At 45.7% G+C, this 116,576-nt stretch overlaps 8 protein-coding genes across 23 annotated transcripts; 1 reads left to right on the top strand and 7 right to left on the bottom strand.

The window, feature by feature from the left end:
- Window positions 1-7,065: 7,065 nt before the first annotated feature.
- On the bottom strand, window positions 7,066-53,702 carry myo9ab (myosin IXAb). 15 transcript variants are annotated; one of them, XM_037253449.1, is made up of 45 exons: window positions 53,365-53,702; window positions 41,574-42,547; window positions 28,775-28,869; window positions 28,601-28,663; window positions 28,065-28,164; window positions 27,335-27,388; window positions 25,867-25,967; window positions 25,106-25,232; window positions 23,648-23,737; window positions 20,924-21,040; window positions 20,415-20,549; window positions 20,226-20,347; window positions 20,017-20,158; window positions 19,365-19,554; window positions 19,115-19,234; window positions 18,514-18,589; window positions 18,302-18,448; window positions 18,191-18,230; window positions 17,995-18,117; window positions 17,775-17,855; window positions 17,507-17,617; window positions 17,245-17,367; window positions 17,018-17,167; window positions 16,625-16,938; window positions 15,457-16,548; window positions 15,311-15,380; window positions 14,915-15,124; window positions 14,242-14,339; window positions 14,078-14,166; window positions 13,791-14,014; window positions 13,542-13,658; window positions 13,272-13,460; window positions 12,881-12,928; window positions 12,687-12,798; window positions 12,428-12,489; window positions 12,152-12,344; window positions 11,956-12,084; window positions 11,738-11,843; window positions 11,504-11,635; window positions 11,278-11,401; window positions 10,848-10,901; window positions 10,477-10,497; window positions 10,045-10,250; window positions 9,807-9,949; window positions 7,066-9,676 (listed from the first exon to the last, which is right to left on the bottom strand). In XM_037253449.1, exons 2-45 carry the CDS (start codon window positions 42,474-42,476, stop codon window positions 9,294-9,296), a joined length of 7,326 nt encoding a protein of 2,441 aa, XP_037109344.1. In that variant the 5' UTR covers window positions 42,477-42,547; window positions 53,365-53,702; the 3' UTR covers window positions 7,066-9,293. The 15 variants fall into 15 exon arrangements, with proteins under 15 accessions (XP_037109344.1, XP_037109348.1, XP_037109350.1 ...); XM_037253453.1 differs by lacking the exon at window positions 10,477-10,497; XM_037253455.1 differs by lacking the exon at window positions 10,848-10,901.
- Window positions 53,703-55,367: 1,665 nt separating this feature from the next.
- On the top strand, window positions 55,368-57,125 carry LOC119124045 (protein ANTAGONIST OF LIKE HETEROCHROMATIN PROTEIN 1-like). Its single transcript, XM_037253669.1, has 2 exons — window positions 55,368-55,605; window positions 56,041-57,125. The coding sequence occupies exons 1-2, from the start codon at window positions 55,420-55,422 to the stop codon at window positions 57,097-57,099; spliced, it is 1,245 nt and encodes a 414-aa protein (XP_037109564.1). The 5' UTR covers window positions 55,368-55,419; the 3' UTR covers window positions 57,100-57,125.
- Window positions 57,126-59,532: 2,407 nt separating this feature from the next.
- LOC119124093 (ornithine decarboxylase antizyme 2-like) lies at window positions 59,533-65,984 on the bottom strand. The gene is given in 6 exon segments (XM_037253772.1): window positions 59,533-60,388; window positions 60,566-60,651; window positions 60,850-61,022; window positions 61,793-61,876; window positions 61,878-61,944; window positions 65,770-65,984. Coding segments are annotated over 6 exon segments (564 nt in total). The 5' UTR covers window positions 65,790-65,984; the 3' UTR covers window positions 59,533-60,254.
- A 4,229-nt stretch (window positions 65,985-70,213) lies between these two features.
- ppib (peptidylprolyl isomerase B (cyclophilin B)) lies at window positions 70,214-72,885 on the bottom strand. The gene is made up of 5 exons (XM_037253767.1): window positions 72,648-72,885; window positions 71,202-71,315; window positions 71,033-71,126; window positions 70,765-70,949; window positions 70,214-70,539 (listed from the first exon to the last, which is right to left on the bottom strand). The coding sequence occupies exons 1-5, from the start codon at window positions 72,780-72,782 to the stop codon at window positions 70,417-70,419; spliced, it is 651 nt and encodes a 216-aa protein (XP_037109662.1). The 5' UTR covers window positions 72,783-72,885; the 3' UTR covers window positions 70,214-70,416.
- Window positions 72,886-73,325: 440 nt separating this feature from the next.
- Window positions 73,326-77,579, bottom strand: pdia3 (protein disulfide isomerase family A, member 3). The gene is made up of 13 exons (XM_037253634.1): window positions 77,285-77,579; window positions 76,088-76,166; window positions 75,888-76,005; window positions 75,662-75,769; window positions 75,384-75,513; window positions 75,137-75,253; window positions 74,901-75,026; window positions 74,660-74,839; window positions 74,484-74,592; window positions 74,260-74,388; window positions 74,100-74,179; window positions 73,959-74,016; window positions 73,326-73,847 (listed from the first exon to the last, which is right to left on the bottom strand). The coding sequence occupies exons 1-13, from the start codon at window positions 77,416-77,418 to the stop codon at window positions 73,737-73,739; spliced, it is 1,479 nt and encodes a 492-aa protein (XP_037109529.1). The 5' UTR covers window positions 77,419-77,579; the 3' UTR covers window positions 73,326-73,736.
- Window positions 77,580-78,953: 1,374 nt separating this feature from the next.
- ckmt1 (creatine kinase, mitochondrial 1) lies at window positions 78,954-83,888 on the bottom strand. Its single transcript, XM_037253668.1, has 9 exons — window positions 83,591-83,888; window positions 82,020-82,218; window positions 81,593-81,688; window positions 81,111-81,332; window positions 80,932-81,017; window positions 80,373-80,496; window positions 80,120-80,254; window positions 79,924-80,049; window positions 78,954-79,601 (listed from the first exon to the last, which is right to left on the bottom strand). The coding sequence occupies exons 1-9, from the start codon at window positions 83,734-83,736 to the stop codon at window positions 79,488-79,490; spliced, it is 1,248 nt and encodes a 415-aa protein (XP_037109563.1). The 5' UTR covers window positions 83,737-83,888; the 3' UTR covers window positions 78,954-79,487.
- Window positions 83,889-86,774: 2,886 nt separating this feature from the next.
- Window positions 86,775-96,637, bottom strand: ticrr (TopBP1-interacting, checkpoint, and replication regulator). 2 transcript variants are annotated; one of them, XM_037253480.1, is made up of 19 exons: window positions 95,018-96,637; window positions 94,697-94,925; window positions 94,346-94,578; window positions 94,003-94,246; window positions 93,766-93,907; window positions 93,519-93,643; window positions 93,097-93,446; window positions 92,924-93,024; window positions 92,739-92,832; window positions 92,578-92,660; window positions 92,213-92,443; window positions 91,971-92,058; window positions 91,827-91,899; window positions 91,596-91,727; window positions 91,357-91,524; window positions 90,999-91,273; window positions 89,024-90,923; window positions 87,278-87,403; window positions 86,775-87,121 (listed from the first exon to the last, which is right to left on the bottom strand). In XM_037253480.1, the coding sequence occupies exons 1-19, from the start codon at window positions 95,675-95,677 to the stop codon at window positions 87,018-87,020; spliced, it is 5,358 nt and encodes a 1,785-aa protein (XP_037109375.1). In that variant the 5' UTR covers window positions 95,678-96,637; the 3' UTR covers window positions 86,775-87,017. The 2 variants fall into 2 exon arrangements, with proteins under 2 accessions (XP_037109375.1, XP_037109376.1); XM_037253481.1 differs by having other exon boundaries at window positions 91,596-91,724.
- Window positions 96,638-97,564: 927 nt separating this feature from the next.
- Window positions 97,565-99,069, bottom strand: c6h11orf96 (chromosome 6 C11orf96 homolog). The gene has a single exon (XM_037253776.1). It carries the CDS (start codon window positions 98,962-98,964, stop codon window positions 98,482-98,484), a length of 483 nt encoding a protein of 160 aa, XP_037109671.1. The 5' UTR covers window positions 98,965-99,069; the 3' UTR covers window positions 97,565-98,481.
- Between the last annotated feature and the right edge of the window lie 17,507 nt (window positions 99,070-116,576).

Here is a 116,576-nt window from a genome sequence, read left to right as displayed (position 1 = left end):
AAATAGAGAGAAAGAGATAGAGAAATAGAGAGTGTTGCGTTTTGTTCAAGATGTCCGTCATCGAGCAAGGAAAACAAAGATGTGTTGTAATAGTTGGTTCTTTATTTGCAAGATCTTGGGTTGTCTCACGGCAGTCTGTACACAATGCACTTTTAAGAAAATGAAACAACAACAACAACGTCATAGTTCCGGTCAGAAGGCTTTTTAGGGAACCCACAAGCAGGAATCCGGAAGAGAAGAAAAGGGAGGGGGAAAGAAGGAAAACATATCCTCATAAGACAGACATTTGTTCTATTATCACCTGAATGTCTTGTTATCTACTGAATGTTTCGTATCTATGTGTCATGAAGTTAATGAGCTGTGCCTTACGTGTAATGGAAAATTACCAGCTCTGCGTGCCGTGTCTGTTCTCTGATGGAGCAACTATGTTTGTATAAATTAATAAGAGTATTTACACATTGATATGATAAAGTATACAAGTTTGTATAAACTAATAAGAGTATGTGCACATTGCTGTTGCTCCCTCTTCGAGAGAAAGAGAGCGAGAGCGAAAACGAAAGCATATTGTCACTAGTCAGCCAGCAATGACGTCATCCATCTCAGCCATAAAAGGACACCCTTTCATTTGCTTTGAAATGCATTGCGTACATGATCAAAATGCAACCAGAGTATTATCTGTAGTCAAGCAGCAATGATGCAGAACATGTCTTTATCTCGTGAAAAGCTTCTGCTGGGGTCATCTCTGCAAACTGGTTCCAGCAAGTTGCAGAGTCGGTCTTATCTCTATCTTCACAATGGTCAGCAAGCAGATGTTGACACTGTAGCACAACTCAAGGTTACAGCCAGCACAGGCAAAAGTCAACACTTGAAAATAATCATAAAATAAGTTGTCAACCTTATCACCAATGTGTGATTGAAATACTGTTGCAAAGTTATTCAGATGTTCTGAGGTCTGGTGTCACAGGAAATGAGCTGTGTTGGTAAATATTTGTGGGTCAGAGTTCAGTGACCAGCTAACCCTAAATCTTTGGCTTTCTGACATCTACAAAGAGAGCACTAAAACCATTACCTGGGTGTGGAATTAAGAAAGAAATGATACTGGAACTATCCACACAAGTTATTGGCAGTTTTTGTTTCATTTTTTCACCAACCACGTTGAAAAGTTTCTTTACAAGAATATGTTCTATGTGAAGCAACAAAGTAACGACCCTCACGGTGGATCGTTTTTTTTTCCTTTCCAAGAGGAGCCCGCCTGATACGGTGATGTCATTTCCTCAGTGCGAGGCAAAACGGCTGCACTCCTGACTTGGATTTTTATGCTTAATTCAATTTTGACAAACGCCGTATTGCGCAGAATATCGTGTTTAGACTACGTGAGGTGCATAAAACAATGCCCAGAACATTTTTGACATGACAGATTTTCTGGAAAGAACAAATCCAATTAACAAGAAACATTTGATTTACTTTGTTAGGTTACGGATTTTAGCTATTGATCTGACTCCAAATTATGATCAACACTTAACACATGAATTGCTATGTCCTAATCCACACACTGGCGCACCAAACAATTTTGCGACTTTGTTCTGTCAAAGAGAAGACCAATAGATCAATCAGACCGAATTTACCAATTGTTTATTCCTGACAAAGCAAGCTAATACAGGCGTGGGTTCCGGGGCCCTCACACTAAAGCTCGTGTGTTTTTGTGACCATCAAGGAACAACACATTCTTCCGGATTGCCCAGTTATAAAGAAACACAATATGAATATTCAAGCATGCAAAACATTGTGTGATGATTGGTCGATGGCCATCTCCTCCCCGTCTGGGTGTTATTGCTGAGTGCAGGTGTCCGGCCTCAGCTGTCTGGCGGTTGGGTCCGACCACCAGGACGAGGTGTTATTCTCGTTCCTCAGCGGCCTCGAGATGTTTTTGACAGCTGTACGTCATCCTGCTCTCGCCTGACCGATGATGTATCCTGTGTACACAACACTTCGGAGAAAACAACTTGGTGCAGCTGTCTGCACACTTCCTCACTTTCCGGTTCATCAAATGCTTTGCATAAGTACAGCCACTACTGAAGATTATATTGATGTGATTATATATATGTCTAACGTAGCCTTTAATAAAATGTTTGCAAACTGCTAAAAAGCACGTTTCCCTTTAACTTGAACAAGAAAATGATGTGGTGGGATGAATCTGCCCATTGAGACCTTACATTATTATTATTATCATTTACATACTATTTTTTTCCTCTATAAAAAATAATGTGAAAAAATAGAAATTCAATTATAGTTAAATCTTTTGATATTCATTACGGATTGAGATGAATCTGCCCCTCGAGACCTTACATTATTATTGTTTTATTATTATTATTATTATTATTTACATACTTTTTGTTCTCTATAAAAATAATGTAAAAAATTATGATATTCATTACATGGTGGGATGAATCTGCCCCTCAAGACCTCACATTATTATTACTGTTGTTGTTATTATTATTTAAATACTTAAAAATAATGTAAAAAAAAAAAAAAGAAATTCAGTTATAGTTAAATCTTTTGATATTTTTATTCATGATCTCTTACAAAAATGATGTGTTGTAACCTGCCCCGTGTCTTGAGTTTGACACTATGGGTAGATCATGGAATCCAGAATGGTATCCCAACTTGGGTTCCAAACGTTGTAGAGGTCCTGCAGCACCTCGGCCTGCTCCAGCGCGTTGTAGGCGTCATAGTCGTAGCCGTTGCCCAGGTGGCGCCACACCAGGTCATGCAATTTGTGATTACGGCTATCCTCCTGCTGATCAGTAAGGTATCCACGTAGCAGGCCACCACGCTGCGGAACTTCTGCAGGAGGGAGAACTTGGCCAGAATCCTGCTGAGGACGTGGACGTCAAAGCAACTGGCGTTGTGGGCCACCAGGTACACGGGCTCCTGGAAAGAGGCCAGGAAATCGATGAAGGAGGTGAGAGCCCAGTGGAGTGACACGGTGGGCATCGCTTCCCCATAGCGAAAGAGAAGGCCGTTGGCCACGTAGAAGCCCGTGACCCCCGACGCGCCCCTGCTGATGCGGCAATCGGGGACAATGTAGGTGTTGAAGGTTTGCTCGTCACAAACGGCTCCGATCTGGACAATATCGCACACCTTGCTGTCTGCGGACCAAAAAGGCATGTTAGCTTCACTAAATTGTCTTCAATGTATACAAAACAGAAGATGTAAATGTGACAAAATATCAAAGAGAATTGGGCCTAAACACAAGTACGGTTGAATACGTTCATAGAGGTGATGACGACACAGGTGGACTCCGATCATTTAACTCAACGTTAGATCATTCAGAAATAATTAAGGAACTACTGGAGTAACTGCACTAAGAGAAAAAAAAGGGGAGGGGGGTGTGAAGAATTCCATATGCCCTACTTTTCCTATCTATTTGTAAATAAAAGTTTAAAATATACATTTCATTCCACTTTACAATTGTGTCCATTTTACTGTTCTTTCACAAAAAAACATCAATTGTATCCTTTCACCTGAAATGTAGCAAAAGATCAAATAAAGTGGGCTGATACTTTTGCAAGGCATTGTAAAGACAGCTGCCTGCATCATAATGATAGACAACATGGACCAATGGGCGCTGCTTCCGAATTGTGGACTAGTCTCGACGATAGAAGGAAAGAAACCAAGAGGGGGAAAAAATCACCGTCGGACTCATGTGCACTGGCTTGCTCCTGTCGCCGTGGGGCTCCGTTAAATAAGTTTGAAATGAAATATGGGACACTTAAATGAAGGCGCAGTCGACGAAATTTGTTACAACCGAACAAAAATTATTTTGGCTCATAAATTCTAAGAACATCAACTGATAAAGACGATGGAGTACGCATCATCATTCCGCCCAAAGATGTCGAGTACATAACTCGTAAAACGTCTGTCTGAGATAAAACGAGATTGACATTAGTTAAATGTTTTTAAATGCCATTAAGTTACATACTCAATCCAGTTGTCGCCAAATCAAAGAAAACCGAAGTCATCTGCAAAAGACGATATCAAATACAGAGACAGTGACAGTCGCATCATCGTGTAAATTAAAACATGATAAAATGAAAAACATGGCTTTTAAAAGGGCGGCTCGTTGGCGCACTCACAGTTAGGAGGGTGCGGGTTCGATTCCACCTCCGGCCCTCCCTGTGTGGAGTTTGCATGTTCTCCCCGGGCCCGCGTGGGTTTTCTCCGGGCACTTCCTCCCACATCCCAAAAACATGCTTGGTAGGTCGATTGAGCACTCCAAATTGTCTGTGAGTGCGAGTGCGTATGGTTGTTTGTCTCTGTGTGCCCTGCGATTGGCTGACAACCGGTTCAGGGTGTCCCCCGCCTACTGCCCGATGACGGCTGGGATAGGCTCCAGCACGCCCGCGACCCCCGTGGGGACTAAGCGGTACAGAAAATGGATGGATGGATGGCTTTTAAAAGCAACGTTATAAGCTCGGCAACTCACCGTGATAAAGCGTCGGGCAACCGCTGTTATCTTTCGCTTTCGTCGCCGGTGCATGCTGGGAAATGGAGTCCAGCGCTCCTCCTTCGGCGCAGCCGCATTTCACGCGCCAGAAGACACTTTATTAGGCACACGCGCCGTCTAAATTGGGCGGTCTACTTAAAAAATGTCCAATTAAAATACATTTCCCCTGCGACATATCACTATGGAATTTATGAGGCGCATTTCATTTCTATTTTTTCTCGTATAAACATTATTTTGTGTGAAGTGAAATTAACAAATATAACTGAACTGTACTTGGGATGCGTTTCTTTTAAACGCCACTAGAGGGAGTCTGCGTAGCACTGGTAGTGGTTTTCGTATCACTGATAAAAGAGTAAAATAAGAAAACATATTATTTTTTGAAAATAAGTGTATCATCATATAGTCGTCTTTAAAAATATTCATATTATTTTTGGAAAATAAGTGTATCATCATATAGTCGTCTTCAAAAATATTTCTTTTATCTTGCATTTTAAATTATTCACCTATTTTGTGTGCTAAATTATTATCGTTATTTTTTATGGATTTTTTTGGTTAAAAAAGAAATTGATGAAACGTTTGGACACCTGTCGTATCCACACGAGTAAGTTCGCGGAGGACCAGCCCACCCACAAAACCGGTGACAACAGAATCCCAGGATCTTGACAGGTTTTCTGCCGCAGTGTAAAGAAAAGAAACATGAAGTAGGCACACTTGAGTTGCTTTACTGAGATTTCAAAAAGTGACATTATGTGCTGGTTCTGACCACCAGGCCTCGAGTTTGACATACTACGAGGTGATCATGGAATTCCACACATCATTCCACTTTGGGTTCCACACGTAAAAGAGCTCCTGCAGCACCTTGGCTTGCTCCAGCGCGTTGTAGACGTCAAAGCGCTTGTGCAGAAAAGTGTGCACCAACGCTTTCAATTTGTGACCACACTCATGTTGGAATCCCCTGCTGAGCAGCCAGGTGTCCAGATAGCAGGGCACGAGACTCTGCAAATTGCACAGGAAGGAAAACTCTGCCAGTAGCCTTCCAAGGATGGGGGTGTCAAAGCGCTTGGAGTAGTGAGCCGCCAGGAACACGGGCCTCTGGAAAGAGGCCAGGAAGCGGAGGAAGCAGGCGAGAGCTCGCTGGAGCGGGACAGTGGGCATTTCCCGCCCGTAGCGGAACAGACGGCCGTCCTCCACAGTGAAGCCCGAGCGTGTGCGGGTCGCGCTGCTAATGCGGCATCGGGGGATAACGTAGGCGTTAAAGGTCCTCTGGCCACAAGCCGCCCCGATCTGGATGATGTCACATTTGTTAGTGTCTACGGACAAAAGAGAGTCCAAAGGTTAGTTCCACTTTGGGCTCAATCGCTCAGCTGTTATCTTGAGAATCTCGGACCTAACCGCAAATGCTCCTCTGAAATTGTTCATGCAGGTGATGAGGAGCTTAATTATGAAGTCTAAAAAGCATTTTGTTTGACATTTGACAAAAAAAATGAATCGCTATTAACGGCAGAAGCTTCATCATGCCATCACACTTGAGGAGGAAAGTGGAATGACCAAGTCAAGCAGCAGACCTTAACCAAATCAAGCTTACATCTTACCTCCTGAAGAGGAGAAACCCCCCAAAAGATTTAAAAAGATTGTCAGGTATTGCTATTTTTGTGAGAAATCAACTTTTTTATGGGATATCTTGCATAAAAACGAAGGACTGTGGTTGTGAGCTGTATCTGAATAGGAGGGCGATACTCTGGCCCCTTCGACCGAGGTCTGCTTTTGGTCTCAATCCTGATTGGTTCACTTAACTGTCAATATTTCAAGTGGACCAATGGGTGTGTGCCGACCCTTGGATAAAAGAGGATGAAACGAGCGTTTGCACCGGCTTCTGTTGATCACCATAAAATACTGTTTAGTCTAAAAATGAAATATTGTTGAACCTAAATGTATAATTGACACAGATTGTAAAAAAAAAAATAAAAAAAAAAATCGATAGTTGCATTTTTAAAAAGGCCATCAAGTCATACCCAATCCAGTTGTCGCCAAATCAAAGAAAACCAAAGACATCTGTAAGAAAAGATATCACAAATATGTTTAAGGACAGCAACATCACCTCATAAAAAATAGGAAAATTAAGTACGTGACGTTTAAAAAGCGACGTAAAAGTTCAGCGACTCACCGTGAAGGAGAGTCTGCCAACTTTTTTGTGCGATTCTCATTGCCGTGATGCACGATGGGAAATGATGTCCATCGCTCGTGTGGCGCAGGCGCATTTGGCGTTGAGGAAAAAGATGGTGCGTTAGGCACACGCGGCTTCCACACTTCAAATATAACATGTTATTCTGTTATACAGTATTATACAATCCTATTAAAAAATAAATGTTTTAATAAATTATTTTCCTAAACAATAACCGATGTATTTTGAAGTAAGTCTTATAATATATTATTGAGGGTTTTTTTTTTAACAATATGATGCAGCTGTATTGATATGAAAAGAATTGTGGTGCTCCGATGGCCCATTTTTCATTCAAATATTCTGCATTTCTTTTTAGCAAGAAAATCAAACAAGCCTGCAGTTTCAATTTTCTTAATTTATTTTGGAAAAAGATTGAATAATTGCGAGTGTTTTCCAAGGCAGTAAATGTTGCGTTCACGTGAGAGTTCGCAGGGTTGTTCAAGATGAATCATAATACTGAATTTGTGTTTGACTTGAATTCCCCTTAAATAATCACGAACCTAAGGTCAGGTTTTGCTATTAGCAAACAGATTCGTGAAAAAGAATCAACAAAATAAATAACCCACCATTTGCATAAATCTGCAGTTAGTCTGATGAACTTCCCCCATAGTCTTTTATTTACTCTTACAACCATAGACATGTTTGTGTCATTAAAATAATAATAATTAAAAAAAAACGAACACAAATTGCACCTCGTATATAACTATGTACAGAGTGGCGCAGCCAAAACCTTGTTTCGTTTTTCTTTGCTGGCCTTGTAGCACTTGATCGTACGCAGGATAATATATCCCTCATAAGAAATCCTTTGAAACCGCAGTAAGCGTGGACATAAATAAAACTCACATACAGTACATACACTGTGTATAAAAGAGGACCAAAAAGGACCCAAGAAAGCAGAGCATGCCTTCCAGTGACACTTACATTCACTTTTTTTCCCCGCACAAATTATGCAAAAGGACATAAAAGAATAGAGAACGATAATCACTTTTGTGCATCCAGCTCATTTGTGTGTGTGTGTGTGTGTATATAGTAAACTGAGGCGGTGGAAAGCTGCTTAATACTGATGGTCTTGTCTCACAGTTTTATTGACGGCCACCCATGAGGCCTTCATGAGCCTCACTGCACGAAATATTTGGCTGCTACGTGTTTTGGTTTCTGCGTATTAAATGCTACGAGTGGACGGAAGCGCTGCTTGTTGAGCTCAACAAGGAGGAGGAAAAAGTCAGAAGCATCTGGAAAGCGCCTTAATGTGTGTGAATGAAAACCAGCGAGCTGTCAGAGTGAAGTTTTCCCCAGATTTTGGAATAAAATAGCAAATACTTTGATGGACTGACCTAGAGAATATGTGCGTGTATATGTGAGCCGATACGTCAAAAAAAGTCCGTCAAGTGTTGACCGACAGAAACTAAGCATGTCAACAATATAACAATGACAGCACACGTTATTACAGTAAAAACAGAAGAGAGAACTTCAAGTGGTGATGTCATAACACTGATGTTCACAAGTGTGGCACCGGAATGAAAGCGTGTCCTAACTTTCGCTTGCTCTCTATGTACATGTTCTTGCCATGGGACATGGTCAGAATCATCCAATCTTCCGCATCGCTAGTCCGGGTTTGAGTGGTCGCCAGCCAAGCGCGTTCGAAAGTTTGAGTCGCGATGGAAGGAGGCGGAGGTGCTAATCGCCATGACGTCACGCTCAAGCATCGAACTTCCGTGTCAACGGACCACTTGAGGGAATGGATGATTTTGGCCTTCTTTACTAGGGCTGAACAATTCCTCAAACTCAATGTCGTCGAACACAATAGGTTGCAATGGGGGGGGGGTTAATTCACTTCTGTTGGTCAGCATTTTTTTTTTTTTTTTTCATAAAACGTTGACGTGATAAAAGCCAAATCTGCGGCTTGTGTCCTAATCTTGTGATTTATGTTCACACTTACAAATGTTGTGAGGGTGTTATACTCAACGCCTTAAAGATGGCTAATGTTTGGTAAATATGTAAAAGGTTTTCATATTAATTTGTCCTTTATTTTAGCATCACCTGTAAGACCAAAACAATTTGGTATGATGAATCTTGTTTACGGCAATGCAGATTAATTTATTGCTTGTGTTTGTTAAAAACAGGCTGGGGAAGAGAAGCTTGAAAAGGATGCCCGCATAGTAAATCACAATGGTAATATTGAGGTGAAAAAAATACAATGATATGATTTTTCAAAATTGTTCAGCCCTATTATCTTCCGCGTAAAGTGTCAGCTGTGGCGCACTTTCTTGACAGGGAGTCAAACAGTTGAGCATGCTGCATCTCGGCTGGTGTGTAAACGTGACAAGCGGACCTAGCTTAGCCTAGCTTAGCTTAGCAGAGTTCAGCGTAGCTGAGCGATTCAGTCGTTATGGCTACAAGCTGAAGAAGACAGACGGCCCACCCCAAGTTCAGCGGCACTTCCTTCGTCTTCTTCTGCGCTCTGGCTCAGTGCTCACCTGCCCTGCCGAGAAGGGGGGCAGGCAGGGGCAACCCCCGTGACCAGTCTCGGCCGAACCTGAATATCGAGGCCTTCGTTCCGCCCCGTCACACCATGAACTCGTTACTGCCGTACAGAACCAGCTGCTGCGGCGCCGAGCCGAACTCGGGCTCCCTGCGGTGTCCACCCGACGTCTCCCTCGGCGAGCTGCGGCTCAGGCGAAGCCTGTGGCTGGGGCGGCCTTTCCCGGGCCGCCGCCCTGACTCGGACGCGTTTCCCGCCCCTCCCGGGCTGTAGGAGGCCAGCAGGGGTCCCGACGACGACGAGCGGAAGCGGTAGTGAGGGGAAGGCGAGTCCGACGGCGGCTGATTGAAGCAGGAGACAACGGAGGTCGAGTCGGCCGAGTCGGCCGAGTCCACCGAGTCGGGATGGCGACGCAAAGGTCGCCTGCACTTCATCTCCCATTTTCGGGAGCCATAAGCGCCCGATTCTGTGGAGTCGGAACAACTAACGCTAAAAAAAATTCAAAACATGATATTTCTCCTGTGCTGATTGATAGCATCGCCACTTACAGTTTCTGTGTTTCTAATCAAATTCTATGATTTTAGTTCAATCCTTACCGGGCTGCTCCCCTGTGGCACCCTCCGTTTCCATGGTGATGTTCTCGGAGCTGTCGGCCGTGCCGATGGACGCTTCCGATTCTGGAGTGTCGTCGTCGGACGCTCGCGGTTCCAGGATCAACATCTCATATGTCAGCTCCTCCCTGGAGAAAAACAACACATTGTGTACTTCCTATGTGACCCTGCTCATCAACTATTTAATTAACTAATCAACAAACAGCAGTCAAATCTTTCATACTTTTCTTTCTGCAGACTCTCAATCTGCTCGGTGAGGATCCGTTCCTCTTGCTGCATGGCGAGCTGCTGCTGCTCGCTCAGCGTGCCCTCGGCCGCTTCCTCGCCGGCCACTCCCGCGCTTTCGCTGTCCGCCGCCGGGGGGCCCGTCCTGGGGCTGAGTGGCGGAGACTGCGTGTGGGCGCCGCTTTGCCGAACGCGGCTCTTACTCTGAAAGTTTGGACACAAACAAAAACAAAACGTGCGCTTCTCAATATGGCCTGTTAATATTTTTAAAACAAACGAAAGAGAAACAATGATGGTAAAACACACTGGAGACTTTCTAAAAAAATACACTTGCTTACAACGTACAGATGTGCTAATCACAAGAACACAGCTAACGACAAACTGGAAGGGATGCTAGTAGGACACTCAAAGACTCAAAGAAAGGCTTTACCTTCAGTCGGGCAGCGTTAGGCTGCGTGTTAGCCAGTTAGCAAAAACAAAAATGGGTCAGTGCGGCAATAAGATTATCGTTCTCTCTCCGATATACTCATGGAAGACACACAACACAACACCGACAGCGCCGCGAGCTGCTATTGCTGACATTGCTATTCAAACAACAAAACAATAAGCTTTGTGATTTTTTAAATTTGTGAATAAATTTAGACAAGGTGGTTATTTTGGTGCGTGTATGCGCTGTGGTGCCTTGATAGCCGAGTTTGAATTTTTTGGGGCATACAAGCGGGCAGACGAGACAACTGCGAAGACTTGGACTGAACGGGACAGACAATGGTGATGCGCACTCTGAGAAGGGGGCATACATACCGGGGTGGCAGTGTGGGCTATGCTCATAAACCTAACAGCGATTAGTACAGGTTTCTGGAAGGAATGGTCAGGGGTGGGAAGGGAGGACAAGTCGGGGTTAGGGAGGCTCGGGGGCCTGCCGCCGTTGCTCAAAAATGGCTCGTAACACACTCAATACAGTTGCACATCCGGTCTCGTGCAAACAAGCCACTGCTCACCCCGCCCACCTCGAATATTGGGCTCTGAAATTAAATATTGATATTTTTCTACGTCCACCAAGGATCTTTTTTTTTTTTTAATAGACTCTTAAGTGAAAATGTTGAAATTGGTTTTCCCCAGTGTCAAAACGCAAAGCAAAAAAATTTGTTTTCATGGCGAAAATATGAGCTGCAAACATGGCTGCCGCTTCCTGAAGCTGACAATCGCGCAATGCCGAGCGTGGCGCTCTTACCATGGACCTCCTGACGTGGCTCAGTCGGCTCTTGGCTTTGCTCTCGGCGAACTCCAGACTGTTGATGTCCTTCAGACGCGCTCTGTACTTGCTCATCTGCTCATTGATGATCAGCTCCACACACCTGCAAAAAGGCCCCAAAATGTACATAACATCAACAACAACGCAAAAGAACCACGAGGTTCTTCAGAAGTACAGAAGTACAGAAGAAGACGAGTGGACGCACGCTGTGGTCTTGCTGATGTCTTGGACGCTCTGCAGGGGGTCGATGGTGTCGGGGCAGCGCAGGACGCACGGGGCGAAGACGATGGCCAGCGCGTTGGCCGACATCCTGTTGGTGTCCTCCTGCAGCGCAATCCTAAAACCAAACGTGAAGAAATGGAAAACATTGTCATGCGCTATGAAGTCGTGACATTTTATCACCTCCAAATTAAAAGCAAAAATCTAGTTGCGGTCTCACCTGACCAGGTGGAAGATGAGGCGTTCCAACGTGCTTAGGTGTGTGCGGCTCAGCTGGTCGATGACCGAGTACACACCTCGGATCACCTCCTGCTTGTCGGCTTGACCTGAGCGCCCAAAACGGCACGTCGTCACAAAACGAGGACAAAGGGCGGGGTGGCGCGACGTCACTTCACGCCACGCCACCACACACAACGCCACGCCATGCCACGGGCTTACCCATGGCTCGGAGGAACTCCTCGTAGAGCTCAAATGTCATGAGCGGGCTGGGCAGGTCGCGGAGCCACTGCTTGAGCACGCTGGCGATGACGTGGATGTTGTAATCGTCCAAGATCACGCTGCTCACGTCTGGAAAGTGACCAGCCACACGTGACTCCCGTTGCCTCGCATCTGGCAGAGCGCTTCGGAAACTGACCGGTGTCCAGCCCCTGGCGCAGTTCCTTGATTTTATTGGTGGAGCCCGACTTCCTGTAGATGCCCTCCGTGTAGAGGCCGTGCATCTCGATGTAGTTGATGAGCTTCTCCACCAGTTGGGGGACGTTGCGCTCCTCGCCGGTCAGCCTGGAGAGCTCCACGCCAAACTGACGAGGCGACAGCTCCGGATCGTACTTGGCCACGTGCGCGACAGTCCCGTTAAGAAGGAAAAATAAAAAGACGACGGCTTTCGCCAGCAACGAGCGTGGGTGCCTACCTTCTTGCTGCACTTGGTGGCCATCTTGGAGCAGCACTTCCTGTGGCAGGCGTAGCGGCAGACTGCAAGACAGCACACGAGAGTCTGTGCTTTGAAAGCTCAGTCGAGGCATCTCATTGGTTGACACGTGAAGCCAAAAAGTGCCAACCCCATCGAAGATGGCATTACCGTGGAGAAAAATAATTTAATCCAATTTTTCCTCCCTCGGAGAAGAAGGATAAGTGTAAGGTAAGTGAGTCAGTGAGAACACGGCGCTCACGTTTGCAAACGCAGGCTCGGTCCATCATCCAGATGAGCGACGAGCAGTACTCGCAGTACGTGGGGATGCTGTACTGCGTCGACTTGAAGATGTGGCCGTTGTGCTCCTCAACCTGCGGGCGAGGGGGCGGCAACGACCAGCTCAGGCGACCGAGAATCACCACCCAAAATGGCCGCCTGGCGTTTTTAACTCACAATGTCAGTGTCCTTCTTGCGCGACTTCTTGCGCTCTCGTTTGGCGGCCTGGTAACAAAGACACGGAATTGAACTAAATTTGATAGTATTTATCATTTTTAAAAACTGACAGCGTGAGCTGACTGATAAAACAGTCAAATCATATTTTTGGGTTGTAAGTGGAAGTTAATGAGTAGCTTACATTTTTTTCCAAAAAGCAAATAATAAAATAAAAATGAAAAAATAAAATAAAAATAATTTAAAAAAATAAAATGAATAATCAAATAAATCAAAAATACATATATTTAAGGCTAGTGTAACATGAGTTTGAAATGATGTTACTTTTCATCCAGGCAATTCGATTTTTTTCTAAATTGGCTTCCGCGCCAATGACGGTTCATTCTTTTCTTACCCTGCCGATTGTCCCCTCCATGGGCTTGTACTCGGTCATGAACTCGTCCAGGAAGACCTTGAAGGTGTTGACCCACACCTTGACCGGCGACTCGTTCCAGTCGCGTTGCTCCAGCCGCATGCTCTTCTCCAGGATGTGCTCAAAGAGGGCGTGCAGGTCCTTGTAGCGAATACTCCTCCCGTCGTCCATCTGCCCGGCGACACGCATGTTCGTTTGACACGGTCCACATGGGCGAGTCCACTGCACAAGATGGGGGGATCGCGTACTCACAGCCAGGGCGGTGGAATACGAGTTGAAGATGTTGATGCGGAACTCCTTCAGGGCTTTCTTGAAGACCACATCCACCATGGTGTCCTTCTTGCCGTTTTCACTCTCCAGGTCGGCGATCTGAAGGTACAAACGCAAAAACATTTTGGTCAGTTCCCACACGTTCATAATACTAAGTGGTGTTTCCGGTGAGGTCATGGAAATATTGGGAGCAGCTCTGGGATGACCTAAATGCATTTTTGGGGCGGGCACCTTCTTGAGCAGGAAGTCGTTCATGGTGCGGTAGTCGTGAGCCGAGCTGAGGATGTGCAGCGCGTCATTCTGCCACTGGGCGGGTTCCAGAGCCACGCTGCTGATCTTCAGGCTGCGCCGCCGCCGCATCTTGGGAGACGGCTCCTTGTTCTCCTTGCTGTCCCGCAAGCCCCGTGGCGGCGACGCTGCCTTCAGGTCGGGACTGAGAGGAGGCGACGGGGCCTCTGGCGGACGAAAAAATAAAATCAGCTGATGTAAGATGCAGCTTGTTTTTTTACCTCTCTTACCGGGTGTCTCAGCAGCACTTTCGCCCCTGCTGGACACTTTTTTCCTGCCGTGTTTACTTTTACTCCAGAATCGCATCTTCCCTCTCATTCTGCTCCAAATGAAGAAAGTGAAAGAAGTGGCAAGACACACATGAACATTTGCATGCATCATGTGATCTCGCTACCTTCCATCCTGACTGGAGGTTTTCCTCAGCACCTCCGCTTTGCCCAAATCTCCCGATGACAAGGTCTTATGGATCTTCTGTGGGTCTTTGTGGGAATCCTGCAGCGGAAGACATAAAACCAGAAGAGTGAGCAAGCAGAGCGTTCCCAAAATGGCCGACGGCGTTCTGGGATGCTGCGAATGGCGACGAAGCGAGAAGGTTTGTCCCCAACGTCGGAGTACGCGACTCACAAAAAGTTAGGTCACTTGGACTTTGGGGTGAAATTCCAGGATGGAGCGTAACCTTTACAAGTCACCTTTGACCTTCTTTCAACATTTGAGCGCATTTTTGGTTCATCCTGAAATTTCTACTTTGTGTGGGTCGTGTCTCATTTCTCTTTTCATGCTGAATTAAATGTTGATTAGTAACAAGAAAGAGGACAGGATGCTCTTGATCAAGCGTCATTCGAGCCAGCATGCATCAGCGCAGCTTCTCTTCTCAAGAGTTGGATTGGGTGAGTCCAGGCCGTGCAGCAGCTGGCGCCATCTTCTTCGTTTCCAAGCAGACAGAAAAACACTTTGTCGTTACGGGAAGAGAGAGCCTGTGAAGTAAGAAGGCTCTGCCCCCGAGAAGTCGGCGGAAGTGGCGGGCGGGAAAACAAAGGAGGCCGAGGAGGGGTCCCGGGAGGATTTACCATCTCGGAGTCACTGTGACAGTCGGCCTTGGGGCGAGTGCGTGGGGGGCACGGGGAGGGGGGCGGCGTGCGGGAGTGGGCGGGGACGTAGTACTCGTCATCATCGTCGTCCGAGCGCGTGGCTCCTTCCGAGTTACAGCGCGTGAGGAAGTCGGAGCGCGTCCGGGACATGCGTGCTTTCTTTTTGGGGCCCGGCCGCCCCACCTGCTGCCGGGCAACCACAGTAACAGCAAAAAGTTTCACAAACCGCCAAAGCGACTTGAGGAGACCTTTTATGGCGTTTTTCCACAATCTCAAAAACAGTTGTCCATCAAAACTCGTTAGCAATTAAGCGAGTCGGTCCGATTTAAAAGCGGGCCCGGCCCGCTCGCTACAGTGTGTGAAGTGTACATTTACCTCTCTGGTCCTGGAATCATCTTTGAACATGGACAAAGATCTTCCCTGGGTCACCAAATCCTTATCGGACCTGCAAGGAACACACATACACGCGTCTGGACCTTTTAGTAAACAAGGTCAAAGGTCATGTGGTGGTTGGGACTTACTTGGAGAACGGAAGCTTGCGTCTGGGTGGCGCCGTGTTGGTGGGCTTCTCCGTCATGTTGACAATGACGGTCTGAGCCGAGTTCTTCTTCTGGGCTTTGGGTGGCTTGGTGTCAAGGAGCGGGCTGGCGGCTCCCTGCCCACGCGAGACCGTTTTCTTCTCCCGCTGACCCGGGCGGACGGTGGGAGAAAAGCCGGCTTTGGCCTCCAGGGTGATCTTGATGTCCACTTCTGAGGAGCAAAGGCCAGGAACTTCTGGGCTTGCCTCAAAAGTGGCTGAAGACGGAACCATGGAGGAATCGCCTTCCTCAAAAGTGGACTGTAGAGTTCTTTCTTCTTCAACAGTAGATGCTACCTCCAAACCCGATATGTGTGTCTGTTGGGAACTGGCTTGCGGTTCTCTGCATTCAGAAGTTCTGTCTGGACTTTGGACTACCGACGACCCCTCTTCCAGAGGACTCTCTTTTTGCATACTGATCAAGACCACGATGGGCTTTCGAAACGTGGACTCCCTTCTGTCTTTGGAAGACTTGCTGGGGCTTTCGCGTGTCGGTTCTCGGACCGGACTTTGGTCCGAAGCGATGTAAAACGTCGCCCTCGGGCTCTCGGTCCTGAGCGGTGACGCTGTCTCGGGCTTTTCGTTGTGGTTTGAATCTCTCACTGGATCTGAAGTCAAACGTTCTCGAGGCGCGGTCGAACAGGACGTGAAAGCTCCCGAACTTTCGGTCTCTGTGTCCTCGGCAGCGAGCGCCTCAAAGCTATCAAGAGACCCGAGAGGCGAATGTCTGCGATGGTCCTCCGGGCGACAGGTGGCGCTGTCTGGTTCCAACTCTCCTCGAGGAGGCGTGTCGACATTTCCGGTGCGAACCTTGAGAAGCTCCAAGCTGAATTGTGCCTGCTCCAGCTCTCTCATGCGCCTGCTCTCTCGCTTGGCTCGAGTCTTGTGGCTGGCCTCGTCCGCGCCCCGACTTCGATTGTCTTCCGCCGGTTCCCCGGAGAGGTTCTCCACGTGATCCTGTTCCGAGGTGAGGTCGTCGTCGGGTCTTTGAATGATGGGCGCCGCCGCTTCGTGCTGCTGCTTCAGTTCTCGGAATCTATCGATTTTTGAAAAAGATTCATTACCAACGTGTGACACGTAAAGTTTTTTTTTTTTTTGCCTCTCCCACTCACCCTTTTGCGTACCTTAGGCGAGCCAGGTAACCCCTCGCCATGGTCTGCAGCAGCATCACAGTCCTGCAGGTCTCACAGTAGCGTTTCCTCTCAGCGAATCCCCTCCAAGCCGCCTGGATGGCGACAGCCGCCGCCGTCCTTTGGCGCCGGCGCGTCCTCCAGCTCCTCTGGATGGCCACGGCCGAGCTGCGCCACCGCAGGAATGTCCGGCGCTGCCTGCAGCGCCTCCAGGCTGTTTGGAGGCACACCACCGCTCGCTCCTCCAGCCTCAGATCCATGGCGGACTCTCGAACGAGGCAGCATCGCCACCAGCGCTTCAATAACAAAAAATGGAGGCCAACGGGTTTTATTTGATTTGCTGGTGTTAATTATTTGTAATCAAAAAAGTCCCACTTGGATGACACGTGCAGCCAGCTTCATCCTGACAAAGTTGTTCCTCTCCAGGACGGCTCGGAAGCGATGCTGCAGCGTGACGATGCGCCGCAGAACTTCCTGGTGCAGGAGCGTCTGAAGACGTTGACGCTCCGCCTCCCGCAGGAACACCTGCAAGGCCGACGGGTGGATTGCACCCATCAAAACGTGACCGGATGACACCAGGAGGAGTTTGCGGCTCTCTTTACCGTGGTGTTGCCCACTTGGTAGCCGGCCGGCATCAGATGGATCTGCCTGAAGAACTCCCTGACGCCCGACTTGGTTGCAGTTGTGCCTCGAGGCAGCAGCACGTGAAAGTGACGCACGAAATCCTGGAAATGACATCACGCTTACTGATGGGGGAGGAGGAGCTCACAAGTTTTTTTTATTTCCAAGCACAATAAAGTATATTACATTTTATGCCATTTTTTGCTCATAGCATCAGAATCTAAAATGGGCCCAAAGCTTTACCTGGAAGGTGTACTTGACGCTGTAGCCCGATTGTCGGATCCGGACGGTTTCCAGCATCCCCGTGTAGCGCAGCTGCCTCAGCACTAAGCTGTCATTAAAGCGCAACGGCAGCTGACAAAGACAAGAAAATGGTTTTTGTTTTTTTTTTTTAAATGTATTTATCTTAGATCATATTTATTATATTAATATATAATATAAAGAAAAAGTATTGTATTTTTAATATAATATTTATTATATTAATATTTATAATTGTGTTTTTTTTTTGTACCTTCTCAGCATTGGAGCGGATGCACTTGACAAAGTACGGCTCCGATTGGTTGAGCGTCTCCATCAGTTTAGTGAGGGAAGCCTGCACACGCAAACACATTCTCGTCTTGTCCAATCAATTTAGTTGAGTCCGACAGGCAAATTTTCTTATATTTTTTGAAGTGAGCAATTAGTATTTTCTTTTGATGTCCGGCAGGGGGCAGCAAAGAGCAAGCACTCACCTGGAACTGAGCGCTGATGCTGGGCGGTTTCTTCTTCTTGTGCAAGTGAAGCAACGACTTGGTGATGCGATCGTGGAGCGTCACGCTGCTCAGGTGACGCAGAGATTTTACGTCCAACAAGTGCTATCAATATTAAAAAAAAAATATAAAAATATTAACACAAGTCCTCTTTCTTAATTTGATGTCGTATTATCACCTTGGGCAGGCTGGGCTTGACTTTGCAGTTTCTGTTTCTTCTGAAAAGTGAGATAACAAGTCAGCAAGGGGAAGTTGAGGCAAAAATGTTGTTAGACAATAAAATACTCACAGTAAGATTCCCTGAGCTCGTTCCAGGAGTTTGCTGTTGGACGAGTTGACGAAGATGCCGTCCTCTCCCAGGGCCGTCAGGCTCCCCGCCGACGACAGGCGTCCCGACCTCGGCCCGCGCCCATTGCAGCCGGCGCCGAAGCCATCCCTGTACGGCGATAAAAAGCCAAATAATGACAAGGGACGAACTACGAAATGACGTCGAGGACTCACCGCCCGGCTTTCTCATTCAGGGTGTTGGCGCCTTGAAGATCTGCCAGCGGAGAGCGAGGGTTCTTCCTGGTGATGCCTGCACGCCACGGAATAAGAGGAAAACAAGATGAGCCGTGACTTTGCTACAACAACAAGAATATCACAAAAGACAAAAAATGTCCAGTGCAGGCTCCCGCTTGTCCACAGGGGACGAATTCCACAGATTTCTTTCCCGATCAGTCACAAAGGAAATTGCGCGGGCGAGGTTGTATTTCTTACGGCGCGCTGCCATAATAAAAGCTTCTCGCTTCTGGTGTTATTGACCACAAGTGACGGCCTCAACCTGGAATTGATTTCTGAGCGTTTTCACTTGAACTCACCTCAGAAATGTGCCGCCATTGTAAAGCCCAATAACAAGGCGCCGGCTTCCAAAAAACGGCGCTTACAGGAATTTGTGGGGGCTCTAAAAGCGGGCTTGTTTCACACATGACCAGTCTGAGTGTAATTTTATTGAGTTGGACAAATGTCTTCTCTTAAATCAAATCAATTTGTGGCAGGAATCGATGTTTTTTTTTTCTTTAATGTGAGCAAGTTGGAGCTGTTCCCGACTGAACCTACTTACTGTATTTCTCATCCTTGCACCTTTGAAGGATCTCAAGGCTCCTCTGGTGAACCGGGTGATGAAGGAAACTGAAACTGTCCACGGTTTTGACGGCGGCGCAGGGGACGGCGGAATCGTGACCTAGCCATCAGACGTAAAAAAAAAAGGTCATTTTTGGATCTGGTGATTGAATCGATCATTGATTTTGTTAATCGATTATTGAAACAGAATTGTTGCGCCTCTAATAATAAAAAAATCGCTGCCGTCCGACCTGTCTTCTTGTATCGGCGTCCGGCCTCCCTGAAAGCCACCAGGGCCCGGAAGTAGGCGCGCAAAACGGCCCAGCGGAATGTGGCCACCGGGTCGATTCCCATCAGGCCGCAGATGAAGGCGTTTTTGCTGCTCTTCAGCAAGGCCACCACGTCGGGACGCATGTGGTCCGTGTTCTTCTCCCGGAAGTCCTGAACACGGCACAAAATATTTTTCGGTGTGGTAGATATCTCGCAGCCGATACCTCTCGGCCGCCGGCGCTACGGATTGGCGTGATCCAAAAGACTGGAGCGCTTCCAGCACATGTGCTTCTTATCAGAACGCAGCTGGGAGGCGAGCGGGAGAATTAGATTGAGCGGGTGGGCGGGGAGGGGGAAAGACAAAAGTAGGTCGGCGGCACGAGAAGTTCATATAAGGCTTGGACAAAAAGGAGAGGAAAAGACGTGAAACGGGCCAATTACACTTGAGCTGCGCTGTAGCAACATAATCTGCTGCCGCCACAAAAGTAGATGAACGTTTTTTTCCTGCCTGCTTCTATATTGAGCAGGAAAGAAGCCCAAAAAAGTGATTTGTACTCTAATGGGAAAGAATCAGATCATCTTTTTTTTTTTTTTGTCACACTGCAGAGCCAGAATTAGAAATTCCGAGCTCACCTTAACTCCGTACTTGACTTTGCCGGCGTAGTGCGTGATGATGAAAGCGGGCTCCATGACGGCGGGGAACTCGATGTAGCTGTTTCCCTCATGCTGACGCTTGAACTTGTCCAGCAAGGTCTGATTGGACGCCTGAGGGAAGCTGCCGTCAAACCAGACAAATGAGGACATGTCGCTTTCCGATTCACGCACCCCCCTCTGAGGCGTACTTGCACTCCTCGTCCAGCAGGTGGAAGAGCGCCGTGGGTTTCTTGCTGATGAGGTTAATGCAGCTGCTGTTGTCGATGTAGTCGATGGTGTGCCAGCTGATGCCCTCGGCTCGGTACTCCTCCTGCCAGAAGACAAAGTGCTCGCAAATTTGGAACCCGCAAAACAAAGGAATGTGGCCAGAGCTGCACCTGCTCCAGCTTGAAGATGTGCTGGTTGAAGTAATGCTGCAAACGCTCGTTGGCAAAGTTGATACAGAATTGCTCAAAGCTGTTGTTCTCGTAGTCCTCAAATCCAAAGATGTCCAACACGCCGATGGAGAAGATCTGGAGGAAGGCAACACGTGCTGATAATGTCAGCTGGGTTTTGTATTTTTCAGATTTGCGGCCATTGAAGACGATATTGGCGATTGCCTTTTAACTCATTCAGTGCCATCGATGGTTATAGACGTCAAAGATATTAACTGGGTCGGCAGGACGAGGCCTTTCGTTAGGGATTATTTATCTAATTGGAAAGCAAGAGGAACAACCTCGATAAAAAGCGCCGCCGCATCGACCCACCTCGGCGTGATCGACATGACGTCAGTGCCGAGGGAAAACAAAACACCAGAGGGGGTAACGTGAGCTGATGGGGAATTCAATGCCATCTGCCCAAATTGGGGGGTGGGGGGGCATCCTGGACTTTACCAAAGACGTCTCACCTTTGACTTGTCCTCCAGGTCCTTGTTGTTGAGCAGAGCGTGATTGGCCCGGAACACGATCCAGTCAAAGAGAGCGCTGTACAGCGATTTGGCCATGGAGTCCCTCACCGTGCCCGCCTGCGCACAACGTAAACAAAATTCAGCTCCTCGGTGACGGGTAACAACGTCGAGTATAAATTGGCATTTTTCAAGCGGTTCGGAAAATGGATACATGGATAGATGGATGTTCTGAATGTGAATATTGAGGGGTAGGTGTCGGGTCGGGTCGTTCGGTTCAGGGCTTGGGGTCGATGTTGACATTTGACATTTATGTAATATTTGCGCTGCCTTCAACACAACAGCAGCAAAACAACAGATTTGATTTGGCGTATTTTCCACTGAACATGAGCTTGCCATAAAAATCACAGCCATACTATAATAATAATAATAATAATAATAATAAAAATTAAAAACTAATAAATACTCATACTACTACTACTAATAATTACAAACGAATAAATAATACCAATAATAATAATAAACATCTTATCAATAAGGACTGACACATAAGACGGCCAATCACAGAATAGTGAGACAGCGCAGAAATGTGAGAGAAAGTCTGGTTGAAATGTATTGAAGGAACTCTGAATGCTAAAAAAAATAATTGTTGAAAGTATTGCCATGAACACATCCAGTTTTTGTTAAGAGTGCAAATTGCGAGCCGGTCGCAGCCTTACTGTGGCGACAACCAAAATATTTTGGCTTGTTTTGAGGTCTCAACAATAGCTCCTTTTTTTCCACACTGAATGAAAAATGAAGAGAGCAAATATTTGTCCCGCTGCTTCATGGGCACGCCGAGCTAAATACGACTCGCAAGAAAATTTTTGCATTTAGGCAAAAAAAAAACACCCAAAAAAAAATTTGCATTATTGATTCTTTGTGTTATTTTTAGCTGCTCAGGCTGCGTTGCTTGGGTTATGCAAGAAGGTTATGAATAATTCAAGCAGAGAAATCATAACGGGAACCCGGGGGGACGGAGAGTTGTGATGCAAATGTCGAAGTGTTTTCCTTGTACGCTTCCTTGCTTAACTCTTTGCAACCATCGCATGCACGCGTCTCCATTAGATAAGAGGAAACATTTGTCGTCGACTATTGCAGAAAGTATCTGCAGACAGCGGAGGCTGACGGCGGGAAAAAAAGAAGTCTACACACCCCGCCGTATGAATTGCAGCTGCCTCGTCTGCCCTCACATTTAAGAACATGTGGCATCATAAAAGTCAGGACTAAATGTTTGCAGCTCTTTTTTGGGTTGCGCCAAAGCACACTTTGGAGGCTGCCTGACTGACATTATGGCGCTCAAATAAGTGACATTGATAATATACTTCAAAAACTTCATCCCGCTACCAAAACAATATAAAGTTGAGTACAATCATTTCAATGAAAATAAAGCTCCTTCACCAACTTAAAAAATACAACAAAAAAATAATTAGATAAATAAATAAATACAAATAAACAAATAAAAATAAATATAACCAATCAATCAACTGAAAGAAAAAATATAATGAGCTCAGCTGCTGACACAAGTCAAAGTTTCAGATCCAACAAGGCGTATTTGCGCGGGGAGCGTTTGCCCATTGTGGGATTTATTAAAAACTCAGTTTATGCCATAAAGCTTCTACAAATCTCAAGTTACAGATCTGCTAAAGCCATTTTGCAGGGGCTCTCTGCCAAAGAAAAAAAGTCAGCATTGTCATCTCAGCAAAGAGAGAAATCTGTATGCGGCGCTCGCATCGGACAAAGCTCATGTGGAAGCTCATTTGTCACTTCCTCCGGGACAGCGCCAGTGTCGGACCCCTAAGAGCAGGTCAGGGTTCTTTCTGTGAGATGAGCTGCGAGCGCCCGTGAGCCAAATTGATGTGTGTTTGCCGGATGGCAAACGGTCAAGGTCCGGCTCCGAGCCCTGTGGCGCTCCGCTCCATATGACGGCGTGACAATCGGGTCGATTGATTGTTCAAGCCTAAAATAAAGTCAAGCACCATCTCGTCTTTTGGTTCAGATGAGGGACAGTTACAATGTCAGCTCGTTGGCTGTGTCGCATAATCCAGTGGAGGCTTCACATTCCTCAGACAAGAGCACATGACTGCATGGATGGGAGGGGGTGGAGGTCCGGCATTGGGGGGGCGGGGGGGCTTGTGAGCAACTATTGTTAGTGCACAGATCAGATGTGCATGTGGGTGGTGGTCGGCTACGAAGACTGTGTGTGTGTGTGTGTAGTATTTCCTTCCTCAGACAACAAAAGCCCCGCGGCCACAAGCAGTCGGCCGGACGGCAAATTAAATTCTGCACAGTAATCGAGTACTCGCGGATGAACTGCTGAACGGTCGGCGTGGGCCCAATATCACATCTAAGAGGCGGGCGGGCAGCTCCGCGACGACGGCTGCTTGGCACGACAGGAAACGGGAAGTTGCAGGGGGAAGCGGACGAGTTTGCGCGTGCGAGTCGAGCCACAGAGACAAACTTGAGGAAGCGCGCCAATACAATCGAGGCCTGATGCATTTTGTCGCAAAACCGTGAGTGAAGCTACTTCCTAGTCAATGATTCGAAATGGAGGGAATTTTTTTTTTTTTTTTTAAATAAAATTTGCTACTTCCTGGTCAATGATTGGAAATGGAGGGATTTTTTTTTTTTTTTTTAAATAAAATCTGCTGGTTAGCATTTTGATACATGCGCGAATGTGTGTGTCACCTCAGCAAGTTTGTAGGGCACGATGAGCCTCTCGCCAACGGTGATGGTTTTCCTGGTGGTCAGCGCCTCCAGCAGCATCTCCTCTTTCACCTAAAATCAAGACAATGCTTAAATTCCTGCGGATGATCCTTATATGAAATAATTATAAACATAATGAATTTAATTTAACAGCAACAATTATTACAATAACAATTATTAATATTGATAAAAAAGAGAAAATCCACATGCAATTCACACTATCACATCAATACAGCCATTTAAATTGAATTGAGAAAGATCAAATTCACACTATCACGTCAATACAAACAGCCATTTAAATTGAATTGAAAAAAGAAAAAAAAAGGATCAAATCTGCAAATAAGGGAAGTGAGGCCACAAAGGGTAAAATGTTGGTTTTGACATTAGAACAACTTGTTCCACTGTTGCTCATTCATCTTTGACTTGTTAGTCATCTTCAACCAAGCAAGGAAAGTCCTTCCCGCTTTCGGCATCTTCCTGGCGAGCGCCCACCAAAGCGGCCCAGCCATTGATGACACATGGCGCGGCGGGAGAAGCAGATGTCAGAGCCGCACGTCTCACGCGGCAGCCTCAGGGATTAGTAAATAGTATCACCAAAGCGAGTGTGGATGTGAGGGTATTAGCGGACTTCATTTCACACTGCGGGCTAATCCCTACGCAAGGAGCAAAGAGCACGCTGGAAGCTGCCAGGCAATTGGTGGGGGTGTGCTCGGTGGCACAGATCAGAGCGTTCATAAACACACAAGTGTCAGAACTGATCCGAGGTCACATCAAAACATCACCATTGACAGAAAGCTCCGGAACACTTTGGACGTTATTTCCCCAGAGCTGCGACAAACGTGTTGTCCCTGTGGAGCTTTTAAATTGGACCTTCAGAAAAGCAAACGTTTTTAGCATTTTTTTTTACCTTGACGAATGCGGCGTCATCACGCAGATGACTTTAAGCGCGTCAGTCCGTGGCCGCTAATGGGAAAACGAACCCGCGTGGCACAAGAGGGCTAAAAATAGAACGCGGCCTGCGGGACCTTGTGTAAGTGCAAGGCGGTTTGTGTCAAGCACCTCTTCACTCCCACCGTCACCGCAAGCTGTGCTTGGACCAACTGAGCCAGAAACTGACACAAATTTATGTGGTTATTATGCTACTCCGGTGGGCCATACATCACGGGATAACTTGAGGGAGATGACAAAAAAGCAGCCAAAAGCAACAACAACAAAAAAGCCCTGCAATGTAATGTCACATAACACACCCACAGTAACACGCTAGCTTTAGCCTTAACATTACAAACATAACCATTAGCCTCAACATTAGCCAAAAGCTAGCTGGCGCTAACGCTGCCGCTAACGGATGATTTTTTTGTGAACCGGAGTCGCATCCTACCGCGTCACATCTCGTAAGACGATGGCTCAGACTCACAACTCAAGTAGCAATGACACGCTCACCTCCAACAGCTCCGAGACGAAGGGAAGGACCTCTGGGTTGCAGATGTCGATGGAGTCGTCCCTGTAGGTCTTCTTCTTGTAACGGATGTTGCCCAGGTGGAGGATGGCCGACAGCAGCGAGAAAATCCTGGCAGGGGTAGAAGAGACCCGTAAATATTCATCCGTCACAACCCATCATTGTCATAAATATAGAGACAGAGACACTTTTTTTCAGTAGTTTTGCAAAACAAAGTGCTAGCCTGCTAGCTAACATCAGCTAACATCAATCTCATTGTTTTTATTTCAGACAGCTGTTTGTAGGTGGCTAGTGTCTGAGATAAACGAAATATGAGCTTGATTCCAAGTAGAGACAGAAGGAATTTTGTGAAGACACTATCTATTTCAACGTCAAAACAGCAGACGCGCCGAATCCGAGCAACGGAAAAGTCAACAGATTAGCCTGCCTGTCTTTCAATGGACATGCTTGCTATGTTGGCACCGCACTGTACTATTTGACTATTATACATTTGCGACGCAGAGACAAAAGCAGCAGAGCACAAAAGGGGAAACATGAAGCTGAACAAGTGATTGATTGTTCTCATCCTCCTTAGTCGCCATCGCGGCAACCGCATTGTGCTGAGCTGGTAATGAGCAGCCACAAAAATGTTTTGCACATTGGCTTCACTCTGGCATGGCCCGGACGGCAGCCACGCACAATATTGCTGCGGTTCCCAACTAAGTATCTCATCGCCGCGCACGTCACGGCGGGCGCTGGCGCTTACTGTTTGCGTGTGGCGGGAAGGAAGCCGACCATCTCCATCGCCAGCTGCAGACGCTCAAAGTCGTGTTTCAAGTCCTCGCCCTCCACGCTGAAGCAGTCCTGCTGGTATCACAAACACGCACAGGAAGACATGATGTGTTTTTTTTTCTCCCCCTCGTGTTACATATTACATTCAAGAGCAAATAGCGAGCGGGCCTGCCGGATCCGCGTTTGGCAGTGGAAACAACTAAAATAAACATCAATGCACACATTAGGTACAACCTCAATTGGAATCAATTTTCTTGACTTGTTTACAGTGGTAAACAAGCACAAATTTCTGGAGCAGATCCTCTTCTGCGCCTACCCGTTACTTGACGGAGATACACGTCGGTGGCAGTAGACGTTTCGAAAACAAGCAAGCTCGTCTTCACGTCCAAAGATTCTTCCCCACATTGTTTCCTCCCGGAGAACAATCGAGCCACTTTTCAAATTAAAGACTAAGCTCGGTACCAGACGACACACATTCATGTTTGTTTGCCCAAAAAACAAACAAACCCGAGTCAAGTCACCAACCAACATGGTTAATAAATTTTGTTGTCATGTCAAATCTGTGAAGGTCGGGGAAACACGCCACTTAAGCTACGTGTCGCCACGCTGCCTTCACACACAAACCACGTCGGGATTTACTGTACCCTTCCAAAATGGACTCATCTGCGTTGCGTGGTGGAAACTTGACTTTGACTTCACTCAAATGAAAGCAGCTACATGACAACAACAGCAGCAGCCATAAACATATAAATAAAGCAAAGCACCGTGCGTGCACATTCTACTCAGGCGAACACCCAAACAAGAGCACACATACGATGGAAGAAGCACCACGCCGAGGAGGCTCGCGACCAAACAATGTTTGCTCTTTGCGTGGAGGTCTAAAAATGGTTGGTGACATCATCTCTTTGGACAGCAAGGTCACAACCCACGAGGAATTTGACAAATAACTGTGTCAGTCAAATACTTTTAGAAACACAACCACCGGTCAGCGGAGTTGTTAGCATAGTTCAAACTTTGTTTTCGTCCGTCAAAGGATCCCCTTCCTTCCCTTCCTCTGATTGGCGCCAAGCAACCCTCGTGTATATCAAACGCAAGCGCTATTTAGCATCTGATCTTAACCTAGCATAATAGCGGTCAAGCTAGCAAATAAACATTCGGGATAATTACAAAAAAAACTTTGTCACGATCCAAAGAGCAAAAATGACGGAAGCGCCTTGCACAGCAAGCAAGGGAGAAAGTTCAGGACAGGAAGCCAACAAAAACAAGCACGTCGTCTTCATAAATGTGTCAAAAAATGGATCATATTGAGTGGCGTGTGGATCCTGAAGCCTCTCCCCTTGAGAAGGCGCTCTCCGATTATGACATCATCAACCTTTGCCTAGCAACAGCACTTCAAAATCGGTTCTCGTGGGTTTCCCTTGACGCAGATGTGATATACTGACCAGCTCGCTGTCAGAGTAATTGTCCCAGCGGAGTTTGTGCGTTTTCTTTGTCATCTGCAAGTGAGGCAAAAAACGTTAGCGGGATCGCAACGACACACCGCGACACTGATCGCTGGCTGACTCAAAATGAAAACAACCGCAACAGCAGCAGATGAATGATGGGAGGAAAAATAAAACATACTCATGAATATAAAAATATATATATATAAACATAAATACAATAAAAAATATAAAAATAAAATTAACAAATATATAATAAATAAATAAATAAATAAATAACAGGCTACTTTAATCATTTGTGTATTTATATTGTTGGGAAAGACATTTGGGATGGAACATTGAGACAGATGGACCGAAGGGGACAACAACACGCCGGCAACTAAATCTGAAGGAAAAAGCAAAATATGGATGACCATGTGTGCAAGACAAACATACTCGAGTGCCAGCGGCCCTGGCGCGTGAACCGCACAGCGCGAGTCATTTTGTTACCATGGAAACAGCAGTGCATAGTAACTAGATGCAGACGGGAAGATGCGAGGGGGTCGTGTGGGGATTTGCTGAGTGGCACACGATGGGCAAAGTGATACTTTGTCTTGCTCGGGAGCCAAAACGCTAAACAGACGTTTGTCCCGATGGCTCACGCGTGAGGGCTTGGAACCATTCCGCTGATGCCATCAAAATCACAGCGAGGCGCTCCGCTTGAGTCAACATGACAAAGTAAAGTACTGACCTGGTTGAGGTAGTGGTATTCCTCAGGTTGGAGCAGGTGGAAGGATTTCCTCTCCTCCTCGCTGGCTCCAGCCAGCAGGTAGTAAAAGACGTGGTAGTTCCTGCAGCACAACAATCAAGTAGAAGCCCATGAGATTCTTTTTTTGGTGGCTGGTATCGGCTTTCTTCGCGAGGACCGATACCCCCCAAAAAATAGGACAGGTATTGGTATGAACCATCTTTCTAATTGACAATAATTACTTGTGCAGTAAAAATAAAATAAAATCTATAAGAGCAAAACGGGAGGGTCTTAGTTGAGTGCCTCCAGGCGGTCATGAGATGCTGAGAAAACGGAGGTGCTTTCAGGAGTGAGTTTCTTTTTCAAAGAAATGTGTATCTGACATTTCATCTCCAAGACACGAAAGCGCGAGGCACAAATTTCCGCTTTGTGTTATTTATGACTGCGGCACATTGGTCAGGCCCGATTGTGGTTGGTTGATTAAATCATCGAGTATAACAGCCAAATCTGCTCACTTGTACACAAACTGCAACTCATACCTTTCATTATGCTCCTGGTAGACCAGGCGAGATTTCTCCAACAGGTACTTCTCCACATAGGCCCTGAAACCCATTTTAAGAATGAGGTGGCAACACTTTTGCTATCTCTCATCATTATTATTATTATTATCATGACGGACTTTGCAGTTTTTCTTCCTGCATCGTGTGTCTTACCCTCTAACAGTGCCGCTGGCTTGGTAGTTGACCTGGATGAACTTTCCAAAGCGGCTGGAGTTGTTGTTGTGGGCCGTCTTGGCGTTGCCAAAAGCCTGCGTGGAGAGGACGGACAGAGAAAAAGAGAGCGCCACCGTCAGGTCGTTGATGACAGACAGGGTGTGTAGAATTAAACAAGCAGGTCAGTTAGCCAGTCGTGGCTCCGCCCCCACTACAAGCAAGCCCTGCACCATACTGCTGAATTCTTAACACACCACCGTCACTATTCATGGAAGCAGACGCATCCATCATTAGGGGCCTGGAGAGGTTGCATGTAGGTTCTCATTAGGAATGTGCCGGGGCCCTCACTGGCAGATAAAAGGAGGAGATGACAGGATGTAGAAGATGACAAGAGACAGAGCGAGTGAGAAGCCAGAGGGCCGCAAGGCAAAGAAAGATGAGGTGAGAAAAGAGATGTTACATGAGAAGAGAAACATTAAAAAAGGTTGAAGATGAAGGAGGGGAGGACGTTATGTAGCCAGACCGAAGGCAAAAAACTGCTGGGTCAATAAGTTTCCTTTCAAGAATTTTTCATAATGTTTCAAAACAATAGTAACGTTGTCCAAGTACGTAAAATGGAGGAGCCTCACTTGAACATTTTCACTCCCACAAACATAAGAAAATGAAATCCCTGTACACTTAATAAAGGTTTTATGACAATGTTTACAGTTTGTCCCTAGAACAGATTTGTGGAACACACTAAACCGAGAACGCGCGTGTGTGTCTGTGCGCTGCTTTCTAAGAACAGCACGGTGAGATTAATGAGCAGTCCCCCAAAGTCGGTCTGATTTAGTGGGCAACGCTGCTTTGTGGTCAACTCCTGCTGTGACCGCAGCATAGGAAAGCACACACGGGGATTAGGCCGCGTGTGTGCGTCATGTAAAGTGACAGAAAGAAAACACAAAGAAAAGTCAACACATTTTATAGAAAAAGTAAAACACTAATAATGTGCCCCAGAATTTAAACATGTAGTGTGTGGAGCAACTTCAAGTCAAGATTATTTCAAAAACTGCATGTCCAACAGTTTTGTGCTTAATTTGCATCTTTGTGTGCACTCATTTATAGACATAATGATTAACTTTTGAAAAAAATAAAATAGCTCATTTATGCTAGCTCAGTTCAAATGACAGATTTGCATTGAGCTGCACATTTGTTATGATTCTGCAAATGCAGCATGCTGCACTGGCTACGAAATAGCGTTATGCTAATGTATGCTTCACACACCCCCAGGTTTTTCCACGCCGTCATATTACATTAGCCACTTGTTTCTTCCTCTCCTGCTAATAATCCTTTTTTTCAGCCTAAGAGGAAACAAGTCATGTATTTCCAAGACAGGATTTAGCTTGTTAAACAGAGCGCGCGGAGGGGGTTAGCCAGTTAATTATCATGTCAGGATCTTCCTGTTAGCAGGAGGTGAAATCATACCAAATACCAAAAAGTTTATTACGTTCTTCCTTGCAGCACAGCAGCAGTATTTTCCCATCGGCTACTGAAAACCTTTCGGTGACCTACATTCGGAAACACAGGTGGACGCGTGCCAAATGGGCCAGTTATCTTAGGTTTTGTTAGCTTGTCTGTTTTGTGCAGATTTAAAATGATGACATGCTGGCAGCTACTTCAGTTAGCTTTTTTTTGGTCGATATGAATGAAAAAGGTCTTTGAATAGGCTCATCTTTTTCTCAAATTGTTGTGTGACACTAAGCGGGTTTGGGTATTAATTACAGTAGCGTGTCAGGATCTTCCCCAAAGCGGATCAAATATGTAACCTTCATACTTCTTGCCTCTGGCACATTGACTGTCTTTTACAAAAACATTGGCTGACCTACTTACTGAGCTAGCTGTGTTAGCTTAGCATTAGCTGAGTTAATGCACCTGTAGAACAGCTGGACTGAGGTGCCAAAATAATGAAAAACTGCTCTTATCTTACAAGCTTGTACAATGTTTTTGTCTGATTAACAGATTCCCTGGTGAATTAATAAAATATTTTGGAATTTTAGATGGTTGGGAGCAAAATGGAAGCTCTGTAGTTAGCATAGCACAGCATAATCATCATACTTATGGCCCAAAAAATGAAATCAATTTGCTGACCTACTTATCGAGATGGAGACCTGCTACATCAACTGTTAGCTAAGCATCCATTAATTGAAATATCATGCCTGTTTCATTGAGAACAGCGATGTTAAAATAAGAAAAAAAAAATTATATTTAAAAAAATAAATATACCGGTTTTTTTTCATGTATAATGCGCCCCCATGTATAATACGCACCCTAAAAATTGCATGTGGATGCTGGAAAAAAGCCTGTACCCATGTATAATACGCACCCAAATTTTGACTCCTACTTAAGTCCGTAAACGTAAAATTATTTCAGAAAAAAGATCATCTTTGGGAACAACCGGATGTTATTCTGCCGGTCAGTATCACTGCGCATGCAGTAGCAAACTCGATAGCGAAGAAATATGTGAGACTCTCAACGGGATCACCAATATTTGAGTGATGTTCCAGTTATTTATCACAATTATTTATTATTATAATAATAATATATATAATAATTATTTATTTATTATTCACAATTGTCATGGTGATCTTTCTGGTGATTTCTTAACTAGGCTGGATGTATTTTTTTTGTTGGCGTTGATGTCTCCGACTGCCCAGAAAGGCACCACCGCGATCAGTTAGGTTAAAATGAAAAGAGAGGAAAGTGACGTGCGGACATGTGAAAAAGGCGGCTCTGTATGGGAGAGAAGTTGAAGAGGAATAAAAACACCCTTGGAAACCAAAACTTGCCCCTCGTCGTGACTCGGAGCCGCAACAAATGTTTCGGATTTGTGTAGGGTACATTGTGACAGCAAACGAGCAGGTGATCGAGCAAGCGTCTGATACGAGAGCATTGCGTTCGTATGGAGCGTGTTTGAAGTGAACAGCAGAGAAGAAAGGAACAAGGCAAAGTGTTGTGAAATAAAATATTACCTGTAATACGCATTTTGTTATTTGCTGATTGAAACTGCTAATTAAACTGTGAATTGAAACTAATAGGTAGAGAACTGAACTCTCGCTCTTTATATACCCGGTCTGCGATGGAGATTAAAAAACAAACAATATTTGACAATAACACACCATCAAGGATTGCACCATCGCATCAAACGATGTGTCGTCAATTATGAATTTTACCGACTAAGTGTGTTGGGCAGGATGGCTGAATGCGATGCGCGATTGACAACAAACAAGAAGAAAGGTGATTTCAAGTTTTATTTCGAGGGAGATTTTCTTAAAAAAATAAAAAAAAAATAAAATAAAAAAAATTGTACCCATGTATAATGCGCACCCCAGATTTTAGGACGATAGTTACATTTTGCGCATTATACATGGGAAAAAAACGGTATATCAATATTTGTCCACAATTTTATACACCCCAAAGCTAATTTCAAACACTTAAAAATACTTCTCTGTTCATTTTTTCTGTTCTATTGGCTGTGAGATGATCCTGCTATTGAAGAAAAAACAGACGGGACTGGAAAAAGAGGAAGGGCGGTTACATGACTGTGAGGCTCAAGAGCTTCTAAGAACATGTGGGCAGTGATGATGACAAATCTTGGACGTAAAACACAAGAAAGGGAAATGAGTTCATGAAGTGTCTGGTTATCCCCTGAATCAAACCCAATAGGCACGCATTCAACGCTAAATAGCGGCATTTCCTCCTTCCTTTCTTTGGAAATGTCAGCCTGCCATTGACCTCACTTATTGGCTGAACATTTAGTGTGCTCGTTAAACGTGAGCGCTCTAATCTTTCTTCTCTCCTACTGTTTACGAGCTGCATTCGCCAACAATTTATCTCGTTTCACCACCAATTAAAAACGGTGTTGTCGTTGAATTTTTTATATATCGAATCCCAGGGTAAGTTATTATACGAATGTCAGTGTGAAGCTTCCAAGTCCGTAAAATGTCTGTAAAAGGTAAGCTTGAACGGATTTGGAGTGGAAGAACCTCCATCGGGTCGTGGGAAAGGAATGGTGGAAAAACCACAAATGTTTGAAGAACAAGTCACTGTGCCGTACCGCACCCTTAAAAAGTGTGATTCACTGTCTTTCTTTACGACTGGCGCAAGCACGCAAGTGACACATTTGTTCACTCTTGAGCCATATGAGCTCTGGCCAGCACGTGGGTGAGCTGGAGCCCAAGCCAGCACCCGGGACCGGTCCTGGAACCTAGAACTCACGTTCACACCGAACGACCGTTGAGTCTTCAATGACCCTAACACGAAAGATGGTGTAATGAAGTGACAATCTCTCTCTCTTTCTCTCTCTCACTCACTCGCTCTCTCCATTAATGGTTGCTGTCACTGCGTTGGACTAGGTCTGGATCTCATTGGCCTCGGGAACGACTCAACTCAAAGGGCCAGCGGGTGGGGCGGCAGATGAAGCGAGAGGGGACGCACAATGAGGATGAGCCGACTTTTGCCAGACAAGGACAACCCGGTGCAAAACAATAAAAGCGAAAGGTGTGTTCATGAGTTATTCAAAAAAAGTTGTAAAAATGTTTATCTTTATCCTATCATCATCATGTCTTTGGAGGCACCCAAGGACAAAACAATGGCTAAAAACATTATATAACAATTGCATTTAAAATTAAAATGTATTAACTAAAAAATATTTAAAATTAATAAAATATTGATTTAAATTTACATTAAAACTTACATCATAATATAGCCAAAATATACATTAAAAATACAACATTCAAAAGGAATATAAATGAATATAAAATGTTCATACATCAAATAACAAAATCATAATAAAATAATCTCCATGTTTTCATTCATTTACACAATAAACCTTTGCTTCCAAATTATTATTATATCATAAATTGAAAGTGAATCTATTGTCAACATTGATGCTTTACTGCTTGGCTGAGTGCAATCGTGTGCGTCTACAGTTTAACAGCCACCGACTGTAAGTGACCAAATATGGTATTCAAATGCTAAGAAGCTTGCGCATGTTGTTGACCCTGCCAGTGTACTATAAAGACATTTCACTTGACTTGTTCAGCGTGACTCAGAAGCCAAAGCTCCTTCTTTACGAGTCCATTTGAGACCCAATTTGACTTTTTTGGCTGCTGTCATCAAATCAATTCCTCTCGAGTCTTGCAGCCACAGATGTCGTACGGCGTCCCCGCCCCCGAACCCCGTGGAAAAACTTGACGGGCGTTTAAGTCAGACAAAATGCATCAATAAATTATAAGGCAGCTGCGGTGGTTAGCGACGCTGCTTTTTCGCAAGAAAGCTTGGCATTCGTTGAGGACTGCGGCTCAACTAATTACAAAAGTAAAGGCCAAAACATCCTGCCAACGAGCATCTCACAGCATAGCGTCTGACGGCAAACGCTAGAGTTTACGCCAGGAGGTGGTGTGGGAAAATCCCGCAGTGGAGTGCTAATCCCCTCGGGAGAGCAACACGTATATAAGTGCAGCCAGAGATGATTCATTTGTGGGGGTGGAGGCTTTATACACAAAGTGTGGCACATGCTGTGTATTGGTGCTCTAGTTATACATCATATAGAGGGAAGAAAATGCTATACGAGGTCATGAAACATCATACGGCGTTACGTTGTTGCTTCCACTGTAGAGCCTGACCATTTGTTTTTGTCTAACGCCTTCATGGGAAAAGTAAGACGTCATCAAAAACAACGGGACCTAAAACGCATCCCTGAGGAACTTTGTTAATAATTGTGACTGGTTCTTACTCAGGCTCAATGTACGAAACACATTTGGAGCGGACTTGAAACAATTCCCTGAGGAACGGCACTCAAAATTGGGACTGTTATTGGAAAACAAAATCATGTCTGGACTATACAAACCATTAGTACCATGTACTAATCTAAACCAGATTTTACTCTACTCTTACTCTTACTCTTACTCTTACTCTTACTCTTACTCTACAAGCACACTTGGATGAATTTGGTGTGGAAGAACAATCCCTGACTTGAAGGCGTTTGGGAGGGCAACAATACTTTTAGTTCTCTCAAGTTAATTTGCGTGGAGATTTTTTCTCAGAAGAACGGAAGTAGAGAACAATGACCTATTTGCCTTGCTCTGAATTTGGCTCAAAAAGCCATTTTGGTCCAATGGGAGGGAGCAGAAACACCATGAAAGATTTGTCTAACAAAGCCCGCAGTCAGAAGCTTTTAATTTAAAGTGCCGAAGCTTTGTTGGAGCGAGACCGAGCAATGAAACCTTTGGTGCTTCAGAGCAGATGTGTCCGTCACAGAAAACCGCAGTCTGACCGGGGAGATGCAGACTCTCCAATTGTGGTGTAAAAGTCCAACGCGACGAGGAAAACCTCGCCGCATGATTTGGAGCCGTTCGCCGCATTTCACGGCTGTCAAGAAGCCGAGAGGTCATTAGAGCGTCCCGGCGAGACACACCGCCCACCGCTCGGGGGATTCTCGCGCCGGTGGTGAGATGATAAACATCTTCCCGCACTTCGACGGCACGATCATTTCTCAGCTGATAGCTCGTACGAGCCGAAGTTTGCGTCAGCGGGGCCGTTGTCGGAAAACTCGATATAGATGTAAAGAGGACCTCTGCTGTTGCCATGGCAACCACGAAAGATCATACTGAGGTGACTTAAAACATCCGTGAACTAGCCAGGACGGCGCATGTGTTGGAATGTGACCAAAGTTAGCGTGTAGCATTAGCATGATGTGCTTAACTTCTTAGCACGTTATCATGCCAGAATGTTCACAATTTACAATTTTTTATTAGTATTTTTTCCCCTCTGAAATAACTCATTCACCGCCAACCCAGTTAATATCCTTGACGTTTATAACCGTCAATGGTACTGAATGAGTTAATTGAAATAAATAATTGACAGATTTATCAACTCTTAAAATAATCGGCTCTAAAACTGAAAAATGTGCAGCTGCGTGATCGGTATCGGAATCAGTATTGGCCAATCTCGCTCATGGATAATCGGCACCGGAATCGGCAGCAAAAAAGCCCGGTTGGAACACTACTATTCAGGTCATATCACTCCAAAAAAAACTTTTATAATTTATGACATAAACATGGTGGACTTAGTGTGATTTTGGCCAACAAGTCCACTTTCCAGTTTCGCCAAGTCCAAAAATCTACTTGTCGGCGTCCAAAGCAAATAGCTGCAGTTTGGATGGCGAGTCTTTTGGCGGTGAGTTCATAACTCAGTGCACAAGAGCCAAAATGGAAGGACTTGTGGAATTCTGGTCCCGCGTCTCGATACATGGATGCGCGCCGTGTTGGAAGCGTGAAGGGGACTTACAAAGGTGTTCGATAAAGACACAGACAGGTATCTCCTGTCGTCTTGGATGAGAGACTATGTGGAAAATTGGCACACCATGCATTATTTCCTCCTTTTTATTTTTTTTGTCCCTCTCTTCTTGCCGTCTTTTTCTCCCTGCTCTGCCTTATCTCAGGCCGCTTTCCCGGCCAAGCATGCAGCAGAAATAACAGCACCAAAGGTCTGTTTTTACTCCGCAGATCAACCTGGGGGCTTCATTAATCTGTTATGAAAAACAAAATGCATGCAATTAGCATGCATGAGCACGGAGAAATGTACAACAACACGCATCAGCCAAATGCAACCCATTTTTGCCCCTTTCAAAGTTGGTGAAAGAAGGAAGAGAAGAAGACAAACTTTACTCTCCCTTGTTTTCCATCAACCAATATTTTCCATCAATCAAATGTCATCGGGACTTGGAATGGGGTTTGTTTGCTCCACTTTCTGCCTCATGTCAAGGTCAGCTAAGTACACATGGCGCTTGTTTTGCTTCTGCATGCGGAAAAAGGATTGGGCTGATGTTCAGTGCATCGATTCGAGTATGACACAAGAATGTCGGCCGGCCACCCAAAAATAAAATATTGGCTTTTATCGCTGATAAATATATACAACATATGATTCTATCTGCAAAATATCTTTTGTTCCTAAAATGAATCAAAATACTTAGCAGCACTTTTGCTGCAAAAGTGGGGCACTGGGTTGATGCAAATGACTCCATCATGTGTCGCTCGCCAGCCCTTTGAGGATTACGCCACCCGCTCTCATCCCTCGGGGGGGGGGGGGGGGACTTTCATCTCCTGCTTGTAGCATCAGGAGGACCACGCAGGCCTCACTTTGATGGATCCCAAGCGGGTTCCAGCCCTCTCTCCTGCGTGTCCTGGGTCGTCCCCAGTTGGGACATGCCCGGAACACGTCACCTCGAACACATCATCCTAACCAGATGCCCGAGCCACCTCGTCTAGCTCCTCTCGACGCCGAGGAGCAGAGGCTCTTTGTTTTGAACGCAGGCCCGTGCCAAGTCAGTTTTTTTTTTAAAAAGATTGACTATGACAAACCACTTAACAATACGGCTACCATTATGAACAGTTTATCAATTCAAATAAATAAATGAAAATTAAAAAATATATTAAAATAAATTAACAAATAAATCTTTATCAATTCAATTAAATAAACGACTTCATGAAACATTCATACAGACTTCATGCATCGCTCCAAATGGTTAGATAAGATTTAGGTGGGGCAGCAGCTTAACGTGCCCAATTGTGAGCACACGTCTTATTTGGAAAATCATCGCTTATAAATCTCAATACAATTTAAAATATATACAGGAGGGCTTGTGGGTGTCGGTCATCATAGTGCCGATGATAACCCAAGCACAGATGGAATATTTCAAATGGAAATCCCCATTATTTAAAATAAAGACTCAAAAATGAGAGAGGTTTACTAAAGAGATTAAATCATTAAATTATTAACTTCATTGTTCACCACAATAGCCTGTGGGGTGGCGGGAGGGGCTGGCTTTTTAAAAAATATTTATTATTTTGATTTTGCGGCACATATGAAGATTAAGCAGCTTTGAATTTCAAATGAAAGCCAAAACAGTTGCCCTATCTCTTCCAGCAGAAGGATTTAGCATGATTAGCTTGAGGCACACAAAGGCCCGAGGCAACAAAAAACACACCGACACCTCCACTCATACATTTTCAATCTCTAAAATAACTAAAAGGACGCTCGAGACTTTTCATACGTCTTGACTTAAGAACCGATATGCCACATTTGTGGGAGAGAGTAGCCTCAACGCTGGACCGGAATAGCGCTTAGCGTAGATTGAGTTAGTGCAAGCGGCCCAGATGGCTTCTTTGCAGCTAATGCTTGTAATCGCATCTGCTTCTGATGGCGGTGGCGGCAGCGGCGCTTCGATTGAATCAGGCCCATTTGGAGCGTTGGGCCACTTCCATTCGAGTCTGTTACGACACATGTACTTCCTTCGCTTATTCCAAAGTCGAGTTGGCTGCGCAAAGGGAGCATGTAGCGTGTTAGCATAAAACATTCAAGCAGTAAGTTGTCAGGGGAGCCACGGGGCACAGATGAAAGATTTTTTTTCTTCATCCGTTCAGAAGATGGGAGCCCAATTCCAGAACTTCCAGCTGTTTCTTTGTGTTAGCTTGACATTTTGGAACCTTTTTTAATGACTAGTCTACAGTTAGCCGTGCCACAATGTACAATGGTCACCATGTTAGCGGTCTTTAAACCAGGAAAAGAAAAACTCAATGTTTCTAGAAAAAAAAAATGGAAATTGGCATATTGTATCATCTCTGTCCTTACCACAATGTTTTATAGCACAGCGATTTGTTTTATTTTTTATTTTGGCCTCGAGCGCAACTTGACTGCTTTGGCTCCAGCCATGTGTTCATTCATGTTTAGCATCTTGACTAATCTTCTTACAAGCTAAATCAATTCTAGTCATCAATCCAATCGCACATCAATCTAAATATAGACCACGATAACATCATCAGTCACAAAAATGGGGAAATTCCCATTCAACAAGATCAAAACAAAAACAAAGACGTGCTCTACCAGAACCGGTGAAAAACGTGTTGTCGCTACAGCACGTCTTTCCAATGCGCAACATCCCGCTCGGATCGAGCGAGTCCACGCCATGCAGCTGTCTGCAGTCAAATTGTCCTGGGCTTTCCTGAGAACGCAAAGCAGGAATGCTTCCTGAGAAGGACAGAATGTGAGCACCATAATCCGGCAAACAGATGTTTGGGGAAGAATGCTGGCTTGCCCAGAGGACACGGATTACCGGCGTGGAAGCGCTAACAGGAAGTTGCGCGGGCGCATCAGTGACGGTTCGTCAACGCGTAGCCATTAGGGGTGTAACGATTCATCGATACATATCGATTAATCGATATAATGCTCTACGATTTATTGGCATCGATGCTAAACGTAAACATCGATTTATATCGCCGTGTTTGACCTCGGACATTAGACGCGACTTTATTTTGAAATCCAGTTCATTGTTGCTTGCTTCCTCTTTCCGGGAGCAGTGCGCGGCGTGTTGTGTTGTGAGCAGAGCAGGCACGTGAAAGGGGAGTCGACAACTAGTACGCGGCTCCTGGGCTGGTGCTATGGCTAGTGTCCAAAAAGACGAGGAAATTTGCTCCCCTTTAGGCTTCAAGTCATTCGTTTGGAAGCACTTTGGATTCCAAAGAAAAGATGGCTCAACGGACAAGACACGTGCAGTTTGTAAATCTTGCCATGCGGTAATCAAATATTCAGGGACCACAAATCTCGCCGCACATTTAAAGAAAAAACACGACATCAAAGTTCAGTGTTAAAATAAGCACTTTGTATACTACAATACTCTTGTAATTTCCTAAATAAAGAGTTTGCAGTACCTTGTTGATTTTGCGTATGAATTGTTATAAATCAGGATATTGTTCTATATTTTTTATTTAAAAAAAAAAATATCGATCATAGAGCACTATATCGTGATGTATCGTGAATGAATCACAGCAGGCTTTAAGATATCGGCAAATATCGTATCGTGGTCCTTTGTATCGATATGATATCGTATCGTGACAAAACCCGCGATTTACACCCCTAGTAGCCATGTAACGGCGCTAACCAATGGATGATCACTTCTACGACAATCCTGGAAAATCACAACGTCCCGTCACAACGTACGAATCGTAGCGTCGGCTAACATAGTGCATACAATAATATGGTAAGAGCAGCGGGGGGAAGTTTACAAGCGGCACAATGGAAGGCGGCTGCGAAAGCCTTTTCCTTTTGTCTCGGGTGAGCGAGTTCACCTCTTCTGGTGTTGTAACTGTACACCGAGCTCGAGACTGACTAGGTGAAAGCGAGGAGCTGTCCTCCATCCCGGGCCACTCGTCTCCACCTTCTGGAGCCGCAAAAAGAGAGGAGGGCCCGGGCACTACCTGGAACCATCCATCAGCCGCAGGTGACAGGTCGTGTCCCTCGGGGGGGCCTGCCTGCTTTAGTGCACTGAGGACATCTGGATGGGAAGCATCTGGTGGAGGGGGAGGGGAGGGGGCACTTCTGCGAGAGGCCACAACAACAGGCTGTCATCTGGACTCGGCTAGCACCGCGCAATTGGGCTTGACGGCCCAGAAAGCTTTTGCAGAAGGTTGGTAAACAACACAAGTCAAGGCAGAAACGTGAGTGAACATCTCAAGTTCAACAGAGCCATTAGAAGACGACATTGACATTGAGCTCTCGCCAACTAATCGTTTCTTCCAACGTGCGCATTTGCGGGCGTCACTTAGGCACATGGCAATTAGAGTAATAGTGGGACTCAAACACCTGATGCCTCAGGAGACATCTGTCGCCACTTTGGAGGCGGAACCACGCAAAGCGTCTTCATGCAGACGACGTGTTACATTGCTTGAACAGTTGCTGGGTGGGTGGGGGGGGGGAATCACCTCATCTCGGTGTTGACCGTGAAGTCATCGCAATAGAAAAAGAATTTGTGACATGTGTCGTCATTTCCAAGCAACATTGAGCAGTTTCACGCCAAGCAGCTGCACTGGAAGCTGTCAGCCGTCAGCCGCCTTGACGTTTGCCAGATGATGAAGCGTAAATAAAGAGCTAGCAAGCGAGCGATCGAATTGCCCGTCAACATCCACAGCTGCGTGCGGACAACACCTCCACGTGCATCCTGACAGCTCAACTCAACAATTCAAAAAAAAAAAAAAAAAAAAAGAAAAAGGTCCTGAATTGACCGGGTTGTTTCGTCATCTCGCAAAACTTCCCCAATGATTTTTCATAATCCATAATCCATTTTTGATTTTGTAATCCAGGACGGATTAGTCAACATTTCATGATCTTTTTTTTTTGTGCCATCAATGCAGAGATTGAGCAAACCCGGTTTCTAGGTCACATGGCCTGGATATACTCGTCATATCATACGCGCTAAATATAGGCCACGGGAGCTTTCTAATCCGTTTCACGACCTGCGGCATCCCGAGGCCAGAGGACCAACCTGCTGCCTTCTCGTTGTATTTCGTCTGGGCTTTTGTCACCTCCGCCTCTAATTTAGAACATACGAGCGGGAGGTGAAGCCCCGGGAACGAGAGTGCGGCAGCTGCACGCCAGCCGGACTGCTGGGAATTCCCGACCGACTAAATGAAGTCCAATGAGCCTTTGGTTTTGGAGAGAGCACACGATTCACAGCCACGATTACTTGCTGTCTTTTTATTTTACTCGCTGTGCTGATTTTGAGCAGATTGAGTTAATTTTATTCTAGGTTGCTGATTGGGTGGGTGGGTTGAATACAAATGAGTCGTTCTTTGCAGAGGATAAAGAACATGTGCCCGCCAGTACACCAACAAAACAAAAAAAATGTTGCCGTCCAAAGGACGGCTCGAGGCAGGACTGCACTTGCTCGGACAGGCGCAAAAAAAAGGGCAGCGTCAGTGCGTCTTACCTCCAGCACGGGCCCCGCCCCCAGGATGATCTGCTCCACGCCGCTAGCGAAGCCCTTCTGGCTGAGGGCGGTCAGGTGGTGAATGAGAAAGTTGGTGCTCTGCGTCTTGCCAGAGCCGCTCTCGCCCGAGATGACGATGCACTGGTTGTGGCGGCGCTGCAGCATGGCGTGGTAGGCCACGTCGGCCACGGCGTAGATGTGCGGCTCCAGCTTGCCCAGCGTGTGATTGTCGTAGAGCTTGACGTACTTGGGGTTGTAGATGGGCAGGAACTGGAAGGGGTTGACCACAATGAGGATACTCCCCACGTAGGTGTAGATCTTCTCTTGGCGGAAACGTGCCCGCAGGCTCTCCAAGAGGGCGTGCTCCGTCAGTTTGGAGAGGGCGCACAAATCCGTCGGGGGGTCGCTCCCCGCCGGTTGGGGGAGGAAGCCGCGCTCTACCATGCGGCGGCGCTCCTGCGTCACCCGCAGCCACATCTGGAGGCTGCCGCCGTAGTGGATGGAACCGTCCAGGTTCTTTTCGCGCAGGAGGAAGCGGTAATCGTCGCCGCTGCCCAGCCCGCCGCGGTTCTCCAAGGCGCTCCTGGGCCACAGCATCATGCGCTGTACGGGGCAGTCGCCGGGGTTGAGGATCCACTCCTCGCCGCCAAACTCCTTCACCTCGGCCAGCACGTAGCATTTGGTGCGCTCCAGGCGCAGCCGCTCGATGAGGCACTCGATGGCCTCGGCCGCTGTGGTGTTCTTGCGGGCGCTGACGGGGCAGTAGATGGTGCCCTCGGCCAGGGAGCCCGGGTAGACGCGAAGGCTGAACTCCTGGTCCTCCAGGCGCCGCCGCATGCTGCCGCTGGCGGTGGCCATGTTGGCGCTGCTGGCGTAGCTGCAGCTGCCATCTTGTAAGCTCATGGTGGCACAGCCGCTCCCATCAGCGCTGCGCTCTCACCGGGCACGCTGGCAGCAACTCAGGACATCCCAACCTGAAGGAGACAAAGCCTGGTTGGTGAAAAAGCACGTGCTGGGATACTGGTGAATTTTTTAAAATATTTTAAAAAACATAATAATAATAATTTGTTTGCTTCATTATTGACAACTCATTCATTAATGCATTTCTCTCTGGCCGTCAATTAGGGCTGCATATTATTGGGAAAATATCATTCAGCCCTACAGTCAATCAAATGTGTATTTTCACTATTTATGAAAATAAATCGGGCGGCTCGGTGACGCACTGGGTAGCATGTCCGCCTCACAGTTAGGAGGGTGCGGGTTCGATTCCACCTCCGGCCCTCCCTGTGTGGAGTTTGCATGTTCTCCCCGGACCCGCGTGGGTTTTCTCCGGGCACTCCGGTTTCCTCCCACATCCCAAAAACATGCTTGGTAGGCCGATTGAAGACTCCAAATTGTCCCTAGGTGTGAGTGCGAGTGCAAATGGTTGTTTGTCTCTGTGTGCCCTGCGATCGGCTGGCAACCGGTTCAGGGTGTCCCCCGCCTACTGCCCGATGACGGCTGGGATAGGCTCCAGCACTCCCGCGACCCCCGTGGGGACTAAGCGGTTCAGAAAATGGATGGATGGATGGATGAAAATAAATCCATTCCAAACACTCATTTTTAATCAGAAATAATCGAAGTAGCATCTATCGTGGGAAACCAGCCGAGTCGTCACATGGTGGCGACCACTCAATAAACTCTCTGTCGGGGTGCTGAGGGGGAACGATGAATGCAGTGAAAACCAAGTCCGCAGGCACATGAAGTGATGCACAACAACAAGATGCTTTATGCATTGACGGCGTGCCACTGCCGTAAAACCATTATGCGTGCGTGCGCGTGTGTGATCATGTGACAACCCAGAGAACAGAATCCCGCCAAGTGCCAAGATTAACAGCTGCCACCTTCCGCACAAAAGTGGCTGTAATGAGCCAAACAATGGACTAATTCACCGCTCACTTCCTTGTCTATAGTGGCCAGTCTCACACACACACACACACAAAGGTTAATTGATGCTAACAAGGGCAGTGACCAATGTCGCTACAATGAAGCACAAGACTGATTACAACATACTGTACAAGAGTTATTTCAAAGGCAACATGTCGCTCCATTAGTTAGCTTTCAATTTCACAGGCCTCGGAATCATTTCTGCTTTCATAGTTCAAGTTCCTGTAGTTTTCTTTACTTTGCTGAACCCAACAGGATTTTTTTTCCAAACCTGTGGAACCTGAAGAGAACATAACATTTAGGAAAGCCTGAGCTGGGATTCGAACGCAGAACCACAAAACTATGAAGCAGATGGTTGGTAAACGATCCACTATGCCCCTATGGAAAAAATACTGTCTTGGTTGAACTCAAGCAAAGATCTCAAGGGAGCTTCTGTGAGCTCCTGAGACGCGTCTCCTTCCACGCTTCGCCCACCCTCCGTGGAGCAAACACACAGCTGACAAAGAGGCCGACTGTGATCCGCGACGAGACAGGGCCCGATTCCAAAACCAGATAAAGTGAGCGACTGAGGGCCGTGACAACTCTCGCTTTATGTCCGACCAAAAGGAACAAAATGGAAGACAAACAAGATGACCCAAGGAAGCGACAAGCTCTTCATTGACTTCAAATGTTGGCCTTGCGAGTCACACCAGTCGTGCGCTAGTAGAAACAATTCAACATGTATTTAAAATTTCGGTAAGTCACAGTGTTCAGAAAATTGTTTTTTGTAAAAGATACTCAACAAAGACAACAGCAATGGTCTCAAGATAATCGCTCACAACCTTGCTGTTGTCGTAGATCGCCAACAAACATTTGGCTAGCTGTAATTGCTAATGTACTTATTTGAATAATTCTATGTAAAAACAAAATCGGGCTTTGAATCAGCAGGCTAACATAGCAACGGTTGCTAAGCTAGAGTTCATGACCCCAAGACGCAGGCCTCTGATTAGCATATCGCCGTTTGTTTGAGTTGCTGTAGCAAGTTAGCTAACCGCTGTGACAGCCATGATGGGAGGGGCGACTTTGCCATTAAAGGCAATGTGTGGACATGAAAAATTTTCAGCGACAGTAAAAATGTATGCTAGCTGCTGCCCTGGCTACTGTGAATTTCTGGAGAACAAGCTGTCAGAAATGTAAAGATGCCCTTTAGGAAATAAAGGATATTACAGATTACCATACGATAAAGCTAAAGCCCTACTTCGAGTAATGGTTTATTTTTTTAGGGGATGTGAGGAGGGGGCGGGGTCATAAGCGATAAGTCCCACTGAATTGACTATAATGCTTCTCAAAATCCACTCGACGACCATAAAACACACACCCTTTTAGGAACAGAAAAGCTATTTGTCTGTTGTTTATGTGAAAACAAAAACAAATTGAGATGTCCTTGAAGACCAAAACGTTCCTGGTTTCTTTTTGCCTTTATACTATAAGTTCATTTGAAAAACAAACCAGTTCTGGTCTGAATCGTTCTTATCCTCCTCTTCCGCTCCCCTCCCTCATTCTTGCTCTGCGGCCTGCATTCAGTTCTCACCAGTGTAACAGCAATAAACACCGAACCTCAGCATTCCTCAACACACACACACGCGCACACACACACACACACGCACACACACACACGCGCACAAGCACATATATAAACATACACGTACTGCACTTCAAATCTTTTGACACAGGAAGTGTGTTTTCCTGCCTGAGCCCAAACTCAGACTGGTACTGTAAACTCAAAGAAAAGGATCATTGCGGGAATTACATCATGGCACAAAACACATAAACTACACGTGCATGCACTAACACATACACTAACCGACTCACTCACTAACCGACTCACTCACTCACTCACTCACTCACTCACTCACTCACTCACTCACTCACTCACTCACTCACTCACTCACTCACTCACTCACTCACTCACTCACTCACTCACTCACATGTGGATTTAACCAAACCACATAACATTCTTACAAAAGACTGCTGGCTTATTGATAAGAAAATGCCATAGATGAGCTAATGAAATTGTCACTGAGAGCTTTAACTCACTCACGGAATTGCTGTCTTATGTCACACAATTAAACAGATTAATAGAGTAATAAAAAGTTTGTCATAACAAATGAGTGCCGAGTCATTGGAGGCTCTGCTCGGTTGAGATGCCACAACAACACAAAATATGTCACCAAAGCGACACGCACGCGCGCGCACGCACACACGCACACACGCACACACGCACACATATGCTGGTCCCAAAGTGCATTGTGGCGTCACTAACATTGCAACAGCGTCCTGTTCTGGGATGACATCATCCTGAAAGCGAAGGTATTGATTTAAAACCCCAACCCTGTAAAAGGGACAGCCACTAAGGGAGCATCTGTTGCCATGGTTACCGCCACACACTTGCTTGAAATCAATTTGAGCAACACTTTGGAAGGAGGGCCAAATGCAAAAATTTAATCACTTCATTGGATGAAGAGCTTGTTTCATATTATGATCAACTTTATTTTTAAACTCTTCTATTTATACTGCATACATTATATAGTTTTATTATTATTTATTTTCATTGGATTTATTATTATTATTAGTAGTAGTAGTAGTAGTAATAATAATAATAATTATTATTATTATTGTGGCTTTCTAGATTTCATTAATAAATGATCCAGAATTCATATTATGCGCTCTACATTTTATTTGTAATTGATTCAGTTGTAGTTTTGTATTTTCACGAAGTGTTAACATAGGTATTGACTGTAACCATAACGGCAGCGGGGGCAGGGGACGGGTCCTAACGCCTCCCTAATACCTCCATCATTTTCATTGATCCGCCGGTTAGCCACGTGCCTTTCTGCGGGGACGATGATCAATATCAACTTCTGGTTTCTGCGCATTAAAACGATCGATGCTGAGATGAGATTCAATTTTTGGAACACTGCGGCACATCATGCTAGATTTTTTATTTTTTTTATTTAGCTGGGCCGCGCTCCAAAACGCACTCGAGAGGAGCGCAACAAAATAACAACTCAGCGCGAGGAGACGCAACATTGACCGACGGCGCTCAAAACCGCACGACGTGTTTAGTTCTTGGGGAAAACCCCACTATAGAGGCTTTGCAGTCACGTGGTTTTATCACGTGATTTTGTGTTATGCCGCCATCTTGGCGGTCAACTAGTCAGCTCGTTCCTACGTGTTTGTATGGATTGTCTGATTTCTGCGCTACGTTTTCACCGATTTCTTCCGAATTATGGCTGATTTGCTATCCAACGAAGTTAGGCATTTGGATGAAGACTCCAAGAATCGTCACAGAGAGAAGTTGAACCTTGTTGGCACAACGGATCCGTACCTTTTACCGAGAAGCATGCTAAAATCGCCCGAGCATTTTGCAACAGCCGACCTGCCTGAACGCTCATATCCAGATATTTATAATTACCTCGTCGATTTGTTTTGTAATGGCATTTCATAACTTGACATATTAAAAAACTGAATAGAGTGAAATCATTCAGATACTGTACCTGTCTGTTCAAGTTGCTACCATTTTTATTATTTGTTTATTTTTGCATGATGCCACATCTGATTGGCTTGAAAACTTAACCAATAAATATAATTCAATATTTACATTGATAACGTTTTCAAGCATCATGAAAAAATAAACACAAAATAAAAACGGGGGGGTGAACTGAAGAAATCATCCCATTCCCTGCCTTGCTGCTCTTGCTGCCTTTCTAAAAATGCACCCAGCATTTTCAACAATCATATTTGTATCATCCCATATTGTATTATTTCACATTTTGTGAAACAAATCAGGGGTGAATAGTTTGTTTACATACCTGATATGAAGTCCTCATTGCATATCCTTGTGTAAATCGTAGGTTTCCATCGTTCACGACGAATATCCGCGATCCATTTATCACGTTTTTTCATGTTCGCCGGAAATCTATAGAAGCTAAGATTTGGTTTATCGCCTCGTCTATTGCTACATCCAACAGCACAGCAGGTATCCGGCATTTTTAAGCTCAAATAGCAGCAGATATAACAAGAAAGCGTGTGTGAGTCGTTGACCGGCACTGAAAAGTTGACCGCCATGATGGCCGCCAAGCTAATGTGGGTAGCTTGATGACGTCAGCTGCAAAGCCTCTATTGTGCGGATATGACCTTTTTTTTTCCCAACCTTTTCACCATGACGTCACAAGTGGCAAAAGCTCAAGCGATTTTTCAGAGCGGGAATATAGGGAAAAAAAATACATCTGAAATGATCAGCATTCAAATGTCTCCGTCCAAAAAGATGTTACGGGATGTAAACGAAACGATCATAGATCTATAGCATTCGTCCTATCTTCTTTTATCAAGGGATCAGCCAGACTGCAAATATGCGAGGGTCAACTGCGCTCTTACTTCGCTGACAGTTTTCTGTTTTTAGACGCATTACAGCAGGAAGCGCCGACAACTCAGACGAGAGCTGAAACTGTCAGCAAGGTCAGAGTTCTTCTCTTGACCCCTAAAACATTTTGTCAGAGCACAGGAACTTAACTTCATTCATTTTTCCTACTTTTGTCATCATCTGTGCAACATGGGTTAGTTTCACACTCACAAAAAAAAAAACTGGTTTCTTATTAAAAGGTAGAGAGAATGAGTTTTATCTGTCAACCAGAACCGACGCTGATATTAATCTTGCTGATGTCAAACACAAAGCGATGCAATGGTGCCATTTGCCAAACAGTGATTCATAAACCCAAATTTTACAGACCCTCTTGCACGCCTACACGTTGAAACATGTGCTTGACGGACATATTTGTTGATGGCAGTAAATGGTTGGATTTTGATCAACAAGTATAAACGTCCACAGGAGTGAATGAGTTAAATAATTGTGCCTTGGTGTCTATTGTTTAGAAGCATTATGAAACAGTTGCTGCCTTTATACTAAAGTGGGCTTTGTATCCAAGTGTCAAGGTCCTCTTTTTGGTTGAGCTGTGTGGTCACTTTCACTTCCACTTTGGAGGCGCTCGTGTCGCATCACTTCCTGCCTGGGTTACTCCAAATCATCAGAGAAGCTGTGTTTCCCCTAGTCATGGAGAAACCAGAACGAGTTGAAACTAACTCGCAGTCTCATTATCAAATAACTTCTAAAGAATTGAAATCCAAATTTACGCTTAGTCATCATTTATACCCTAACCCTATTTGAAACACTTGGCCCAATAATCATCATCATCATCATCATCATCATCCTCGTGATGGTTGCCATGGCAACAGACCTGGCTCACTCGACTTTTTCCAGCCGTTTATTAGATCCCCTCCTTAAAAAGATAAAAAACAACGCAGGTTTGGAAATCCTTCTGGTGTCCGAGGAACAAATAGGTGGGAGGGGGTGTCGAATTCCATTGGCGGGAATAATATCGCAAACAGACATACGCCCTAACAAACAGGCTGTGTGTGTGTGTGTGTGTGTGTGTGTGTGTGTGTGTGTGTGTGTGTGTGTGTGTGTGTGTGTGTGTGTGTGTGTGTGTGTGTGTGTGTGTGTGTGTGTGTGTTTTACTGAGGCTGTGTGACGGACGGGATGGTTGCCACCTGCACGACGCGACATGACGACGCGTGATGACATCCGCGTGTGCATGCGTGAGAGGAACGAGCGCCACGACGAGTATCAATAACAGTTGCAAGAATGCGGTCATTAGGGACGAGCCTCGGGGCACATCTCGTTCAAGCGAATCCGTCTCATACCAAAGTTCACACACTTAAGAAGATGCGCCCTGGACAGGTCGCCAACCAATCACAGGGCGCAGAGCGCTAAATGTTTCCGTTTAGCAGGCAAGACCTCTCCGATGTCGGTACACGTGCTGAGCGCAGTATAGGAACATCGCAACAATAACAATTGTGGTTTTGATGTGATACTAACGCGGAACGACCTATTTTCCTTAAACGCATTTTTAAAAATTCATCATACATGCATATATACAGACAGAGGTGTCCATTTTGTATCACAAAGACACACACACACAACATGTAAGAGGTGGCGTGCAGATGCTGCGCCCCCTCCCCCCCGCCTTCTTCCAGCCGCCAAATCCACTTAGCGGCCACTGTTGGTGCGCGTGTGCGCGCTTGCCTTCTACTCAATGGCAGTCGCTGTCCTTCCTACTTGCTCTAATCGACTGTCAGTCAGTCAAAGACGAACAGCACTTGCACCTTGGGGGCCTCCCGTGCACCTCGAAGAGTCTCAAATCGTCCAAATACGGAATCACAATAAACGACAAGAAGTGCCGGTTCAATTGAATGCGGCCGAGGCCGACTGTTCGTGAATATTATTGTGATGACGATCAACAATCAATCAAGTGAGATTAGATCATCACGATGGTCACAATGGAAGACCAATCCATGATGAAGGATTAGAAACAGGGATTAGGCATCAACAAGCGCACGTGTGCGTGTGTGTTTCTGGTTCTTTGCCTTCATTTGAATTAATTAACTCCACTTTGACCACACACGCACAGAGCCATTTCAGCGCCATGACAACAGCCGACGCCACAAACCAATCGCCACCCTCGTCTCATTGTCGCCGGCCAATCGGAGCGCTCGGTGCTCCTCACTAGTGGAAAATACTATGATCGATGAATCAAGTTTGCGTTATTTGAGGAGCTATTTGCGTGCAATACGTTCAAAAATCACATTTTCCATCGCATCTCGCTTTCGCCGCACGGCAGTTGAAGAAGGAATGATTCCGATTACTGCGACTTCCTCTAGGACGAATAGTTTCCAAAAGCTAAGTGACTCGCAGGCTGCCGTAAAAGTGGAGCCTCAACCAAGCGTGACGTTTTGCACATCTTTGACAACGAATGAGATTTAATGGCGAATGTCAGTCGACGCGCAAATGTTGATCATCTGACTGCAACCACCGCGCTACAAAGCGTTTGATTGTCTCCAGACGCTTCACTCTAATCTGCCAGCGTGACGCCATTTGCTTCATATGGCGGATCTCTTCTTTGTGCCAACAACTTCAGATGAACGTACAGTACATACTCTACTCCGGCTCACCTGATAAGGTTTGAGGCAAAAAAAAAAAAAATTCCACAATCACTAAGTCAAATGATTATGAAGCAGAAAATGAGCAAACAAAGTAGCGCCTAAAGCAAAACACAAAAAAAACGGAGCACAAGACAATTGCGCCACTGACAGAAGATCGACTGAGTGGCCCTAAAACACACCAAATCCAATTTTACTGCAATATTCTTTGTTTTGCCCTGAAGGAAAAATTTGGACTGAAAATGACAATGACGGCATCAAATGAAGATGACCCTGCCCCTGTGGCATTGTGTGGCGCTCTATTAATAGACCTGCTGAGAGATACATAAGGGAACGTGGCGCCAACACGGTTTACAAAGCCATGACCTCATCTTGGTGTTGGCTTACGCCAAACAAACCTCCGGCGACTTTCTGGCTCGACAGCAAATGTAAAGCTCCAATTTGAAATAGATTCCCGGCCATAACGTAAAATGAGTCCTGCTCAGAAATCGGAAAGCCCAAAGTCAACGCAAACATGCTCGGCTGAAACTTGTGTGATGTCCCCCACATTTAACAATGCAGGGAATCTGGGAAATACAAGCCACACTAAAGGCATCAGTTAGAACAAGACTGTCGCAGTCAACTATTTTTCGATTATGCAAGCGATTAATCAGATAACATTTTATTTTGCACGAAACCATTTTTATCTCAGTTACTGTTTTCTAACGACTTGATTGAAGTTTATTTGTGATGGAACAAAACTAAATAACAATTAAGCAATGTAACATGTGAAGGATTGATGTTGAGAACGGTTTGAAACCGATTCGGTTAACTGCTTAGGTCATTATGTTGTAAAGTCAAAGCAGATGTTTGCAAATGTCTTATTTTGAAGAAACACAAAACACGGTCGGTCCGCTTTTGAAAAGGATGACAAATATCACAGACTGTTGATTTGAACAATTTTACATGCAACAATGACTTGAAAAGATGACTCAATTATTAAAATAGTCGTCCACGTGGAACCGAATTGCAGCCTTGCAGCTTGGGGGACGGGAACAATTGCTTGCAATCAGGTACATGATGTTGTCTTTTAGGAGTCATCCAGTGCGTTTGGTCGACAAAAACCCAAACTGCCTGAACACGCTCGGCAGCAGTTTGCCGAGCGAGCGGCACGCTCTTGAGAGAACCCTCATTGCGCCGTCATCTTTGCTGACATTAACATTTCATTTGGCTTATTATGTAAGTGGCAAAGCCTGCGCGAGGCGGGCTGAGCACATCATTCTGACAGCAGGCAGCTGGCCTGCAAAGTCACCCATGCAGCGGCAGCACAGACAACACCCCCCCCTTATCCCCTCCTCCAAAATCCCTCATGTGAACATGCAACTCAGGGAGACGTCAGAGTTAAACGTGCGTACATGCCAACGTTGAAAAATCCACGTTGGATTAGGCCGGAAAGGCGGGAATGTAAATTTGGAACTACTACAGCCGGTGTGCCACAAGGGTCCGTGCTTGGCCCCAATTATTTCTGGGTTTTCTTAAATGACAGTTAAGTGCTGGCGCTTTTGCTTTCTGGGAAAAAACACGTGACATCCACGTGAAGAGAATCACATGTATTCAAATTGACTAAAAATAATAATTAAAGCCCCGAAGTGATGTCACGGTTGTATTTTGGTACAAATAGCCACAGGCTGGTTGTGGGCTTTTACACTCCCCCCCCCCCCCGTCGAGCAAGTCTATCATGCGAGCTCTTGGACCAGAGACTTGAGGGGCCGCCGTGTCGTCTGGATGAGATGGCCAGTCTCAACTTGTCAACTAGCCCACGGCAGCGTTGTCACACCGGCTGACCAACAAGAACACGAGTCTCCAGTGAGCCGAATGTTTGTTTTGGGAATTTGCGACCAAGTCGAAGTACCTGGACAAAAAGTGCGGCTTAAGTTGGAGCCTTCGAGTTGATCATCAGCCAACTGGGAGCAGCATAAGACAGATAGACAGCCGCTATTGTGTACACGGAGATGGTCTCAGCTCCTCTGTACAGCGCTAATACGTCTTGCGTCTTTGTTTTTGCTAGTTTGACGGTTAAACTTCAACTAGGAGGGGGCAATATGCAACTTGAAGCCTTTTTTGTGACAATCGCTTGACCCCAGTCTTTCTATCGGACCAGTTGCTGCTAGTTGGGACGCGCGTTGAGTCACTGCCACCATTGTATGTCAAGTGTGCGAGTGCAAGTCAAAGAAAACATAAATCAGACAAAAGATGGCTCATATCCAAAAAATCATGCAAAATTGGACCTCAAGGCACAAGTATATGAGGATTATAGTAAGAAGCCCCAAACAGCTTGAGAGCCCGCGAGAGTCCAATATGATGCTAGCAATGAATGACTTGCATTTGCGGCTTCATTTTACAATCACTTAGTCTTTCATTTTTAACTCCTCAAGCAACATCACTTGCAAAAATGGGAGGGGGGCATTCACATCAGAACCTTGCTTGATTTATTTCTTTTGGGGGGGGGGGCTGCAAAGGAGATTGGAAGCACCCCCCTCCCTTCTGTCCTTCCCTCCCTTCCTTTAGAAGGGACTGCGACAATATGACTACATGAACACACATTGCTCAGAGCAAAAATATATCTATGCGCACGGAAACGTTAGGTAAGAAAACCATTTAACATTCAAACGAGGCGGCTGCGACAAGGGGCGCGTGTGTGTGTGTGTGTGGGGGGGGGGGGGGGGGAGCATATTCCATCTTTTTGGTTTCATAACCGTATGTGACTGTGGACATGATGACAGCGTGCAACATTATGTCCGCACACACAAAAAAAAAAAGACAAGGAAAGAGAAGGGGGCTTTGGTCTTACCTTCTCCTCCTCCGCCGCCGCCGCTGCCTCCTCCTCCTCCTCCAGTCCGCCCGAGCGACGAGGAAGAGCGGCCAACCGCCACCGAGTCAGCCGGAGCCCACTGCGGTGCGTCCGGACAAGCCAGCCACAATCCGCCGGTCCGATGTGTCGATCATGGAGAATCAAATTCCGGGGGAAAAGCTGCTCCAGTGTCTGTGTGTGTGTGTGTGTGTTTGGAGGATTCTGTCAGAATCTGTCTGCCGTCCTTGCCGTCACTTCACGTTACCTCACACACGTCACACACGCCGCCGTCCTCTCTTCAAGGCTTCCTCAACACAGCTGCACGTGGCCGCGCCGCGCGTCCACGCGTGGGATGCAATAGGGAAGTGGTGAGAAGGGGGGAGGGCGGAGGGGGGGACCCTCCTACGAACACAATAACAAATCAGATTTAGACTAGCAATTGACCGCTCACTTAGGAGGGAAATTGGATAGAGAGACAGAGAGATAGCGAGATTTGACAGACTCCATCAGTACCCAAAACCTTAAAATAAGGCCACTTGCCTGATCCCAATACCTGGTATATTTGTACTCGCTCATCCCTAACTTATATACATAAATATGAAAATATAATTCACTCCCAAATCACTGCTTGCTCATTTTAGTAAAATTAACGTTTTTATATTATTTTTATGTGACATTGTCCTTAAAAAAATCATTTTACATTGTTACATATTCCACAAAGACTTAAAAAATTAATTTCGCCTACAAATGATTTGACGTTTGCTATGACGCTTGACTCACATCCGATAGTCAAGGTAAGGTCGCCTTTGTGTGGTTAAAATGTGTATTACACATAACCCGTTTGGTTGAGTCGCGCAAACTAGTCAGCAATTTGTTTAATAAACCGCAGCTAAAGTTGTGATTCAAAATACGCAAAAAGTATTTATAGTAGTATAGTATATACCGTTTTTTTTCATGTATAATGCGCCCCCATGTATAATACACACCCTAAAAATGGCATGTCGATGCTGGAAAAAAGCCGGTACCCATGTATAATACGCACCCAAATTTTGACTCTTACTTAAGTCCGTAAACGTAAAATTATTTCAGAAAAAAGATGATCTTTGGGAACAACCGGATGTTATTCTGCCGGTCAGTATCACTGCGCATGCGCTAGCAAACTCGATAGCGAAGAAATGTTTCGGATTTGTGTAGCGTACATTGTGACAGCAAACAGGCAGGTGATCGAGCAAGCGTCTGATACGAGAGCATTGTGTTCGTATGGAGCGTGTTTGAAGTGAACAGCAGAGAAGAAAGGAACAAGGCAAAGTGTTGTGAAATAAAATATTACCTGTAATACGCATTTAGAACTGAAGTCTCGCTCTTTATATAGCTGACGTGTCTTGCGCATCCGTTCTGCGCATCTGTAATGGCGGCCTCCGTATGATATCCGGTTTGCGATGGAGATTAAAAAACAAACAATATTTGACAATAACACACCATCAAGGATTGCACCATCGCATCAAACGATGTGTCGTCAATTATGAATTTTACTGACTAAGTGTGTTGGGCAGGATGGCTGAATGCGATGCGCGATTGACAACAAACAAGAAGAAAGGTGATTTCAAGTTTCAAGGGAGATTTTCTTCAAAAAAAACAAAAACAAAACAAAAAAAAAACATTGTACCCATGTATAATGCGCACCCCAGATTTTAGGACAATAAATTAGCTAAATTTTGCGCATTATACATGGGAAAAAACGGTATACTATATATAGTGTAGTATAACTATTTTAAAATTGCAATTTTGAGTACGAGCGGTACAAAGCTTGTGTACACTGACCAAATTTGAATTGTCTACAAAAAGTGATATTAGAATTAGAACAGTTTGTTAAACAGCATACAAAATAGATTTTTTTATAACAACAATAATGCTCACTGTAACATTATATTCGACGCTATTTCTGCATATGGTTTGTGTTTAGGCGGGAACCAGACGCGTGTGTAAACACCATGACGTCACAATCACGCGACGCAGTTGTCAAGCCCGTGACGATCAAGTAAACAAACGACAACAATGGAGAACATCCAGTCGATGGTGTTCTTTCTGCTTGGCATGTGGCTCTTTATCACGAGGAGAAGGCAAGCTTTGTTCGAGAGGAGATTGCAGGCTGCGCGGAGGAACACTGCGGAGAAAATGAGGAGAGTTTGGGAATTGTTGGAGGACCACCCCTTTCCGAGACGAAGACGACGACGCCAGATGGTGAGAATTTCTTTTGGGATAAATCAGCAACGATTGTGACTTTTTTCGGCACGATGGTCTAGTATAGAAACAAATAGCTGATATAAGATACAATAAGATACTTGAGAATAGATCTTTAAACTGTCAGGAAAAATGTCAACAAAACCAAGCTTTTTGAAAAGCCAACAACCACTATTGGAGCTAAGAAACCCATTTTTATGGCAAAGAAAGAATTGGTTTGGTGAACTACCACCACCACCACGAGTCAATGAATGATATTAGTAAAGAAACAGCAATACATTAATCCAGCAAAAGTCATAAATAGGGTCAGTCAAAAACATGTTACGTGAACGTGTTGTGACCACTAACAATCTCCACCAGGATCTCTTTGCAGACATAGTACTACTACTACTATTTCTCCTTTGATAACCAAACCCAACGCGATGTGCTTTCCAGATGCTTCAATTGCTGCTCAAGCGCCGGCGCCGTCCGAGCATCTGGGTGGTGCACCGCTCCAACATGTGGTGGGACCAGATCGTCCCAGGCTTCACGCGCGCAGAGTGGGTGCGCCACTTCCGCATGTCCGAAGCGACCTTCCTGGACATCTGCTCCAAGCTGCGGCCGGCCATGGAGAAACGCGACACCAACTTCCGCGTGTGTGTGCCGCTCAAGAAGCGAGTGGCCGTCGCTCTGTGGAAGCTGGCCACCAACAGCGAGTACCGAAGTATTGGCTACCTTTTCGGCGTCAGCAAGACCACAGTGTGCCGCTGCCTGCGCGAGTTCTGCTCGGCTGCCTGCGCGCTGCTGCTGCCATGCCACATTCGCTTTCCCGACCCGGAGATGCTCGCCGGAACGGCGGCCGACATCGAGGCAAGGTGGGGGCTTCCCCGATGCGTCGGCGCCATCGACGGCTCCCACATCCCCATCATCGCGCCTCAGGAGAAGCACTGGGATTTCATCAACGCCAGGGGCTGGCATTCCATCATCCTGCAAGGCGTGGTGGATGGCAAGGGGCTCTTTTGGAGCGCGTGCGCCGGCATGGCAGGAGGTCTGCGCCACGCCCGAGCACTCAGGGAGTCTCTGTTGTGGGAAACAGCCGAGCAAGGGTGCTTGGAACCCGGCTACTACATCCTGGGAGACTCGCCTTATCCGTTAAAGACGTGGCTGTTGAAAGCATTCCAGCAGGACAGTACGCTGATGCCAGAGCAGCGCGCGTTCAACGAGAGCGTGCGCTGCGCCAGAACCACGGTGCGCACAGCATTTTCCAGACTCAAAGGTAGGTGGCGCTGTCTGACCAAGACGAATGACAGGGACATCCAGGTGGTCAAGTCCATGGTGTTGACCTGCTGCGCCCTGCATAATATATGCGAGAGACAAGGAGAGGAATACAGGGACCGTTGGGACACTCCCGCTGTGACGACAATGCAGGATGCGAATGACGAAGAGGAGGAGGAAGAGGAAGGTGGACATGTACGAGACGATGTGGTGAGATTTTTAAGAGATGTAACAACTTGAAATAATAAACTATTATTTTGTATTAATGTTGCCTGTTGTCATTTGTAGAGTTGCAAGGATTTAAAAAAATGTTGCCAATTAGTCGGGGAGGCTCTGGTGAGGTTTTAAAGCAATACTTTGTGTGATGTGGTGATGGGCGGATACAAATACGTGACGTTAAAGGTGAAGCCGCAGGTCCAAGAACGTGCCACAAGAGGGCGCTGCTGGATAAGCGTTGCTGCAAACTCGGGTCACTTGTCCACTGGCGCTCACCGGGCAGACTTGAATAATATTGGTAATTTGGGGGAAATATGATCACGTGGAAGCATGTGTGTGAGCACATTTTAAATCATTACTAAAATCACCCGAATGGCCTTGATCTTAAAAGTATACACGCAAACACATTTAAATGGCTCTTTAGTAAATCAAACTGCTATAAAAAGATGTGGAAATTCTTGGTGGTTCACGATGAGGGAGAGCACTGGTGGCCGCATGTGACCTGTGCATTTGCAGCGTTATTTCCCGAGCGGACCACGAGAAGGTGCCACATTAGAGTGTTGTTACAAGAAGAGATTAAAAACTCAAAGTGTGTCACGGCCTCAAAAGTGCAGCAGATGGCCTTCACGCATCCTGCATGGATTGTGTAACACACACTTGAGCTGTTATGAAATAACCAAGAGCACACACTGGTCTTCCCTTTTCTTCATTTGTGTTCAAAGGTCTTTTGTGATTTCAGTTGAATTAGCACACAAACAAATATTCACGCTTGTCCTTGTCGTTAAGGTCATGGGCAAATTCCACCCATCAAGACGAATAGAATGTCAACATATTATTCACACTTTGACCACATTTTTTCCTGCAATTGAATGGCCATTGTTGTGCTCTGCTGTGCGCACCTTGGCCACCTGGGGGCAGTATAATAAGGACATGCATACTCAGAGGTCATGACTGCTCAGGAATGGGTGTTATTCACAGAGATAAAGAATAAATGCCTTCAGCAAACACATTTGACCTGGCCATTGCGTAAAATCCATTTGCCTTAAAAAAAACAACTGGTTACTTTCACAGTATTTTACGCACCCGGGCGCTTGTCACCTCTGAACCGATTCTGTGCCGCTTAAACTGAGTCTGCTTTGTACCTCTCAAAAGTCATCGACTGTCTCGATGCCTCAGCGCGTGGCCTTTAAAAGCAAGGCGCTAAGAATAAGGCTTTTATTTCAAAGTGCTTGATGTGAGCCGCACGTTGACAAACACGAGGGCACGAGCGCTTTCCGAGAAAGGCCGCGGTCATCCGTCGTCCTCCCTTGTGAGCTGACTTTACATAAATGTCTGATTGAGATTAAGGTCGGGAGAGGACGGCGGCCGTCATGGGCATTAATTGACACAAATCCAATCACTACAATACAGACCAAAAAATATGACCACAATTCAATGAGGTTGGGACATCACATAAAAAATAAGAGTGTACAACGATGTGCAAGTTTAATTGAAAACAAGATATTGAAAAAATGTTGATGTCCTGACAATACATTAACAGTCATTCTAGAGCTACAATATTATTAAAAGAATATAAAATGATAAATGGAGCAAATCACTACTTTTTCCCGGTAATTTTGCTCTTTTTTTTTTTTCTTCTTCTCTGTGATAACAGCAGACACGGCAAAACATTTTTAAAACCTTTTTATTTGTTTTTTTTACAATTATTTTCCCCACCACAAGTGACAAGCTTATCCACAGTGTGGACTGTCCAACAATGGAAGCAAACTGTCACCGGGAAACAAAACAATAAATACCTCAACTATGCCAATCTTAAGAAATATATACACATAGAAAATAGAACTTTGGAAAGAAACTGCATAATATTGATTAGACCGGGAAGATGTTTTGAAACAAAAGTTGCCCCCCCCCCCCCCGACCCCCAAGCCAAGATCAAAGTGTCTTTGGCATCGAGTTCAAAGTGCTACATCAAAAAAATATTACATACGTACGCATCTGCGACGTTACAGCTGATTGCATATGATGGTAACACCCCGAAGTGCTTTATTTGTTCTGTTTTGCACGCGGAACCAACGTTGGGGCTGAAAATCAGGTACATGTTCCTCCAACCAGCTCAGTGGCCTAGTGGTAGAGTGTCCGCCCTGAGACTGGAAGGTTGTGGGTTCAAACCCCGGCCGGGTCATACCAAAGACTATAAAAATGGGACCCATTGCCTCCCTGCTTGGCACTCAGCATTAAGGGTTGGAATTGGGGGTTAGATCACCAAATGATTCCCGAGCGCGGCACCGCTGCTGCTCACTGCTCCCCTCTCCCCCAGGGGATGGATTAAAATCACATGGGGATGGGTTAAATGCAGAGGACAAATTTCACCACACCCAGATGTGTGTGTGACAATCATTGGGACTTTAACTTTTTAACTTAACTCCATAAGACTTAAAAGGTGAAGTCCGTTCATGAGGCACAAACGGGTCGGGAAGACAGATGGGGCCACAAAGATGTAACCAGGTCTTACTTGCAAGTAGACCGACAAATGTTTTCTGCGAGCGCCTCGCCGATGTCAACAAAAAATATATAGAAATTTTAAATGTGGATAAATTAAGACTGGCCAATGACTTAGTGGAGTCAAAAAAGTGGCGTGACAATAGCCAAACCCGACATTGTAACAGTTTCATTGGCTCACACGATCCTTTATTGATGTCGACCATCTGATGACTTCTCGGATATTGACCCCTGACCCTTGACGTTGATAAATCGAACTGGCCAACAAATTCAAATGAACCAGAATGACTGACGCCTTACGGAATTCTTTTAAGTACTTGTAAAGAAAAAAATAAATAAAAGGTTGGTTGAAACTCACATCCCTGTCGATGAAGCGGAGGGCGACATGATGTTTTGTCCCAACGTGGCCGTCACAAAGTTGTCCCAAAGTTACTTTGAAAACAACGCGATGCGATGGGGGGGGTGTTAACAAATCTTCAAAAAGTTGTTTCTTACTCAACGCTCTGTCATTGATGGTGTCAAGAAAAAGGAAGCAGGAAGGGGGGGGTCAGGTAAAAGCTGGCATGTGACAACTTGCTTTCAAGCGAATTGATTCGCAGTCTTACAGGGGGAAAAAAAAAAGAGCCTTGATCCTTAAGGTATTAGGAAATGGCAGGTGGGGAGGGGCTGTCAAGGTGGGCTCACTCCTCGTCCGAGCTGCTAGCGACGTCCAGAGAGTAAAGCATGAAGGCCAAGTCGGGGCGGGCCGGAACCGAGGGGTTCCCCGGCTTCACCATCTCGAAGCCCATGTAGTGGAACGTCTTGACAATGGACACTGGCAGTGAAAAACAACACCTTGAGTTTCATGGAAATTTATCAGTGATTATTTTTTGGGGTTGTAATGTCTTATTTTTATTTATTCATTTTTTTGCTGGCAAGTGTCCAATTGGTGGCCGAGCCAACAATTGTAACGAGCTTGTTACGGTGCACAGAATCAAAAAATAAATCTTACGTCGATCCTCTCGCCCTTTGCAGAACCACAGGAAGACAGAGTTCACCTTCAGCTTCTCCTCTGCAAACTCCAGCAAAGCGGTGAGCCTGAAAACACAAATCCATCAGTGGATGGCGGACGAGGGGTGAGGGGAGGGGGTGAGCAACGCCGATGACGCAGTCTTCTCCTTTTACATAAGAGCTGCGAGCGCTTTACATAATATTGCGGTGGCGCAGCCGACGTCCGATTGCCCGTGGCGGATGTGCATGTGCTCACAAACTTTTGACAGCAAGCGCCTGCCTCACCCTTCTTTGCTCCCCTCGGCCAGCGGCCCGGCAGGAATCTCCAGGAAGAGGCTACCTTCTGACAGCACCGTATCCCAAGAGGCCGAGCGGCGCTCGCTCAGCTGGTAGCGGAAGCGCAGCGGCGAGGGGTTCCCGTTCACCTTCGCTGCCTGAGTCACCGTCAACTTGTCATCCTGCGGGCGTAAGCAGCGCCTTCCGTCAGACGAGGCTCGCGGCAGAGTCGCTCGCTAGGCGACTAAAGTGCTAGCTGCTGGGCTAGGTGATTGCGAACTGTTGCTGTTTTGGTTAGCAACAGAGTTCATATGGGCACAGCAACAATTAACAGTCACTGGGCGTGTTGAGTTAGTGGAAAAATATTCACAGCTGATTGCAAAACTGCATTCAGATGATGCCTTTTTTTGTGTGTGTGTGTGTGTGTGTCTTTCAAGATGACGGTGATGAAGCCAATAAGCTCCACGTGAAGGACAATTAGTTGGTTATGGCTGGTTCCCCCAGCGGGCGGAGTCACATGTGCGGCCTACGACACACGCGTGCTAATAACACAGCAGCTTGTGTTTGATTATGCCTGAAATTGATGAAATTTAGCTTGAATGATTCAAGTCAAGCACAAAATTGTGTGCAGATGAAGATAAGAGAACATTACGATGTCCTCAACCCTCAAAAAAAAATTCTACAGAAAGTCCAATTGTTTTACTTGTACAATTTTTAATTGGAGAAAAGTCACCGTGTCATTTTGTGAACGCATGTGTGGCTTCTTCTTAAGAAAACTCATTTTGGTGTCCAGTGAGACAAAATTTGAAGGACACAAACTTAAAAAAAAAACAAAAAAAACAACTGCCCTCACATGTATACAAAAAGGGTTTTTATATTTCTACATTTCATTACAAGGTGTAAAAAAAAAAAAAAAAAAAAGCGTATGAAATGTTGTTTGACTCTCGCTCACCTTATGTAGAAGCACGTCGTCAAGAGCGTGATCCCTGAAAGTCCCTCGCCCACCCGGGATCTTCAGCTGTGGGTGAGGGGCATCAGGAGCACCACTGAGGCCCTGGGGGAGGAGGAACGGAGCCTGGAAGCCGCAAGCCCAATAACCACGAACTGCACAGAAAGAACGCGCCAGTGAGTTGCGTTTGAGGGAACACGTATGCTTGTTTACTTTTTCCTTTACGAGTGGATGGGCGGCGGTTTCCTGAATTGAAAAGAATCTATCCATTTGATACGATATCTGACTTTCTTTCTCCTCAACCTTTTATTTGTTCTCCCAGTGTATGCAAAAAGTGTGGCAGCAAGCGGACAAGGAGATGAAAAAGAAACAATAATGAAACGAAAATGTCAAAGCTATTATTTTGACTCCAGGGCGAATGTGTGACGAGACAGCCCATTCGGTCTTTGTGCAAGCGTCCCATTCAAACATCTTTGACACTTGCAACTGTGTGCCACGTTTCCACAAGTAAGTAAATCAATTCAGTTCACTTCATTTTGTTAAAAAATCAAATTAAATTAAAAATAAAATTAAAAATTAAATAAATATATGAATGAAGAAATAAAAATCAAGCTCAACCTTGGATAGTAACAAAAAAGCGCATTCCCCCAAAAAATGGCGAGTAGTTCCGCCCCCTGACAATGAACGGGATGCTGGGTGGCAACGCGCTGCGAAAGAAAATTGCGAAAGAGCCAAAAAGCCGTGCTTTGACATCAGCACAAATCCAGACAGAAACTACAACAAATTTTGGGCTCAACTTGAAATTTGGGTCTGGTCAGTTGAATACATATCGCTATGCAGACGACATCAGTGATTAGAGGCGGAGCTTCCCAACCAGCACATTGGGTGGCATGACAAGACGCCGCTGCAAATAGCCCGCCGGGGGTTTCTGCCAGCGCTCCTCTTGACTTGCCGCGGCCTTAGGTGACATGAGACAGACTCGTTCGTGTCCAAGCGGGTCAGGCAGGGGAGCCGGCGACCCAATTGCGAAGCCATCCAACCAAACTTTGTTTGCTAGCAAATGTTGACATAGACGTCACGTGCGGCATATTTGTTTTTCTGCCCATGAAGACCAGCGCAGCTCCCATTCTGGCCCGACTCGGTGTAAAAAAAAAAAAGAAAAAAAACGTGAGAAGCGCCGGACCAGCGCTTGCCATCGCAAGTCACGATAAGAATCACGGGAGGAGAGACAGACGGGCAGGACACAGATGGAGGAAACGATTAAGACTCAGCTGCCACCGAGAGCTCCTTGTCTTTTTTTTTTTCTCCATTGCGCTGCCAGAACCCAATGGACGCACCAGCTTGTTGTGAAAGGTGACACTGTGACATTTCAACCGGACCCCCCTCCCCGAACAAAATAGTCGCCCAGGTCAACCTAAAAACAGAATCTAGGTTATGTTTTGAAGAAGGTCAAGCAACGCTGGTGACGAAGACATTCAGAGATGTTGGGAAGCGTTGCCCTTCCTGCCGCCGCTTGGACAGAATCGGAAGATTGGTTTGAAAGGAAAACAAGGGAAGGGATGAACGTTGAGGTGTTTGGAGGACGGCCAAGAGACACGCGGGGAACAAAACATCCCTGGCTGGAGAAGAGCGGAAAGCCTTCCAACGGCACAATGGGAGAGTGGGGAGGCGAGTGGAAGTCGGCCGCTGCGCCGTCGAAGGCGAGGATGCCGCCTTTCGACTCAATTGCATTTCGGCAAATCTGCATTTGAAGAAAATTGGAGCAACAAGTTGAAAAATCATCTTGCGCACAAGCCAAGTGTCAAATAGCTTGATTATTTTTTTCTTGTGCATTTCTGAGCACATCTGGCTTTTTGTGAGCTATTTCCATGGCAGCTTCTCCAACGCCAACTTGTCAATGTTTGACTTAAGCAAGTTTGGCTGTATTAGAAGCGCAGATAAGAAAAAGCTTGATCGCGTTGCGAGTGCCCACCATCCTGAACCCTGAACGCTAGTCAAATAACCAAAAGTAGCCCAAAACAACAAAACATTGACTTTCGACCAGCAGCCCGTGCGGCTTTTTCTATGGCGGCCTAATTTCTTCTACACATTGACGCAAAGTGAATCAAGTCAAAACAAGGCTTGGCCCCACCCACCTCAAAGTCATCCGCCGACATTGTTTTTGCTTTCAGTCTAATCTGAAACTACTAGACTCCACACATCAAGCAAGACAGTAAAAACAAAAGCGTGTGCGCGACATGGCAGGGCGTGTCTGAAAGCACCGCGGCGGCCAGCCAACGCATTACAAAACAAAAACCAGCACATGGACCGAGAACACAACACGTGAGTCGCGCTTGAAACTTTACAAGAATGTCTTTGAAGAACCATAAGGTGAGTTTGTTTGACAACAAACAGGCCATTGCAAAAAAAAAATCATTTTGCCATCAAAAGCCTTCTCAAAATGAACGGAAAAAGACTCAGTAAACTACTCTGTGTGTCTCGAGAGACAACAACTGATTGGAATCAGAAAATCAGTTTGGATTCAAAAGATGTACAGAATCGAATCATAAACGCTTCACTTTGAAATTGATGGAGACTCAAATGATGCTTTATTGGAGCGAGAGACTGGAGCACTGACAAGTTCACAAGAACGTCATTACATCATCCTTCTTCAAACTCAGCCGTACCATAATGGATTCGGAATTCCACCATATCGAACCGGATCCAATGATTCCAAAGCGCTCCGCAATCGTATCAAGCCGCTTTGAAAATGGCTGGCAGCCAAAGCGTTAACCTCTACATGGATAGGCCGAGTTAGGACATTGGCATCTGGCCCAGAAGCACTTCACATCTAGTGTGACGCATTCAAGCTCGCCCCAAGCCCAAGCGAGGCCTCAAGCCAAAGCCGGCACGCTCGGATGCTTTGGGCTCGGCGGACGGAAATTCTGAGCGCCGCCGCACATAAGACGCTTCGGCGTGGAGTCCGTGACTACGCTTATACATCCGGACCATTGAGGGTCAAGCGAAAAACCAAAACAGTTTTGCCCACCTGGCATTTCCAAAAAATATTTGCCTTGAGTCGCTTAAGCAGAACACCACGATGCAACCACAGCAGCATTCGATCAATGACAACGTTTGCATCTAATTACAACTGGCAGTCAACATTTCAAAGCCAAGCCGAAGAAGACAATTACAATTTGCACCATTGTGCTTGAGGGAAGAAATGCCGACCAGCCGCAATCATAAAAGTGAATATAAAACAAACTGAAGCATTTCACCAAACCACAAAACCAATTAAAGTCTGCGAGCTTGATGCTGACAAATAGCAAAGGCAGGCAACGAATTATAAAACTTTTTGTTTTGAATTATGAAGAGTTTTGTCTTTTGATAATTTTTACTTGACTTTGATCCCATCTCATTTCAATACTGCACCATTCATTTGGAATCACTCAAACTTTACAGTATCATGATGGCGATACAACAGATTTGGAGGAGCAAGCTTTTCCCTATTCATGGCCTTTGTGAAGTATTTTTTTTCGGCCACAATTTTTTTTCCAGTACGAAAACTATGCAACTTAATCCAACATGGAAAAGTATATTTACACAACAGACCATTCGCCAGTTCTGTTGATTTGCATTACACTACATTGGAATTGCAATTTGGGTGACATATTCTCCATGTTTGTCAAGGCCAAAGGTCCTCACTGTATTAAATCATATGATTAAAGAATAAAAGAGTGTCGTGCATTAAAAACAAAAGTTCGTTTGCGTGAAGGGAAAAGGGCTTCACGGAGACACGATGGAACATTCCAGGTACTCAACATGAAGAGGAAGTCGCGACATGTTTCCAAACATTACACAGCAAGCATGTCGTCAGTCTAGGTTTGTTTTTAAGTTGTTTTTTTCTAGGAGGCGCGGGGTCGCCTTCCCATCACCGGAGAAAAGCTTTGCCTCGGAATGCGGTCAAAGTGACATTATTATTAGCACGAGTCACTTCCTACCTTTCGTCTGCGTTCAACATGACAGCCTCGACGACAGCTTTTTACGGTCTTTGTTTTTTTGAAAGAATAAAAAAGTTTTATGGGGAGCAAAAAGGTTAGGCATAAAAACTCTGCGTTCGACGAACTCCAACGAGTTTTATCCGGGTGCTTCGGTTTTGTTTCGATCAAGGTGGAAAGGAAATCAGCTACGGCCAACAAACTGCTAGGAAAGCGCTTGCGCTATTTATATAAAGGAGACGCCGCGGTGCATTGTGGGTGACTCCGCCCCCTCCCAAGCCTCATCACGCCATCTCATAAACAAAAGGCTGAAAACTTCAAACAACACTATTAAAAAGTTGTTTTTACATTTTATGAAAATATTCTTTATTTATTCGTATGTTACGTCAATTAAAATGAAGGGTTACTCACGAGGGCGGCTGTAGGCAAACTTTAGTGCATTTTCTTTCTTCATTAATGAACAGATTCTGTTGATAAAATCGTCCATTCTGATAAAAAAAAAAAATTTCTCATTCTTATGGGATTATTCATAATTAATCGTTTCCATCTCACTGTCTTCTATCTTCTTCTGTCTCACCAACCACCTGCATGTCCTCCCTTAGCTTCTTTTTGGCCTAATACGTACTTGCATTCATAACATACTATAGAGTATTTTTCTTCTTGCTGTGAGTTCACTTTGCCCGAGGGACTGACCTACATCTCCGCAGCTTTTTTCCACCCTAAATCTTTGCGCTTCGGGATTAGTTTACCATCTGATAAAGGTGTTGCGTCTACAAACCTTCGACTAGTTTTATTTAGCAACATCTGCAGCTTTGAATTAAAGCAGAGTTAGAGCATCGTCTGGTTTTCTATTTTGAAATGTTATGCCTTCATGGGACGATACACATCCTCAAAACGAGAACAGAATCCCTTTTCAGCTCGAGACATCCTCTTTGAAATTGTCCAGGGGCCCAAACAAGTGAACATAGCAGCGGCGTTATGTAAGGTGGAATGGAAAAGAGTGCTTGTGCCAAGCAGATTACCCGATCAGTAATAAGATAGCGGGCCGGGCTACTTGATCATGGCACGTTAGCTGCTTGCCTGACGAAGACGACAAGCGTGGCGGAGCAGGGTGGGGGGGGCGCATTTCACAGTTACTCAGCAATATTACAGAGCCCCTCCCCCATTTAGTAGTTTAGTTTCTATTTTATTACTGGTTTATAGTACCCCCTCAGCATAAAGATTGGCAACACCGAGTGAGGCCAAGGTCTCTAATAATGTCAGGAAATGTTGGCCCAGTAACCTCATTTGTGCTGGATTTTGGTCATTAACATGACACTGGATGATTGTTTTCTCGTCACAAGCTCAAAGCACGAGGGATCAAAATAAACAGAGAGGCCCACTGGAAATCTGTCAACAATCAATTTGGAGTTGCTGCAATATTGTCGGTGATGGATCAGCTGCAGGGGCGCCATCAGATGCTTCAATTGTTAACCTAAAGGGGTCAGAATACAATACAAATATTCAAGTAGAATTTTCCTATTCTATATCTATTTTGTAAGCGAGACACATTAGCTCCAAGCGTGAATGACAAAGGCCCAAAGACGCAAACACAGGACGTAACGTGAACTTTGTTTACTCAATTGTGTACGCGGTACACAATATGCACATGGACATTTGAGCTTTGCATTCTGAAACAAAACAGATTGTTGATCACACGAGTGTCCCAGAAAATAAATAGCGCTTCTCCGTGAGGTCACGTCACCCTCCCGTGATGTTCTCGCTATCGGTTCTTTTGTTTCCAAGTACCGGGTCAGCGGTGTCGCTCTCAAACGACGACAAGAAAGACGAGATACGAAGTCACTTGCCGGAGGCAGATGAGCAGCTAATCTGTTAGCGTCTAGCACATTTTGTCTGCGGGAGTGGCAACGGAGCTGCTCTTTCCAAAACGGTCTCGCCCTTTAGCACTTTTGCCTTACGTAAGAGTTCCAATTCAAACAGGGGTTCGCTCAACCGTCCAGAAAAGTCAAAGGTGACACAAGTACTCACACTCTGTACTTAACATAAGTAGAACGTGAAGAATTAAACGGTTTGATGATTATGTGATCGTTCTGGTATGCATAATTCGGCCACCGGGGGGCAGTGCAACACACAGGTACAAAAAAAGCCGACTTTCACAAATATTTGAAGTGACTGACACCAGCGACATTCATTAGCCCATTCGTGTCATTTTGCATAATTTGTTAGCATTAAGCTAAGTGGATTTGATCTGAGGCAAAGCTATGTAGTTGTTTTCAAATCCCAACATGTAGTTTGTTTTGTTAGCAGGAAATATTCAATCGCTCATCAGCATGCTTGAGTGGTGTTTTTTCACATTGACACAAATGTGCAGCACAGATTAATGTTAAAAAAAGATTACCGTAATTTTCGGACTATAAGTCGCGGGTTTTTTTCATAGTTTGGGTGGGGGGGCGACTTATACTCAGGAGCGACTTATATACATATATATGGGTTTTTTTCACTTTTTTGGGCATTTTATGGCTGGTGCGACTTATACTCCGGTGCGACTTATAGTCCGAAAATTACGGTATAAGGATTAAAAAATGTTGTGGCTGTCTTGCAGTAACAAACTCCATCTGGCAGATGAATAAGGAGAAATGTTCTCCTGGCACAAACACGTGAAGGACACGGGGGGATGATGTAAGTCTGCCCAATGGTGAGACGAAAGGCGTCCTCCATGTTGTGTGCTTCAAAGGAATCCACTGAGGGACTACAGTGGGTGATTTATTGATGAGAATAGGAAGGAATAAAAAAAAAAAAGGCAAGTCATGTTCATCAATTATTCAAGCACAAGCCATTACTGCTGGCGTGTGGCCACTGAATACAGTGCGGAAGCTGGGCAAGGTCAAAGGTCACAATGGTGACAAAGGGTTTGAAATTATTTTACATACCACAACATGATCTCTGTACAACACACAAGGACTTGGCATGAAGCCTTCAGCCAAAAAAACTGGGTCGTTTGGCGTAAAAGTACATTTGAGAGCGGAAGCAGACGACATTTCCCGCCTTATCGTGGAAATTTGTGACCTCAAAGTCCGAACGAGCGTGTGAGAAAAGCTTCGCCGGTTCCCACGCAAGACAATGGCCCGGCCCAGCGGGAGCAAACCGAAATTAGCCGTCGCTAATGCTAAGGAAGGCCGGCAGATCGTGGGAACCGCCCCGAGGCTCCTTCCAGGGAAAGAAGTGAGCGAGTGCCCGGCGAAGGAGGCCGAGAGGAAGCGTGAGAACAATGACGAAGCGGCGCGGCCGCCGAGGCCTTTGGAGTCAAAGCGCGCTTTCCCAAAGTCATTGACAAAACAACAAGGCCCGGTTCCCACGCTGACCTTTCCCACGCTGCTACGCCCTGAGCATTGTACATTTCTATTCTCTTGTCAGGTCGTTTTCCTGCAACTGATTGTCTTAGCTTATCTTTGTGGACGTGACTCTAGAAACGCCTTTCGACAAGTGCATAAAGCTGCTTGAGCGACGACAGCACAGGTGAACAACCATGTCATTTGTAAGGACAGAATGTTCCAAAAGAATTTGCGTGGCTAAGCGTAAATGACAGGTTGAGTCGGCAAGCGGTGCGTCGTGCCGGGATGCGTCGGCGGTGCTTGTTTGCCGTGATTCTCTGCAATGTTCCCTTTAATCTACGTGACAAAGGCTCGCGCGCAAAACTATGTCAGATATGTCCGGCCCGCGCAGCGCGGGCCGCTAGGTGAACAACAACACTGTTTCAGCGCACAATCCTCCCTATCGCCGCAGTCTAAACAAGCGAGGCTTTGAGAGATTCCCGGGAATTCTTTCCATATTTTTTCCCCGTCCCGGTGAGTCATTGGATGCCTGACTGGATTTGGCCAAAACACCGTAGCGCACTTCCTGGCACAATGGCTGCAAAAGCCATCAGAAGAATTTAGGCCAACGGCAGCGACTTTAGTTGCGATTTACAAAAGATTTTCTGATTTTCATGAGAACAAATGAGATGGTCACGGCTCATCATTAAGCTGCAGCAAGATTTGTCACAGAGGATAAAGAATACATGCATGCGACTGTTATATAGGCAGACGGAAAATGAGACAAAGACAGGAAACTGAGGCAAACACTTGATAGATTTGTTTCCACTACTGGATGCTTTGATTGGGACTAATAAGTTGCCCAAACTGTCACAATAAAAATGTTTATATGAAGACAGGAGAGCTTAGAATGCTAATGCGGCGAGCATGTGTGTGTGTGTAACAGATGCTGTTGCCGGGCAGAATTGCTCAGAATTTACAGCATTCTGCAAGCTGCAAACTAGCAGGTTGCAATAATTATGCCTAAATACTGCCTCCTGGTGGCTGCATCGGAAACCGGACATTGCAAAGCTATTCGTAGGACAATGACTCCCCCCAGGTGGTCAGAGAAAATTACACAAGAAAATTCACAAAAATTTAATTAACAAAACCTCGAAGCTTTATTTGAAGGATTTCCTTCTTTTCCCCCAACAAAATTCAAAGGGGGAAAAAAAAAGATTCACCAGTGCACCTTGGAATGCTTGATGGTGTGGCCGGGCCTCTGGCAGTGGCGGTCCTTCGAGGGCCCAACAAGCGTCCGTCTCCTCCACCACGCGATCAAATCCCCTGACGGTTCCTCTTACTCCTTGCCGATGGCGTAGGGCTCGTCCACTTTGATGACGCCGCAATCTTTGATGACCACGTCTTTCAGGGGCTTGTCGCGACTGTCCGTCTTTGTGTTCTCGATCTTTTTCACAACATCCTAAATGACAACAACAATGAATAAACGTTTCACATCAAATTGCTCAGAACATTTTTTCATTCATCGAGTCTCAGATAACTGAGGAAGATTTTTACAAAGTCATGTGACATTCTGCCATCATGGGTTCACTGGCAGCCCAATTAAAATGGATATTTGACGTCTTTAGCCGTCGATGGCGGGAAATGACTAAAAAAAAAAAAGAACTGAGTAAGAAGAAAAGCTCACCATTCCCTCCAGCACTTTTCCGAAGACGACGTGTTTGCCGTCGAGCCAGGTGGTCTTGACGGTGGTGATGAAGAACTGCGAACCGTTGGTGTCCTTGCCTGCGTTGGCCATGCTGAGCCAGCCGGGGCCGTGATGCTTCAGCTTGAAGTTCTCGTCAGCGAAGCGGTCGCCGTAAATGCTCTTGCCTTGGCACAAGAAGACAACACGCGTGGATGACTAGCGTGCGCCACCGCAGCCACCGTTAGGGCAAGGCCGGCCGGCGTCTTACCTCCCGTTCCGTCTCCCTTGGTAAAGTCTCCTCCCTGGATCATGAAACTCAAAATGACGCGATGGAATTTGCTGCCCTTGTAGCCGAAGCCTTTCTGCAAAACGGTTGATAAAATAACAAAACAAATCAGTCTCCCCTCTGATGATTTCATGGTACGGCAGCTTTTTACCTCTCCTGTTGCCAAGGCCACAAAGTTGTCAACCGTCTTGGGGACTGTCTTGCCGAACACACCGATGACGATCCTTCCGGCATCCTCCTCTCCGATTTGCATATCAAAGTACACCTGAAATTCAAAATATTATTATATAAGCAATCACACAAAAGATTCTTTAAGGCTAGCACCACGTTGTCTTACAACATTCCGGGCTCAAAGTTACAGTGGCGGTCCCGAAGAGCAAAGGGACTACACATATGCCTGCCAAGACGCCGGCTGGGTGTGTGTTCGAGACAATACCTCGAAGGTTCATAATCATTGCTAAATTTCATTGGCCCTTCCGTAGCATTTAATATGTGTGACAAGCTCGCGGACTTTGGGAGATAAAATTAAATGGTGACCTCGCTTCAACAGAACACACAGACTTGGGTCCTGGGCGTAAAAACGTGCCAGTCTAGTCTAGCATGTTTGGGGGGCGTGTTGCACTCACATGAAGCAGCCTCGCCCCTGACAATTTGGTGACACAAAATAATCTGTGGTCCACATAAAAACGGCGCACTGTCATTTTCCTGCCAGGGCAATGGACTGAATTTTGTAGACGTGCGATGTCTGACTGGGCATTTCCACCGCGCCTTCCAGTACTTGCTTTTGTGCTTATCAAGGTGACAAAAAGCAAAAATATTGTTTTGCCAGACATGTTTCTTTTAGCTCATTTTTTGATCAGAAACCACTGGTGAAATCAACTAACTGATGACTAAGAACAGATGTAGCTTGGGGGGGAAAAAAATATTTTTGTATGGTGCAATGTCCTCCGGATAAGCGGAGGATGGATGGATGGAGCAGTGCTTAAATTGTCACAAAGTTTTGGTGAGGTTTTAAAGATCAGTCAAATGGCTTTAACGGCTGGCAGTAAATAAATTGTAAAAATGCCAACTTTTTTAACGTAAAAGTTCTGCATTCTGTTAAGTTTTATATTCTAATAAACTCGCAGCATCACACCTATGGCCGAGTGTCCCCTCAAAGAACTGGTTGGAATTGTTTTCTATTCTGATCATGGGATAGGAGATGGGTTTTAAATGTTTCAGATTAAAACAAAGGCGTGTGTGTAGGTGTGTGCGCGTGCGTCTGCTACATCGCTAGCACTGGCTAGCCAAAAATCCTAAAATTGACACAATGGAAAAAATAACCTCCGTTACAAAAATCAATGTACTGTAAAGGAATTAGACTATAAGTTCAATAATACACGCGGTTTATCAATCAGGCGCGTGTTCTAAAATTTTCAAATGGAACCCGAGCATGGCAAACATCAGATTGTGATGTTCGCCGGAGGCGAGCGAGTTGGTTTGGGAATGACGTGGCTTCGCAAGTCGTTAGCATTAGCTCCATTAGCATTAGCTCCGATGTAGCATTCCACCACTCCTTTCATTTCAGTCGTTCTTTGTCGCGATGGAGCGAACTCACTTTAGCGGTTACTTTGGGGCCCTTCTTCTTCTCGTCCGCCGACGAGCCACTGGGAAAGGCGAGAAAAAACACCGAGCCCACGATGATCGTGGCAGCTAAGATGAACTTCATCCTTCTCTCGAAGAGTCTAAGCATCAACGAAAAACAGAGTGGCCAGACAGTGAAGCGCAACCCTGGTAGCTTTATATTCTGAGAGTGCAGGCCGGGGAAAGGGGTACAATATCCGGGGTGGGGACTGCGTCGGGGAGGCCACTCACTTTTCCCCAAGTGCAGCTGCGCGTGATGAAGAAGCGACGCGCAGCGCTCTGATTGGTTAATTCTTCAGCCAATTGGATGCAGACGCGTGAGCTGCGTTTTAAAGGGTTTCACGCGTCCAAAGCAGTTATATTTTCTATTTCTATTTTATTACTTCAAACTGATTATATTTAATAGGATATTTTAAAAAAAAAATTATATTTCTCTTTTGTTAACATTTACAAATCACAGTTGAGATTTAAAATTTTTGGTACATGTCTAGAATAAAGAGAAACCTTGGTGGCACTAACCTAATCTAAAAAAAAAAAAAGCTGTTAATTTATGCACTAGATAGCATAATTGTAAATATTCACTTGGCGTTGATTCGGTAGCAATCTTCCGGAAAAACGTGCTTCGGTAGTGGCGCTTTGACAAAGTTCTTTTGATTTTGTGGGGGCCTTTTTATTTCACAATCCTTCCAAATGTACAAAAACAGACAACCAAAAAGAAGGCATTCACAATTAACGCCCCCCCCCCACCCCGTGACAACAAATAAAACAAAAACAAGAGTGATGTCGGATGCCGCGCAGCTCAAGCTGCAGGACTTGAAACAAAAAAATCCTAAAATTTGAAAAAGTGGTCCCCTCTTTATTCCAAAGAAACAGCCCCACTTCTTCCACAGTATGGGTAGGGGACCCCGCCAACTTGGCTTCAGAGCATTTTGTAGTTCACTAAGACAGTGGAATATAATTTACGCCTCTCCTGTCGATTCCCCTAAACAATAAAAAAAAAAAAAATCTCTAACTTGCAGCGAGGATGTCGTGTTCCCACTTTGGGATTTTTTTTCTTTTATGCTTATAGGTCGCCTTCGTATATCCTCTTCTTTTCGGGCTCCTCCTGCACGATCACTGGGTTGGACGCTTCCCTCTTCAGGAAGGCGATAAAGTCGCTCACCTCACGGCCTCCCTGCAACGCCACAACACATCATTAGCACTCGCCCGATTGCCACATTTCTTTTCAGTGAGCGACTTGAACATTTCCATCCTGATCAAATTTGGTGCCGTCTGCAATACGCACCTCGTATTTCTTTGGTTGCATCTTACTACCAGCTGGCGCAAAGTAGATTGTTGGGAATCTAAGATCACAAAAGTTTTAGGTCATGCTACAAAGTCGTTTTGCGCTTTTTATTCACGTTCTGGAATTTTGCCCTGGACTCACCCGCTGACTTCATAAGGTGACGGCACGTCATTGGCTGTGGCGTCCATCTTGGCGATGACCAGGTTGGGATCGTTGGCGAGCTGAATGAGACACCAGGCGGCGCTTTAGAATCACGTGTCAACTGTAACCGGGTTTGAGTAGAGTTGTTGCGTGTGACAACCTTCTCTGCCAGCTCCGTGTATTTGGGCTCCAGGCTCTTGCAGTGACCGCACCACGGAGCGTAGAACTCGATAAGCGCGTCTTTGCTGTCGTCGTTCGCGATGGCGTCAAAGTTCTCGGCCACCAAAATCTAAAAACGCACAATTGGTGAGCATGTGAAAGCGGCGCTCATATCGACCGGGAGGAGTGGGGGAGGGGGGCTGTCAGCTTTCGTAACAGGCTCACCTTGACGGGTCCGTCGTTGTTCTCCGGGATGGGCTCAGACTTGAGGTAGCGCTTCAGTTTGCCGTCAAAGTAGTCCCGCAGGAAGCTCTCCAGAGCTTTTCCGTCGCGACTGTTTTGGACACCCGACGGGAAATAAGCACAACTCATCGATGTATGCCGGGTCCAACTTGACTTACGTGAACTCCTCGGTCATGACATATTTGTCTCCGCCAGCAGTGCGCATGGCCACCACGGGGACCTCTCCTTGGGCGTCCAGGCCGAACTCCGACAAGTCGTGGCTGAACGACTGCTTGCTGGCCACGGCGAAACGGAGCTCCTTGCCCTGGTCCAAAAAGCTCTTGGCCACCTTCATCACCCTGCGGACACACCAAGGAGGCTCACCGTGACGGTCAACCTTGGAAAAGGGGATTACTGTACCTGTTCCTCCAGTAGTTGGAGCCTTTTGGATTTTTGTCATAATCCACATCATAGTAGGCCACCAGCAGGTCTTTCCCCCTCAGCTGATCTTTGTTGTCGTCAGTCATGTGCGGGCAGATGCCAAAGCTGAATGAAGGACATCACGTTGTGAGCGCTTAGCAGTTTTAGGGTGAAGTCCAACATTTGTGCTTGCGGAAAAAAAAAAAAAAAAAAGTCATTTCTGACAAAGTACATACACGCTGTCCTTGATAAATGTTTTGATTGTGTTTTTGGTGCATTTCTCTCCGCTGAATTTGACCGAGCCGTCTTCAAATTTATTGCTGAGTCGGGGCGGGCGGAACAGGATGACTCCTCTGAAAAATGAAGAAAGAAAGAAAGAAAGAAAGAAAGAAAGAAAGAAACAGAAAGAAAGAGTGGTGACAGTTGAACATTGGTGTGATGAGCGTTAAGTGGGGTGAAGGAGGCGGGTGGGCGCGTACTCACTCTCCGTCCACGCCTTGGCTCTTGAGGAGTGCCTCCACGCTGGTGTGGGCGAAGCGGTAGTTCTCCCTCAGGTCCTTGGCGGCATTCTGGAATTCCGTGTATGCTGGGCTACTGTTGTCGGCAAAGAAGCCTGGAGGGGAGCGGGAAGAACGGCAAACCCAGAGAATGAGATGGCTTCCAACTTTCACTGTTGGTTAACATGTCATGGTTTGTTTTTTTTCCTGTTGAGAGCAAAATTGCTCACCAACTGTTTGCCGGTGTTTAAGGGGTGGACTCACCAACAACGCTGGCGTCTTTGTCTGCAATGAACTTCTCAAAATCCCCCTCAGTGGTGAGCTCCACAGAGGCGGGGCCGGCCTGCTTCTTCAGGAAACTCACAATCCCATCTAGGAGATACAGGAAAAAAAAAAAAAGTCTAAGAATACGAAAAAATGCTCAGAGCCTCACAGTCCAGTCTGTTGGTGAGCAATGCAGTTCGCCTTGGTAGTTGCTGTAAAATCGCACCTGCAGATCTGGGGCCATCATAGGGCCCCGAGACTTCTCCGCTCCTGAAGATCTTCAGGGTTGGGTAGCCGTTGACTCCGAATTTGCTGCAAGTACTACTGTGAGCTGTGCAGTCAACCTGGGCAGAAAAAAATATCAAGTGTTAAACAGACCACAAGAGTTTGAATAAAAGTTAAATCAGCAATTGTCCTGTCAGGTACCTTGGCCAGAGGGACGATGCCTTTGAGACGTGTGGCCGCTGCCTCGTACTCAGGGGCGAGGCGTTTGCAATGACCACACCTTGAAAGGACAGAGGAGACATTAGAACTAATCTGCTCTCTGCTTGGTAAATAAGACTGAACAAAGTGTTTGCTTGCCTGGAAATGTTTATAAAGCCAGATCACATACATGCAGGAACGCAAGGCAAGATTTCAAGGTACTGGGTGAGGTGCCTTACTCAAGGCCAGACAAGACACCAAGAAATTGTCATTTTTACATTTGTCTGACCCTATGGTTCAGTTCATAGTCCTTTCAGATGAGCTCTTGCTGCCGTTTTTCTTTTGACATACTTTTAGTACTTTTTTTAAATAATGGTCTTAAACAGTAATACTTGACCATTCTATTTTTAACATTGATTTTTATGGCCTAACACTTAATTGTTTTTAACACCTTAAAATTAACAAGTTGGTCGCTTTATGCATTATTTAGCCTTTTTTTTCCCTCTCTCTCTCTGACCCACAATGTACTTGGTTCTCAATACTCAAAAGACTTGTGAATACAGCACATCACCATTTTTTTTTCTATGTGGTTTTAAGTTCTTGTGTGACGTTTCTTTGAAAAAACAACAAAAACATTTTGTTTCGCTTTTAAAAACCTTTTACGTTTCGGTTCTGAGAAACACGTCGCAATTTGTATGAGCCAATAAGAGGCAGCCACCCAAACTTCACCGTCCAATCGGAGCATTACAACAGCGAGCAGTCACGCCTCCAACTTCCTAGTGCATGCGAAACGGTGCTTAAAAGTACAAAAACAACGTGGAAACTGCCCTTAAACAATCACGTGAACGTCATAAAAAAAAAAAATACGGCTCCGCTTATGTGAACTATTATATACGTAAATCCTCTATTTGGGTACATGGTTTTATTGCAGTGTGACTTTCGTCTCTTGTTAGCCTGCTAGCATGCCAACACTTCATCACGAGCCTTTTTCCTTAACCATAAAAAAATAAACAACTCCCTGCAACACAAGTGTGAAGTGAATATGTGCATTAAAACAGGCATTGTTAGAAACATTGTAGGCAAGCTGCACATTGGGTCAATTTAGACGTTTAACGCGAAAAACAAGCTAGCGTAGCCATTAAGTTTACTAACGGTTCACTCTTTCTAGTGAATGTGGGGGTCGGTCTTTACAATTCTCACCAAGGCGCATAGAATTCCACGAGGATGAGATCCAGATTCTGAATGCCGCTGTCAAAGTCGTCGTCGGTGAATTCGAGCACGTCGCTGGCTCGGGAGAACCCGGCAAGCGCGGCCAGGAAGATAAGCCTCAGCATCGCACTCGGTGCCGGTTCAACAAGTCTTCCGAACTGGATTGCAAATAACACCGTGAAAGGGGGAAGAAGACGAGGTTCTTGGGGTGATGGTTCGCTCCGGGCTGCAGCTCGAAATAAAAAGACGGAGGAGGCAGGGAAGATGCTGAAACAGGCCTCGTCGCCGCTCCTTATCACACTGTGGCAGCCCGCCGTTGGTCGGGTGGTTGTGTCACTCACCACTATCAGCCAATCGGAGGGCAGCACACCGGCTCTTCGTCGAGAGGCGACCAATCGGAGCGCGATTTCATCGCACGCCTTAAGTCATTATGACGAGCGTTCACTGAAAGACCTTTAACCACGGATAGCGCGTTTTAGCAACCCGCTATACGATGTGCCAACATAGCGGCCATGTTGGGAGGGACAACCTTCTCATCAAAGTCAATGCATTGACAATGAAATTTTACTTCTCATTTTTCAACCCATTTGCATGAGGTTTACTTTCTGAAAACATCAGAACGTGTGTTATGAACGCAGAACATCTGATTGTCATTTGTTTTTTTACGAGCTGAGAAATGCTATTCCCAGTTCCCTTGTCGCAATATTACGACGTTGCATGCAATCATCATATGTCCTGAACAAGCTGACGTATTTGCCCCTTCTAGCTCAGCATCGTCGAAGCCCAACATGAGAAGCAGTAAAACAGTTGAAATTCAACCTTTTTAACCCTTAATAAACATGAATGGTCTTAAATGTATGTGATTGATCACTGCGCCTCTTGAAGGCTTTCTTTTTTCTGTTCCCCTTCCAAAGTATTGTCCCATAATCGATCCTCAAAATATATAATCAATTATGTATAATCATTGTAGTTGTCCCGAGATAAACTATAACTGCAGGAGCTGCAGTGAAAGCTATCCTCGATTTCCTGTTGTGACTAACCTGAAATTGCATCAACTTGCCAGCAGAGGGCACTCTCAATTGCAAAGTTCACTGCACCAGCTTATTTATGACAGGAAATGCGCAATCCAGTTGCAACCTTCTAATTTACAGTAAACATGGAACTCCAGCAGAAGGCTCAAATGCAACTGAATATTTTAAATATTTTTGCCGGATGCCAAAACAAGACAAATTTGAAATAGTTTTTAAATCCACACACTGTTGGCTTCAGCATGTTCTGTAATTCCAATTTTTTTTCCTCCTTTGTCACCATACAGTGCTCTATTCTTTCCTACCCCCATCGGAGCCCCCAGTGAAGTGGTTGCCATGGCAACCTGCTGGCTCCTCTTATCATAATGTGGAACAAGGAGGAGGGGAAAGATGCTGATGTCATGGTTGCCGTTAAGCCCCTCCAATGCTTTATGTCTCCACAAAAACACTGTACGCGTTGTTGTCCACGTCCAGACAATAACATGTTGTGCGCCTCACAAGTTGCTAAATGCTAAACGATAATGTCAGAATAGGAAGTATTTTTCCAAAGAGATGTTATCCAATTGTCTTCAAAATTTACTTCATTTGATGGCTTCCCAAAGTGAAGAAAAACAAAGTCAGGAGACATCATCCTTCCTGCTAAATAGATGATTTGTTTAATAAAAGACACAGGTGTGACATTCAGTGATGAGCTGCTATGATATTGCTTCCACGGCTTAATACAGAACTTGGACATTTTGAGAGTCACATTCCGATCCACTTCAAGTGATGTGATGAGTCGCATGAGCACCACGGAGGAGGAGGTGGCATGCTCAAGGGGGGGGGGGGGGGGCAGAGCCAAACCGGGTCGGTTTCAGTGGGAGGGCGGCCATCTTGGCTTGTGGACTTTCTTACTTCCAATGATTACATTCAAATGAATCCCACTGAAGCCTAGCTCAGCGTTTGTGCGGCTCCAGAGTGTCAGGACATTTAAATATTTGGATTATATAAGAAGAGGAGGGGCTTATTCTGTATTAGCTATGAAGGAGCACAAAATGAAATATTGACATCGATATCTCATGTCGATATTGATGGCCACAGGCTGGGGCTGTGTCAAGGAGGTAAGGTGTGAATTGGGGGGGGGGGGGGGGGGGGGGTGCAAGTGTGCTTAGTGGGGGGAAGGTACTCTACTTGAACTGCTTGATGGGCGCTGGCACCTTGATGTCCTGGCGTTTCTCCAGTCTCTTCTCACATTCCACCAGGTAGTTGACGCCGTCCACCACCGTCTGCACCAAATGGACCTGTGAGCGAGAACATGAGCATCTGTGAGGTACCAGTTCAAATCATCTCGAAAGGATCCCTGGAAATTGGCATATTGAGCTGAAAATTGAAAAATGACCATTTTCTGGGGCAGCGGCGTATGCATGGTTCATAAAGTACAAATTAGAGTGTCATTTTTCTTATTTAAAAAAAATAAAATAAAAACATTGGAAAAATTCTTGTATTATTTCAGAGGCTGAAACGACATTTGCATTCTTTGAAATGGGGAAAGATGATTTTGATGATTCAACTTAAAACTTTGATTCGATTTCTCGGAAATTCCGACAAGAGGGTGAGTTCTACCTCAGACTGTCCCAGGCGGTCCAGGTTGGAGATGTCAAAGGTTCCCCCCACGGCGGCGGTGTCCACGCCGCCTGTCCCTCTCTTCTGCAGACGCAGGTTGTCGAGGATCTTATTGAAGCGAGGGTCCTGGAAGGGTCCCGGCACAAAAATGAAACAAGCCCCGCCCCCTCACCACGGGAGGTCTTCTTTCACTTGCCTTGCTCAGCAGGGGCAGTTTAACGTGGACCCCTGCCCGTAGTCCGGTGCCCAGGTTGGAGGGGCAAGTGAGGACGTAGCCCAGCCTCTCGTTCCACATGAACTCCCAGCCTCGCTCCTGGATCAGACGCTCCACCTGCAGGAGAAACCTTTCTGCTAAATCCCGCCATCTCCTCTATTTCTGTCCTCTGGTCTAAAAATGTTGCCCACACACACACGCACACACACGCCAGCAAAGGCAGAGTGAGTCGAACCTCCTTGAGGCCTTTGCAGAACCTCTCAAAGACTCGTTTCATGTTGCCTCCCTTCTCCATGGAGATGACCCTGGTGTGATCCTCCTCATTGATCCAAATCAGGAAGGTTTTCTCGTTGTTGTGCCTGCACAGCAAAAAAATCGCTTTTTTCTCCACAAATGTGTTCATGTTTTTTTGTGCTTCTGCTTGTATCTTCTGAGTTAAGTATGAAAACAAAAGAGGCTGGTTCGTTCGTAAGGAGACAATGGAAGCGAAAGGGAAAGGAGAGCAGGTGAATTATTTAGGGGAAGGTGATACGCCACGAGTTTTGCCGATTGATTCTGGCCCGGTGACGACGCCATGCACGGGCCTATTCATGACGATGCGGCAAAACTCTAAAGAGCTGCTTTGGACTCATCCATTACAGCTCAGCAACAAGAAAAGTGCATAGCTTAAACTTTTTTTTTAATCCAAAAAAATTGGGTACTGCATTGATGAATTATGCTGGTCTTTGTGAAGAGCCAAGTTGTTTTTTCTCTAAGTTTGAGTTCATGCCTGAAGAAAATGCCTTTGAACCTACCAAATGCCGCGGGCGTCAGGCCAGTCACGAGCCATTCCGGCACAAGTTAGCAGCGGGGACACCGGCTTGTCAAACAGGAAGTGGTCCTGACGCAAACAAAGGGGACACGTGCCGTTAAGCACACAAGAGGCAAAACACATTAGTCATTGTCTGTGGATCTGAATTTGGTTCTGGCTCACGTCAATGAGTTGCTGCTGCTCCTTGTCCGTCATCTGGGTCAGGCTGTAGTAGCGGCCGGCCAGATCGCCCTTGAGGCCGGCAAGGCCGTCCACCACCACGCGCTCCACTTCCCTGCGCTCGGCCCGCGTGCAGGCAGGCGGCAGGCCCAGCCCGCGGATGCTGCGGCCCGTCCTCACCCGGGACGACAGCACGTAGCGCTCGTCAAATTGGCCCGAGTGGAGCTGAAAGCCGCAAAAACACTTGAATCTTATTTCAAACTCACCTTTGACAGACAATTGAATGGCTCGGTGTCACTTCCACTAACAACCTGTGCTAAACTTAGCTCCTGCCCGACATGCAAAGCAGTCGATGTCATTCCAACCTACTTCCTTGACCACATTTGCGACTTTCCTGTTGGTCAAGGCTTTGGCGCCATCTTGTGGCATTTTAGTATATAACAAAAATAGCTAAAAACAAACACAAAGTCTCCGTGAAGCGCTACCTTGCTGGAGTCCAGATCGGTGGGGTGCTTCATGGTTTTAGGATCGTAGCCATTGTGCCGCTCTTTTATGATGGGGTCCAGCAGGTCTGCAAACACCTGCAAACAACAAACAGGCACAATTGAATCACTAATTTCATCAAGTTGTGCAGTGTTTTTGCCTGCTATCATCATTTTGTAGGCTTTAACGTCGCACCATGTTCCAATGTGCTGTAATTGCAATTGAATAAAGTTCCACTCCCATCCTGTAGATGGCAGTAATGCACACTGCAAAACAAACATCTTATTTAGCTTCTTATTTAACCAGATGCCAAATTGCAACTAGGGCCGTTTTTGAGGCAATTAATCTTTCGATTTTAAAATTTACACTGCAAACAAATTTTTAGTCACATTCAGCAAACGTCAGGCAGCGGTCGGTCATAAAGGCCACCTCGTAGGACTCCTCGTCTCCGGCCACCATGCCGACCGTCTTGATGAAGGGGTGCCCGGGGTTGTCCACGCCCGTCTGGATGGCCTGGTCCAGCGTGTAGCCGCTGGGCGTGGCCTTATCGCAGAGCTTGGCGTAGATGGCGGGCGTCAGGTGACTGGCCATGCAGTTGTTGTGTTTGCGCAGATCGGGGTACTCCGCACTGCGCAAATAAAAGACAGCGGACGCGCATTGATATTCAATTTGTCTGAGCGTAGGATCCACTAGAATAAAATAAAAGCCTGAGCTCCAGTAAACAGCTTTGCTATTTTGGGAGGCGGGGATCCGGGAAATATAAGACATTCATGAATCGCGATACCTCACCAGGTATCACAGCCCGCTTAAAAAACGCCTCACCTCAAATAAATGCAAACCATTTCAAATGTTGATGCTGGTATGTTATCAGGGATGTGCATAATAATTGACTAGAAATATTAAAGCTGCTTAACTGGCTTACGACTCTCTGCCAGCGTGTCGACCGTGAGGCGGTAAGGAGAGCTGATACAGCCGCTCTTTAATATTCCGCTAAGTCAAGGCCAGGAACCAGATCCGACCCTTCACATTATTTACTACTGAAAAAATCAAGTGTGTCCTCTTCATGTTTCCTGTTATATTTATTTTTTCATTCGAGGAGAAAATGTGCACCAAAATTGTTCTTTCCTTCTATGGAGTCCACCCAGCGGCTGGCAACCTTGCCAAGGCTTATCTACGCAAGATTACACCACCACAAAGTCAACTCGATCCGTTCAAAGGCTAATTGAAGGCATATTTTATGCCCTTGCCTATTGGGTCCAATATTTGCCCAAGGCCCGATTTCCTAACGTGTTTAGTCTCCAGGTAGCGTCTATGTGAGTTCTAATTACGGGGCTAGGTTTTATATCTGGCTCAGAGATAATGTTTGCCTAATCTCTTATGTGTGCAGCTTTGTAATGCATGCAGACGTGCCTCGGGACACGTACACACACAAGCAGGCGTTTATCAATATATTTCAGGAGGCCAGTGGGAATGAAGGGAAAGAGTGGCTCGCTAGCCTTGGCCAAGAGCCTAAGTACAGTTCAGTCGTACTTAATTTTTGAGTTAATAATATTAAACATAGTTTGGGCGAATTAAACATTTGTCTATTTTTTGTGTCGAATATTCAGATTAAATTTTTTTTAAAGTGCGAAAATTTCATGCTAAAATTCCTTCAACAAGAAACACATTTTAAGAGATAAAATACATAGAATAAATGTCTTTCATGTCGGGATGCTAATGTTAGCCCGCGGCTGAATATGACGGGAAGAATAGCCTTTATTGGAGCAACTAGTGATTTAACTAGTGAATTAACTGTTTTTAATTCTTTAAATATACATTTCATTTTCACATTAAGTCTCAAAATAATTAAATGTTGCTTCCTAAAAACGTCAAAATGCTAATTATCCTGCCCCCAAGAGCAGACTTCTAATTAGAAGGAAAAGTAGAACGGGGCCATAGAGACACACTAAATTATAGAATTGATAGAATTAATCGCGGGATTGGCCGTTCACTGCAGTTACCTGGCGGGGTAGAGCCTCCGCCCGGATGCTCCTGCATTGACGTGCTGCCGGTGCAGTAGAAATCCGGCCGTCAGGGAGCCGCCGACCACCGAGAGGATTCCGACGGTGCGCTTGGAGGACAGGACCCTGGAGAAGCTGCTGGCCATCTTTCCAAAATACGGAATAGGGCTAAATAAGAGGTGAGTTGTGAATACGGAGACGGGGGAGGAGGGCGAGAAGGTCAAGTGGATGTGAGCGTTGGTGCTGATGGAGCCTGTGAAGGAACCAAAGTCCAGGAGAAGAAAATAGACACCGTCAAGCTCAAAGTGGAGGCACAAGAGCAACACCGGATGTTTGCTTTCAAAATAAGATAGACCGGCTCAAAAGACAGCCTTTTCTCGAATTATGCGGGTTACAAAATGACTCCAATGTTTGTAGTTGCATTTCTGTCTCAATCAATCAACAACAGATTAAAATCAATCGATTCGCGTTGCATAGACGAAAATTAGTTAACCTGATTTTATTGTGAAACGTGGCTACTATTTTCGGATCACCGCCAACTTGATAATTGAAGTACGTGGGGTGAATAATGAAGGGCATCGGTTGCAAATGCTGCAGAAAAGACAGCGACTAAATTCAAAAGATACGCTGAATATTCAGTTACCGCCCTCTATTAATTATTATTTTAAAAATGCATGTCAGATTTGCAGTGTTGCGACATCCTTTGAATTGACTTTAAATCTCTTCTTTCGTCGATTACTGCTTAAGACGTTTTCTGAACGCTTTATGACGAAAGACGACGTGCAGCGCAATATAAATAAAGATGTATTGTATCCGCGACTCGTTTTAAAGCACAACTTGGTCCAATGTCACAATTGCAATTCAATTGCAAGGGTAAGGAGGCACGTCATTTTTAAAGAAAAACCCCCCCCAGCGGCGATTACAATTCACAATGTTGCATTTTATTACCCGAGCAAAGTGTTAATTTGCACTTGCTCCAGTCACGAGGGTGCTATTCACACCGAGCGGGCCACTCCTTCCCACTCCATTAGGGACCTGAGCTCCTTATCAAGCCATCGGGACTCATTCGGGATCAACGTACAACTTTGTATTTCTGCACGGAAGTGAACATGATTACGCGGGCGGGCACGATTAAGTCGCAAGCATTAAGTACAATGAAAGCATTGGCAAGAGACGCCTGTTGAATGAACGCGCACCCAGACCAAAGTCCGTCATTCGTGGGAGGATTTGAAAATGCGCCGTTGCGTAACTTCGCTGAAATCGAGTGATATATTCTGCTCCACCTGCCAGACCTGAACACAGAATGTCTGGAGAACAACAGTAAACATTTGATACAGGGCCGGTTCTAGGAATGCACATAAGAGGGGAGAGTCAGAAATGTGAAGGGGGCATGTTCTTTTTTTTTTTTTTTTACACATTTTTAACACTGTTAGTGTTTTCTTCACGGCAGTTGTTAGCTGTGTGTCCAGATCTCAACCTGGAGAAGTGGATTGCACTCTGTCAGGCCTCTACACTAAGACCTGTCCAGCTTGGGTGTCCCACCTGAAGATTAAAGCTTCTGCTGGTATTGCTCTTAGGGTCACTGAGGCACGCAAACCCCCTGACCACAATAAGGTGGCAATCTCTCAGGGGGGGAACATATAATATAAATGTTATATTAACTATTATTTGAGTTGTCGTTAATCATTAGTTATATCATGGGTCATTACGACGAGTTTGGTGGAGTTTTTACTGCTTCTTCCAACTCCTACCGCGCTAACTTGACACTCTCTGGCGGCGTCTTGCCTCATTTGCATACTCACAGTGATTGGATGTTTACGGAGGGGCGCGGAGTCCTGACAGCAGGCTGTGTGAGGACACACACTGCACCGACATGAGAGAAGAGAGGGGGCTGATTAAAGTGTGTTTCTATCAGCGGATCTTTCACTTCTAAAAGTTTGATTCGAGGGGGCAGGACATCTGTTTGAGGGGGCAACGCCTCTTGCCCCTGCGTAGAGCCGGCACTGAATATGTTCAAGCAGAGGAACTATACAGGGCTGCGTCCTGAGCCCCCTGCTGTTCACCCTGATGACACACGACTGCGCCCCAGGTTCACCACCAATCACATCGTGAAGTTTGCAGACGACACAACGGTGGTGGGCCTCATCAGGGACAACAACGACCTGGACTACAGAGAGGAGGTGGAGCAGTTGGTGGGCTGGTGCAGAGAAAATAGCCTGATCCTGAATGTGGAGAAGACGAAGGAGATCATCGTCGACTTCAGGAAGAACCAGCCTCACCACGCTCCACTGATCATCAACAGCTCAGCTGTGGAGGTGGTCAGCAGCACTAAATTCCTGGGAGTCCACATCACAGACGACCTCACCTGGACTGTGAACACCACAACACTGGTCAAGAGGGCACAGAAGCGCTTGTACTTCCTGCGGAGGATGAGGAGAGCCCACCTGCCCCCACCCATCATGAGGACGTTCTACCGAAGCACCATAGAGAGCATTCTGACAAGCTGTCTCTCGGTGTGGTGGTTGCAGCGCCTCCGATTGGAAGAACCTGAGGAGAGTGGTGAGGACAGCAGAGAGGATCATCGGGGCTCCTCTTCCCTCCATTCAGGACTTGTCATCCCAGCGCTGCGTGTCCCGAGCCCGTAATATTATCAGTGACCCATCACACCCCCACCATGGACTGTTCTCCCTGCTGCCCTCTGGGAAGAGGTTTCGCAGCATCCGCTGCAGGTCCACCAGGTTCTGCAATAGTTTTTTCCCTGCTGTCGTCACTGTTGAACATTCAAACGTAGCATTCCTCTGCACACTTGTAAATACTGCTTTTGTCTCCTGCACTGTTTACATACTTTATCACTGCTGCACTTTGTACTTTATAATTATCTTATTTCATATTTTTATATAGAATGTCACTTTTTTTAACCAGCCGAAATACCACTACATTGTTGAAAGCCGTATGCAACGAAATTTCGTTTTGTACACACCTAGTGTTGACAAAATGACAATAAAGTTCTGTCTAAGTCTAAGTCTATACTGTGTAACTATAGCAAATGAATCCGGAGCACGGCACCGCTGCTGGTCACTGCTCCCCTCTCCCCAAGCGTATGGATCAAAATCACACGGGGATGGGTTAAATGCAGAGGACAAGTTTCACCACACCCAGATGTGTGTGTGACGATCATTGGGACTTTAACTTTTTAGAGCAGCATTTATTCACAATATTCATATGACAAATAAAAGCTTTAAACATGTCCTGACTTAAAATCCGTTGAAAAAACAAATAAATTAACATCTAGACAAACTCCGACAACATGAGGCAGAGGAAAACGGTTTCACATTTTGAACATGAAAGACATTTGAAAATTGAACTCAATCAGTCCATCAATACATCCAAATTTACATGCATAAAAACAGCGATTAAAACTAAAGCATCACTGAAGCAGCCTCTTCCTGCTGGCCGAACGTCTGGCGGGCAAGCTGAAGGCCGAGACCTTGTCACCCGCTGCAGCCATCCTCCGCTCGCCTGCTAATTCATCTACAAGAATCCACACGGACAAGATCCGAGATGATCTTAGTCAGGCTTGAGATGTTTCGGAAGAATACAGAAGCGTATTCAGTTTAATGTGCATTTGCCGTTTGGTTGAAGTTGAGGCCCAGACGCAAGCAAGACTGTGTTGCTTGTGCGTGTTACCTTTCAAGCGAGGTGTTCTCCTGCTTGCCGAAGCCGGCTTTCCCTTGAAGAGCATCGGGGACTGAGTGAGGGCCAGAATCCCACCGGCCGTGACCTGCTTCACTGAGCCGGGAGGTGTGGCTAAGGCTGAAAAAAATAAATAAATTCAAAAGCAACTTAAGGTTTCTCTTGTTTGAGTTTTTTTAAATATATATCATCATTAAGAGCTAATGGCAATCGTTTCTATACAGCAAACCTGTTTTTTGCAGGGCAGCGGACTGAGCAATCCCACCCAATGCTTGCAATTCCCGATAACTGCCACAAGATGGCAGCAAAACAATTGTCCAAATCAGGCCAGTTTTCTATGACCAAACCACCGTAAAAAAGTCGTGGTTTTTTTCATAGTTTGGGTGGGGGGGCGACTTATAATAAGGAGCGACTTGTGTTTTTTTCCAAACATTTTCAAAAAAAAAAAAAAAAAAAAAAAAGTGAAACCGCGATAAACGAACCGCGATGTAGCAAGGGATTACGGTAATTTGAATTTCAAGTGACGTCAGCAGCGGTTGTTTACAAAAAGGACAAAGATTGATCACGGGATGACGAAGATGACGAAGGGCCCCACGTACTACCGGCATCATTAGTGGCTTTGTTTCTAAGTGACACGGAGGATGAGTTTGAAGGATTTAAGGATTTGGAGTGACACAGAAGGTTTGAAAAACTATTATGCAGAGCTCTCTTTCACCTCCGTGGATAGAAGTCGGGGGCCGGCGCTCGGCCGGGTGGCTGTCCGGGGACGGTGGATGGGGCTTGGTCATGTTTTTTACGCACGCCCGGTCCTATTCTATGGATCTCTCTTCCACCTCCGTGGTTGGAAGTCCACGCCGCCACACGCCTGGAAGTTTGTTTTGTTAAATAAAGAGCCGTTTACCAAACCCACGTCTACAATATAGTTATATACTAGATCTGTGGAATAACGACGAGGCTGACGTCAGGGCGCACGCGCGGCGTTGTTGACAAAGGACGAGGAATTTGATCGATGGATTTAATGATTTAGAGTGCACAGATGGTTTGATAATATTATTGCTTATATAACAGTTATTTGATATCTAATTTATATATCGTTATATGGGCCTGTGGAATATTTTGAAGTGCAAGCGCCGTCAGCGGCGCGCACCCATTGTTGACAAAGGACGATCGATGGATTTAATGAATTGGAGTGACACAGATGGTTTTATAAACGTGTTATTTATGTAATCGTTTTTTTTAATAACTCTGAATGTTACGTCAGGCCCGTTCTCAGCTCTTCGTTTGTGTTTATGTCACGTTAGCATACCTATCGTTTAGCCTGTTGTTGCTCGTTCATGTCTGTTCTTGGTGTTGGATTTTGTCGAATAAATTTGCCCCCAAAATGCGACTTATGCTCCGGAGCGACTTATATATGTTTTTTTTCACGTTATTGTGCATTTTATGGCTAATGCGACCTATATTCCGGAGCGACCTTTAGTCCGAAAATTACGGTACTTCTCTTCTGCCTTGCCAACCAGAATAAAAGTGTAGTATTGCAGTAAAATGCAGGCAAATGACGCGGGCAGCTTCTTTAGTAGATGAAGCTCGAAAAACAGTTTGGACAGAGTCGCCAAACTTGCAGCTATCACATTTGTTTCTCATTCCCGTCTTTGACTCGTCAATTAATTGGAGAAAAATTTAGTGCTGCATTATTTGACGCACTTTGCGAGGTGCTAGTATTATTATGGTCAATTTTCTTACTGGATGCGACGTCTCCGCCAGCAGCTTCCCACATCATGTCTTCTTCATTTCGGTGAGAATCGGGCACCATCCAGTCATCCTCGGGACAGGGAGGAGACGCGTCTATCGCAGGAAAGTGAGCTCCTTTCAAAGTCCAAACTTGACCAGTAGTTTTAGTGGCGAGCCCATCCAGGTCATCCGCCTCCGACAACCTGCTCACTCCGAGCTCCGCCTCCTCTACCGGCTCACCCTTCCGGCAGCGGTCTTTGCCTCCGACGGCAGCCACGAGGGGTCGTTTCCTCCGGCGCCAGCTGTTCAGGTTGTCCGGGGTCACCTTGCCCGCACTTTGAGGGGAGGGGGAGAGGGGGAAGACGTCGGCAATTGCCATGGGCGATGTGGTTCCCGCGAGTTGGCGCGTGGGCGTGTAGGACTGGCAGATGTGGGTCTGAACCACGCCGCCTTTAGCGGGGGTAGCGTGGCTACATACGGAGGGTGAGATGGAACCGGGATCTCGCTGCTTAGGGACCAACGGCAACGGGCTGTCCGCCTGAGATGGTTTCACAGCAACGAGAGGGCTCTGAGGCCCGTCCTCCGCGAGAACATCGTTTACGTGCATGGAGTTGGTACGTTTGACTTTGAGTTTGGGGAGCCCGGACGTTTGCATCTCCATTTCTACGTGATAGGAAGGCGATCTTGGCGACGCCATGCCTTTTGGCTGGCGACGCCTGGGCGTGCCTCTTGGGGTGGAGAACCTGGGGGAGGCATGAAGTGCGTCGCCCAAACGCGCAGCCGCTTCACGCTGCTGTCGGTCGGGCGTCTGTCGGAAGCCGTAGCTGCGACCGGGTGGATCTTGAGACTCGAGCGGGGCTGTCCAAGCGTCTTGGCTGGATTTTGACGGCTTGCGGCAAAAGCAAATATTCATCTTGAGGCCTCCGCTGAACTGTGTCTTCACCACCGACGCGTCCACAATGTCATTGCTGTCGTCCGTGGCCGAGTTGAGTCCGGACGAGTCCAATAGCCGTGAATCCGATTCACAACTTGTCTCAGTTTGAGCCCTTTGAACACTTTCAGACTCATTTGTGGCGCGCGCGTTGCGGGGTCTCGAGTTCTTACGGGCTGTCCTAGCAACTTGAGCAGACCTGGCGTTTCTCCGGGACGTTTTGGGAGACAGAAACGTACGGACGACCGAAGCTGCAGACGCTTGCTTACTGGGGGAGGGAGTCTTTGGACTTTCATCAGATGTCCGTCCGGACCGAGTCGCCATTTGGTGAACTGGGCTGGGCGTCCTGGTGTGAGCTGTACCGCTACGTTCTTCAAGCAGTGAAAACAGCAAAGGCGGCGCCGTCTCTGCTCTCCAGTTTCTCGTGGCATCTGGTGAAATCCTTTTTAGGCTCACCTGACAAGAAAAGGTACGTGGTGAAGGCGGACACGTCTTCTCAGGGGTCTGGAAAGTCTCCGCTTTTTCGCCGGGGCTTTTCGGCGGGCTGTTGAACTTGTTGGGCGTCTTCAACAATCTGGGCGATTCGGGCATCTTGAAAGTGGGCATCCTGTCTGGCACCATAAATTTTCTCCGTGGGGACGGCGACCAAGACACCATCTTTTTGGGAGTCCTGAATGTTGGATGTGACCCAAAGGAAGAGGCCGATTCCATAGTCTTGACGGGAGTCTTGAGAATTCCCTTCAGCGGGCTGGTCAGAGGACTTTGCTTGGTGGGCGTCTCTGGCACAAAAGTCTTTCTGGCGGGAGATCTGAAAGGACTGCCCCTCAGGGCCATACCCGTTTGTGCGACGGGGCTCTCGGCGCCGGGTAGACCGCGTAGCCTGGAAGAAAACTGAGTTTTAGGGGTTCGAGGCGTTCTGGGAGATGCGCTGCCCAAATCTCTGCATTTTCCACGCGTCTTTTCCGGTGTCTTGTTGGGACTCTACACAGGGAAAGGAATTGGTGGGCAAAGTTAGAACACAAGTTTTGGACTTATAAGCTGATCTAGGATTTTTACCTGAAAGACACTGGAGTCTGTAGACAGCCGAGTCGTGCCGGTCCAGGTTGAGCCCGCCGTGGAAGGACGAGCGGGAGACTGGGTGGCTCCAAAAAGAAGCCTCATGGGAGAGCGAACTTTTTTCACGTTAACGTCACTGACGGGGCCTTGGCTGGGCGGAAGCTGGGAGGCGGACAGCGCCCGCTCCAGGTTGCGGGAACGCACTTGGGAACTTGGATAGAAGGTGTTTGAGTGTCTCCTGGCCAAGCTCTTGATCCTCGGGCTCCTTCTGAGCTCTGCCGACGGTAACGTTCAAATCGTTTCTTTCTCACGCACTCCAAATGCAAAAGTCCTGAAGCGCAAACGCTGAATTTCGTACCTTCTGCTGGTTTTACTGGCGACTCTTCCACAATACAATCCTCATTTAGGCCGGAGCAAGTGTTTGGTGACGCATGCCGCCCCATTTTTTGTCGATAAAGGAGCCGATCGGACACCTGCTTGTGGCGGGGGGTCTCGCACACTTGCTTTGTTAGGAGTCTGTGCCTCTCTGAAGGAGGAGCAATCAACAATAGTCAATGTCAATTTCTCTGAGCAGTGACTTTTGGTTACGTGTCATACCGTCAGACTTGTGCGACGACTTGCGTTTCAGTCGCTCCACCGCAGAGACAGACTGGCTGCGTGGGAGTTTGCTCTTCTTTGATGGAGACGCAACCTCTTCATTGAACAGGTTCCTTCTTACTTTGGTAACTTCTGAGACAAATCAGAAAGAGAGAATCAGACTCTCCTTCAAGTATAGATCCAAATTTCAGCAAAGTATTTGAAGACACTCAATTAGAAAACAAATCATACCGTGCGTTTGTTGCTTTTGAGCTTGCGGGACTGCGGCCGCTTTCTCTGGAGGTGTACGGACCTTTGCTTTGGACTAAAGGAAACAGAATAAAATGGGAGCGTAGGAAGAAATACCTCGACAACACGCGTCTCGATCGGTCTTACAGCCCGTCTTGTCTTTTTGGGCATGGCTATCTGCCGTAGACTCTGCGACGATTCGGTCATGCTGCGATGACGAGTCAGCATACTGCTCCTGATAACAAAAGCGACACACGACAGAAATTGTGCAGAAGATAAAACATGTTGATAAAACTAACTGAATCTGGAGGGGAAAATCTTTGAAGAACAGCAGCTACAACGCAGCAATCTCAACATTTCAATGAAAACATGATTCATCCTCCTCTCACCTTCGCTTGGTAGCGGAGCGATGACGCAGGTCATGCAGGCGATCGCTGCAGTTGGAAAGCGAGCCGTGCAAAGAGAGGCAGGGCGAGGAGGCCGCCGGAGAAATGCTGTCCTTGGTGAGCGACTCGTCGCTGAAGAAGTCGGCAGGAAGGACGGCCGCCAAGGCCTCGGGGATCTGCGTGCCCAGACTGTGGTAAATGTCGGCGAGGACCCTTGGGATGGCTGTCAAGAACCTGCAATGACAGACTTGTCTTGAAAATCTTTTTGCCAATGAAGCACTTTGTCAAACAGCATAACTGTGGCCTGCGAGCTTAATGCTAACACCCGATGCAAAATGGCAAACAACGCCAGCGGGTGGCACACTTACGCCGGAAGGACTTCATCCTGAAGGAACTTTGCGAGGCACGCCGGGTCTTTTGTCAGGGATATAATTCGGAGCATTTCAGCCACCTTGAGACCCAACGGAAAGACCCTCATTGTGAAGCTTTAAAGTCTTTGCGTCCGTGTTGATATCATGTCTTTCTTTACCTCCTCTGCCATCTGTTCATCATCCAGAGCATCATCCTCCTCCGGGGACAAAAGTCTGCATAACTCCAACCTGAGCAGAGCCTGGAGCTGACACCTAGTGGAAACAAATATGCATTACAACCATTCAAAGATCAACCTGATGGATTTGTATTCAGTTCCCAGCGTCGGCAACTTGTCCAACTCACTCTCGAATTTTGGTCTCCACATCCACGGTGGAGCCGTAGGCCTGCCTGATGGATCCGCTGGTCTTGAGAAAATGCTGCTGGGAAAACCCAACGGTCTTGACCTGCGAGGGAGACACAAGATGATGCGAGAGAGCGACAAAGAGAGACATCATTCACAAGAAATAACATCTCACCTGCTGCTCGGATTCCGCCGCAAGGAAAGTTTTTACGGCAGCCAAAAGCTGTTGAGCACCAGCGTGGAGAGAGGAGTCCCTCTCCGCGATGCTCTTCTCATAGAAGGAGCGCACATGGCACAGCAGCTCAGCTTCACTGGAGAAGGCTGACAAAGGAATTCCTTCGGCTTTGCTCTTGCCACTCGGGCGTCTCTTCGCCGTTCTGTCCGCTCCTTTCCCCTTCGACGTGACCGGCTCTGCGTTGGCCTGGCTTTTCTGGGCCTTCACGTTGAGCCGCGCCACGTTGAGCATCTGCAAGGAGCGGCTCATGGTCTTCATTTTCTGCTTCACCGGCGTTCGCTGCGTGCTTCCTGTGGAAGGGGAAAAAAGAATGACGCATTTTGCTGCACTTGAACGAAATCCATCCAATTTGTCATTCCTACGCTTCTTGCCCCTCTTGTTATCGCCACTCTTTGACGACTGATAGAGATCTGCCAGATCGCTGATCATCTCTGTCTGGAAGTGAAGCTCCTCCTCCTCGCTTGGATCCGGCGCAGCGTGAAGCAACCTGATAAAGGGTGGAAGTCGTACGGCAAAAGCGTTTCAGCCACAGTTTGAACATTTCATGCAGTTATTTTGCGGAGCACACCGTGAGAAGCACTGAACGGGTGCTTTTTTTCTTCTTCTTACCTGAATGACTCCATTAAATGGGAAGTGACCCCCGACTGATCCGAATGAGGAAACCAAGTCTCACACAATCCGATTCTCGGCGAGCCACGACCGAGCTCCTGCTGCGCCCACTCGGGAACCGCATAAGGAACATTTGGCTGCTCTGAGTGAGAACACAAAAGGAGACGCTGAATCAGCAGCACGTTTGAATACATTTAATCTCCATGTTCATCAATGGTACAAATGTCCACCCTGTACCATCATCGGGGCTGCCATCATCTTGCTCCATCATGTCGTATACAACGCCCAGCACACTGCTGACTACTTCCGGAAGGTCAGCTGAGATTTCAGCTGTGCCGCTGCTGCTGGAAATAATGTCGGTGTTGTCAAGGTGACGGTGCCGAACGATGGAAGGTTGGAGGACGGCGAGCAGAGCAGAGGAGTTGGACAAGGGGGAGAGGATGGCCAAAGACGACTGGCCACTATGGCACACCTCAGCAAACTGGAGGGGAGAAATGATAAGCCAAGTAGAATTGCCACACAACCTGGACCACTTCATTCAAACAAAATACAATTTGCTGAACACAATGAGACTGCTCACCATGCGCAGCGAATGAGTAGCCAGCTCTACCAGCGTGCGTTGGAAGGAAGCAGCACCTTGCTCGCTGGTGTTGGCGCACCGAAGCTGCCACGACTCTGTGGAGGCGTGCGACAGTAACGAGGCGTCCCAGCACCGCAGCACACCTTTCAGACACACTTTCACGCCCGGGGCGAGAGGCCCTCGCCTGCAGGTAACCGGCTCTAGAGTCACAGTGCAGCTCTGGGCGACGCCACCTGAGAAACGCACAATGTGCCAAACTGATTTGCACACGTTGACATTTCATCCCTACAGTATTGGACAAAATTGCAATGTTCTTCTTCAAATGGAGTCAGGGTCACAAAACATATGTACCTGCGTCCAGTCGCAGAGTGCCCTCCGTGACAGGAAAAGCAAGGCGGTACTGCCTTTCAGAAGACAGCAAATATCCCAGACTGGACCGGAACGGGAAATTCTCACTGCAGTCTGGCTTCCCGGTGCAGTGGCGGTGAAGCAGCGCGACTGCGGGGATTACTTTGCCACACGCCTGTGCCAAGACTTGGGCTAATTTGTCAAAGCCCGAATGGTCCCCACTTAGCACCTCCTACATGTGATATGATGATGTCACAGTCACAAGGAGCAGCTAAAAAAAAATTGGACACCGTTTTCTATACTCACTGTTGGCTGGCTACTTACATTTCCATGTGATGTACTGTCAACCCAGTGCAGGACAACCTGCCTCTGAACCAGCATATCCTGGATACTTTTGGATAAAATGTCCTCGGACACATCAGCATGGAGGTCAAGGTTCCTCACGCAGAGATAATCTACCAGTTGTGTCCAGCTTCGTGGACACTGTGCCACAATAAACACCACATTTTTTGCGTGATTGGTAAGGTGTTCCTCTTCTGATAAATGGGCAGCTCGACTCGTCTTCCTGGGCCTCAGGGACAGTTTCGTGGGAGAGGTGATGTCTGGTCGGTCCCACTGGAAATCGAGTAGGACTTCTTTGAGGGCATTTTGCACGGAGGCAGACGGGCTGCAATGCTGGGACGCGCATAGTTTCTCTCTCCCGTCAAACTTAGCATCGAATTCCACACTGAAGTCCTCAAAGGCTTTTTGGCGAAGCTCCTTGAAGTCCGAGCCTCTCGTTATGAGGGCGGCACCTCGGCCAGTCTTGGATTGGAAGAATTTGTAACCCCAACGTACTTTGTCGAAGCCATACTGGAATCCGAAGTGCAGCAAAATCTGCAAAATGCCACGTTTCAAGACATGACTCCCGATTTCTAGCCGATCGCTTGATAGTTGATCTTCGTAATCCAGGTCGACGACAAAAAACAGGTTGTGTAAAGCCATCTCGTCAAACAGCGCCTGGCTATTGTCTTCGACGACAAGCCATTAAATTATTATAATACGAGTGTACCCAACGAGCCATCACTACTCAACTCGGTCCCTTCATTGTACCGCCGTCTAGTGTAAAAGACATTTTAGCGAAACTAATGTTGACGTTTCTTGCTAGCTAGCATCTTCGCTACCACGACACTTTGACATAACGAGACATTTTCTTCAGGTTCTGTCGCTCCCACAATCGCCACCGTCCTTTGAAAATAATCGTACTTTACTCATATTACTGCCACAAAACTATTCCAAGTAAAATGTTACTTTAGATGTTACTCTTAGTTCGCCATTTTCTCGTCTTCGTAAGTTAACCGTTCGCGCGTCTTGAACAAGAGCCCGCCTTTTCGACAGTGATTGGCCAAATCCGTCAACAACAACAACCTTATTGGTCCAAAGGTGGTACGTAGCAATTCGTCAGATGTCAGTTGCCAAAGCCTAATTGGCTGCTTCGACCCTCTGTCACGTTAATGACGCTGCGGAGCCAAATGAGGGAGCAACAGGCCCCTCCCCGTCTATAACTTTTAAATACATACGTACAATGTGACGTCACATTACAGATTATAAACACAACGACGATGTACTACTCCTGTTCTTTTTTTATTCCTCTGGTTATAATCACATTCAGAGAAATGCGAATGCTTAGATTTAAATATTCTAAAATTATATGAATGTTTGGGTACATTATGAGTACAGTACATTGCATGTCGTAATAAAATCTTTACACTGAAGCTACACAAGGCGAAGTTTGGAGCGACCGACCACAAGTGGGTCAACCACTCATTTCAATCGGAATCATTTTTCTTCAGCAGCAGGGGGGGATGAAGATCTGAGGAATGAAGAGACCTAAAGGGGTGTCCAATGATTTTCTCCACTTGCTGATTCTCCCCAGGCCTTTTCCCTTTAAACATGGCAAAAATACATATTTAGAATGTATCCTTTTTGTAAATGTTGCTGTGTATGTAGTTATTCTGCACAAAATTCTGGTCAAACTGTGTTTTCCTCATTTGCCGGTTACGGAATTGAATTTATTAATCATGCAAATTGGATGGCCTACCTCCGACAATGGTATCAACAATATTATTATTATTTTTTTGCAGGACTTTGTCGTCATATATGATCTCGCCTAGGTTGCTACATTGGCTTGAGCCGCTGGATAATGAGCTCCTATGCACATCTTAAGGCAAGCGTATGAATTTGAATGATGATGCTGTCATTAAAATGCAATTGGGAGGCGAGTGCATCGTATCTTTTGGTTTTCCAGTCGGCACGTCCAATCACTAAGCCTCTCCTTTCAAAGCAAACATTGCACTCAGCGCTATTATTCTTTACATCACGCATCCCAATCAGCGATGAGATGAAAATGAAATGGCAGTGACGTCTGTTATGATTACGGACCAAAAAGAAATCTGGCTGGACCAGAATGTCCTCCGTACTAACAAAACAAGGCACGGAACACACTTCTTATCTGTTTTAACTCGCGTCGAGGCCATGGGAAAACACAAACAAATTTCTAAAAGAGGGTCACAAGTACTTGAATGTTTTGTTGATGAGTCTACTGGTATGATTGCTGAGTTAAAAAAAAAAAACCCATCAAAAGTACTTGACAATTCCCATTTGCAATTCCAACCAGAAGACGAAGCATTTGTCTTTTAAAGTGAGTGGTTTGTGTCATGTGTAAGCGGGTTCCTTGTTGTGCCAGCAGAGGACTAGCAAGGACCCTTAACAAAATGGCCGCCGGTCACCAGGTCGACATTTGCGTCACGCAGCACGCCACGTTGACAACAACCTCAATAAAGGTTAATTGGGGTCGTTTGAACTTCCAAGATTCAAGAAACAAGTCAGATAACTCAAAATACTTGAAAATATTTATTAAAACAACATTGCGTTGAATATAAAGTATACTGAATAGAAAGCACAGTGGAAAGTTTGACAGTTTTGTTTTGAAAGTCAACACGACTTCACGAGTCAAAAGAGCGTAGCAAAAGTTCACATTTGGTTATGAGCAAATCAAGAGAATAAATAAACATTTTTCACTTTTCTTCATACGTGTTCATTCACCGCCGAGAGCGTGAACTCCTCGGAAAGCTTTAGCGCCGAACCAGGCCACTGTGTCGCTTCGTCGTGCTACTGACAACATTAGTGGTGCGGCTACTAGCGCTTCACTTTTCTTTTTCTAGATGTACAAAAAATAATAATAATAATAATAAAAAAAATCACTGCTGTGTCTTTATAAAAAGCGCGACAGTAGAAAAGGAATACATTTGAAACCTTAAAACAAAGTTGATGCTGTCTTTGTATGCTATTTAGGTTTCTTTGTAGATGACTGCGTGAAATTGCACATTAAAAAAAAGATTCAAAACCAACCATTCTAAATGGTTAAATTCAAATGTATTGTTAGATACAAGTGAACTGAAATGTTGGATTAGAACAAGTTTAACAAAAAGGTTATGCACATTTAAACCCCCAAATAATTGAGTGATGCTGTGGCAAACCACTAGAGGGAGCCCACGTACCTCACTTTTAAAGCCCCTGATTTAAAGTACACTAAAATGTTTCAATGTTGTCGCGCAACGAAACTTAAAGCGCATACATTAGAAAGGATGTCGGAAACAGCGCCGCCTGCTTCTACACGGCGCAAGTCACTTGATGCATCTGCCGCACGTCGATATGTTAGCAGGTATATTAAAAGCAGACTTTGCCGCCGTTTGGGTCACTTCAACCTCCAAGAAGAACCGCGAGGGTCGTGGAGCCCCGCCCACCCTTCACTGGGTGGAGTCAGAGTCACTGGAGTCCATGCCGGCCTGCGTGGGCGATGGGGCGCATTGACGGTGGGCACCCGGGGAGCAGTGCAGGGTCTGGGTGCTCCTCCTCAGGTTTTCCAGGGACTGCAGGAAGGAGCGGCGAGCCCGTTCCTCCTCCAGAGGCGACGAGCCTTCTTCTTCCACCACCTCGGCGATCTCGGCGAAGGTGACCGGCTGGGTTTTGAAACGGGCCTCGCGGGGTCGCCGGGCGCGGCACTTGCCCCTGGGCGGGCCCTTGAGGACGGGCAGCTGCTGAGGGAACTCCTCCATAGCCGAGGCCATCAGGTGCGCCGGCAGGACATGGAAGCCGGATGCCTCCGTCAGCATCGGACGTACGGCAGCCATTGGTGACTTGCGAATGCAGGAACCGACTTTGGACTGTCTTTCGGGTTCTTTTTCCTCAGAAGTAGAAAAAGCGAGCAGGCAATCCACTTTGAAAGTCATTAAAGTCCAGCACGCACGCACACACAAGGTCAACGCTTGTCAGCTTAGAGTGGCTCCGGCGTGTTTTGTTTGTCGGCTGAACTCTCGCAGCCCTCAGCTGCAGCTCTCGCTTTTATTAGACGTCAGACCGCCCGCCCCCCTCACTCCATATTGGTCTGGTCCAACCCACTCCCCCTACGTCCTTATCCGGTCTTGGTTCCGCCTTTGTAGGATTCAGTCACCCAACTCAAAATAACAAAAAGAAGCATAAACACTTGTCGCTGTACTTGAAGTAATTTTTCAGCTTGACTTCACTTCAGTATCTTGACTTTATACTTTTAGCTTCTACATTTAAGAACCCATGTCTTTGTCAAAATAGGCTTGATGACAGATGACATATAAAATTGCTGGGTGGGCAACCGACTGGGGTGGCATTGGACGGGTGACCTCACGCTCCGTCACGCTCTTTGCCAATGACGTGATTGCTAGAAACACGAGCGTGGTGTGACAGCGTGTTGCATCTTGTCATGATATGCACACTTTCTTACGGCCTGCGTCTATTTTAGGTCCATCCGAGGGTGTAGCAGCTGCTAAGTCGTGACATCATATGACATTTTTTGGAGCGTGCTCATAATTTGCAATCTTATTTGTGAAGCGGTTAAAAAAATAATAAAAAATAATAAATAATAATAATAAAAAAAAAGAAGAAGAAAATAAATCCTATTTTGGTTATGCAGAAAAAAACTCATTCATGAAAATCTTTTTTTTTTTATGAAACAAATGTCATAAATTTTGCTCTTCATTTAAAAAAAGAAAAATCAGCCGAGTGACAGCATTTCATAAAGTGATTCAGCAATGACTGAGAGTTATGAAACAAGGGCATCCCAAGGTTTAAGAGCGCCAGTGAGACATGTCCGCCACTCGACATGTGTGTGTCTATATATGCCAAAGTGTGTGTGAGTGTTGAATTACATGGCAAGCACACATTTACACAAGGCACAGCTTGGGCATGCTCACTGTGCAATACAGGAAGCTAATCCACAAAAAGGAAGGCAAGGACATGGTACGTTCACCGTAAACATGTTTAGGATTTTTATTCCAATCCTGCTCACTCCGGCCCTGAGAAAAACTCTCAGGCAGGTTTGGAGGGGTGCAAGGTGAGCATTCCCCGCAGCAGAGCACAATGGACCCAACACACAAGGGGGGGGGGGGGGGCTTGCTCACCACGGTAACCAAAATGTCAAGAGGAAGGTGGGAAGTAGTGAGGGGAGGGGTGGGAGGTCGCAAATCTTCACAACTTCATTGCCAGCTTCTTCACAATGCCACTTTTCGGTGAATGGTGGACAATTTTTGCTCTGTAAGCAACCGGGCTAGTACCAGGTACCAGAAAGCGAGTGCCCCGAGGTTGACTCCAATCGAAAATGACAAGAACGTGTTGGGTTTGGGCGCCACTTGAAAAGTTGTTTTTATTGTCGATTTTAGCCTTCTTCCCAAGCAACCGCCCGAGAAGCCCCCTCTGAGTCAGGATGACACCACAGGGGAGACCCGTGTTATTTATAAACTTGTCGAGCGGGAAGTATGCAAAACAACTTTTACTATCACTCGTCAAGCCACAATCTAAGATCCAGAAAGGAATTCTGGCTTCAGAAAAAACGATGATGCTTCGTTTTGATAGAGTGACAATGTCAGACAGAGAGATTTTCTTCTAAATGTGCATCTGTTAGCACGATGTGGCCTGATGACGAGTCACCTTAGCAATCGGCCAGGCAGAGGTGGATGTCAACAACACTGGCTGAGGTCAGGTTGTCCGGTTTTCCAAAATTAGCAAAAGGGGCCACCCGAAATAGACACGTGAAAGGCACCGCCGTGCTTCTCTGAAACCTAAATTGGACTGGTAGCAAGGAGGTTTCTGATCAAATGAAAATGATTTATTCCAAGTAGAGGAACACAAGAGGGGGGGGCTGGGTTGGTGGAATGAATCCCACGGCGACTGCGGCGAGCCCAATCGGTCGGCTCTTTCTCAAGGGAAGCTTCCCGGCAAAACACAACGTGACTTCACACGGCACTTAAGACTGACAAAAAAAAATTTTTTGACAAGGCCATGCTTGAGCATATGAGAGGTGTCTTATAATGTCGACATGTATTTATATAAAGGGGGGGGGGGGGTTGCAGGGAAGCCATTTTGTCACAACTCCACTTGCGCAATAGATGGCAAAACGTTCCCGGAGTAAAAGCTGATTGGGTTCCCCACGGCGGGCGGGAAGAGAGGAGCTCCCGTAAATGCGAGCAACTGGTCCAATTTTACGTGGCAACTGTCGGCTTCCGCAACATTGGCTGTCGGGAAGCTCGCTTGATCCAAAACACAACACTGATTGTTGACATATCAACCTGGATTGCTGGAAGAAGTTAGTATTGTCTGCCTTTAAAATGGGCCAATCACACGCACGGCGCATCAGAGCTTTTGGTTGGACTTGCAACAACGCTGACATAACATCACATCTGGCGTCGATGTCAAAACAGATGCAAGTCGAATGTGCAAACAGGATGCACGGATTGCGGCAGGCACTATTTGGACCATAAACATATCACGGGAGCGAGACTATTGCATTTGATTTCTTTTTGGTGGCCGACAAAAGACATGCAGGAAATTTGATGAGTTTATCACATGTGCTCCTATCAGTGCTAATGCTAGCATTGTTCACCGCCGTAAAGCTACGATAAGACGTTGCGTTGTTGACAAAAAACAAAAAAAACATGCACTATTGCTTTAAGAGCTGATATGATAAAATACACACAAAGGTCAAACAGAGCTGCATTGAGTTTCCATGGGGGCATATTTGTTTTTGCTGATGTGTCCATGCGCCACGTGTACACAGACCGTGTAGGAAGTCAAAACGCACACCAACGACAAAACGTGTGTCCCAATTTTAAAAAGGGGGCCGCAAAAATACAAAAAAAACATCTGAAATACAGAGCGGCGACTTGTAAACTTCAGCGGGTGATCCGGGTGTCTTTTGTAAGCGCCGATTGATGGAGCGCGTGGCCCCGCCCATTCTTGGCCAGACGTCAGGCCCAAGCTTTTGTGGCGGCGCCGGGGGAGGCGGACCATAAAACACCTGTGACCTTCTCCTTTTCTCTCTTTTGGACGCCGGCAAAGTGCAGCGCTCTTGGTTCCCACCCACGCTTCCTTTAATATTAAACACAATATATTGTGTCAACGCTGTGTGTAAATCCTAGCTGCCTGTGTGTTCACACACTGGCAAGGAAAATAAAATGCCAAATTGTGTTACATGTTCAAAATTAATTTTTGAGCCATTGTAGCACAATCAGCCTGAAAATGACAATTTTCAGAAAATGACAATTGAGCAAATCGAACAAAATGCAATGGAAATGATTTGCATCCATTTCTAAGGATGTGTTGTTTTGAGACACAAATTTCACACAATGACAAATGTGTGTGAATCACGACCGAGAACAACAAGGCTGATTCAGTGTCCATTTTAGGAGAAAGCAATCATTCAAAAGCAGGCAGTCTTTTATAAGTCGCTCCACTGGGAACAAGCGGGAAGTCTTCCAAGAAGAACTTGTCCACCTCCAGTGTACTTTGGCCTGTGCGTAGATTAAGAACACCAAGAAACCTAAACAAAGTCTGTCTCACATTTTGACTTCCAGACCTCTTAGGATAATACTTGTAAATATTTGCCACGGGTTCCCATTGAACATTCTGCGTGAGCAAGATTGGAAAAAGCCAGTCAGCGTCGCCGAGAGGCTTTTACAAAAACCGAGCGGGGTGAAGATTTAACGGTCGCCTTCCGCTTGAGTTCCTCTTTGAGTGAAAAGTCACGGCGTTATGCAAGCAGCCTGCGCAATCGGGCCTGACAAATTGTCTTCATTACCGCTTTTTTTGTCTTCTGAAAAAAAGAGAAAGCCAGGAGAAAAACAATCAAGGGAAGAGTCAAGCGAGGTCACAAAAATCATAACCCTCGCTTTTGAGTGACAGGGATGTTGACAACTAATAATCCGATTGTTTTTTTCAGAAAGCTATTTCTACTGTTACAATTATCATTATTACGATTATTTTTTGCGTGTAGACAGACATCTAGTGTCTGTTTAACACAATCACACCAATTGCTGCAGGGACGCAGCAACCTTTTCATATCGGCGCCATTTGGGCAATTTTTTAATTTTGTGGTAGGCCGGATTAAATACTTTTGTTAATTCTAACATTCTAAATTGGCACATAAATGACAAATTTATAATTAAGTAAAGTAACTAAAAAATACTGTCGTGCCTTGACCATAAAACAAAAATGCAGTAACAACGTTCCACCAAGAGGTGGCAGTATAAGCAAAGGCACCTGTTTGGATCTCGTTTTGGAATTAAATTAGTGAGGTCAATTATTTTCAGTTATTGCCAAACTAGACACTGTAAGTGAAAGCACACTCAAGTTCAGAGTGTCACTGATAAATAAGAGTGTTATTGTTTACATTTATTCGGGCACAGCACACAAGCCAATCGAGTGGCGTATTACATCATCCGAACAGCTGTTTCCACACTGCTACAAACCACAAAAATAAATTGAAATCCAACAGAGTCGATCCAAAGTCAGAGTTGTTATATCAGCTGTGACGTTCTGGTCTAATGTTGTCAAATGTGAGCACATTCATCTTCATTATGGTTGGCCCAATTGCTTCTGTGCTACTTTGCCTTTTTACTGGTCCATGACCTTCACCCTGCTCCCACATTTGAAGCTCTGATGTGGCTGCAGCAGACCTCTGGGATCACACCTCCAACTTTGGAGTTGATTGTAAAACTAAACATGAAAAACACACATTGTGTATTTAAGTTCGTTTTAGCGCTAATGCTAACAGCAATGTAAAAATCCAATTGACATGCTAACGGAAAATTTCACGTGAAACTATTCTTTGGAAGGAGGAACACAATGCTCATTGAAGTGAAGTCAAAATGGCGGCACAAACGGCTGAATTTGATACATTCCGTTGAATGATTTTATTAAGTGCACAATTGTACACGTATAAGTGTTTTGACTCAAGAGCACTCTCTTCAAACAACTTCAACTCTAGTCTCAAGGCACGACTGTATTTAGATTCATCGTGCATTCCTCTTCTCCACCCCCAACGGGAGAAATCTTTTCCAAATGTGAAGGTGGGCAAGGGGGGGGCTTTCCCAGGAAGAGGCGGCCTCCACGCTGACGGGGCGGAGGAGTGAAAAGATTCATGACGGGCCCGAAACCGGCGCAGCTTGAAGACGTTTGCGCCGCCGAGCAGCTGGCAAGGGCCACTTGGTGCACGTCAACGGCCCTAATCCTTTTTCCGAGCAGCTTTCGACACTCATCTCTGTGGCACGTCTACACGGCGCTATGCTAGGCTATATGCTACGCTACGCTATATGCTACGCCTGGCTGCTTTGCCGCCAGGAGGCAGTGCGCCCCTTCGGAGCAGGTGGCTGCAGCTGGGCTCATTATTCACTGCTCAACTATGCGCTTCCCCTTTGATTCCCCCCCTGAAGCCAAACAGGTCTCAGTTTTCTTGCTTTCTTTGCAGGAATGCGTGCTCAGTTTCACGGTGTCACGTTGACCCGGCGCCCCCGTAACAAGTACGATGAGGAAACTGCTCTTTCAGGACTTGCATCTGCGCTGTCTGGATTAGGCCTTGAAGATGTTCACATTTACATCAGCGTTGGGCTTTTATATATTTTATATATTATATTGATATGTTTTATATTTTGTTTATACTGTAACAAAATCCGTCAAACACAAAAAAATGTGTGCCCGCTGAAATTAACGTTGAACATTTTGGCCATAATTCCAAAAAGTACAGTTTTTTTTCATGTATAATGCGCAAAATTTAACTAATTTATTGTCCTAAAATCTTGGGTGCGTATTATACATGGGTACAACAATTTTTGAAGAAAATCTCCCTCGAAATAAAACTTGAAATCACCTTTCTTCTTGTTTGTTGTCAATCGCGCATCGGATTCAGCCATCCTGCCCAACACAGTCAATAAAGTTCATAATTGACGACACATCGTTTGATGCGATGGTGCAATTCTTGATGGTGTGTTATTGTCAAATATTGTTTGTTTTTTAATCTCCATCGCAGACCGGATATCATACGGAGGCCGCCATGACAGTATGCGCAGAACGGATGCGCAAGACACGTCAACTATATAAAGAGCGAGAGTTCAGTTCTAAACCTAAATGCGTATTACAGGTAATATTTTATTTCACAACACTTTGCCTTGTTCCTTTCCTCTCTGCTGTTCACTTCAAACACGCTCCATACGAACACAATGCTCTCGTATCAGACGCTTGCTCGATCACCTGCTCGTTTGCTGTCACAATGTGCCCTACACAAACCGAAACATTTCTCCGCTATCGAGTTTGCTAGCGCATGCGCAGTGATACTGACCGGCAGAATAACATCCGGTTGTTCCCAAAGATGATCTTTTTTCTGAAATAATTTTACGTTTACGGACTTAAGTAGGAGTCAGAATTTGGGTGCGTATTATACATGGGTACAGGCTTTTTTCCAGCATCGACATGCCATTTTTAGGGTGCGTATTATACATGGGGGCGCATTATACATGGAAAAAACGGTATGTTTGAGGCCCAAATGACACTGCTTGTTTATTTTTACTGCCCTTCTCATAAGGCTCAAAACAAATATTTATAAACACATATAAATTTTTTTTTATACAGGTCACATTTTTTAATCTTGGTGACTTTTGGACTCAAGTACTGAATCAGTATTGGTGTTAAACGAGACCCAATGAAGACATTTTCTGTGGCCCCAAGCGGGTGGGTGGGTTGCTTGGGGGGGCGGTGCTAAAGTTGCAGGGAGATCCAGGGTTTTGATTTCCTCGGCTCCCGAGGGGGATTTGGCAGACACGGGGTAATTTGTAGTGAAATTTCCAGCTCACTTTTGTTTTGCAGGTGGCTGAGAATGGAGGCAGGGCATTGTGGACAACCACACAAGCAATTTGCTGTATGTGTGTGTGTGTGTGCCTGTTGAATGTGTGTGTTGTCCTTTTTGATCAAGCGCCACGAAATTGAGGCAGCCAAATACTGGCTACATTTGTAATTTTTTCTCAGGTTATTTTAGAAATCTCTAAAAAGATTATCGGGAGTGATTATTTTGTGGTGTGTCAAGGCGACCTAAGTAATTGTTGTTATTTTATTATTATATTTTAATTTCTTCTTTTCTTACTTTCTGATGTAAATTACTTTTCTTTAAATTTTTCTTTTTTTCTAGAAATTGTTCGAAAATAAATAGAGTTCATTCATTCATCAGTAATATGTGGGAGGCCGGGAGCAAAACAAAACTTGGAATCGAACCGAGAACCATTTAGCCAGTCGCCCAAGTCGGTGGCTACGATTGACGCGGAGATTAAAGAAATAAAGATTTACAATGGGTGCCAGAGGTCACGTAAGCAACACGAGGATTGTAGCCAAAGCACATTTCGCTTTTGCAGACTTCGGGGTGGCTTTAATTTAAAAAAAAAGAAAAAAAATATGACGAGACTCTTTGAACGCAAAGCTAGCATTAGGACGGTAAAATGAGCGCCAGATGTTGCAGCAAGGTGTCGGTCGGCAGAAGCAGCCAAGAGTCTTTTTCTCTGTTTGGACCGCATCGATTGCGTCTTAAGTATCGGCCGCGCTGCAAATGTGAAGTCCGTTAGCCACAAGAGAAATTGGGTGTCAAAAAGAATTGCCAGGGAAGAACCAGAATCAATTGGAAGTTCCGAGCACCTGTTTTACATTCCAGCAAGAATTCACTCCAAAAGATGGTTCCGCTTAATTCTTCAAACTGTCCATGTTTTTTCAGATATCCTCCATCACAAAAGGATCTGGGCGCGTTAATAAGTGACAGGGAGCAGGCTTTGCGCTTTTTGGCCAGCACACAATGGAAAATGTTGAAAGAATCCGGGACGACAGGCATGGCCAAAGAGAGGATAACGGTGAGTGGAAATGACGGGATGAGACTCAACCCGCCACCTGCTCGCCGCCAACAAAGCGGGCCGCCGACATCTGATTGGAGCTTCCTGACCGAGCTCATTTACGTCTTCTCCGCATACTCTCAATGGCTGTCCAAAAGTATTTGCCCGGGCCTATCTTCAGCTTCTCGTCGCTTTTTGGAAAGATTGCCGCGAGACAGCAGTTGCCACCATTTTTCGCTTTTCTGCATTTGAGGTATTTGTTGAGCGCGAAGGCCCGGCCAACATTTGAGCTGAGCAGCAGACATCGCGATTTAGACGGAATTTCCATGCAGATTGCGCTCACCTCCACGCTGTCAGGTGAGCGCGATTACAAACGGCATCAGGTCTATTTATGAGCGTTTGTTTTGGCTCTGAATGTGAAATGAAAACAAGGAGGACAACGCAATCACGTGGAAGTCGCCACGACGACTGCTCAATCCAATCTCGCCGGGGCGTATATTGATTCTGTGGCCTGGAGTCATGATTTTGTCTTGCTTGGCTATTTTAAATTCCCTTTCAAAATAGAGGAATTGTTTACTTATTAAAATATTACCAAAGGAAAAGTCATTAAAAAAATAATAAATAAAATAAGGAAGGTCAGGCGATGTAAAATGGCAAAGGTGTCCTGTTTTGAAGGCCTCAGAACACAAAAAAATGTGCTTGCTTTGTCGGCCCTTTTAAATCACTGACCGGCCTTCTGTCAGTTCAAAAGAATAAAATTGCCAGAAAGCTGGAATATCTGTCCCGCGTTTCATGGCGAGCCATTCAAATGCTCCGGAAACATTTTCTTCAAATGAGCGAAGCACATGTGCCTCCAGAAGAAACGTCGTCATTGGGGGGCAATGACTTGCTGTACAAAAAATAAAGTTCCCCAGTAGAGTTGAGCAAGCTAGCCTGAGTAGCGTAACCATCTCAATTGCATAGTGGAAAAGAAGCAGAGTAAATTCAAAGGCTCTCAATCATCACAGAAGTTGCGGCATGTCCAATCTAGACAGACGAAAAGCGAAAGATGCATGCATGCTTGCATCCTCGGCCAGCATTGAAAGTCGTCTTCCCTTTATCTTGTCACGCATCGCGGTACTCGACTGGGCTCAAAACGAAGACATGTGGAAGTTGTTTATGCCGCTTGTGTGAATTTGGTCAGTTAACAAGTACCTTGTGATTTTCAATTGAGCATCACATTTAAATACGATTGAAATTAATTTTTTGGGGAGAATTAAAGTTTTATGTTATTATAAAATACTTGGTGACTCTTTTTATCTTGCGCCCTAAAAAATCGAATACTAATACTAAACTAATACTAAAAATAATTTAAAAAATCCAAAATAAAAACGCCCTAAAACTAATACTAAAAATAATAAAAAATACATAAGACAAAAAGTTTAAAAAAACCAGTAAAAACTTGCTTGAATGAAAAAACTAATGACCTGAATTTTAACACTAAAGTCAAAACCAAATAAAAACAAGCTATAATGAAATATCCAATATTATTAAAATCCGCCGTCTTTTAGCCAAAACCAGTGGAGTTCATCTCTTGTGGAAAACGGACGGCCGGGCGTCTCCAACGTGAAACTCAATTGGCCTTTACAGACAGCTAAAAGTAACGCTGATGATGTGCCCGGCCTCATGTTGTGACCTGATTTGTGCTTCCATGGATACCAAAGGGGGGGTGGGAAGTGTCAAACAGGATTCCTTTGTATGCTCCGAGTGCAATGCACACATTGTGTGTGTACGTGTGTGTGTGTGTCAAAGTGATGACATTGCCATAAGCCATTTTTGAGCAGTCGGTACTTTTGGCTGGGAGCTACAGCTGCCCGTCTATTGTCACTCAGTCAGGCGTGGCCATTTTTTTTTCCCAGCGCTATTTTTAAAATTCATTCCAAAGCCGAAGGCCGCGCGACTACCAAGAACTTGAATGTTGTTTGAAAAGCTATTGCTAAGTTACATGACCCGAAAGACGACAAGCGGTTGGAAATTTTCATCAGGTCGGACTTTTGCAGCCGTCCGTCTCTGTGATAAGAGCCAAAGACCTCTGGATGGAAGAGGTTCTCATGGGTGGCTTTCAGCACCTGAATGTGTCGAGGAGTGTGTGAGGGTGGGGGAGCGGAAGGGGTGATGAGTGCAAACTAGGTTGGTCGCCGGGGGATCACGTCAGCACGGACATTGCCCACCGAAGGAACTGAAAAGTAATCAGAGAGAAGCCCGGAGAAAGAATAAACTTGTACCCATCGCCTCTTTGCTGATTACGTTACGATCTAAAATATTTGCAACGTCAGCATATACTGCAAATTATTATCGTGCTCAAAATGACTGGTAGGAATTGAAGAAGTGATTTTTTTTTTTTTTGCTGAAGTCGGCTGCTGCATGTCCCTTTGACCTCCGTCGGCAGCGTGCAGACCGAATGAACTTGTTTCAGTGGCGGAACGAGACAAATTGCTGGCTTCCTCCCCCAGACTCCCCCCCCCCACTGCAGGTGCAGTTGGGCCTAAAATTGCGTCGTTTCAACTTGTCAGCCTGGATTGGAGACGACGATCGAATTCCTCCTTCAAAGAAATACCTCCAGATAGTTGGCATTTAAAAAATAACACTTGACGGATTCAGAACTGCTTTTTGATCATTAAGGATTCTTTTCCGATTTCAAGCATTCTAACCGGATATTCAAATGAGAAACATCAGCCAATCAAAAGCAAGTCAAGTTCAAATTTTACAACTTGTGACGCATTCTTTTTTCAGTTTGTTTGCTTTATTGATTCATTTTGAAACGCATCCCGAATGCTGTGTTTATTTATTTTGATCTGCCTTTATTGTGTTGTAATTTTTTAATGGATGTCGGTGTTATGAAAGAGCTTTTGGTAACTGTAGCAAGATAACTTTTTTTTGGAAAGATGCCAGGCAGGACCTGTACAAAAACAAAAAGCTTCTTCTGAATGCGAACTACTGCAGATGACTCGGAGCTTTCCTCGGCGGTTTACTCAGAGGACAAAGGGTAATGATGCACATTCCCGAGAGCATCCGTGGAGAAATTCCGTTTGAAATTACTCCCAGCTGCGAGCGCAGTCTGCGTCTTATTTGTCACCTTCCCAATGTGCGTCGCAGTTTTTGGGTCTTTTTTTTTTTTTTTCTCAAACAGAGGGGAGGCGAGCGTTTGTTTACTTGGCTCAGAAAGCAAACCAACGCAGTTGTTTGCCTGCCTTGTCTATTTGTTCGTCCTCTGTGCCGCCAACGGAGCAGCGAGAGGACAGCGGTCAATATCGCATCTTCTTTGTGCAGTAGATTGTTGTTGTCTCGCACTACCCGGTATTTGAACAGACGTGTTGCCGATTCTCAAAGGGGGCGGAAAGAATAGAAGGCACCGCGCGCCTCACGTAGCGTCGTGACATCGAGTGCTGCTCAGTCGGTGTTTTGCCAGCTTTTCCCATGTGGCGAGCGGCACAGACAAAAAAAAAGTGGAATTGAAGTAGTATCTCATTCCCTTTTACCCTTCACAGTGACAGTGGCCCATTGTATTTTAAAAATGGTTGTCATCTGCCTGTGTTTATGCAGGTGTGGCCCTGAACCAAAACAAAAACGTGTGCTTTATTTATTTATTTTTTTAGCACCGGCGCACGCTCGGACAAACGAAATGGAAGGGCAATGACGCAAGGTGGTGGTTCTCTGATCCGCCGAGGCCACAATCAAGCAAATTCACAAATGCTCGGTACCGCAAGTACTCAATAACATTCTTTCATTGCGGGGGAAAAAAAAAACCCGACAAGACAGAACGGCGGAGGAGCCGGCGACCAGTCGAGCAGTCATCCTAGCCAAGCTGAACACTTGGAAAGCCGCAAAATTACACTTTTTAGGCTTGTGGGCAAGGTAATGGCATGGTTGCGGGGTTTTTTGCTTTCAATTGAGACAAGTAGAGGGCACTACACTGTGGCTTCGTTCAATGTAATTTATTTCCACTCTTATTAGTACAGCAAAAAAAAAGTTACTACAACGCAATACATTTTGGATTTCCTTATTTTTTTCCAAAACAGTTTTAGTATTAGATTTAGTTTTTTTTTAATGGACGATTTGTCGAGTGCAAAACAAAAACATACAGGTCACTAAGAAATAAAGTAAAATGAATTAAAATTCTTTAACAACTCACCTTTATTATCAATTTAAGACAAAAACCAGACAGAAATGAAGGAAATGTTTACTATTTGTTTTATAAACCCAAGATTTAAATTGAGTTTAATATTTTCAAAAGTGCTTTTTTTTTACTATGTTAAAAAAATGTTTTGAAATTTTAGTATGCGTTATATTGTTAGATTTTGTTAAATATGATCACCTTGTGACGGCAACATTTTCATTATAAACCAGAAAGAGATTTCCGGATTTTCTTTGGGGTAAAGAAATGCATGGCATTGCGTTGAGAGGAGCCAGATGAGGTGGCTCAGGCATCTCATCAGGATGCCTCCTGGACGCCTCCCTGGGGAGGTGTTCCAGGCATGTCCCACCGGTAGGAGACCCCGGGGATGACCCAGGACGTGCTGGAGAGACTTTGGCTCTCAGCTGGCCTGGGAACGCCTTGGGATCCCCCGGGATGAGCTGGATGAAGTGGCTGGGGAGAGGGAAGTCTGGGAGTCCCTCCTAAAGCTGCTGCCCCCGCGACCCGACTCCGGATAAGCGGAAGAAGATGGATGGATGGATGGATGGATGGATGGATGGATGGATGGATGGATGGATGGATGGATGGATAAAGAAATGCATGGCATTGCATTGGAGCTCAGAGATGTTTGTTCTTCCACACGATGCTCGCCGAGATGACTTTCGATGCTAATTTGATGTTCAAGCCGACTCGGGGTCGGAATTGAAACAGCTGCCTGTGCTGCTCGGCCTCCAGCTGCTCCCAAATTGTCCCGCCATTAAGCTATTATGCCTTTACGAGCAGAGAAGCCAGCAAAGCCACCAGAGGTGCTTCACGGCCTCGTTCTGTAATGCTTCATTATGGCGCTCTTCCACTCGACAGCGTTGGCCTCGCCCCCCCGTGATACAATTAGGAGGGCTATCAAGCCACAGAGGCAGGTCGGAAGTATCCAGATACCGTTGCTTTGCTTTTCACAACACAAAATAAATAATAAATAGCAGGCCATTTACAGAATCATTGCCGTGAGTAAGAAATACAAACACGGCAGCTGTTTTGTTTGGGTTTACAACAACACGGGGATATTGGAAATCAAACTGCTGCAATGTGTTTTTTTTATTGCAAACATGCATCGACTTTTTAATAGAGCGTGTCCTCATTTGGATCTGCTCACTAAAGTTCCGCATTCCAACACTCAAATGTAAGGACTAGCTTATGGGAAAAATGGTTTAAAATGTTAAATAAATTGAGCATAAAAATGTGCAGTGTAGCTTTATTTTTTAACGATTCCTGTATTTTTTTTTTTTTTTTTTTTTAAAAGTGCTCACTATTAATGTGCAAGCGCTCTCTAGTGTTACACAAAAGAATCACTACATTAAATATATAAGGTACAGGGGCTGAATTTAGCATTTTCCCACTGCACTGTCAAAAACATGCGTGTGCTTTTTTGTCATTTAAAAAAAAAAAAAATCCAAAATGCAGACACCCCTTGATGGAAAAATTCTAACTGATCTCACAGCTATCAACAATTTGTCATCAATCCTTTTTTAAAGCCGACATTCACCTCAAGGCTGTGAGGCAGACGTGTGAGGCAAACAGAACGTACGTTCTTATTGCTCCAATGCCAAACCGTGGGGTGATGAAGAGAAGCACAAACACATTGATCGTATTTGGAAAAGCCTCTTGTTTGGGATGCATCCAAACGCGAGGAGCCAGACCAAAGCGTAAGAGTAACACTCTTGGAAGATACACACAAATGTGCACACGCGCACTAGGATTACAGTCACAGTAACGTCGCCTCGTCATAAAAGCCAAAGCTTGTTAGCGCCTCATTCAGCATAGTAATGTTTTGTTGGACCGGTGCATGTTCTCACGTTTGTTTTTCAAGAGTGGTTTTGTTGTTATTCTACTGCAAAAAAAAAAAAAAATTGCACACTGTGGCAGTGTTTGCAACGCAGGCTGGGACGACATCTGGCTTTTGTTATGACAGCACCGGCGTAGCTGTAAACAGCTAAAGCAGTTAACATTTACCCAACGCGTGGTTCACATTAAGAAAGAGACGAGTTGTACCAAAAAATAAATAATAATAATAAAAAATATAATAAAATAAAAAAAGGAAGTTGAATCAAAATAAATAAATAAATAAATAAATATATAAAAAATAATAATTAAAAAAAAAAGTTAAAAAAGCCTTCTTACAGCAAATGAGCAAACTGTTTTTTTTTTTAACATCTTCAGTCTACTATGCACCACAACAGGAGCAAAAATGCAGCTCAGGAAGACAGTCAAATATGAGGCTGGGACTACAAAATAGACGAATCTGGGCAGGTTTCCAAGGAAACAAGCTGTGCTAAGGCTTTGTTGACAGTGTCAATACTCGTTGGAGTCCACTTAATAACAAAATCTATCTTAAGGAAAATGAGCAGTGCCAAGTGGGAAAATGAACAACAGAAGCGGCGTGACCATAATGAATAAAAACGTCGTGTGTTTGGTTGACCCCATGTGACTCCTGTCGAGAAAATAACGACAGGTTGTTTGCAAATTTTTTGTTGGTGAGGACCAAGATGACCCATCAAAATGCATCTCATCCCAAAATGTTGCATTTGAACGGCGCCGCAGGTCCATGGCAACAAACGGACCTGACATTTCGTTTGCGACTCCAGTTCCAATGTGGCACACTTGCAACGTGTGCGGTTAATTTATGACTCCTCACAGGCGAGACGTTTGCCGATGACTGGCAGTATGCAATATTGAGAAAAAAAATAATTCCAGCCTTCTTCCGTCCCTCCCACCTTCCCTCCCTCTCTCCCCGGTGTGTTTTGAGACTCGTTTGGTGTGGAAATCAGAGGCACTCAATGTGTGTGGCGGAGACTTTTTGCGCAATATGAAAAATTGGCGCAGCCATCCACTTTTGAGTGTGGGATCACCCAGCAAGCTGAAAGAAAGCCCAAAGTCTCTTTCTGATGCAATCTTAATGGCAATAACGTTTTGCTCCTGGCGTCAACAGCCATCATCATTATTGTCAGCGTGATTATAAATTGAATTCATTTCCCTTCTTTGGGCTGCTTGTATGAATTTTGCTTTCATATCTCATCTGGATTAAAGAGCCCAAGGTGCAGTTTAAATGCAACGTGTCATTTTTGACGGGCTGCGGCGGTGAGAACAAAAAACAATTTAGATCTCGAGCATTCTTGCGGCCTGCCTCCGAGAATCAATCGTTTCCGTTTAGGCTTTGTTTGCACTACTTAAGGAGCAAGTCGGATTGAACATTAGACGGCAATCTGCAGTGTGACGGTAGCATGCTCGCTATTGATTTTCTCGTCTTTGAATTTCATTCTAAAAGCCAATCTTGCTTTTCAACACCTCCTCGACTGCCCAGAAGACACGACGAGCGTCAAATGAAATTCGTCGGTTCGCTGGCCTCACAGATGATATGAAAGTCCAGTTGGCTTCTTCAGTGACAATTTTATTCTCATTTTCTTTTGTCTTTTATCCAAAGTGACAGTCGTGGCGAGATCAAAGCGCATCCCGCAGCTTGTCCCTTTGGCACTTTGTCTGAGAAGGCCGGCTTTCAAAGGCCTTTGAAGCAGTCGAGCGGCGTTCCAAGCTCGCGTTTCACAATGATGGTCAAAACTTCCAACGGTCGAGAGTCGATCGAGGATCCGACGCAATATACCGAGCCCCGGAACGCAACTTATGACCAACAGGATTGTGTGCCCGTAAAAAGCTCCTGCTGACAACGCTTATTCCAAGCTCTTCTTCACGTCCCTGAGGAAAGATCGATTGCCTCGAGAAGCTTTTAAATGCGTATATTATCTCGCAAACGCGGCGGTATGAAATCTCACGCTGAAAAACGCAGGCCGCTATATAAATAGAACATGACGTGGCATCGATGGTGGCCGAGTGATTTGGTTTTCTTTCACTTTGTTTGAGCCATAATTCTCCAAAAGGGAACCCGAGGGGGGGACGGACTGCGGTGGTCGATTGAGGTCTTTCACAAAAAGCAAAACAGGCAAGCGAGGACAAGCACTTGGAGCCGAGGCAGACTAAAAGCTGCCAAGGTCAAAGGCGCTATCGAATCCAGGCTGTCAATCAAACGGAGAGAGAACACTGCCACACTGGGAATACGCCTCCGAGACAACCCGCAAGGTAAAAGACAGGATGGCAAAAAGAAAACTGATAACCTTTGGAAAAGTTTCAGAAAAGAATATGACACGCTTGTCCAGAGGTGTGAGTGTGAGCGCAATGGCTTTTGGTGGTGCGCTGTGATTGGCTAGAAGCCAGTCCAGGTTAAACCCCGCCTCTCCCCAAATGTCACTCCTGGTGCTCCCCAGTGACCTGAGGACAACCCTAATGTCTAAAGAATTTTGTTTGAATCTATCTATCTATCTATCTATCTATCTATCTATCTATCTATCTATCTATCTATCTATCTATCTATCTATCTATCTATCTATCTATCTATCTATCTATCTATCTATCTATCTATCTATCTATCTATCTATCTATCTACTTATACACAGTTTCTGATTTAATGAGCGTTACATTCTTTCAATCAATTGCAGCAAGTAGCGCACTCCACCATGCATCAGTTGCCTAAAGTCAAGATTATTCAACAATCCATTCCATACAATAGAGCAGAATTCTTAACCCATCACTGATCAATTTTTATACTCCGCCTCTTGTCAAAATCCATACAAAGCGTCGACACATGCCTCGGCCGGTTTTAAAGTCGGGTGAGCGAAGTGAGGTTTACGACGAACAAGGACAGGTTAAATTACATCTGGAGTTTGGGGGCAATTCAATAGGAAGCGAATCAATCCCAGGATTAATTGTTGCGCCACATCCTGAACACAAGACACTCGATACAGCCGCAGGGAAATGAAGTGAAATTCGCCCGGCGTCTAGCAGCAGTCAACAATGGAACTGAAAAAAATTGCCTTTCACTTGACATGAACTGAAAACTCTGCATTCATTTGTTGCTGACTTTATATTCGAAATATTCTACAAACCCCGCCCCCAAAAGAAAAAGCAAGGCAGTTTACTGCATAGCCAAAATTCTGCGCTTGACATTCTAGTAATGAACATTGATCGCAGAAGCAGACTAAAGATTTTAAGATAAAAATAAAAATAAAAAAAAACAGCTTAGGAGCCTATCCGTCCCTGGAAGGTTCGACGACGGGCTGATTAAACGCCGCCTCCCCTTCTGTGACAGCGACCATTTGTTTCTCCTTTCCGGATGCGACAAGTCAGCAAGCGCGTGAAGTGTCCTGCGTGGACACCTGAGAAATGAGAACGAGTGCGGTCCTGCCTCCGACGCTGCGCCAGAATCATGTCTGGGAGGAATCAATTTCCTGCTACCAATCTCAGCTCCGGCGAAAAAGCCACAGGATGTTTTGCAGGGGTGGGATGGGTCATCCACGATGGAAAGGGAACGCCATACGTGGGAAAACAGATGTGGGGAGACTCACATATCTGATGAATGATCTTTGAATGTTATTAAAAATATATATATATACAGTGC

Source organism: Syngnathus acus, chromosome 6 (assembly GCF_901709675.1).
Source record: "Syngnathus acus chromosome 6, fSynAcu1.2, whole genome shotgun sequence".
In the NCBI taxonomy this organism is placed as follows: domain Eukaryota; kingdom Metazoa; phylum Chordata; class Actinopteri; order Syngnathiformes; family Syngnathidae; genus Syngnathus; species Syngnathus acus.
Note: the sequence above shows the minus strand (reverse complement) of the source record. Positions and strands in the feature narration are given on the sequence as shown.

Bases quoted from the DNA above. Each gene is read 5' to 3' on its own strand.
- myo9ab (XM_037253441.1), bottom strand. From the start codon at position 42,476: ATGAGCTTACAAGATGGCAGCTGCAGCTACGCCAGCAGCGCCAACATG. The intron at 25,968-27,334 runs GTCAGTATATCA...TTGTGATACCAG, and splicing joins ATTACTCTGACAGCGAGCTG to CAGGACTGCTTCAGCGTGGA. The intron at 19,555-20,016 runs GTGAGCTCGGAA...TGCCGTGTTCAG, and splicing joins AAGTCAAGTACGGAGTTAAG to GACTTCCGGGAGAAGAACAC.
- LOC119124045 (XM_037253669.1), top strand. From the start codon at position 55,420: ATGGAGAACATCCAGTCGATGGTGTTCTTTCTGCTTGGCATGTGGCTC. The intron at 55,606-56,040 runs GTGAGAATTTCT...TGTGCTTTCCAG, and splicing joins GAAGACGACGACGCCAGATG to ATGCTTCAATTGCTGCTCAA.
- ppib (XM_037253767.1), bottom strand. From the start codon at position 72,782: ATGCTTAGACTCTTCGAGAGAAGGATGAAGTTCATCTTAGCTGCCACG. The intron at 71,316-72,647 runs GTGAGTTCGCTC...TTTGAATTTCAG, and splicing joins GCCCCAAAGTAACCGCTAAA to GTGTACTTTGATATGCAAAT. The intron at 70,950-71,032 runs GTAAGACGCCGG...TCTTGTGCCAAG, and splicing joins CAAGGGAGACGGAACGGGAG to GCAAGAGCATTTACGGCGAC.
- pdia3 (XM_037253634.1), bottom strand. From the start codon at position 77,418: ATGCTGAGGCTTATCTTCCTGGCCGCGCTTGCCGGGTTCTCCCGAGCC. The intron at 75,770-75,887 runs GTGCGATTTTAC...TGTATCTCCTAG, and splicing joins TGATGGCCCCAGATCTGCAG to ATGGGATTGTGAGTTTCCTG. The intron at 74,593-74,659 runs GTAAGTCAAGTT...TGTCCAAAACAG, and splicing joins GTCATGACCGAGGAGTTCAC to TCGCGACGGAAAAGCTCTGG.
- ckmt1 (XM_037253668.1), bottom strand. From the start codon at position 83,736: ATGGCCAGCAGCTTCTCCAGGGTCCTGTCCTCCAAGCGCACCGTCGGA. The intron at 81,689-82,019 runs GTGGCCTTTATG...TGTTGTTTGCAG, and splicing joins GAGACGAGGAGTCCTACGAG to GTGTTTGCAGACCTGCTGGA. The intron at 81,333-81,592 runs GTAGCGCTTCAC...TGCGGCTTTCAG, and splicing joins CCGATCTGGACTCCAGCAAG to CTCCACTCGGGCCAATTTGA.
- ticrr (XM_037253480.1), bottom strand. From the start codon at position 95,677: ATGGCTTTACACAACCTGTTTTTTGTCGTCGACCTGGATTACGAAGAT. The intron at 91,525-91,595 runs GTATGACACGTA...CTCCTCCTTCAG, and splicing joins GTCGTCGCACAAGTCTGACG to AGAGGCACAGACTCCTAACA. The intron at 87,404-89,023 runs GTAAGAAAATTG...TATTTTTTTCAG, and splicing joins TGGCGGAGACGTCGCATCCA to CCTTAGCCACACCTCCCGGC.
- c6h11orf96 (XM_037253776.1), bottom strand. From the start codon at position 98,964: ATGACTTTCAAAGTGGATTGCCTGCTCGCTTTTTCTACTTCTGAGGAA.